General features: G+C 43.4%; 4 protein-coding genes across 8 annotated transcripts; 2 read left to right on the top strand and 2 right to left on the bottom strand.

Moving 5' to 3' along the window:
* Nucleotides 1-8934: 8934 nt before the first annotated feature.
* LOC146064405 (retinoic acid receptor responder protein 1-like) lies at nucleotides 8935-33805 on the top strand. The gene is made up of 6 exons (XM_083177861.1): nucleotides 8935-9215; nucleotides 25770-25832; nucleotides 25953-26127; nucleotides 28939-29075; nucleotides 30621-30683; nucleotides 31031-33805. The coding sequence occupies exons 1-6, from the start codon at nucleotides 8997-8999 to the stop codon at nucleotides 31169-31171; spliced, it is 798 nt and encodes a 265-aa protein (XP_083033987.1). The 5' UTR covers nucleotides 8935-8996; the 3' UTR covers nucleotides 31172-33805.
* An 8903-nt stretch (nucleotides 33806-42708) lies between these two features.
* GFM1 (G elongation factor mitochondrial 1) lies at nucleotides 42709-83445 on the bottom strand. 3 transcript variants are annotated; one of them, XM_083177864.1, is made up of 18 exons: nucleotides 83217-83440; nucleotides 80255-80407; nucleotides 78711-78843; nucleotides 74187-74391; nucleotides 73971-74087; nucleotides 73736-73886; nucleotides 73494-73648; nucleotides 69597-69681; nucleotides 66833-66970; nucleotides 65739-65840; nucleotides 64429-64485; nucleotides 61901-62038; nucleotides 59915-59997; nucleotides 48711-48873; nucleotides 46709-46853; nucleotides 46224-46384; nucleotides 45273-45326; nucleotides 42709-43275 (listed from the first exon to the last, which is right to left on the bottom strand). In XM_083177864.1, the coding sequence occupies exons 1-18, from the start codon at nucleotides 83292-83294 to the stop codon at nucleotides 43144-43146; spliced, it is 2250 nt and encodes a 749-aa protein (XP_083033990.1). In that variant the 5' UTR covers nucleotides 83295-83440; the 3' UTR covers nucleotides 42709-43143. The 3 variants fall into 3 exon arrangements, with proteins under 3 accessions (XP_083033990.1, XP_083033989.1, XP_083033991.1); XM_083177863.1 differs by having other exon boundaries at nucleotides 73736-74087; nucleotides 83217-83444; XM_083177865.1 differs by lacking the exon at nucleotides 65739-65840 and having other exon boundaries at nucleotides 73736-74087; nucleotides 83217-83445.
* Nucleotides 51112-60962, top strand: LOC146064407 (latexin-like). The gene is made up of 6 exons (XM_083177866.1): nucleotides 51112-51370; nucleotides 53320-53382; nucleotides 55113-55290; nucleotides 55750-55886; nucleotides 59058-59120; nucleotides 59753-60962. Exons 1-6 carry the CDS (start codon nucleotides 51239-51241, stop codon nucleotides 59855-59857), a joined length of 678 nt encoding a protein of 225 aa, XP_083033992.1. The 5' UTR covers nucleotides 51112-51238; the 3' UTR covers nucleotides 59858-60962.
* Nucleotides 83446-91944: 8499 nt separating the features above from the next.
* MLF1 (myeloid leukemia factor 1) lies at nucleotides 91945-135088 on the bottom strand. 3 transcript variants are annotated; one of them, XM_083177867.1, is made up of 8 exons: nucleotides 134930-135088; nucleotides 119035-119191; nucleotides 117001-117045; nucleotides 107272-107358; nucleotides 99809-99937; nucleotides 96955-97114; nucleotides 95914-96055; nucleotides 91945-92103 (listed from the first exon to the last, which is right to left on the bottom strand). In XM_083177867.1, exons 1-8 carry the CDS (start codon nucleotides 134974-134976, stop codon nucleotides 92073-92075), a joined length of 798 nt encoding a protein of 265 aa, XP_083033993.1. In that variant the 5' UTR covers nucleotides 134977-135088; the 3' UTR covers nucleotides 91945-92072. The 3 variants fall into 3 exon arrangements, with proteins under 3 accessions (XP_083033993.1, XP_083033994.1, XP_083033995.1); XM_083177868.1 differs by lacking the exon at nucleotides 117001-117045; XM_083177869.1 differs by lacking the exons at nucleotides 107272-107358; nucleotides 117001-117045.
* Nucleotides 135089-144179: the final 9091 nt, after the last annotated feature.

Raw genomic sequence — 144179 nt, forward strand, 5'->3', positions numbered from 1 at the left:
CTTATTACACAGACTAAGCAGACACCCACCTTCTTTGCTGGCTATTTAATACACAACAGCAAACAGTTTCCCTCAGCACCACCTTCAGGGACTCAGCAATGTCGGGGAGCGTTTATTAAAGCTCGAATTTTTGTTGCTGGGTCTCCATTGCCGACAATGGGGTCTATATCACAATTCCCATTTATAGCTGGAGTAAGTGATACAGCAACAGTGGTTAAAACTGCTTTGGGCAAGGTGTGGGTATTTAATGGGTTAATATCTGCCAGAGCTAGAGAACTATTAAGACGTTACAGTCTGTAGCATAAAGCCCTTGACCATGTCATTAAGCTGCAGAATTGATTGCTGTTATTATTCCTGTTTAACTGTGTGTTGCAATAAATTAATTACTTACGGTTTCATCATTATTACAACAATGACTGTTTAAAAAGGCCAAATGCCCAGTTAATGTCTTTGAAAACTAATGAGCCAAAGTCTGGGGAGAAAGATGATACCCCTTTATGCATTGCTGGCCAATGTCCATGGTTACAAAAACACACAATTCCACGCTCAGTGCAGATAAATGTACGTTTATCATGCAGTTTATCATGTCTCCTCCCCACTGTTTATCTGTTGAGTGATTTATGCAAATAGTTATTCAGCAAGTATCCCAAAAATAGGTTGTTTCCTTCTTCTTTGAGTTTTATCTTGCCAGAAAAGCAGGATGATTATGAAAATGAGTGCATGTACGGTAAGTGGATATGTGTTAACACAAGTTGGCACATGCATTATAATATCAAATATTTGGTAATACTGAAAAAATTCTAAACAAATTAAAAAGCAAAAGAACATTTGCCAAAAGACTAATGCAAAAGAAAGCAATTTAACACCCATTGATCCACAAAAATCTCCCTAAACATTTTGGATACACATTTATTCGGGATGCGGTCATTTGGTCTACTGCATTATGGTAGAAAGTCATTAGGTCGAATCCATTAGGTCGACATGCTAAAAGGTCGACATGACTCTAGGTCGACATGGGAAAAGGTCGACATGATTCTAGTTCGAACGGTCATTAGTTCGACAGGTCATTAGTTCGACAAGCTCATTAGTTCGACATTGTCTATGTCGACTTTCACAAGGTCGACATGGAGTTTTTCACTGTTTTTTGAGCCAACATGTGCCGACAGGCGGTATTTCATGCCCTACCATCCACTAGGGCGTGGTGGGAGAATAAAATAGTGTGCCGAGCGTAGCGAGGCACCGTGCCCGACGCATTGCGAGCGCAGCGAGCGATGCGAGGGGATGCAGTGCACTTTAAACTGTGTCCATGTCGACTGTGTTGACATTCAGGTAAAAAAACAGTGAAAAACCCCATGTCGACCTTGTGAATGTCGACATAGACAATGTCGAACTAATGACCTTGTCGAACTAATGACCTGTCGAACTAATGACCTTTCGACCTAGAATCATGTCGACCTTTTCCCATGTCGACCTAGAATCATGTCGACCTTTTAGCATGTCGACCTAATGGATTCGACCTAATGACTTTCTACCATAATGCAATAGACCAAATGATCCCAACCCACGACTGCTTTGTAACCCTCCGATGTCGTATTAATTCGTATTAGCTGGCCGTATAAACGGCCGCTAATACGAATTAGTGTAGGCAGTCTGCATGGATCAGTCAGATCCGTGCAGGCTGCAAGGTGTAAAAAAAAATTGAAAAACCGGCGTGGGGTCCCCCACACAGCCGTAACAAGCACCAGGCTGAAAGAGCCGGGGCCAATAATAAAAAATCAGGAAACCCGGCAAATAGGGGTTCCCCGATATTTTACAACCAGCTCCAGGTCCGGGGCTGGTTCCCAAAATACGGGGGACAAATTGACTAGGGGTCCCCCGTATTTTAAGAACCAGCCCCAGGCCAAACCAGCCAGCAGGGTAATGCCACAGCCAGGAGAGACTTTTTATACAAGTCCCCCCGGCCAAAGCATTAACCCCCTGACCGGTCAGCATGGCCAGGGGCCCTAGGGGAGTGGGGACCCCCCCAAATAAAGGGGTCCCCCCCTCCAGGACTTACCTGACCAGGCTGAAGCCTGGTGCTTTCCCCGGTGGCCCTGGAGCGGTGGCCACCGGGCTGATTGAGTGTAAAAAATAGAATAAAAAACTATTGTTTTTTACTGTGAAACTATGAGTCCTAGCAAGTCTCCCCCGCAAGCTGGGACTTGGAGAACCACAAGTCCCAGCCTGCGGGGCATTAAAGGGCCCACTGGCACTTGTAGTTCTACAGTAAAATAAATAGTTAAATAAACACACACTGACAACACAGAAAAATAAAACTTTTATACATACATTACACACACATACTGATACTTACCTATCTTGAGCCCGTAGGTAGGTCCCGGGGTCCGGGGCTCCAGAGCTTCAGAGTCCGGGGCTCCAGGGCTTCAGGATCCGATGAAATCCATATGGGGAACTTGTGGAAGGAAATCCTACTCACCAGGTCCTGTGGCGAAGATCCCGTCGTCTTCTCTGTCTCCGCCGTAGTCCACCGCATCAGCTGCCGGTACCCCGCTCATGGACTGAGAGGCGCAGAGATCTTCCGTGCCTCTCCTCTGAATGATTCTATTGGCCACCTAGACTCATTTCCAGTTCGGGCCCCCTTGACCTCACTTGACTTACTGTAACCCGGCTCCTGCTCCCCCATCTCCTCTTCCACTGAGCTGCAGCCCAGAGGTCCCAAAGTGCAGGCTTCTTCAACTCAGGATGTCGGTGGCCAATTAAAATGCAGCACCGGCTGGTGAGCCAATCAGAACTATCACACTGGCAGCCACTCTGATTGGCTCAAAAGTCGGTGCAGAATTTTAATTGGCCCTGATTTGTTCAGCACAGTGGAGGCAGTCAGGGGGGTTGAGGTTGGCAAAATGAGCTGCCTGGGCCCTTCCAGAGGCCGAGGCCCGGGACAGCTGTACCCACAGTGTGGCGAGCGCAGCGAACCACCGAGCCCGAAGCGTGGCGAGGGGACGCGTATACCTGTGAAGTTATACGTGTTCGCTCGCCACGCTTCGGGCTTGGTGGCTCGCTGCGCTTGCCACACTTTTTATTCTCAACTCCACTCCAACGTGGATAGTAGGGGTATGAAAAGGTCGGAGGACGCGTACCGCCGCCCCTCGCGGGCTCGCTGCGCTCACCACGCTTCGGGTTGGCGTCAATCGTGGAGTGCCGTTGAGGGGGTAAAATTGGGGGTCTGGGGACTACTTTACATTGAATCCAATGTAAAATAGGGTCCCAGAGGCCCTATTCACATTTGATTCAATGTAAAAATCGGTTCGATTGCGTCGGTCGCATCGCATGCGATTTGGTCGCATGCGATGCGACCGACGCGATTTTTCCGAAACGATCACCCCGATACAAATCGGTGTGGCCGTGCTAGGAAACAAGTACCATTTCTTTTACTGTAGAACTACAAGTGCCAGCGGGCCCTTTAATGTCCCGCAGGCTGTTTTTATTTATTTATTTCTCTATTTTTTAACACTGAAGCCTGCACGGATCTGACTGATCCGTGCAGGCTAAAGCCAAATACGACAGGAAAATAAAGTGTATTTTCCTGACGTATATTCGTGGCAGTTTCACACCAATTAGCGGCCGTATTATCAATACGGCCACTTAGTAAATCAGGAACCACCATTCTTTTGAATGGTGATTCCTGTCGTATACTATCGATGGTGTAGACATTCGTATTTGTAAATACAAATACGAATATCCCATCCATAGGTGTACAGATTGCCGTATTTTCGGGATAGTAAATCCCGAAAATACGAATGTGTAAAAAATAGGTGTATTTCTGCATACGAATACACCTATTTTTTACGAATTCATCTTAGTAAATTTCCCCCACTGTGTGACTATGGGACTAATTCAGTACACAGCACAGATGAGTGAAAAGTTTCAAATTGTGCGTTTGCGCAGCAGCCACAGTGTGCATGCGCAAAAAGTGTTAAAGTGCGAGTGCATCCCAGAAGGATGTGATCGCAGTTTGATTGACAGCAGCGGCCGAAACAAAAAAAAAGGCAGCAGTACACCTGCCTTCACAGCCAGGTTGCGAAGACAGGTGTTGACCCTAATCTCTGTTTCTGCCATTCAATTGCAATTGTATTGCTGCCCGCAGCATGTGACAGTAGTGTCTTCCACTATGGCCACTTATGCTGTTGGTATGGTTTATCTGCTTCACTCTATCACAGATCACCCAGCATCTACAGTTTATAACAGTGGTTCTCAAACTCGGTCCTCAGGACCCGACACAGTTCATGTTTTCCAGGTCACCCGGCAGGTGCACAAGTGCATTAATTACTTACTGACACATTTTAAAAGATCCACAGGATTAACTGGATTCTGTGAGGAGACCTGCAAAACATGCACTGTGTGAGGTCCTGAGGACCGACTATGAGAACCTGCGGTTTATAGGGTCTATGTACTAAGCCCTGAAGAGAGATAAAGTGGATGAAGATAAAGTACCAACCCCTAACTGCCATGTTAAAGGCTGTGTTTGAAAAATGACATTTAAGTGCTGGTTGATTTTGACTTTATCTGTCTCTTAAGGGGCATACATACAGAGCGATTTTGTGCAATTTTCTAAGCAATCTGACTAGATTGCTTAGAAAGTAATCACAGATCTCTCCATGCATATGCCCTGAGAGATTAATTATCTCCTGCCAACTAAAGGGGCATACACACGTAGAGATCTGTGCTAAGCAATTTTTCTAAGCAATTTTTCTAAGCAATTTTGCTGGTGTCAAGATCTCCCATGGAGAGCACATACACACGCAGAGATTTGTGCTAAGCAATTTTGCTTAAGCAAAAAAAGGCCGGGTAGTGCTTCAGAATGAGCGATTGAGATCAGTATCTCTCATTCTGTACACACAAGGAGATTTGAAGTCATTTGCTAAGCAATTTGACCAGATTTTGACTGCATGCACTGACTTAGTTAGCAAGAGATATTTAATCTCTCGAAGCATACACACGGAGAGATCTGTGCTTACTTTCTAAGCAATCTAGTCCTGCACGCTCCTGTCACTTCTGCTGAAATGCTGCACCACCAACTTTATTCTGTGGGCAAAACATGGCATATGCTGGAAATTGCCCATGTGTAATGCCCGCACAATGTTACTGGCGTTGTCTGACACCACAAATCCCCAGGAGAGTCTAAGGGGGGTAAGCCACTGGGAGATGATTTCCCTCAGTTTCTCTAAGAGGTTGTCAGCGTTGTGCCTCTTCCTGAAACCGGTGATACGCAGTGTAGCCTGCCTTGGAAGGAGCTGGCATGCAGGAGATGCTGCTGCTGCGTAAGGGGATGCATCTACCCAGTGGGCTGCCACAGTCATACAGTCCTTAGTTTGCCCTGATCCACTTGTCCACATGTCCGTAGTTAAGTGGACAGTGGGTACAGATGCATTTTTCAGGGCACTGAGGACACTTTTTCTGACGTCCCTGTACATCCCAGGTATCGCCTGCCTAGTGAAGTGAAATCTAAATGGGATTTGGTACCGGGGACACAATACCTCCATCAACCGTCTAAATCCCACTCCACTGATGGTGAACACCGGACGCATGTCTAACACCAACATAGCTGTCAAGTCCACAGTTATCCACTTTGCCATAGGATGACTGCTGTCGTATTTCGTCCTCATGGCAAACAACTTCTACTCTGGGATGATGACGACTCCCAGCAGCAGCAGCGGAAGTAGTAGGCGTAGCGCTGCAGGATCCTCCGGAGGAATCTCGGATAGAAGAGTAGTCTGTCATGCTGGTGACATGGCCTACAGGACTCCCCCCGATCCAGATCAAGGAGGAAATTGATGAGGAGGGAGTTGGTGGTGTGCTTTTCAGGCGCTTGGCTCAAATAGGAGGGCCAAGGTATTTAGGTGTCCCTGGACTGCTAGCCACAGTTCCTGAACTAAACAGTGATTTATGAAGGGTCAGCAATACATTTGTTGTCTGGATTCAGATAAAAAAAAATTCCAGACCGTAGAGATGGATTTATTGGTCCTCTGCCCAGGCATGACGATGGGTTTTTTCATTCCATGGACAACAACTGTATCCCCCCCTGGTGCCTCATTTAAGCAAACCACTTCAGCATCCTCCTCATCAGCATCCTCCTCATCAGCATCCTCCTCAGCGGTCTACAACATTGACAACTTCATTATCTTAATCAGGAACTACACTGTGGGTGATCCTTCCAGCATATGCAGAGGGAGTGCTGAAAATGGTGGAAGGAGCCACCTCTTCCCGTACAGTGATGGGAACGTCAGGCATCGCAACCACCAACACCCTTGGACTCTCCTTGGGGGATTGTGATAACATGTCTTCTTTAGTAGGTAGAGATGTTTGCTGTGTTTTAGATGACAGCTGAAATCTCTTAAAATTTCTAAAGGGGGGATTAGGAGGGCTTGCATGGTCATGTGTAGTTGAACCTCCAGTCATGAATACAGGCCAGGGCCTTAACCGTTCCTTGACACTCCGTGTCGTAAATGGCACATTGTCAATTTTACGTTTCTCCTCCAATGATTTGAATTTATTTTTTTTGGTCCTCCTTTTACTCAACTTTGGCTTTTTGGATTTTACATTCCCCATACTTTGACACTGGACATCGGCTTTGGCAGACAAAGTTGATGGCATATCATCGTCTATGTCATCATTACTACTTGCATTTGCAGCAGATTCAAAAGTAAGAGGAAGTGGTCCTTTATCTTTCCCTAATTGATTCTCCATATTTTGGATCTCCATTATTTTTGTGGAGTTATGCAATATATAACATCACAGGATAGCACCACTGGAGTGCAAGTGTATACGGCAGTAGATGCACCAATAGAGAGGTATTATATATACAGCAGTAAATTAATTATGCACCACCAGAAAGATATTATATATACGGTAGTAAATTAATTAGGCACCATAAGAAAGATATTATATATACGGTAGTAAATTAATTAAAATCCTGATTTTCTAATGATGACTGTTTTCAGGCATTTTAACATGTTTCATTTCTCTAATTCCAAGACAGATCGGTGATAATCGCTGGCTGCTGATCGGCAGATCCATTCAGCAGATCGGTGGTGTCGGCGGGTCCTGAAATCTGGGACTCACGGTGGCTAATGGATGGAGGCCCTAATACATACTTGCTTACCTGACCCTCTCCATGCGGGAGAAAACGCTCTGCTCCTGGACTTCCCTGGTAATGTATGATTGCCATCACCTGTGGTGAGACACCTTTACCTAGCTCCCCACAGGTGATGGCAATCCTACATTACCAGGGAAGTCCAGGAACAGAGCATTTTCTCCCGCAGGGAGGGAGTCAGGTAGACAAGTATGCCCTAAGATGCTTTTTAAAGAAAATGACACAGTTTCAGCTCAGTTAGAATGGTCGGCTCCTTTTTGAGTTTCTATATAATTTAAATATCCAGCCTACTTTTAAAGAAATGCATGATATCTCCTGACAGACTGTGTTAGATTGGTAACAGTTGAAAACAATCTGTATTGCTGGTTAAACTAAAAAGGTCAGTCATAAATTATTTCTGTGTCCTGGGGACCCCTGTGTGGCTGCTCTTTTATTTCTCAGCTAGAGGGTAACATAAATGCTATCTGATTGACTTGTATCTTATGCTCACAAAGAAGAGTAGAAATATGACTACTGACTCCTTACCGGATTGTTAAAGTAATTTAGGGTCTAATGCAGAAGGCTCCTTATGTTCAATGCGATATGTTGCTAACTGTTTCAGAAGTGTTTGAGTAGCATACTGGTATCTAAATCATACAGTACTTGCCTACTTTTGAAAACTAGTTTCAGGGAGATTATAGTTGGTAGGAGAATATTGCACTGCGACCCATTGAGGGGGCATCATGTCATGCTCCACCCAAAGGGCGTGTCTAGTTCCATATATGGAGAGATTGTGAAAAGAGATTGTGAATGTGGCAGTTAGAAGCGTGGGTGTGTACTGCTACATCTGAGGGGAATCTTTGAAAATGACTTATATCCAAATGTAGATGACCCCAAAGCAGTTAGTAAGAGCTACTATACTTGGTAAAGAAAATTCACTGATACTGTACGTGTCAGGGATTGTGCATCTATTGTGTCTTACACGTGGTTCCATATAGAGTAAATGGCCATAAGACATGCATGTAGCCATAGGGATCATTGTGTTTTATCACCAATGCTGGGAAATGGTGCTGATAATTCAATGTAAATGTATCTATCTCTTATTCCAATTTTTCCCAAAAATATAATGGCTACATAATGTGGGCTAGGTAAAACGAGGGTGATTGCTATATTAATCAGGGAGAGAGGGAGATGCTGCTATTTCAGGGAGTCTCCTGCAGAATGCAGGAGGGTAGGTAACTATGGTATAAGCTGAGAGAATGCCATTTAATGAGCTAAGTAATTACATTATTTACCAGCAGTATTTTATGACGACAAATAGCTGGGATATTATTATGATCTAATCTTACAACATATCATGTGCTGACCACAATGTATACAGTGACCTAAACCCAATAATCGTGGTGATTACAGGGATAGTTACACAATACTTACTGTATGTAATGCATAGTCACAGGGACCATCCTGTAGTCACTCTCACCTGTCCTGTAGCTGGATCTCAGGTTTGCATTCTAGTGTACCTGTGACAAAGCCACATTGTTTGGGGGCTATATCAGTATGTCTTTTATCAATAGAATGCACACTAATAATTATAAAAGAGAAATCGAGCCGTGTGGGGTGCCAGGAAGATGTGACTCGTGCTGGGAGGCAGAGAGCAGCCAAGCATCATCTTACTTATGGGAAAAGACGTACAGGGGCTGGGAGATGGCACGTCAGAGCCCTGGCACAGCTCACAGAGATAAGGGAGCAGGAGGAGGGTATCTTTCTTCTCCCCTGTGCAGTGACAGTGAGCTGTGGGAGGAGCTGCCCTCGGCACAGGCTATTAGTAGCAGCAGCCAGGCACAGGGAGGGAGACATCAGCACCACTATGCAGGGCTCTCTGTGTCTGCTGCTGGCACTGATGCCTTTTGCCATACCTGCGCTGCCCTTTGTCGTGTCTCCAGGCTCCTGGTCCTCCCGGGAGATACCAAGCAACAACAGAGATGCCAGGCTAGCTTCCCGTCTGGCGCTCACCTACTTCAACTACCTCTCCGGCTCTCCCCATCAGCTGCTAGAAGTGGTTGATGTTAAGAAAGCAGTGCTGAAGGTAAGTGGCCACTAGATCTATAGGGGGTTGCCGGCAGTGTATGCATGTCATCATGATGCTACCTACTGTAGTGGGCAGTGTGCGTGCCAAGCAGCAGCAGGGCAGTGCTGGGGAATACAGGAGTGTTGAACAGGCTTACTCTCATGTTTTACTTCTCACGTGCCCCTGCCTTTCATAGGAAACAGTTACCCTATTAGCATAAGCTGGGAATTCATGAAACACCAGCTGGTTGCTATAGTATTAATTGCATTAGTTGAATGGTTGCCATAACAAGCTGTCATGGTTATATGATGGGTGCACTGGCATTGCTGGGCAGGCTGTAGGTTGGCTTGTTTTCAGCTAGTATCGCTGAAAACAAGTCACCGTCACCATTTAACATGCCCTATTCTATGTTCCGGGGGAATCGAGAATTCCCCTGAACGGTGAGGTTCGCGGCTATATGCTATGTGCCTCGCCGTTTTGACGGTGGCACACGCTGTTTCCACCTCACTTTTTAGAAAAAGCAAGGTGGAAATGGCGAGTGCAGGGGTTCATTTGAATACTGATGGCGGGCTATGGCGGCGAGCAATAGGCACTGCTTTCCTGATCGGCATTGAATATACCCCATTGGGTGATTGTTCAGTCTGTAGGGTGGGGACACAAATTGAAAGCAAAGGACAATTGCTCCCAAGTGCTGGAAAGAATGAAGACCATAGTGATTGATTTAACAATTTTATCCAAACAATCATTTTTATCAGTTGTCCAGCATTTGGGAGCCAATGGTTGACTGTCATTTACTCTCATACATGACCAGGTTTTTGTACATATCTGTACCAGACAGATTGGACAAACACATCTTTAGGTATGTACCCAGCTTTAAGGTGCATACAACGTGTGACTTTGGCCCCCCAGCTGTTGTTAAACTATGCATCCCAGCATGCCCTGCAACAGTTTTAGCATGGCCAAATAGCAAAACAGTAGCAGGGCATGCTGGGATGTGTCTGTAATTAATATTGCACCATGTGTATGCCCAATTAGTCTGAGAACTACAATGGCAATAATGGAGATAGAGCAGCAATGGGCAACATGCAGCTCTCCAAACCCTGATTTGCACACCCCCCCCAGCTCCTTATTTCTATGTTATATAGTACCTCGTACAGAAACTCCTTTCTAAAATTTCATTAATCAAACATATTCAGTTAAATTACAGTTGAGACTGAGGGGGTTATTCTGTTTGGTATGGTGGGACCGTATACGGTCGGATCGGGCTTTTTTTTCATCTACGTATTTTTCACAATGCGCATGTGCGGCGACCTCACACCGCTCACGGACGGGTCTCTCCGTGCGAAAAAACCTGTCTGCAAGAGCACGGTCATTGTGGGCGGCATGTGGACGTTTTTATGGAATAATGAGGAAAACTGGGCGCAAACATGGGCGTACACGGGGGTGTGCGCACAAAATGCACAGTGCCACAACCGCCTCGATCGGCGTACGCACCGTTCATTTTGGCCCAAAAACAGGTGGACGCCAAAGATAGCTCCAGACCACCCCTAGAGATACCATATGAGAGCAGACGCCTGGGTCTGCTAATTAACGCTGATTACTAGTCAAACACATACACCTGAATGTAATAAGCAATGCAGCAGCCTATTAAGTGTAAACCATTATTTCACTACCTGCAAGCCACACACAGCCCTCAAACACATTGGAAGCATATCTTTCTACACTTCTCTACATGTAAAGGTTGGTTTCATTTTAGGTAACATTCATTCTAATACCTGGTTATATATGTCCAGGTAGTTATTTTATAACCATCTACACCCATTCAGAAAGTGTTTTTTTATACTTTAAAAAGCAGGACACTCAATTCACAGGAGTCGACATGTGTCAACTTTTTCACTGAAACACAAACATACCAGTTTTTTATTATGAAAAAGACACATAAACCACGTCTAAGAGCAACAATCATGTTTTTGGACTCAATTTCTACTTGCAATGGTGGAGCAATGTCCTAAGGCCATGGCCACTATTTTGCACACAATCTGTATATTTTTCCCAGGAACATACATTATGCACTTTCATATCTGCTATGAACTTCTGTCCGTGCACTGTGGCGTACGCTCAGATATACGGTGTCGGTGGGAAAACGGACGAGATCCGTCTGTGCACTGTGGTATACGCTCTGATGTACGCCAGGTATCGGTGGCTAAGAGGGAGATCTGTCCATGCACGGTGGCGTACGCTCAAGTGAACGCCACTCCCCATTGTCGGTGTCTGTGACCGTCCGTGTGCGGCTGTTCTGTGGGTGGACTTACGCTCACCGTGAGCGTACAGAAAACGCACGGTGTGATGGACCGTACGCACGTTTCACCGTACCAAACAGAATAACCCCCTGAGAGTAATGCGTGTCCACCCATTGCAGCCCTTGAAATGAATTGCGTTGCCTATCACTGGGTTAAAAGATGGAATCATTAGGGGATCTTCTAATATATTCTACAGAGTATATGGCTCCATCTCCAGGAAAGGAGAAGAGCTTTGCAGGAGTTGGCAGTACAACAATAAATCCTGCTCAGCACTATGCCAGCCATTACATATCATTCCACCATCCTTTTGAAATATCTGACCCAATTCAACAATGTTGCTACCATTACCCTTGCCTTGCCTTCAAATCTGCAGTTATTCTTGAACTTAAAGTGGCCATACACAGGTCTGACTTGTCCAAAGGAAAAGTCAGACCCAATTTCCTTTGAAGCAAACTGGCAGCTCCCGGGAGGGCTTTATATAATATTTGGCACTTGATGTGTCATATTTTACATACAATTTATCTTATGCAATAAATCCTATGTAAAAGGCTGCCAGCAAGTTTGGGTAGCAGTAGGCGTACAGGAGATTTGGGCACTCCCATGCAAAGGAAGGGGCAGCTGCTGATTAGCGGAGGTCCATTCGTTTGTATCGGAGTGTTTAAATCTCCTAAATCTCCGCCCCTCCTGCCACTACCACAGCAGAATATGCCTCTATTGCTGGGCGCTTCCACCCTCTGCAGGCAATAGGTGTGTGCAGAGAGAGTTAGATTTGGGTGGGGTGTGTTAAGAAAAAAATCTAAATTTCCGTGTAAAAATAAAGCAGTCAGTATGTAAACCTGCACAGAATAGATATAACCCAGCCAAATCTAACTCTCTCTGCACATGTTACATCAGCCCCGCCTGTAGTGCACATGGATTTGCCTAGTTGTGTGCTTTTTTTCTTTGCTAACAAAGCTGAGTCAGACCTTGTATAGTCAGAAGGTCTTAATATTTTGAAAACTATTATATTGTATCAGATGTTGTTGTTACCATAAATCACCCATGCCTGAAGACCCACAGTGCATGGTCTGTTTAATTGATGGATTTTGCATCTTTATAACTAACGGGTACTGAACACATAACAAGTAACATATTCAGTTCTGGAATGAAGAATCCTTGTGTTAGTTATTAAACCGACTCTTGGATCCCATGACGCAGAACTTTTGAATAAAGGACAAGGCTGTTGTTTGGCCACAGTGTGAGAGGTGAGCTGTTATCACAAGTGATAATAAGGATACTGTACATGAGCTGCTGCTTAGTTCTGACATGAAGGTCAATGTGCCAATGATTTTACTGTTCCTTAACTATAGGGAAAAGAGCAGGGGTAGCTAAACCCAGTCCTGGAGTGCTACCAACAGTTCACATTTTCCAGACAACCTAGCTGCTGCACAGGTGCACTCATTACTCACTGATACATTTTAAAACATCAATTATTTCACTTATGATTCCTTGAGGAAAATGTTAATTGTAGGTAGCTCTCGAAGGCTTGAACTGGCTACCGCTGTTCTAGTGTGTGTGTATATAGGAATTGTTAGTCCACATAATACATTGTTTCCCAAGTTCCCATCTCTCTCCTATGCAAGGCAGATGCCATCCATTACAAATGAGGACATGGCCAGAGCTAAGGAACACAAGAACACAACATTTATTACTGTGTAAACCATACCTCCCCCAACATGACCCATTCCAGGAGGGACACGATGCTCTGTTCTTGGACTTCCCTCTCAATGTGCAGATGCTGACAGTGGAAGGTGTTTGATGCAGGCGATTGTTCAGTATGGAATCCCATACAATGCATGTGGTATGCTTTCATACTTGTTACTGTGGGAAAAGCATCAAGCTTAGCAATGGTGGGAGTGACTATCTGCCAAGTGTCAGGGTCCTTGGGTTGATCTGCTAATTATAGGAAAAGCAGTATTGGGTTAAAACAAAAATCAAAGCAGCGTTTTCCTTTAATGAGTACTAAAATGCATCAATGAATTATTAAACACAACAACATGGGTAAATTTAGCCTCTCGGTACTCTTAGTGCTTAGATTGTGCTTCTGCATTTTGGAGATTATTCTGGTTGCCACGCAGTGCTGCATAGTTCACAGCGCTGTGTGTCATTTTAAGCACGCCGCTGCTTGCACATGTTACCACCCCCCCCCCCCCCACGGCTGCGAATGGATGTTTTGCATAATCACCGACCATCGAATGACCTGGAAGGTACACGCAAAACTAAGACACTCTCAGCGTGTGTCCTGGAGGGAAACATGGCGGGCAGCTGACATCCGGTGATATCAGATGCCCGCCCCCGGCACGTGAGTCACTGGGTCATTACCATTCCCATGGGCGACACTACCCACCGCCTCATACCCCCACTGTCCGCATTGGTGGGTGCCCGGCTCGCACCTGGCCCATGCGCATTAAGGAAACATCGCTCACGCTCGCGCATGGACCAGAATAAGGACCATAATTGCATTCACCACAACAGAACAGGTATTTATTGTTTATTTCAATATTCAATTTTGGGGGGGGGAATACTCATTTAACTTGCAGAAATAGACCTAAACAATGCCAGCGCTGTGCCACACACAATATGACACACATCATAATATCATACATAAAAGCTAATATTTAAATGTAATTGTGACAGCGCTGTGCCCTTTAGAAGTGTAATTGCAAGTATAAGATATTTTCCTGTTAGTAAGTTTTGAATGATTTGTGGTAGTGGCGTATAAAGGACCCGCGCTGGGTGTAAGTCTGAGAGCACTGCATCAGTTCATCTCCCAGGCTAGTTATTGCTTGTATACCATACAAGCTGCTGTGGAGTAACATGGAGACAAGTGGATATATCCTCAGAGGTAAGTTTACTAAGTTGTAGTAGAGATGGAATACTGACCATAGCAACCAATCCAATTATTATTCTGATTTATTTAGCACCATCTAGGTCGGAGATCATAGATCAAATCTTATTGGTTGCTATGGGCAACATCGCATCTTTAATAGAACTCCCATCTTAATAAATGTACCCCTTATTTTCTGTTTTCAGATTTGCAAATGTAAAATGGGGTGATCCATTGCAATGAATGACACCTGTCATTGCTCATAATATATCATGCAGGCATGTCCAAACTGTGGCACTTCAGCTGTTGTGAAACTACACATCCCAGCATGCCTTGCCATAATTTTAACATTCCCAAATAGAAAAACTGTGTCAAAGCATGATGGGACTTGTAGTTTCACAACAGCTGGAGGGCCATAGTTTGGACATGCTTGTCATAGGGTCTCCTTGTAACTTGTACTCAGTGCACCAGTAACCTCTTATACAAACACAATAGCCTTTCAATAAACTCACTTGGCCCCAGGCAGGGCTGGCTGGCCATCACTATGCTGGGTGGTAATAAATCTAAAACCAGCCTGTACTAAGCTGTTCCTATATGAGTACAGTTACTATGGGATTGGGTCTCCTGAGCTCTCAGCATCACTCAGCTGGAAGTAGGTTAGGGACTTGTCTATTCCTTAGCAGATCAGTTGTCATGGCAGAAAATGCTCTCTGCAGTTTACAGTCGTTTGCATTATGGAATGACATAATATTGAGTTGATATTTTATTTTACAGCAGATTTGAAGGCTATAAGGTGCCCATACACGTTGAGATATGGGGCTGTACTTTTCGTGCTTTAAAATGTGCCATGCGATTCTAGCACTTGTAGGGGGATGCATGCGATGCGATCCCCCTACATGTGCGGGTGCGATGCAATGCGATCCCCCTACATGTGCGGGTGCGATGCAATGTGATCCGATTTTTTTTTTTTTTTTAAATTGATAGTTACTGATGGACATCGCATCACATCGCATGTACTCCTGTACTGATGCGATGTGATGCAATGAAGCACAAAAAGTACTGCACACAGATACTTTTTGTGCTTTACAATATTGTACCTGCGGGGACACACATCACATCGCATCGCATCCCCGCAGGTACACAGCGCGATTATCGCACATGAGATGCGTTTTGTACTTTAAAAGTACAAAACGGATGCGATAATCGCAACGTGTATGGGCACCTTAAGTCCAATTATATACATAAAGTAATGTATGTAGATCTATTGTAAAGCGCAACGGAATCTGCTGCGCTATATAAGAAACTGTAAATAAATAATAAATCTGCCATCATTAACACTGGAGTCCCTTACAGACAAGATTTAGGGGTACTTTGCAGCTGCATATACATGTTGGCACTGATGCAAGTTATTGATGGGTCTACTTAGGCTTATAGGCAAAAGAGTCGTTGAATAATAATCCTGGTCAAGTGAACCAGGAATTCGACATGCGTAGCTTGCAGTGTAAACGGCATGACCTGGGTCATCCGATCCGGGTAATTCTATATGTATAGAGAGAGAGAGACGGATCACCGGCACTTGGAGATTATGTAATTTCCAAGCGTCAGCAGGGGTGCCGGACGGGGTCCCGACAGTTGGGATCCCAACAGTCATTAACCCGATGTCGGTATCCCGGCTGTTAAAACACTGATGGCCGGGTTCCCGTAGAGGGAGAATAGAATAGGTGGCGAGCATAGCTCGCCACCGCGCCTGCAGCGTGGCGATCGCAGCGAGCCCGCAAGGGGCTTTGTTGCACTGGCCATGCTGTCTGACACCGGCCAGTCGGTCGACGACCATTGAATGATGAGGTGAGTGCACGTATATCTAAAGTGACTCTCAAGTCACTTAGATATGTGTGCACACTCGAGAGGAACGGGACGGGCAGCTGACATTCAGTGATGTCAGCTGCCCACCCCCGACACCCACGTCACGGGCCGATTACCATGGCAATGCCAAGCGTTTTCATGGGAATACCCATGAAACACTGGGTGTTCCCATGGACATAACTATCCACTGCCGCTAGGGATGCCAATCCCGGGATCGGGATCGGCGGGATCCCGGGATTTAGGGCATATTTGGCCGGGATTTGAATCCCGGGATTGGCTGCTCCAATCCCGGTATTGCGGGATCCAAATGCGCATTCGCATTTGATCCCCTTCTTATGCGTACCGCTGAGCGGGGCGGGAGGAGGCTGTTAACTTGAACTCCGGGCAGACGCGGCGGTGTCTGAACACTAAGGTTGCGCAGCGTGACCTCTAACATCACGCTGCGCTGCCACACACTGATTCACAAGCCACCGCATTCGCCCGGACACCAAGTTACCCGCCTCCTCCCCGGCTCGCCAGTCACCTCGCCTCCTCCACCGCGTCTGCATGGAGACATTTGTCACCCGCCTCCTCCCCGGCCCGCCTCAAATGCCGCATGCCGCCGGCCCGCCGCGCATCTCCTCTATGCTTAGAGGTAATTTATCAACTATTGGGCATATCATGAGGCCAATCCCGGGAAACCCGGGATTGACAGTTTTTCAATCCCGAATCCCGGGATTGAAAAAATGGCCCGGGATTGGCCTCCCTAACTGCCGCCCTGTCCCTAGTCTTGGGTTCATGTGTCCGGCGAACAGTTTTTGCCAAGGCCGCACGCACCGGACATATGCACATGCACAAAAATGCGCATATGCACAAGATCAGTGCAAACAAATTAGAATAACATATATTCCAGAGCACTTCTAAGGCCTTGCTGCTGAGAATAATATGTAATGCTATTACAGTCTTTCAATGGCCCTTAGAAAACAGAATGCATTCACTTTTTGTGAGCCTGTAAAATGCTACTTTTCCCCCACACAGCTATAAATGCCTACAGTACAGTACTTACAATTCTATGCAGCCCTTCGTTTACAAATCACATGCGCATTCCATATTTTACATAACTGCTAACCTGCTACAATTAGATCTGCATCATACAAACACAGATTGTAACCCCATACTGTAGGGATAATATTCTGCAGCTCACAACTACTGTATGAGAGGGAGTCAGGTCATTATGATGAATATAAATGTGTGCGTGGCAATTTGCACACCTATTTTGACAAACTCCCTTGGCACTCAAAGGGTTAAACTGTTATTTTAGATATACCTCTGTCTTGCAAGAAGGACAAGGTAAATATTGGGTCAGCCAATGAAGGTTCTAGGCCTGTCACTGAGTAACCGAAACACACAGTACCAGATTTTCAGTCCAATAAATTAAATCCTGGTGAGATCCGTCCAGCAAAAATAATTCTGTGTTGACATCCGGATGTGTCCGTCTCTACATTATCCCTTGACCTCTTATTTTCCTCCTACATCTCTCTAATTGCTCCTTACATGCAGAAATGCAGTGTCCCCTCTCCTGAATGGGTAATAAGCATAGGAAAGGCTTGCAGTGTATTACATAACCTAGCCGGCACCAAATTGGTATGCTGCTGCCTGACGCTGCTTACTGGCTGAGCACCGGAGACGAGACAGCCACAGCGCGGGTGTGACCAGGACATAGACGACAACTGATTCAATTGACTGTACACAGAGCCGGCTATTGGCTACTGTGTACAGGATGGCTGGGCGGATGGGCGTGCTGGTGCGGCCTGGGATGCGTTGGAGCCAGCGGAAGCAGCAGTGTCTGCTGGTCTCTCTTCCACTCTCCTGCTTCAGCTTCTCCGTTATGCGTGTGACGTCATCACGTCACACACTGGTGAACCATGCAGGAGAGGAGCCCGGGGGGGCACAAATTTTTTGGCAGGGGGGAGCTAAATTTATAGTTACGCCACTGACCGAACAGGTTTTCCAATGTCATCCTCTAGAGCAGTGATGTTCAACCTTTTTACCTTGAAGCACACTAAACATTTAAAAATTGCCAAGGCACACCATGAGATCCCCACAGGCAAAACACATTGACCCCCACTGGAAAAAAACCTAAACCTATTGGCCCCCATATAAAAAAACAATCACACTGGTCCGTACAGGTAACAAAAATAAAATACATTGGCCCTTTACATGAAAAGAAGAGACCAGTAAATAACAGTTGAACTGGTGGTGGCATCTCTTGATCTGGAGGCACACTTGAGAACAACTCAAGGCACACTAGTGTGCCACGGCACGGTGGTTGAAAAACACTGACCTAGAGAGAAACTATTTACAAATATTTTACCTGAAACCTTTCTTGTGTTATTTAAGGAGTATTAGGCAATTACTCATTATTACATTTATAGAACAGCATGTATGTAATATGAAAACATATGCATTTGGCTCCCATAGGTGTGCGCACATTGAGCGAGATTCACCAAACTGAAAATGCCGTAAAAAACACGGTTTTCGGGTTTTTTACCGCATTTTCATATGCAGCAAAGCCACACCGCCGGGGCTTCACTGCGGGGGGTTACGCCAGTCCTAGATGGCGTAACCCCATGGAAGTCTATGGGCTTCCCTTCGCGTCCCCCGCCACCCCACGCCGATCTGCGACGCACCCCCCTTACCTGTGTCCGGGCAGCCTCCTGCTTTGCTGCCCGGACCAGTGACCTCCTCCTCCCTGCACCTCTTCCAAGTGCAGGGAGAAGGAAACGGAGCCCTTACAGCCATGTAAGGGTGCAGGCAGGGAGGGGGGACCCGCAGCACATCGCCGGCCATCGCATTTGAGTTAATAATCACATATGTTAGTGCATATGCAATTATTAACATTGCGCGTGCCAGCGATGTGCTGCGGGGGTTATTAGTGAATCCCGCCCACTGAGTGTTAGGGGTGCACAGACACCCCCCTAATGTTGTGCCCACTCAACCTTATGAAGACCTCCCTGCCGCTAGCAATACCTTTTACCAAAGACTTTTGCTTTTTAGAACAGTATTCCATTAAAACAAACGCCCATCAATTAATTATGTGTGTTTTGCATTGTTAACCAGTGGTAGCCAACCCTAGCCCTCGAGAGCTACCAACAGTGCACATTTTCCAGACAACCTAGCTGCTGCACAGCTGCACTCATTAATCACTGACACATTTTAAAAGATCCACAGATGGAGCTAATTAGCTCACTTGTGATTCTGTGAGGAGACCTGCAAAACATGCACTGTTGGTAGCTCTCGAGGACTAGGGTTGGCTACCCCAGTACTAGACCATTGTCATATCACTACATACCTGCGTCCTCCATATACGTCTTTGACTTTATTTGCATGTACTGTTACACTGAGTAATTAGAAACTGAAAGAGGCAGGATATCATGTTGTGGCTGAGAGACGTTTTATATTGTAGCGAGTGTCAATAGATGATGGTAGACACGCCTGATTGGGGGTGTTAGACATGCCCAATATGTGGTGCTAGGCACACCCCTTTGAGGGTGCACTCCCCTAATAAAATGTGCTGCGCACACCTATGCCTGTAATGTTTACCTTATCTTTTTTACACACCATTTTTTATTTGAATTGATATAACAAATGCATTTTTAATGGATATATTACGCATCATTCACAGAGATGTTGGCACTCAAAGGGTGAAGGAAAACTTGTTTTCAACCCTGTAACTGTACAAAAGGTAGATTCCATGTGCTAATGTTAGTAGCAATGCAGAACATTTACCGGTGTCCTTTCCTGACCATAGACTATTGGACACGTCCTGAGAAGTGATCAGCTTATATTAAAGGATAAAATTCTGTGTATATAAAATATCCAGCTCCCTGATATATAGCACAGAATAGGCTTAGATCGTGCAGGGAAATCTTGTAACTGTTACTGGAGCTGGACAATAGAACACTGAAGGTCTAGAACACGGGCAATCTATCTTATACTCCAATGGGAAGATAGAGTACGGTTCTTGTTGGAACTAAAGTTCACAGCTATTAATATCTACAGCAGATTGAAAGCATCAGGGATTAGACAAACACGGACACACATTATGTAATAGGCGCCCCAGAGCTGCATGTTAATTTGCCTGATGTGTTTGACTAAGGTTTAATGAGTGAGCAATCACTTTCCTAACTGTATAAATAAAATGTGAAAGTGATCTTGCAAGGTTAAGCAATATTATGCAATTGTTCTAACATTAGAACATTCTGTTTTCTTTTTACAAGGATTATTGTTTTCCTTGTCAGTTTCTGCAAACCATGTTTCCTCCAGAGACTAAGAACTTCAAATCGACATAAAAACAAGCCCTTAGCATTTGTCACAGCATCATAACATCTCTTTCCTTCATTTTCCATCATCTGTGTTAATGATGCTACATCCCCGGCAGCCTTGTGTCCCTGGTGTCTTGCTGTTTCTGTAACCTACCTGTATCCTGGGCAGATTTGCAGTGGGAAAAGCTCCACTGCAGTGCAGTGTGCCTAAAACAATGCATAGAATATATCACATTTCTTCACTTGGAAGTATGATTTTCAAGACTACAGATTCCATATTCCATAAAGCAATAAAAGCCAAAGGATTTGTATCTTATAACTTTATTGCCACATTTGGTATAACAAATAAAACGTGCATGGCTGTTCGGGAATGAGGGTATCCTCATTTTAAGAACCACTGTTCAGAACAGGTGCTTAATTATACGTACAGTGTACACCACTGATTACAGTTTGCATAACGGTTATAAGCTGTTTCATTTAGTTAATAGGATAAATTCACCCAAAACAATGCAGCCCATATTAATCCATGTGCTAAGCATATTAGATCAAAGCTATTTCCTTCTGAGGGAATGGTTCCGGGTGATAGGTCCACTGTGCCTAGATCGGCAGTCCATAGGGCGATCACTATTGGTCGACAGGCAATATGGTTAATAGGTCAACATGACTTTGAAAAATGATCGACACAAGCAATAAGCAATGACTTGTTCATACTTTACGGTCCACGTGGACTACGATTGGGAATGGTAAAGTTCCACCATGCCCGCAGCAAGCCATACGAGGGTACGTGTTACTTATTGGGGATCCATGTTGACAGATCGACATAGACTCAACAACCGTGAAAAGTCATGTCAACCTTTTCCTGTGTCAACCATTTGCATGTCAACCTTTTGCTTGTGTTGACATTTTGACAAGGATCGAAGCAGGCCAGCGGCGGGGATGGGGAACGCCCAGCGTTTTATGGGTGTTCCCATGAAAATGCTGGGCATTCCCATGGGTATGCAGTGGGCCGATGCCTGCCAGGGGCAGGGCCGCCAAGAGAAATCCAATGCGATCCATGATAAATGGGCCCCTAGATGTTGTACCTAAATGCAGTGTATGTGTATTGTGCAGTGTGTCAGCGTAAACAGGGAGACAGTATGTGACTTTTTTCCCATGTGGAGTGGTTGTTGGTGGAGTGACATCATCGGACATCACCCCATGTAATTATTATTCATGTCTTGTGTTGGGGATAAGCGGATGGAACACGCTGCTGCGGAAACAAAGCTTATTACATTCCTCACTTCTGCCAGATTCTCGTCTCAGTTACAGATTGAGAAGAAACAGTTCTTTAAAGAAAAATGAAACTTGAGTTGAATTCTGGTAAACAGATACACTTGTTACAGTTGCAGTATGGGATGCAACCTACAGTACAGTTCATTTTCACATTTTGTTTTCTTACAACATGGAATTTTCTTGATTAACTAGACATAAAAACAGACAATAATTACATAAGCATACCAGGATGACCCTCTCCAGGAGGGACACAATGCTCTGTTTCTGGACATCCTTCTTAATGTATGATTGCCATCACCTGTGCTGAACAGGTTACTTGGTAAGAAAGGTGTTTCACCACAGGCGATGGTCATCAGAAATTAAGAAGGAAGTCCATAAATAGAGCATTCTGTCCCTCCTGGAGTGGGTCATGTTGGGTATTCATTGCCCTAGGTCAGGCGTGACCAAACTGTGTCTCTCAAACTACACATCCCAGCATGTCTTGCTGCAGTTTTATCACCCACTTATAGTAAAACTGTGTCAGGGCATGCTGGGACCGGCAGTTTCACAAGAGCTGGAGAGCCACAGGTTGACCAGGCCTGCCCTAGTTCTAAGACTTGGAATACATTTATGGTTTGTCCATTGTCCTGGTGAAATATATTAGGCATGTGCACCAGCCATTTTTAATGTTTCGTGAAATGTGTTTTGGAGCTGTATATCCGGCAGTGTTTTGGATCTGGATCTGTTCAAAAACACCGCCCTTCCTGCCAGAAAAATCGCAGAATTTGGATTTGTTTTTTTTTTGCTCCTACGCTATTATTAATTTCAATAACATTAATTTCCAGTCTATCCTGAACACCTCACAATGTTGTTTTTAGGCCAAAGGTTGCACCGAGGTAGCTGGATAACTATGCTAAGCGACACAAGTGGTCGGCACAAACACGTGGCCCATCTAAGAGTGGCACTGCTGCGGTAGACAGGATGGCAGTTTCAAAAGTTAGGCCCCAGAAAGCAGCACATAATACCAAAAAAAAAGAGATGCAAATGGTATTGTCTGCCACCCACCCACCATTATGTTGCGTAAAGAGGACATGCATAAGCCAATCATTTCAGTGACAGGGTCTGCCACATGACTGGCTGAAATTATTGGTTTGTTTGGTCGCCCACAAAAAAAAGCAAATTATCTCTCCCTGTACAAACCAGTTCTACAGGAAAGATGTCATCCTCACCATCCGATTCCTCAGTGCCTTCAGTACCTACATCATCCTCACAGATTATCAATTTGTCACCGCTGGAATCCACCATTACAGGTCCCTCTTTAGTCTCTGGAGCAAATTGCTGGTCTTCGTGGAAGAATTGATCATTCATTTTGGTGAACATCATCTTCTCCACATTTTGTGGAAACAACCTCCTACGCCGATCGCTCACTAAAAAATCTTTAGGAGTACACTGAGGGAGGGAGGACAAGTCAGGTAAAATAGAGCCAGTTTGTACAGGGGCCTCCAAACTGCCTTTTTTTCCTGCCAGTACAGGAATGGACTGTCTGACATGTCTACTTGGATGCTGTCACCAAAGTAAACCTCCACCATTTTTTATATGGTGACCGTATCGTATGCAGTGTCAGCAATTGTTGGCAGGTCCTTCAGTCTGGACCATGTTACATAAGCTACATATGGTGAGACAATTGTTCGGATCTGGATAAAAATAATTCCAGACCAAAGAGGTGTATTTTTTGGTCTTCTGCCCAGGCATGGCGACGGTCTTTTGCATCCCACGGACAACAACTGTCTCGCCCGGTGCCTCATTTAAGCAAACCACATCACCATCAGCAGAATCCTCCTCGTCAACTTCCTCCTCAACACCATCTACATCAATATCCTCCTCCTGGTGTACAATATTGACACCTTTAATCTTAAATCAGGAACTGGACTGTAGTTTATCCTTCCAGCATATGCAGAGGGTGTGCAAATGGTGGAAATGGCCACCTATTCCCGTACAATGATGGGAAGGTCAGGCATCACAAACCACCAACACCCTTGGACTCTCCTTGGGGATTTGCGATACCATGTCTTTAGAAGGAACAGTTGTTTGCTTTGTTTTTGATGCCAGCTTAGTGCTCTTAAATTTTCTAGCGGCGGGAGAAGGGCTTAGATCGTGTGAAGCTAAACCACTACTCATGAACATGTCTTAAACTAGGAGGAAATTATTCTTGTTCTTTCACTATTTTACCCTCCAAATTTTTGGTCTCCATTATCTTTCTGGAGTTATAATAATATGCAGCACAGGAGAGTATTTCCCTAAACCACATGCACATGGCAAAGCCTGAAAAAATTATACGGATTAAAATAACCCTTTTATTTTGGGGTTATTTATTATATGCGGCACAGGCGTGTACCACACACACACACACACACACACACACACACAAGGCAAAGCCTGAAAAATTAAAAGGCTTAAAATAAACCTTTTATTATTTTAGAGTTTACACTGGACTGTCACTGGACTTATATGGCTGTCATCTGTATCACTGGACTTAGCAGCAGTACCACTGGACAGCACAGCACCACTGCCTGGACTTATACAGCAGCATAGGACAACAGCACTGGCAGCAGGCAGCACAGTACCAGAGGACTGGACTGCACAGGACACCACTGCTGCGACCATGTCACCACCCCAAGCCAGCTGCCCAGAGAGACACAACCTCCCTCAAACCTCTCCAATGCCGGAGTGAAGATGGCGTCGGGTAGCGGGGGAGTTATATCGAGTTCAGATCTCTCAAGAATCCGACGCTGGGATGATGATGTTTTGCGTTGTTCTGGGATCCGAGCTTGACGAGAAATTCCAAGCAGCGCTCAGATCGCAGTTCTCATCCCAACCGTTGCCTGAGGTGGTCCTATAAAACCTTTTGCTATGCATTTTACCCCCTGAACATTTTCCCAACACATAAGAATCCTGTCAGGGTTATACCTCCTCCCCATGCTTCATTCTAGTGATATATTTAATGGGACATTTCCCAGCTTTTGGCTTGCGCCAAACATTGCTTTTATAAGTCACAGGTGCTTCCTCTGTTTGGTTTATGGCCCATATTCTGGTTAACTCCCAAAGGCAAATTCCTTCTCAAATGGACAAAACAATGTGCACTGCAGGTGGGGTAGATGTAACGTGCAGAGAGATTTAGATTTGTGTGAGTGATTTTGTTTCTGTGCAGGGAAAATACTGGCTGCTTTATTTTTACACTGCAATATAGATCTCACTTTGAAGTAAAACCCCACCCAAATCTTGCGGATAAGTTCTGGACAAATTTACACGTGTTCAATATTCTCTAGATTTTTTTTTTATCGTCTTGGGGACAAATTTAAAAAAGTCTTTAGATTTAGTTCCAGTATTGTGTTTCTGAGGTAAATTTATTTCTGGGAAGCACCACACAGAAATATTAGATGCATACAAAACAATCTGTACAATGGTTAGGGATGACCCCCTCATACCCATAAACAATAAATCATGACTCCAATCCCAGCATATTCAATGTTGCGGTGAATGGTCACACTCAGTCACTGTTGTTTAAAAACCTGATCATCCTCCAGATTCCAGTGGTTACGGCTTTGTGGTTTCATATCTCATACACTGACCCCCTGTTATGTGACAGAACAGGTTCATGCTCACACCATATTTTCAATAATCCTCATTTCTCTACCATCAACTATTTACAGTCCGGTGTGTCAATTGTAAGGATAGCTATGCATTGATAATATAAAGAGAGAGTGTGTGCGGGTGTGCGTTTGTGTGTGTAAAAAATGGATGTTTTTATGTTAGTGAATAGTCATTTTTATTTAGAAGTATTTATTTACAGAACAGAATTATGCATAGGTGCGGTAGTAGTTCCCTTTTGAGTTTATAATGAACAAAAGCATTAATGATGGCAAAATAACAGACACATTTTGTGAATACACAGTTTGTATATTAATGGCATACCTCATTTTCCTTGCAGTCCATTCCAGAAATTGGGAATAAATATTATGTGGAATTTACAGCCAGAGTCTCCCAAACTATGGTAAGTCTGTAACTGTGAATAGAGTGTGCATGCCAGGCCATGACTGACAGCTGCATCAAAGACAGGGCAGTGCCCCGTACACTACATGGTCTAATGACTGAGAACTCTCTGGTTTTGTAGGAAAATATTGGCCTATGCACAGCAACAGTTTTCTTCCAACATGACAAACCGCGACCTGCCATAAATGTCAACTGTTCTAGCAACAAAATCCAGAAGCAAGCCCGTAACGATGACTACAATTTCTACAAGCTGATGAAGGAACAAACTGTACCTATTACTGGAGGACACATACCTGGTGAGATGTTTGCTTGTACAGTGTAACATAAGAGCTAGGAGCTCGCTATAACCACTAAAACAGATAAGACAGTGTGTAAGACGGGCTATGGGTAAAAACCGGACCCACGACAATACTCCAGACCGCCGGACCAGACATCAAAAGTTGCAGTCCGGAGCTTGTAGTGTCCGGTCCGAGGGGTGCCCCGTCCTAAGGATGTCCTGTGCGGGGGAGCTTCATGTCAGCTGTCACCAGGGAGAGGAGGACGGGGAGGTTAAAACCTCCCTGTATGCAGGGCTGTTTCAAGACAATTTAGCTCCCAGGGCAAAGAAGTAAAAATGCGCCCCCCCCCCCCTCCCAAATACATAACATGGCATCGAAGAAATCGCGTGCTGAAATAGGGTGTGTGGTTTAATTTAAAAGGGTTGTGGTTTAATATAAGGGCGTGGTCTAGCAGGAAAACAATTACCTTACATCACACTTTTGCAACCTGTATGACCAGACATTGGTTACCGCAGGAATTGTCATTGTCCTCCTGCACTTAAGTTGGCAGGCTGAAGGCCACACAATGACATAAAAAATATAAAGGCCCACACAGTGACCTAGTACGCCTCACAGATCAAGGCCAAACAATGACAGGCTACTTATATCATTATATACTATTTATCCGTGATGACAATTACACATTATGCTGCACACTGTGATGAGAATTACACATTATGCCGCACACTGTGATGGCAATTACATATTACACCGCACACTGTGATGACAATTACACATTATGTCGCACACCGTGATGACAATTACACATTATGTCACACACAATGATGCACATTAGACCCCACACTGTGATGGCAATTACACAATATTCCCCACACCGTAATGGCCATTACACATTATGCCCCACGCGCCGCTGCCGCACAACTGATGCCGTTTACTAATATGCCCCCACAGTGCCAGTGCCACACATATATGCCCCCACAGTGACAGCTATGCCCCCACAGTTCCACACATATGCCCCCACAGTGACAGCTATGCCTTCAGTGCCACACATATATGCCCCCACAGTGCCACACATATATGCCCCCACAGTGACAGCTATGCCTCCACAGTGCAACACATATGCCTCCACAGTGCCAAATATGCTCCACCGTGCCAGATATGCCCCCACAGTGACAGCTATGCCCCCACAGTGCCACACATATATACGCCCACAGTGACAGCTATGCCCCCACAGTGCCAAATATAACCCCACAGCTCCACACATATGCCCCCACTGTGCCAAATATGCCCCACAGTGCCAGAAGCAGCACAACTCACTGTCTCACTCTCTGGGTCTCCCCCCGCTGCCATCGCCTCTGCTGATGCTGCTGGTTCTTCTTCTTCCTTGGGGAGGGGAGCGCATTGCTCGTCTCTCCTTCCCCTTCACTGTGTACCTGAGCCGTCGGCCATTCATACCTCGCTGGCTGGCTCCTGATTGGCTGCCGGCCCGAGAGCTCTGATTGGCTGACAGCCCAGTGACACAGTGAGCGAGGGAAAGTAGAGACGCGCGATGCGCTCCCCTCCCCATGGAAATTAATCAGCTGTGCCTGTGGCGGCGCGGACGGGGAGAGCAGAGAGGGGGAGGAAGGGAGGCGGCGCTGTGGGGAGCTGCCGGGCGGACAAGCCGTGCGGCACCCCGGGCTGCTGCACGGCTTGTCCGCCACTAGAAACGGCCCTGCCTGTATGGTCCGAGCATGTAGAAAGAGCCTGGAATGGTCTGAACCACACGGGGAGGCTGTAATCTCCCCTTCCCCATGTCCCTGGTGAAAGCTGTCCCTGGTGAAAGCTATCACAGGCATCCCCCTGGATAGGACACCCCCGGGACCGGACACTACAAGCTCCAGACTGCAGATTTTGATCTACGGTCCGGCGGTCTGAGGACTTGTCCTGGTGTAGTTTTTTACATAGTCGTACATCTCAGGCATTTACAATTGGCCGCGTAAATGCTACCAAACATTCCAGCTGAGGCTGCACCCAATTATCATTATTATGGGTAACCGTAATAATGAGTATTATAGTGTCAGAAAAATATTTTTATATTTAAAACTGTTACAAATGGCTGATTTTTGTAAAAAAAAATGTAAATCGGAAACTAATTTTGTGTAATTACAAGCAAATTAAATGTGAAAAAAAAATATAAAGAAAACTAATTTTAGTGTAATATTTGGCATTTTGTTAAATTTTTATTTGTTTAAATACATACTTTAATCCTATTTGGGGAGGTGGGGGGCATAAAAAAATTAATAATATTACTTTGGGGTAATTTAAGCCGATTTTTCTTCACTCCAGCAATGACATGTAATTATTGTACCAGTTTGGCTAACTGAACCTTCCATTTGCTTAATTGTTCATTAGGATGGGTGTCCAAGGGGTCCCTGACATTTTTACTTTATATACTGTACCCATATTTAAATATGCCTGTATATTGTTACATTTGGCATCAGCTCAGCACATTGAGGTCATTGGGTACTTGGTCATTAAATAATAAATTCTGCAGTTATATCATCAGTAAGTGTTCCTGTTACTTAATACATTTGTGGCTAGATGTGCTGCTGTATTGCTACAGTAATGAGTTAATATATTTGTATCTACCAGCAATATTAAAACTTATTCTCAGTGACCTACAGTCAAGGAAGTGATGAGACAACAAAGAGTCCAGTACATATTTTCACAATGGGCTAACCCTAACCCTCCCCCCTTTTACTATGTATATAAAGTGCAGGTAGTCTTGCCTGGTCCTGTCTGAAATCATGGCATAGATAGCTTACCAGGCCTCGTCTGCTTTCTCAGACAGTTTTGGCTATATTAACCCACAACTTGAACCTGTGTGGAACCTAGCTATTTTGGGAAGTAGCTACCTTATATGGGAAAAGACCACAGAGAATCGGGAATACAGCATGGCACAAATCAGAAGTGTAAAGCAATTGGTAAGTATGTATAATCTTCATGATATTATGGTTTTATTTTATCATTGTACTTTCATACTATGAGGCAATTCTCGAAACACAAATCATGCTTGGTTGTAGATTTTGTTCAGAAAGTTCCCTTATAAGATCCCATTCAGTTTCTTGGTTGACTGTCAGAAAGAGGCCAGAGACGAGTAGATAAAACAGTGACAAGACTGGAGAAGTATACCATTGGAGAAGTGTTCCATGGCAATAAATCAGCTTGGAGTAACATTTATCAAGTGCATTCTATAAAATTATAATAGCAGCTGATTGTTCTCCACTTTTATCACTGCTTCATACATCTTCCGCTTTGTACATGGAAGTCAGGTTTCAGTTTAAATGCAAGTTCATCTACAGACACAATGTACCAGGGTGGTAGTCCTCTCCTTTCCCTTTTCAGCTTTTACCTTGCAGTTATGCTCAATTAGGTCATGGAGTGGACAGGACAGGATATTACCAGATAGTGGTTTTATACTGATGGGTGGATTCCAGTCTCTTATTTGGGCTCCTCCAAAATGTCCCATTTATCTCAGATGACTATTGACTACTGTGCAAGGTTGTCATTAACCAATGGAATCCAAAGATATCACCCATAACTCCCTTCACTTACAGCAATACTTCCTACTAGGACCTCATTCAACCTCTGTTGCAGGTTGGACTGATTTGCACAAGATGTTTGGTAACTTGGTTTGACAAGGTTCAACTAGCGCCTTTTCCTGACTTTGTGAATAGACTTCTTCCCCTCTGGAGACACCAATAATGGGGTTTTCTCCTTACAACAGCAAACAAACCATTGTTCCCATTAGAAACTATGGTGTATATGTACTAAGACTTGAAGAGAAATAAAGTGCATGGAGATGAGTCCTCTCTTCCACAGTATAAAATGGGATAAGATGTACCAAGTGACCCGTGCCTTGTCCTATAATGCTGTGGGAGATGAAACCAAATCCAAAATTCTAAATTGGTGATAGAAAAGGCATGAGTCCTGGAGTTGTAGTGGCAATAGGCAGTAGGATCCATCCTACATTTATAATGGATGCTCTAAGATTATATATTACTGCATTATTAAACTGTCCTGGGTAATACCGGTAGGGTAGGTGCTGGCTGGACATGTGCTCTGGCTTCTGGTTTTTTTGAGACACTGCACTTGGAAAATGCACGCCCATACCTGATATTACAATGTCAGCAACAGATCCAATTCACCAGTTCACCTCCACCTGGCTTTTTTGGCTTGAATTTAAGAATCTTCCTGTATGCCTCAGTAGTCTTCTCCAAGGTTTATCTCTTGCGCCCATGTTTTCTGTGTGACAGTAACACATCCTTGGCACCCCATTCCATCTGTAGGATTCACCTTTCTCTGCTGCCTTTCCCCATCCATGCTTGTTTGCCATCTTCTCCCTTTTGGTATCTGTGAAAGTTCTATTCTGTAATCCTTTACTATTACTACTGTGCCTACCAAGGGTACATATGTTTTTTTTTCAGTGGTTTACAAGAAATTCAAAAATGTTTTTTCTTTTATTTAAGATTCGAAAGGATGATTTAATTGCTTTTGATTATGATATTGATCTTTATGAAAGACCATCAGAGGTAAGTAACCATGTAGAGCTTGGATGTATTTTGGAAAATAATGCTTAAATGTAAACACTGTTATTTGACACACCAATAGTCCCTGTCATTCCCGTAGTACAGTACTATCCATGTCAGGAAATCCAATACATCGATACGGGATCACTGAGTACATAATTAATTCTTCTACTTACCCAGCCTTCTACTACCTACCCAGCCTGTGGCGTTATAGTAATGTTTGGTACTTATGTTATGGTTTGCTGCCATGTATTAAATGTATGATTTGTACATATTATTTACAAATGTGTTTATGTACACTTTGTGGTGCCTTAGAAGTAAAGATAATAAATAAGAATTCTTTATTTCAGGAAATGGTGCCCTGTAGTCTGCACGTTGTCTGGATGCCGGGAAAGTCACCCAAAGTGGACTATACCTGTGCAGAGGATTCAGAGAATGGATCTGGCAACAAACCAGAGGAAGGATCAGCTTTCCTAGGGAATTTTAAATAAATATAGAATATCCTATGAACTATAACATTAGGAGTCATTTATGAATATTCATGGTCTCAACAGTAAAGTTTCCACTGTAAGTGAACACCACACATATCACAACAGGCACGTTGCAATTTCTATTATTTGACAAGCCCAGAATTAGGTTTAGATTTATTCTAGTCATCTTTCAAATGTTACTATTGCCATGGTAGTATTTGCATCTGTCTCTGATCTGGAACAAAAGGGCAAGATCAGCGGAGAACATGATTTCCTGGCCACCTAATATACCTTGGTTCCTTTCCACATTCCCTAAAACCACATTCTAGTGTCCAATACATTTAGGGATAGTTACTATAGCTGCTACTTGGGCCATGGCACACTGATAAGCTGTGGGCAGAGTTCATAGACTATTATATATAAGACCAAGAACTACCCTTACTATTCAGCGCTTCTTTAAATAGTCAGTAGATTTGACTAAAGACTTTAAAAGGCCAATTGTATTTTAGACGAAACGTACCTGTTTTTTTTTTTTATTGAATAGATCTGCCACTGTAAACTTAGTAAATGTAACCACAAGATCTCATACACATGGAAGGTAGGTAATATAATACTCGTACAGTACAAGAGGCCTTCTCAAAGTCTAGTAAGCGTGTTGTGGCGAGGATAGCTCATTTTCTTTTTATAGACCAGCACACAGACTTTCTACATTGCCAGCAGCGATCAGAAGTGCCAACACTCAGTGACTTACAATGGTGTTGTAGGGGAGCGCTCGGTAGTACACCATTCTCAAAATCTCTTCCTGGAGAATATGCTTTCAAAGTGTAAGGTTTTGTCAACATTTTTATATGTATGACCCTAAACACCATACTGATTTAACGTTAAGCACTGGTGATGCAGTTACTCATACAGTATGTAGGCTATGCTGTACTACACACAATAACTGACAAACATCATAGGTGTATATATATATTGGATACATGTATATATACATAATATGTAAGCAATTTAAACAAAACAATTAAAGCAACATTTTAATTACATGAAAATGATTTTGAGAAGCACAATTACTTAAGTAATGCAGTCGCTTGTGCCATCAGTGAGTCTGTAGGAAGACATCGTGACGGCTTACCTCTGTACCTCCTTCTGCTCTGTGTGCTTCCAAGTGTACATACATATATGTGTACACATTCTGGTTTTTCCTTTGAGCGCAATAGTAGAGTGTGCAGATAATAGCACTGTATGATAAACTTCAGGTACATCTGTATTGCCACAGGGCTAACGAAAAGTACTACAGTAATAGTTTGTACTCACATGTGTGCACGATATAACAATGATATTAGGCGTGTTTCTTGGACCTTTGTAAGTAATGACATCAAAGAATAAAGGCCACAGTGGTGCACATTCTCATTGCACACAAGCACAAAGAAACATGTATATATACCTGCACAAAAAGCTCTTTAATTGAATGGCACCTGTAACTATCAACATAGCCACCTTCTCTGAGGCTGCCACATTGTGTTATCAATCGCCGGCCAGTCTTCTAAGCAGCTTATTGAGCAACGTTTAGTCTTCACTTTGAAGCTGCTTATACACAGTTACACACAGTTCAGCTGGGCTAGTACAATTAATTGATCTACGTAAGGTGTCCTATTGAATGTGATCAAGTATAAACTCCTATTGCCTGAAAATAAATAGTTTAACTGGAAAATGCATATGGCCTTCAAAGTACTGTTTAAGCAATCGGCTATATCATTGGGCCAGTACAGCTCAGCATCATCCAGAAACGGCAAACATGCTCACATACAATGTTGTTCAGCACTGCGCCACTAAATGCATAGACACCTAGGGTGAAATGTAATAGGGAGTCAGAGATTTTGTAAAGGTTGTCCATTTTGTTAAAGCGGCAATCAATTACATGGCAAAATCAACCTGGATTTTCCGTGTAATTGATTGGCACTTTAAAAAATGGGAAAATCTCCAAAAATCTCTCACTTTGCGATTCTCACTCCCTATTACACTCCGCACCAAGTGGTACATTTACTTAAGCTCCTAAAAATTAACAGTTGATGCTGCCCATAACAACGGATTCTGTGTATAATTGCTCAATTGCATCCTAGAAAATGATTGACAGAATCTGATTGGTTGCTATGGGAACATCACCTCTTTTCATTTTTAAAAGCTTCAGTAAATTTACCCCCAACTGCCCGGCACTGCTGGCAGCGTTGAAGAGACGCTGACCATGCCCCCAGAGAGGCAAAAATGTTGGTAGACCACTGCTCCAAATTTCACGCAATGTCCTGATTCCTATTCTTCATAAATTGTGAGGTATGTATACATGCTTGCATGGACTGAATAGGATTCACATCCCAACTGACCCTTTTGTATTCAGTTTTGTTCAGCATTTCTAATAAGCTAGTTTTTAGTTTGCACATAAGAATGGCTAATAAGGAATGTAAGCAGGTTTTATGAGATCAACACTCTTGTGTTTAGATAACCAGCTGTAGTTTGCACTTTATGTAACCATTCATCACCTGTTTATTGAAATGTTCCATTCATTTTTATCCAGAAACCACTCTTCATGTAAACCGCCAAATAGAAATATATGGAATAAAGGGTCTACTATTTTAATTAAAAAGTATTGTACTTTTACAACTTGTGTGTACAGTTTTAATACTCCATAATCCTACACAACACTGCCTTTCACAGGCTTACAGGACGTCCCTGAAATGATGTTATATTGTTGGGAAGTAGAATATGGTAATGACCTTGCAAGAGCAGCAACTTTGAATAACATTTTGTCTGTCAGTGGGGCAAAGCTCACGATACATATTAATGTAAGATTAAGGGTGAAGAAAAGGATTTTTAATGCAAGAGCCCGTCGCCAACAGAAACAAAAACTAAGAGCATTTCAAGCTATGCACCCACTTTATCCATTACGTCAGGCTTATAAGCAGAAGTGCAAACAATAAATATTTTCCCAACTATGTACAACAAAAAGTACTGCCTTGCCCCCGGAGATGAATATAATAATAAAAAAAAAACATTAAATAGCAGTGGTGAAAAATGTCTGGTTAATGTGAGAGATCAGAGAACGGCCATACTGGTAAAAGTGGCAAATGAATGTGGCACAGTGACTCAAAACACTGAGGGCCCATTTATCAAGGATCGCATTTACAATGCAATCCTAACGGCAGGATATATCATCCCTGACGCGCAGGGACAGGGCTCCGAAAGGAGCCAATCCCTGAGATATGCTGAGCATGCGCAGTTAGCGCTGACCCCCCACTGACCACACTGCCCCGATGGCTGTGCGATCCTAGCCTACAATGTGCTACTTCCATCTCAGAATGGCTCTCATGTAGCCCATAGGTTACAATGGGCTACCGCCATATCTAAATTGGAAATGTTTAACGCATACTTTATACACATAGCAAAGGCGTCGCTCTCAGTCACTCATAAAATTTGGTATATATATATATATATATATATATATATATATAATGTAGGTTACTAGATTTTCATATACTGTAGACTCAACCTGTATCACCAAGTTCAATGTGACAGTTATGGAGGAGTTAGGGCTATTTCACACTCTCCGGCTCCTGTCGGGCGGCGAAACCCCGCACGGCCAGGAAGCTGTGCAGCACACAGCAGTTTACAATGGTAGGGATGGCCACAGCCCAGCAGCCGTCCCTTCCAGTGGTGGGATCCGGCTGCAACCGGGCGGCCAGGCTGTGGCCGTCCTGTGTGAATGGACACAATCGTGTCCATTAACAACTACTATGTGCGGCACGGCATTTGGCCGTGCAGGGTTTCGCCGCCCGGCAGGAGCCGGAGCGTGTGAAATAGCCCATACAGTGAATTTGCATACATATTAATTTTAAATAAAAAACAAGTTCGGAACCCTTCTGATTTTGCTTAGCTCATTTGCTTAGCTATCCCCCTAAAAACCATGATCTCACATTTAAAGCTATTTGGAGGGAAAACAAGTATGGCTGCTAGACACAACCACAAGCTCACAAACAGCATGGTCATGTGACAGCATTTGGGAAAGGCATAGTGATAACAGGGCTCACACTGGCATTTAAAAGCCTCGGACATCATGTGCCATGTGACTGATTGCCATGATAATCACATAACACCGGACAAACTCTGCAGAAAACCATGAATCATTAATAGCAGTCTGTTCTGTTGCATCAAACCCAAGGATACAAAGAAGTTACAAAGCTGCTTTTTATAGCCTGGCCTGCCACAGTAACTTAATTAAAAGTATGTCAAGCTATTGCGCTTATCTTTATGGGGTTCATTGTGATTTTGTTTTCAGGGTACTGTTATATATTAAGATCCATGACATAAAATCAGGAGCAAGGGGGCTCACACTTGTATGGAACCCCACAGTAGATCCTCCCCTCCTCTAGTTCCTCCCAGCTGGTAATCTCCTCTATGTGCACTGTGACTGTGGGTGAGGGCGGCCACTACCAGGAATGTGGGAAAGGGGGAACGTCGCCCTGCAGGTGTTGTCAGATGTTACATCTTATATCACATGCAAGCATCCCCTCCCCTCCCACCAGCACAAGCCTGCTGCTTGCCTCTCAAGTCTTCATCTTCTGCAACTCCCTCTGCAATACCAGTACTCCACAATGCCATTTTAGATGGGAATTGAGTTGGCAAGCACATGGTTGACACCCAGGGCCAGATGTACTAAGCTTGAAAAGTGATAAAATGGATAAAATTCACATTATGCCACACAGATTGTGGCAAAATTCAGGGACAGTGAGAGGAATGTTGGGGATGCAGGGAGAGAGATGGCGGAGACAAAGGTGCATAGAGCGGGATGGCGGGATGCAGGGACAGAGACGGTGGTGACGAAGGGCCAGAGGGTGGGGACAGAGATGGTGGGGACGCAGGGACAGAGACAAATTAGGTCTAGAAGGTCATTTCTATGTAAGGGATGGCAACAGAAATCTTGGGGCCGGTACACCAATATCACTGGGATTGAAAAATGCTCAATCCCGGGATTGGCATCCCTAAAAGAAAATTGCTCCCTGTGCCCCCACACTGACTTACTTTTTCTGAGCTGCGGAGGGGGGCAGGTGGCCGCAGTGCAGAGGCAGGCGTCGGGTAGACATGTGCGACGTGGGAGGCCCGGCGGCGAGCAGGTTCCGGCGTAGGGTATGATGTGGGAGGCCCGGCGGCGAGCAGGTTCCGGCGTCGGGTATGATGTGGGAGAACTAGCGGCAAGCAGGTTCCGGCGCTGGTGGTAAGCGCTGCGACCTGCGCAGCGTGACCTATGATCGAGACACGCACGCTGGGTCGGGAACAGCCGGGCAGTGTCTGAGCGAGCGATACATTATGCCACATACCGCCATTTCTCTGAAACATGATGCAGCTCACCACAATGCCTATGATACTATGCTGCACACTGTAATGCCCCTGACACATTATGCCACACATTGCAATGCCCCTCGCACCTAATGCATACCTCCCAACTTTGGCAGTGGAAAAAGGAATATATTTGCGTGCCAGAGGCAAAATTTTTGGGCGCCGTTTTGTCACTGTGAGGGCATGGCCAGTGCTGTGTGAACTGCTGGCCATGCCCTCAGCCTCCCTGCCTGCCTGATTAGATGCATGCAGTGTCTAATTCCCGCTGGACCGTCCCAAAAAAATGGGATGTCACACAAAAGTCGATACACACTGACTATGCCACACCACATTGCCCCCCACAGTAAGGCTTCTAATAAATTATAAATTACCTGCTTGTTGCCAAGGGGGTTAATGTCCGTTGCAAAGGTGGTTAATGTCCGTTGCCAAGGGGGGTTAATGTCCGTTGCCAGGGGTTCTTGCTCGTTGCCAAGGAGGGGTTAATGTGCGTTGCCAGGGGTTCTTGCTCGTTGCTAAGGGATTAATATGCATTGCCAGGGGTTATTGCTTGTTGCCAACGGGTTTATATTTGTTCCCAGGGGTAAATGCTCGTTGCCAAGGGGGGTTTATTGTCCATTGCCAGGGGGTTAATATGCGTTGCCAGGGGTTATTGGATGTTGCCAAGGGGTTAATATTTTTTACCAGGAGTTAATGCTCGTTGCCAGGGGTTCTAGCTCGTTGCCAAGAGGTTAATATGTGCCCATGTGTCCGGCCACCCGCCCATCAGCTGCAGCTGCCCCTGCCTTCCCCTGCGCACAGAGAGACAGACGCTAGAAGTAATTTTTCACTTCCAGCGTCTCTGACAGGGAGCACAGCTCTGCAGCGTTACCAGGAAGTGCAGAGCTCGAGCTGTGCTTCCTGTCAGACGCTAGAGGTGAACTATGACTTCTAGCATCTGTCTCTCTGTCTCTGTGTGCAGAGGAAGGACAGACATGGGAAGGTAGGGGCAGCCGCAGCTGGCAGGCGGGTGGCCGGACATATGAGCGTGCGGGTCCTTGTCATCCCGGCGCACCCGCAGCCCAATAAATATTTTTTTTAAAGTGTGTGTCCGCCGGACCCGGGCCCCCCTGGCCCAGGTAAAATGTACCCGCCCCCCCTGCCTCTCGGGGGCCCTGCCCGCCGCTATACCTTACATAGCACATAGAATAAAGCTGCACAGAGGGAAGCCGTGTATGGCGGAAGTGACGCGTTTAAGAGAGCGGTGACCGACCAACCGCCCAGCGAAAAAGAACCGGTTCTTTTGGGTGACTCGCTAACTCACTTTGAAGAAAAACATCCCATTTGAAATACAACTTTCACCTTAGTAAATTTCCCCCAATATGTTAATTTGGTAAGCTGAATCTCTCAATTCAGCTAGTAACCCACAGCCAGCAGAACAGCGATAAGATCCCATATGCCGCCACCCGGAACCACTTGTCCGATAAAGCCCACTAAAATGATTATCCCCACAGCAACAATCCTCAATATGTTCAACACCACACACACACAAGTGTGCAAATTCAGCCAGACAGGGGGGACCGTTTGATACCAGACAATGATGTAGCACACGGCTGTTAGTGGTCCACTGGTGTAATAGAGGTGGGATACACCAGGACGTAAAGCAAGTGGGAGACCCAGACAGATGGAGCCCAGCTCACTGGATCTCTACTTCATGAATCTGGTGCTGTAAAATGAAAATTAAAAAGTACTACACAGCCCAGCAAACACAGATCTAATAAATAAATAAAAAACATGTGCACTGCCTAGCCAAAGTCTGTGTGTCTGTGAGTGAGAATGTGTGGTCATGCTACTCACCTTTCTGTGATATTATGCTGCTTCTGATACTGGGTACACTCCTGTGAGCAGCATACAGCTGTACCAAATCCTCTGCTGGAACCTGTGGTGCTTCAAGTTCTGCAGCAGCCCTGTTATTCAGCACTCAGCAGCTCCAATGCAATACTCTCCGAAGTAATACACCTCAGCTGCCACAGGTGGCAGTGCTGAGCTCAGACAGGGTGTGGATTGGACTCTGCGGAGCTGGATGAATGACAGCCCTAAGGAGTCAGTCAGTACAGTTCCTGTAAGCTACCATGTGTGGCACTGCTTTGCTCAGGCAAATGCATTGTATGAAAATTAAACTGAACTGAAGAATGACCATTCACCTTTTAGTGAGCAACAGCTCAATGTCTCTTTTAAAAGAACCATTCAAAAGATCAGTTTCCATCAAGACCGACCCATCTCTAACAGGGAATGAATATGGAAGACATTGCGCCACTGTACAGGTTTAGTCATAACATAGGCTACTGTAGGGGGATTTCAGGATTCCAAATGATAACTATATGCTGGACTCACAGATGCATTGATGACTATTGCCTATGCAGCGGCCCGAATCTGTGTTCCAAATGGCTAATTTCTGTCACCAGTCTGAAAATAGCACACTAACATGTAGCTGATGGATGAACTTTAAACAGTATTGTGTAGAGGGTGTATTATTTTAAGAAGAGGAAAACCAGGGAAAAATGACAAACACCCATCTTATGACATTATTGGCTGAACTTGTGCTTATAAACCAGAAAAACACACTTTGCAGAGACATATTTCTTGGGTTATGTCACAGGCAATCAATCTGTATTCCAAGCATCCTCACACCACAAGCCCGCCCGTATGAAATACACGAAAGGACAGTTCCTTAAAAAGTCTGTAAGATATTACTATCCTTTCTCTAGAAAATGTAAAACCTACCATCATATCGCTAAATACACAAGCACATTTTTTTCTATTTTGGTACTTAAGTCTGCACCAAGAAACTTGTTTGGGGGGAAAACCGATGCCTAGCATACTGCATAATGAGCTGTATTCTATTACAGGCAGACGGAGACATAATACATACATTAGTGGATATAAAGTACATTTCAGTAAAGGCTCATCTGTGCACATAATTGTCATATAATGTAACTGCAACATTGCTAGTTTGCCTTAACACCACTATGGAGGGTGAGGAAAATGTGGAACGGTGCAATGAATGTAATTGAATCGTCCCATAAGCAGGATTACCTCTTCTTATATGGTCAGAGGTGCAACATTTTGGTTCATGACAAAGACGGATTGTGTAACCTGCGCTCCTGAAGTGTACCAGTATGGTGAATGTGTTTGTGTCACATAGGAAACTGGTGATGTTAACACAGATGAATGTTGCCCCACAGTATATGTTAATAATTGTGCTGAGAGTGCTGCTTGCATAAAAAGGCTTTTATTAATCAAAAATATCCCAAAGGATTGGGGTGGGGGCTAATAAAAAAAATAACGATGGTCGGGGTAGGGGATCAGACTTAAACCTCAGCCTGTGTCCTTTCTTGAGTGTCAGGGTGATTGAGGCAATGGATGGGGATGTGGCAGGTGGAACAAAGAGTCACAGTCTCAGTTGGATGAATCAGGTAGGTGTTGCGGGAGGCTGGCGTTCCGTCCAACCCACGGTGCACTCTTACCTGTCTTCCTGGTCCCTCGCAGGCCTCTTTGCGGCAGGGGTGTGTAGAAGCACTGTCCTGCTTCCAGGTCCTCCACAGCGCCTCTGGGCTTTGGTGTGGCCGTAAAGTGAGTGGTATCACGAGATCCCACACACCCGTGGCCACAAACCTCCGCCGGCCACCGTGTGCTCGACTCCCTGGTGCAGGGCGGAGACTGGATGAATGGGTCAGTGGTGTATCTCCAACGCGTGTTGGCTCCTTAGCCTTCTTCCTTCCATTTTAGGTTATACCTGATACATTTATTTCATGGAGGACACTGGAGAAATACACTGGGGTATAGCAAGTGCTGGAAGAGATTGGACAATAAATCAATTACATTTTCAGGGCAGCCCAAGGTTCTCAGCCCCTATGCCTAAGAGGAAGAAAAAACAATAACAAATACAAGGTACACAATCCCACAATAGGTAGAAGAACCCCCAGGCATTATGTAAGCCCAAACACAGTCTACAATAACCAAGAGCAAATTGCTGGGTATCCTGCGTACCTTATGGCATTTGAGAAACAAATTTATTTGGTATGAACCAAAATCTTGATTTCCTCCTACAGACATGGGGTCCACTGGAGGAATACACTGATGTCTACTAAGAAATAAATTCTCCTGGGCTACACTAAGAACTTTTGCCCAAAACTAGCATCCCAAAAGTGAAGGAGTCAAAACGGTTAAAGTATATTAAAGTGTGCTCCAAGGACCGAGTGTCAGTCCGGCAAATCTGCATTGCTGAGCCACCAAGGAGGACCAGACTAACTTAGAGTGGACGGCAATTTATTTATTTAATTCTGACTTTTGATATACTGTATCACTACCGATGACATGTCCTGTTATTTGTGCTACTGTATTTATACTTTATTTAGACTTTGTAACTTTATATTAGGTATTTGAAAGTATTAGGTTAACCAACCTTTTTTGTCCAGTACATTTCATTGTATGTCTACCTTGTGTTAATGGCATATGACAAACAAAACTTGAACTTGATAAACAAAGCATCTACAATTGAACAAAAGTCAGTCTATATTCAGGAAACCGCAAACATTCTTACTTATTAAACACACAACTTATGCACAGGTAATAAAATGTAAAAAAAAGATTGATGCCTTAAACCTGGGGTAGCCAACCCTAGTCCTCGAGAGCTACCAACAGTGCATGTTTTGCAGGTCTCCTCACAGAATCACAAAGCTAATTTGATCCACCTGTGGATCATTTAAAATGTGTCAGTGATTGAGTGCAGCAGCTAGGTTGTCTGGAAAATGTGAACTGTTGGTAGCTCTCGAGGGCTAGGGTTGGCTACCACTGCCTTAAACCAATGCTATAGTTCTTTATCACCACGGCTGCCTTCCCTTTTAGGGCAGTATTCAATGAGGATAATTCGCCCTGTTTCACCGCGAATTTGTGCTATTTTCGCGCTGGAAGGTGATTTTTTGGGTCAGAAAGTGAATCACCCTATTCAACGTGCACTTCTTGCCGTCTTTCTAAGTGATTTTCGCCGTGTGTCGCCGTGTAGCAAATCGCCATCTTTTCATGGTGAAGTGGAAAGTGAACTTTTAAAATCAAGTTGTTTTTTTTACATTTGGTGTAAAAAAATCAGGAATTTTATTCTGTGAAGGGGCATGCTATTTTTATAGCACATGAATATATATTTAATTTAAAAAAAAAATGTTTTTTTTGTTTTTTTACACATAGCAGCCAGCAGGGGGCCGGGAGCAGAGAGCCGCTCATTACATATTCATATATTCACTGCTCCCGATCATTACATATGCACGATCGGGAGCAGTGCATATTTGGTCCCCTGCTGGCTCTCCCGGGGGGTAGCTTGTGATGACTGGCTCCTGGGGAGCCAGCCTCCCCCGCACATACGTTCTGGGGCAGGCAGGGAGACTTCCATCTCCCTGCCTGCCATCGTCCACCGACTCCCTGCGGTGGTTCAAATTCGCCGTCAGGGGCAGCGAGCCCCTGCGGCATTGAATACTGTGTCAGCGAGGGCTGGCAGCAAGGGCTCCAGCCCTCCGGAACACGGCGAATGTGCAGCGAATCCTAAACAGGATTCGCTGCACATCGCGATTAGGTTCATTGAATACTGCCCTTAGTCCTCAGGCTCCTCCAGCACCCCATGACTACTGGTGCCCATACACTTATGCGATTGGATGTGATTGCGATGTCCCATGGCATCTTGTAGTGCCCAGTGTGTTTTTTTCCAGCACCCAATGACGCATGCCATCTGTGTTGCCACATCGGGTGCTGGAAGAGGGGTGAAATCGAAGGATTGTATGTAGTGCATGGGCTACATAAGAGAAAATGTTTAGTCCCCTTAAACAAGGATGAGCTGCTGTTTTGTGTTTTATATGTTACAGTTTGGAACGCTCCAAAGCCTGGACCGCTAGGGTTCCTTGAGGGCTGTGTTTGGAAACCTCTGGGCTAACCTATTGACATCCGTTAATCAATATAGAAATATTTATTTACCCAATGCAGGGATTTTACTTAATTCAGAAAAACGAAGGCTGCAATTTGTATAAAAAGAATAAACCAACACATAACAGACCAGACCTTAGCATGATTCCTGACAAATAAATAATAATTAGACGCTGTTGGAAAATATGTACCAGTTAGTAAACTCACAGCAATTAAAACACACCAAATTGTATATTAATGGTCTTTATTCCATGGTTGGATATGGAGCTGGGCTGTTTTCTTACAGGTGTGTAGCTTCTGTCCTGCAGCAAGGCCAGTTCGATGTAACTCCTGGTTCTCCGAGAACACTCTATATACTGTAACAGTCCAGACGGGGCAAGGACCACTGCACCTAGTGGACTGCCATAGAGTACGGCTGGAATTCACAACTCAGTATTTGACAATATCCTGTATGCAGCAGATTCTTCCTTAACCAAATCCACACAGGAATTTTATTACATGTTCAAGGGGTTTCACAAAAACCAACAATGAACCGTTAATATTTGCTGCATCCACACTACAGAAAGTTCTGAAATGTAATTCTAATACAGGGGGAAATTATCTGTCAGATAAAAACAGAGATAGACTCAGATCCCTATGAGGGTGAATCACAATAGCCCAGGTCAGTTCTTGTATTTTCCTTTCTTCACTGGAAGTTGCCCAGTGGCTTCCAGATATTTGTTGACCAGTTCTTCCTGGGTATTGGGTAGGCAAGGTTGGTATTTGCTGTACTCCATTGTGTATTCACCCTTCCCCTAAACAAATACAAGAAAATAATTTATGAAAGATACATTGGGTTTATTTTCTGCAGATAGAAAACCCTGTTAATGTAAAATATTATGAAGGGGAAAGTCCGATAACAGATACAATTCTCCACACACACTCAGGGGGTTTTTCCGGTTGATTCGGAAGGCTGTGAATTCGCAGCCTAGCGAGTCCACCAAAACCCGCCTTGCGAATGGCGGCTGTCCGCCACCCATTCACAGAGCAAATTTGTACACAGGGCATGCGGATGGATGTTACACAGTCACATCCATTCACAGCCTGCTGGGATCCACCCCCATAATTCGATGGTGACCAACCATTGAATGATGGCGAAGGCTCACGCATATGTTAGGTTGCCTCAGAGCAACCTTACAGATGTGTCTGCTCGGGGGGATGTAGGCGGCCAGCTGACATCCGGCTGCCCACAACCCCCCCCCCCCCACTCCTGTCCATCATGCCTCGTTACCATGAGAATGCCCATGAAACGCTGGGCGTTCCAATATGGTAATGGGGCAGCCACCCACCGCAAGGTTGCTTGCGTGTGCCCGGTGGACAATCTGTCCGCTGTGGCCGCACACAACAAGCACATGCGCAGAAATGCGCATACACAATAACAAACAATCGGTCCCTGTGCAAACAAGGGGACTTTGCGGATGGACCTGAATAAGGTTTCTCAGTGCTACGTTATGCATGGGTCTTCAACCTGTGGCCCTCCAGATGTTGTGAAACTACATGTTCCAAAATGCATTGCCACTTTTTCCTATAAGAGCATGCCAAAACTGTCAGGGCATGCTGGGACATGTAGTTCCACAACATCTGGAGGGCCACAGGTTGAAGACCTGTGGTTATAAAGGAATACATACACTTCCTCAGTGTGTCGCAAACAGAGGAATGGCAGCAAAGTACTGGCAAAGATATAATGCAGCTTAAGTCATAGTAACAGGCCCATCGGTACAACTAAAAAACGTGTTTGCTGCTAAACTTTTGAAAAGCAGATGAAAGCTTTCTAATTGTCGGTATATCCACGGACAACATTCTCCTGCAAGTCAACATAATGATTGTAACTTACAGTAGTCATGGCCACCAGGGAAAAGGGGGTTAAGGTTGTACACCTTGGAAGACAACGTGCTGGGGCTAAGCTAAGGAGTAGGCGCTATCCCTGCACAGTACCTACATCATGGAATGCTCCCCGGTGTGCAAAGTCTAAACCAATCCCACAGACACTTAACAGTCATCTTAGCGAGACAGTGGGGGGCAGCCAAGTGCTTGACAGAGTGGCCAAGAAGCCTGGACAAACGGGTGCCGGACGGGTTCCCGACAGTCGGGATCCCGACAATCATTTACCCGACGTCGGGATCCCGACTGTCAAAATGCCGACAGCCGGGTGCCCGACGGCCACCCGCTATTTTCCCTTGTGGGGGTCCACGACCCCCATAGAGGGAGAATAGAATAGGTGGCTCGCGTGCCCGCAGCGTGGCGAGCGCAGCGAGCCCGCAAGGGGCTTTTTTGCACTCGCCATGCTGTCTGACTCTGGCCAGTCGGGATCCCGACGTCGGGATAATGACTGTCGGGATCCCGACTGTCGGAGTCCCATACCACACCCGGACAAACACTCTATCAGCTTCAGGGAAGTTCCAGAAAATAACCTATATGCCCCTTCTCCTCAGCAGGATGATCCCTGGGCAAGACGTGAGCTTGCTGTGATTCTTTGGATTTGTATCCACTCACCAAGGCTGATCAGGTAAATACTACAAATACATGTCTAGAAAACCAACAACATCTCCACCCCCAACACAACGGTCCTTAGGAATAAGCATTATGCTAGACCAATGGTCGGCAAAGCACTGACTTGTTCCCTAAAAAAAAAACTGCACAGTTTCAATATCATTAAAGACCATAAATATCACAGAAGTGCAAAACAGTAAAAGTAATTCTGCAATCCAGACCTGCTCTTGATACAAGTCAATATCGCACACAAAATACAAACCTCTGTACAAGATCGCAGTTCACTTGCATAGCCAAACATATCATTCAGTGGAACCTGCAAAATAAGAGAAGATATCACAATACTGCCGTCCACAGTTACTGTAGTGCACCAGGGACAGAATAGGATAAAGCGTTTAATAACCACACTATTATCGTTTATTTACATGGTGCCACAAAGGTTCTGCAGCACCTGACAATACATAGATGAGCAAACTAACAAAACAAGAAAATAGTGATTTACAGTACAAATGCAAATTAGGACAAGTACATGGTAAATAAAAGACAGCTGCAGCAGCGGACACTGAGACAATTATAACAGTGGCAGGGATATATTCGGAGAAAAGCATATGAGGAGAGAGGGCCCCGCTCGTTAGAGCTTACATTCTAAAGCTACGGGGCAGACAACATGGGATAACACAGCAGGGTTAAACAGAGGGTTAGGATGAAAAATTATTAGAGTTAATGAAGAAGTGGGTCTTGGAGCCCATTTACAGTTTTGTAGGGAGTTAGCAATTCTGATAGGGAGGGGTAGAGAATTCCCGAGATACAGAGAACAACGGCCAAAATCCTGGAGGCGGGAATGGGAGGAAGTGACCAGTTTGCAGGAGAGGCGACATGCATTTGTGGAGCAGAGAGGGCGGGTGGGAGTGTAGAGAGACAAGGTCAGATATGTAGGTGGGAGAGGAATGGGTGATGGCTTTGTGAGTGTGAGGAGCTTAAATTGTATTCTGAAGGGAAAGGGGGAGTTGACAATAGCAAAGATGCACCAGGGGTTTTTAGACTGGGAGGAGATGAGGTTCTTGAAGTATGACTGTTTAGCAAGGGAAATGGCAGCACTGAAGATGGAGGAAGACTGTCTTGGAACGTGATTTCCTCCAATGTCGTTCAGCGCTACAGCTAAACGACAATCAAAAGTACTTCAATGAGGTATTTTAAACACATATACACTTACATTAGCATAGAGTGTAAAATAGTCCTCTGCTCCATCTTGACCGACAATTACTCCATGCCTGCGGTTAATGCCAGCAATCACAGACCCTTGGAATTCATTTGGTGCATTGACTTCTACAGACATTATTGGTTCCAGGATGGATACTGTTGCTTGATCCAAAGCTGATTAAGTAAAAACAAAATGCAGAATACTTGTAACAATACTAAAACCTTGATGTAATTGCAGAATTCTAAGAAATATATTCAGAATGACGAACATGTCAGGCCACTGCAGAGAACAGATTTTCTCCTTCTGTTTGAGTGTCTTTAATAGGTTACGCTGCTGTATTCACATACAGAGTACAGATCGCTAGATGCTGATCAGACCCATCAGAAACAAGAAGACCGGGAAATGCTAGCGCACAGGCTATATACAGGAGTGTTACACAGGATTATATGCAGAACCTTTATTTGCTTAATAACACACATGCAGTAAGGTCTTGGTACCTTGTTTTAAGGCTCCCTCGCCAGCTCTGATGAAGGAGATTTCATTGGAATCCACAAGGTGATTAGCACCATCTTCCAGGACAAAGCGTATGCCGGAGACTTTGTGCCCAGTAAGAAACCCTTTCTCACAGGCATCACGGAAACCCTGCAATACACAGATCATGCAGCTAATAGACAGCACTTGCTAATAAGCCGCTCAAGTGGCATATTTGCCTGGAGTTACATGATAAATTAAGGATTACAAGTGCAAATGTTTCCAGAAAACCAAGAACTCCACCCAGACAACAAACAAACCGAAAACCCCTTGGCTCCCACATTATGTGCTGCTGTTTCCATTGTACTCAACCTAGTCAGGCAGAGCTCTGGAAACACTTGTAATAACTACATTCAGATCCTAAAGGTGAAGACTGTAGAGCATGATGGGAAACTACAGAGGGTCCCAGACATGGAGATGCAGTTGTATAATGCTACACGGATGGATGGGTTTATTGTGAGGTATATATTTTTATGGTTTCTCATTTATTTTTAGTAACAAACTTATTTAGGTGGAGTTTTTGTTTTATTTTTTACAGAAACCTTTACTTTTAGATGTAAATGTTGTACTAGTAGTAAATAAAAGGAACTGGCATCTACCAGGTCACCTCAGCCACCGTCCCAGCGGCAACCACTGCCCCAGACTCCACCTCTCTTACCACCCCCTTCCTGGTCCTCTTCTCTCTAGTCAGTGTGGTGTGTGCGCGCACACAGGGGGACTTGGGCGTGCACAAACCAAGTTAGAGATGACATGCACTCATCAGCCGCAATTAAGTCATCACGTGTGCGCGCGCGCACACACACACACACACACACACACACACACACACACACCTACATGGGGACCAGATCTAGATCAAGGAACGATTCTATAAAAATAGATTAAGGTGCTCCATTTGATTTCTAGACCTTAATTGACATCTTAAAATCTTTTCCAGCAGTGTCGCGATTGGGAGATATCAATAAAATGTAATGGGTCCAGAACAGACATTTACACTAGTATTCCATGCTGTATGATGTGCAACAGCTATCACACATGGGGGGTTATTCTAGTTCATTCTTTCTGACAAAATCCTTCTCAGATGGACAAAACCATGTGCAGTGCGGGTGGGGCAGATGTAACTTGTGCAGAGAGAATTAGATTTGGGTGAGGTTTTTCTTCAAAGTGAGATCTATATTGCAGTGTAAAAATAAAGCAGTCAGTATTTTCCCTGCACAGAAACAAAATAACTCACCCAAATCTAATTCTATCTGCACATGTTACATCTGCCCCCCTGCAGTGCACATGGTTTTGTCCATCTAAGAAGGATTTTGTCAGAAAGAATGAACTAGAATAAACCCCATGGTATCATTGTTCCACGGAGAGTGTGAAACAACTTTTCCCCCCCAAGCTTACACTGTATATGACAGCTTCCATGTGCGCCGTTTACATGTAAAGCACCAGAGAGCAGAGCGACCACTGCACACAGCAAGAAAACACACAAATCTCTCATGTACTACCCGATATCTGGAAACGTTAATGAAGACGCTTGTGTTCTGCTTTGGCAACGCAAATACAGTAAAAGCAAAAACATAAGCTTACAGTATGCCAACTATTTCTGCTGCATTTGTGTAATCTAGCCAGCATTAAAGGATTAACAGTCATATTTTGGGCTTCCTTAGACTATTATCTAAATACATTCAATGACAAAACTTTGGAGAACGATTAAGCATTGCTCCTGCTTATAGAATCTATGATCAATAGAGCACTAAGGCAGGATTGTAGTATGTAAGGATTGGAGCATCAGCTCCCCCTAGTGACAATACTCAGTATTATACTCATTATTCAAAAGGTGATTAAAATAAGTTACACAATATAGAGAATATACTGTTGTACTGACTGGCAACAACTTAAAGTGAATCTAATGAACACATTACTCCGATATGCATGTTGATATTTATAATAAAATTACATTGGTCACTGGCTTACTTTCTCCACAGCAGGGATATACTGTTTGGGGACATTAGTTCCTACAGTCCGGTCTTCAAATTCCAACTTTGTGTAGTTTTCAGCCTCAAGCGGCTCAATAAACCCGGTCACCCTCCCGTACTGGCCTGATCCCCCAGATTGCTTCTTGTGGGTGAAATCAAACCTGCGAGAGAACAGCCATCCATTACCATGTTGCACTACAGTACAATATACAGAAAGGCTCAGGGGGTATTCGATTAGCTGCTGTCATTTACAGTGTCATTTTCAGCGGAATAAGAAGATACATATTACTATTATTCTTATTTGCTATATCCAAAAGTAAAACTATATATACTTATTATATATGTATTACAGTAGGCGCCTATGGCAGGAGAATAGAGCGGCAACAAGAAAACATCCTCCGATTGGTCATGTTTGAAAGGATTAATAAATACATTTGACTGCACTACTTATCACTCATGTACATTGTATTCTGTTTTATCATTTATTTCTTCATTAAATCTATTTAAAACAGCAATCAGTAGGTTATAAATAGCGAGTTTATAAAGAGAACAGACATTTTAAAAAGATACCTCCTCCCTGACCTACAGTACGATGTTTGATACAGCTGGGTACACACTACACAGATATATTGTCCGTGCTAGCAATAAGCGATGTATCTGCAGCTCCTCTGTGGATATGTACACCGGATATTCCTCTGAAGGACATTATTTACGGACACATCAGGTTGGTGCTTCAGCACAGCCAATGCATATCCATCGAAAAGATTTACATGGGCATGTCCGGCTGTGTGTACGGGTATCCGCCTAATTCCCATACACTTGCTACAGGGACTGGTATAACAGTGGGTTGTCAGCACCTACATACCGAGCAGCCAATCGGTAAGTGCATATAAAACTTACCTAAATCATCTGCTCTATCTGCGTGACGTGAGGAAGGAAAGCTAGTATGTCACCAGCCCAAGTGTACCCAGCACAACACCCCAGTCCCTAATGAGATAGATAGATCTATAGATAGAGAGATAGAGATATCTATATATCTATATCTATATATCTATATATATATATATCTATATATATATATAGATATATACAGTGGTCGAAGTGGAAATTTTGAAGTGGGGGTATGGAAATTTTGAAGTGGGGGTATGGAAAAGTAAAGAGTGAATATAGTGTGCACCTTCGGACACCCCCCTGTCCATCAACGTCCCCTGCCAGACTGCCCCGTTGTACAGGGGTATTACAAAAGCACAATATGTGCTGCTGAGTGATCAGAGAGCATCCTGAGGGGGAAAAAAACTTTTTTTTTTTATCTTCAGATTAAAGTGGGGGTATGCCATACCCCCGTATACCGCCCCACTTCGACCACTGGATATATATAGATATATATATCTCTATATATATCTATATATCTCTATATCTCTATATCTCTATATCGAGAGAGAGAGAGAGAGAGAGAGAGAGAGAGAGAGAGAGAGAGAGAGAGAGAGAGAGAGAGAGAGAGAGAGAGAGAGAGAGAGAGAGAGAGAGAGAGAGATATATATATATATATATATATATATATATATATTCTCCTGTGAAATCATCCCCGATTAGTTTAGTGATTTGTTCTTGTACTTTCAGGCTTCCCACTGGTTATCCCAAACTTGCATTGCACCATCTGAACCATCGCCCCAAGCACCCTTCCCTCCCTGATGTGTCATAAATACATTTTAGATTTTCATACATTAAAAAATCCACCCTTAGTTCATGCAGTAATAATTGTATGATTGAATTGCAAGTTGTATAATAACGAGGTTACGTAACATTTTCTTCATGGAGTCACAATTTGTAGAATTGTAAATATGAGATGTAAAATTGCAATTTATACAATAAAAATATTTCTTACATACAATCAATTGTTAGTATTGTGCATTCAATTCTCAATAAAACATAATGCACAAGTCTATAATATGTAGATTTACTTTGGCAAATGAAAGGTTTCATAAGAACTTCTTATAACGTTTACACTTCACACCTATTTTGACAACTTCACTTGCAATGCAAAGGATTAAAGATCCATTTTAATGAACTTACTACGTAATAATCGTTATGTAAAAACACCTAAAATATTTACACATATATTTGCATGCAATTAGCTTCCTTCTTGCAGAACACGCATTTTGGCTTTTATAACCGGATTATAGCCATTCACAAAGGGTATATATTTATAGATGACAAACTCCGTCACGTCCACTGAGATTAGAGAACATCTAAAACTCCACAACAATAAAAGGTTTCTTTCCCTGCAATGTCGGTGTCTCTCAGTCAACAAGACTCACAGTAACCTTGGAATTCAGTGTGGAAGACAGCAATCCAAAGTCTCGTTTAGCCAAGAGCTCCTCCCCGCTCCTCCCTTCCTGTGATGTCAGCAGTGTGAAGCTTCCTGACTCCAGCTAGTGTAATGATATAGGACTCCTGTATTGCAGACCACGCTGCAGTCACATCACTGCACATTCACTGTGTTCTCCCATCGCCTATTTCAATATCATGGAATCTATAAACCCCTCACATTACCCAGCATCCAGAGCAGCAGGGGTGGCTGTGAACAACATCAACTACAAACTGGGGGGCCCAAACAGACTCTTTGAACAGCAGCCAGTGACCAGCGCCAGCAAGGAGGTGAGCGTAATAAAAATGGGTCTGATGCCAAGACACACAACACACAAACTTCAGACATACACATGCATAAAACGCCTCTCTTCCATAAGCTCTGTAGTGTGTAACATCTAACACACCTTCCTATCGCCATAGGTTTATATAGCATGGACTACGGTATTATGCCGCAGAGAACTTTTAGAGCATTATGGGACAGATGTACTGCACTATCTAAAGTGGACGGAAAAAAAGTACCAATCAGCTCTCAACAATTGTTTTTCAAACACAGCCAGTAACATGGCAGTTAGGAGCTGATTGGCGGGCGCTTTATTTCTTCACTTTATCAAGGGCTTACTACATAAACCTCTATGATACAGATCACATCCACTGACAGGAAACACGGTACGCATGCGCTCACACATAGATGCGTGGGGGAACACTTGATACATAAAGATAGTGGAATAATAATTGTAGCTGGTTACAGTATATAAGTACAATGGCTATTGTAAAGCAGAAGCATGATCAGGCACTAATATTAAAGCAGTCACTGGCATCTAGCATTTTGTTCAGTAACCCATGTTATGGTATCAGAACATTATAAGCCAAGACAGTGGTTTCCAAGCTTTTAAAAGTCATGGCACCCTAGCGTATCAGTTCTTTACGGCACTCAAAGGCCAAAAGTTTCTCATAAAGACATTCAGAAAGAAAATATATCAAATGCATGAAACTGTTTTTATAGGTCATACTGGGCTCAGTTACTCAGGATTCAGTTCGGGTTTGTTCACATTTACTGATTGGAAGCTAAAAGGGTACTTGTTTCCTAGAACGGCCACAACGATTTAGATCGTTGTGGTCGTAAGATAAAAAATCGGATCGATCGCATCGCATGCGATTTGGTCGCATACGATGCGACCGATCCGATCGACCGATTTTTCACCCGATTTTTTTTTTTTTTCACCTCATTAATTTCAATTGCCCCCACAAATGTTACTAAGTGGGCTAGACCCCACGATAGACGTCAACCCGAAGCGTGGCGAGCGCAGCGAGCCCGCGAGGGGCGGCGGTGCGCGTCCTCCGACCTTTTCATTCCCCTACTATCCACTAGGGCGTGGAGTGAGAATAGAATAGTGTGGCGAGCGCAGCGAGCCACCGAGCCCGAAGCGTGGCGAGCGCAGCGAGCCCCGCGAGGGGACGCGTCTAACTTCACAGGTATACGCGTCCCCTCGCGGGGCTCGCTGCGCTCGCCGCGCTCGCCACACTATTCTATTCTCACTCCACGCCCTAGTGGATAGTAGGGGAATGAAAAGGTCGGAGGACGCGCACCGCCGCCCCTCGCGGGCTCGCTGCGCTCGCCACGCTTCGGGTTGACGTCTATCGTGGGGTCATGGCGGGCACATAAAAAATGTGAAATGGGTCATATTGGCCCATTTCACCTTTTTTAACATTTTTCCCTATGTGAGATGGACTTAATCAAGTCCATCTCATCTTGTGCCATTATAATGGCACAAGACCGACAAGATCCTCCCGATTTCAATGTTAAAAGATTTTTTAACATTGAAGTCTATGGAAAAATCGGGTCAATCGGTCGGTCGCATCGCGGCCGATTTTAATTGGTCGCGACCGACCGATTGACCCGATTTCTGTCAATCAAAGTGAAAAAAGTGTCAAAAATCGGCCAGATCGTGAGGATCGTGTCCCTTAATTTAGAGCCACGATCACTCACGATTGTGGCCGTTCTAGGAAACAAGTACCGCTAAAAGCACTGGTTTTGCCAATTACATTGACCATAAATAATTTAACTTGGTCTCTGATCACCAAACCAGGGCACCCCTTCCATTTCCCCAGATGCCCCCCCAAGGTACCACGGCACACAATTTGGGAACCACTGCGCTAAGCTATATAACTCAAGAAACAGAAGTTTTATAAATTGCAGAAAGCAATGGATAAAATAGATTTATTCCATTCTTTTACAGAGCATTGCAGGAGTGGGGAATAAATACCAGCTCACATTTGTTATAAAAGATAGTCTGAATGAGGTAAGTGAAAGTATGAATGGTCCTGCTGTGGCGATGCACCACTTTGTATGTATTCACACTGTGGGTGATTCAGGTTGGTTTGCAAAAGCAAACTCCTTTAATGGACAAAACCATGTGCACTGCAGGTGGGGAAGATGTAACATGTGCAGAGTGAGTTACATTTGGGTGTTTTTGTTTCTGTGCAGGGTAAATACTGGCTGCTTTATATTTACACTGCAATTTAGATTTCAGTTTGAACACACCCCACCCAAATGTAACTCTCTGCCCCACCTGCAGTGCACATAGCTTTGCCCATTAAAGAGAGAGAGAGATTTTGCGAGCCTACCTGAATTAGGCCCTGTATTCACACTGCCCTCCCTACACCCAACTGCCAAAATTGCTGGCTGGATCGCTAATACGCCAGCTCTTCTAATGCTAGGGATGTTCTAACACTACAGCCAGTAATGTTAAGGCCCCCATACAATTTATCGGATGTACAGTGCCCAGATTACATGTACGTGACAAGAGGTGCGATGCAATGCCTACTAAGTTGCCCCTGCCGCCGGAGAAATCAGTCGCCAGGAGGCCGGCAGACATAGAGAAGATCCTCATGAGGCTTATTACAATGACATCAGCCCGCCATCTAAAGCCCAGGGGTGACGGGGTTAACCCCAGACTTTATTCTCTCAGCCTATCAGCGGCCGGCCAGTTTTTTTAAAGTATTTTTTAAAAAATTTTTTATTCTTCCTACTTCCTGCCCGGCACCTGCCGCTGCCAGCTGCTGCCCAGCTCTCCTGCCCGCATGTAAAAATGGCACATCAAGTGCCAAATCGTGAGTGAGCCTCCCCGTGAGCTGCCAGGGGGAGCTCAAGGGGAATTTGGTCCGACTTGTATTTAGGACAAGTCAGACTAGTGTGTGGGCCTTAACATTAACAGGCCCTAGCAGCCTGTTCTAGAGACACTTCTCTGCAGCAAGTGCTAACTTCAATAGAGCCTTAGTTCATTTTATGAACCATAGTAGTGTCTTGTTCACAGTATGTCACATTGTAGGGCTGACCCGTCTGCTCCACGGGAGGTTTCTGTCCTCCCTGAGCTCGCCTTAGGACATCTGCGTTACGGTTTGACAGGTGTATCGCCCCAGTCAAATTCCCCAACTGCCACTGTACCCACTTTATATTATACCCCACTATAGCGCCACCCCTTCATATTGCACCACATTACAGTGCCCCGGGATATTTTGTAACATTATAATGCTCTCTAGTTCATTTTATACCACATTATAATACCCTCTCAGTTCTGGGCCCCACAACAGCTGCATTCCCAGCACCTTAAAAGACAACCAGAATACAAGGAAGATTTACTAAGCTTTGAATATTGATAAAGTGTAGAGAGATAAAATATAGCAGTCAACCAGCTCCTAGCAGCCATGTTTTGAAAAAGGACAGTTACGAGCTGAATGGTTGGTAGTTTATATCTCTCCAAGGCTCAGTGCAACTGTCAATACATGACTAGAACAAGACGTGGAGTGCAAGTTATGTGGGAAAGGTAATTTTCTTTATTTATTTTTTTATTTTTTTGAGGCTTCTGGGCCTCCTCAAAGTGAATGATGAGTGGGACTCACAATGTGCACTTTAGGTGTATAAGCAGATGATGAGTCCCACTTGTCATTCACAATGAAGGGGTTAGAGACACAGAGTGGGGAACTGAGGAAAATGATATGTAGCTTTAAGAAATTGTTCTCTCTTCCTCAGCAACCTTCTATAACCTGCAATGCAGAGGTTTTATACTACACAAGTGACCAGCACAAACCACCTAAAGTTACATTCACACTACAGACTACGCCGCAAAACTACACAGCAGTAAAAGACCAAGAATTTTACAATAGAATGAAGAATCTTTCAAAGCCACTTGTCGCTGATAATATCCCAGGTAATATAATGCTGCCCATACAATAAAGTGATATTGCATACAATCCTTAGATGTCGACAGCATCTGTGCAATAAATCGGGTCCCCTGTTGTGATGTGGTATGTGCTGCACATAAATTGATTGGCGCGCTCTCAGCCAATAAGCAGCTGCCTGAATGTGACACCTCTGATTGGCTGAGAGCTCTCTCAGCCAATCAGAGGGCTGCCTATTGTTTTGAAAAATATTTTTTTCACAGCGCTCTGTTCCACCAGACGCCTTCCAGCACCCAATGTGGCATTGCAGATAGCATGCAACATCAGGTGCTGGAAAAACCACACTGGGCACCATAAGAGGTGATCGGATGCGATGGGACATCGCATTGTGATGTTGCATCGCATCTGATCGCATATGTGTATGTGCGCCATAAAATTTGTACCTTGAAAATAATACAGGAAACTTATATTTCTATTCAATATAACAGATAAGTTTGGCAACGTAACACCAGATTTGGAGCCTGTACTGCACATGGCGCTGGCTGCTGCAGGTTACGTCAAGTGGCAAAATTCCACAGAAGGAACATTCTATAGAATGGCAGTTATTGAACAGGTCAAGCAGCTGGTGAGTCCTGAAACCTCTTTATACACATCTAAGCCGTTATGTACTACTGGGAGAGGGCTGACAGGAAGACGTAACTGTTACATATGTTGTAAGACATTTCAGTGAAAACTTCCATATTGCAGAAGCTCTGCTAGGGGAGACGTTTTTACTTAATAAGATGTCCACGTTTCACAAATATATTGGCAAATATTTAACTAGAGATATCACTGCTCATTAGTCTAAATGTAACTAGACTGAGCGCAGTATTTGGTTGCTATGAGTTACAGGACATAAATGTAATTTACATTACAGTGCTACATAATATATTCAGCTATAATGGATAACAATATTAATGATATTCATAACAGTATAAGTTATGTAACATTCCACCAAAAAAATCTGGAAAAAGAAAGGACAAAAAAAAAAAAAGTTGTGAGATGATAGTATTGTACGGTTATTTCCAGAACTGGGAACACAGCCACTGCCACAATTTGGTGGTAAAATACATAAGGATGAGATCTAGGGCGAAATGTAATAGGGTGTGATTTTTGGACATGTGCGATTTTGGGTCAAAAACGGCCGAAATCGCACATTTTCCGAAAATCGCACATTTAATAGGTTGAAAATCGCGGTAAAAAAATCGCACTTTTTACCGCGAAATCGCACTTTTAGAAGTGCGATTTTTAGTCACATTTCAATTCGCATCCAGATGTTTTCCCATTATAAAGTATACAACTCGCAAATGTAATAGGGTGTGATTTTTGGTAAATGTTACCAAAAATCACAAAAAAAAATAGACCAGGTTCTGACAGGCAAATTTGACAGAACCATGCACAGATCATTGAGATCTGTGCATGGTCCTGTTAATAAAAATGTGTAAAAGTGTTTTTATTAAAAAAAAACGGCGTAGGGTCCCCCCTCCTAAGCATAACCAGCCCCGGGCTCATTGAGCCTGACCTGGTTCCAAAAATACGGGGGGACAAAAAGCATAGGGGTCCCCCATATTTCTGAAACCAGCCCCGGACTCTTGGACCGGTCCTGGTTCCAAAAATACGGGGGACAAAAAATCTGGGGGTCCCCCGTATTTTGAAACCAGCACCGGGCTCCAACAGCCCGCGGTGTCATGCCACAGCTGGGGGACACTTTTTATACAAGGTCCCCCGGCCAAAACATGAGCACCGTGGCTGGTCAGCCTTGGACGGGGTACCTGGAGGAGTGGGGACCACCCCCAATAAAGGGGTCCCCCCCAGGCTTCACCCGTCCAGGGCTGAAGCCCGGGGCTGTCACCGGCGTCCGTGGCCAGTGGACGCCGGCCTGATAGGGTTAAATCCATCATACGTTACATTGCTTTATACCGGAGAACTACAAGTGCCAGCAGACCTCCCCCGCATGCTGGGACTTGGAGAACCACAAGTCCCAGCATGCGGGGCATTAATGGGCCCGCTGGGACTTGTAGTCCACCTGTAAAAAGAATGTTTATAAAAAACACACACACAGAGAAGTAAAAGTTTATTACACACACACACACCTCACTTTTACACCAGCGTTACTTACCATTCCTGGATCCAGCGCTGGTCTGGCTGCTTTACAGCCGGCTACCCCCGCACTGACAGGCAGCGGGGAGAACCGGCTTTCTCCGTTGCCTCTAACAGCTTCTGTAGCGCTGTCCGAGTGCTACAGAGGCTGAGAGCGCGATTGGCCGATACGTCTCCATGGAGAAGCATAGCTCAGTCCTGATTGGCTGAGCTATGCGTCTCCATGGAGACGCATAGCTCAGCCAATCGCGCTCTCAGCCTCTGTAGCACTCGGACAGCGCTACAGAAGCTGTTAGAGGCAACGGAGAAAGCCGGTTCTCCCCGCTGCCTGTCAGTGCGGGGGGAGCCGGCTGTGAAGCAGCCAGACCAGCGCTGGATCCAGGAATGGTAAGTAACGCTGGTGTAAAAGTGAGGTGTGTGTAATAAACTTTTACTTCTCTGTGTGTGTATTTTTTATAAACATTCTTTTTACAGGTGGACTACAAGTCCCAGCGGGCCCATTAATGCCCCGCATGCTGGGACTTGTGGTTCTCCAAGTCCCAGCATGCGGGGGAGGTCTGCTGGCACTTGTAGTTCTCCGGTATAAAGCAATGTAACGTATGATGGATTTAACCCTATCAGGCCGGCGTCCACTGGCCACGGACGCCGGTGACAGCCCCGGGCTTCAGCCCTGGACGGGTGAAGCCTGGGGGGGGGACCCCTTTATTGGGGGGGTCCCCACTCCTCCAGGTACCCCGTCCAAGGCTGACCAGCCACGGTGCTCATGTTTTGGCCGGGGGACCTTGTATAAAAAGTGTCCCCCAGCTGTGGCATGACACCGCGGGCTGTTGGAGCCCGGTGCTGGTTTCAAAATACGGGGGACCCCCAGATTTTTTGTCCCCCGTATTTTTGGAACCAGGACCGGTCCAAGAGTCCGGGGCTGGTTTCAGAAATACGGGGGACCCCTATGCTTTTTGTCCCCCCGTATTTTTGGAACCAGGTCCGGCTCAATGAGCCCGGGGCTGGTTATGCTTAGGAGGGGGGACCCTACGCTGTTTTTTTTTTAAACTTTTTTTTTTTTGCACAAAATCGCATTTATGAAAATGCGCACATTTTCATGACTGAAAATGCGCACATTTTCATGACTAAAAATCGCGGCAAATCGCATTTTTTGCCGCTAATTCGCATCTCATTACATATGCGAATTCGCGGCAAAAAACACGATTTTTAAAGGTGCGATTTCTGGCGAGTTTGGAACTCGTCCAAAAATCACACCCTATTACATTTCGCCCCTAGTATTTCATTTAGGATTTGGCCTGGCTAAAAAAGAGTGTGAGAAGGGCCATAGAATTGGATCACCTATATGTAACCTGTGGAATGTATTACCCAAAATTAAGGCACCGACACTGCCTTATGCCTACGTTCTAGTTTTTTTTTTAGGTTGTGTCATTTTTTTGTATCAAATTTTTTTTTATAATTTTGGAGAAAAAAATGCTATAAAATTGTTGTATTTGTGGAGAGAAATCAGTATTGAACTGTCATATCTGGCATGAGCCTCTGACATGTTGGGTACATGCTTCCAGGTCAGATAAATGTGATTATTGGATCATTTTTACAGGGAGTACGCTGCTTTTTTTTAGAACAGAACCCCCCCTAACACAATGTTTGGTTTCTGCAGGAAAGGCAAGACCATGCCCTTGAATTCCATTTCAATATGCTGATCCATGAGATGGTCTCACAGGTATGTAGTAAGCAAGTAGGACACAGAAAGAAATAATATAGGCACGGGATCGATAAAATATCCAAACTTCCCAAACTTCTTTGAATCACAGGCTCTAAAGCATCAACATTTTTCCAAAGCATCCCTAGGCCAAATGCTTCTTATTGAGAAATTCAGAAACAAAAAGTAAAATGTGTTTATATGTCATCCTTAGGGTCACACATATACACATACACATATATTATTATGATTGTCAGCTACCGACATTGGTTTTACTTGTTATATTGACCATAAATCATTTTAATTGGTCCGGGACCACCTACCCAAGCACCCCTGCACGTGTTCTGAGGCATTCCAGGTTGCCTAGGCTCTCAGTTTGGGAACCACTGCAATATGCCCAGAATAAGAAACCCCACTCACACATTTTGTGAAGATGACTGCAGGTGGTCTGCATCACACTAAATACCCCATAAGTCCAACAGATTTATTTATTTGGTTACTTTGGCCAGAGGGACAGGACAGCTGGAACTCCTACAATTGCTCCGGCCACCCACTACATTTACATCTTTGAACTTTTCTAGCGATGACTGATAAATACACGGTAAAAGTGTGATCAGTAGATCTTCATGTACTCACAAAACTTTCAATTGCAGGAAATGGTTCCATGGCGAATAGAAACTGTATGGGACCCAGCAGAAGGATTACACATAAAACATGAACAACGGCTGCCGAAATGCAATCCGGACGGGGTCTACTGAGAATAACTATCCTCATCCAGCAGCAAAGTAAAAGAAAAGATTCCATATACTACTTACGTCACAGAGTTTTGAACAGTCTCCCTGAAAGCCACTTTAGGTTTTCCCAAGGTGCATGGGCAGTCGTACTCTCTCTCCATCCGCTGCGGGAAGGGGAGATGGAAAAATAAATAAAAAATTAATTGTACAATAAAAGTTTACAAATAATTAAATATTGCTAATTACTTACATCAAAATAGATTCTTGAAACTGTATGCGGTAGACTTAGGTAAGAGTTATTTTTCTTTACATTTTGACCACAAAAGTTAAAGCAATGCAGCACCAGAAGACATTATTTATTAAGGGTCGGTACAAATTACCCAACTTGTAGAAAATTCGGTTTTTGTGTATTATCACGGCGCCCACTAAGCAATTTGCTTAGTGGGCTATTCTGCGTAGGAAAATCGCATCTCATCTCATGTGCCATTGTAAGTGCCGATGCGATTTTCCTATGCAATTTATTCAGTGCTCTTTTATTTATATTGTATAGGGTGTACAATGCCATTAGGTATACAATAATGATATAAAATTAGGTTTTAGGCACCCCCCCACTATCCACGCCACCCCGAAGTGTGGCGAACCGTGTCCTCCGACCTTTTCATACCCCTATTATCCACGTCGTGTAGTAGTGTGGTGAGAGCAGCGAGCCACCGAGCCCGAAGCGTGGCACGCGCAGTGAGCCCCACGAGGGGACGCGGAATACATGTAAAGTATCCACGTCCGCTCGCCACACTTCGGGCTCGGTGGCTCGCCACACTGTATAAAATCAACTCCACGCCGACGTGGATAGTAGGGGTATGAAAAGGTCAGAGGACGAGATGCACCAAGCTTCGAAAATTGTTAAAAGGGGAGAGTGATAAACGATCAGCCAATCAGCTCCTTAATGCCATGCTACAGGCTAGGTTTAAAAAATTGCAGTTAAAAGTGGATTGGCTGGGTGTTTATCACTCTCCACTTTTTTGAAGCTTAGTGCAATCTGGTCCAAGGCATTTTCACTGACCAGATAGGACTTGTTAGTTGACAAACGGATGCCATAATAAGCTTGTGTATTAAAACCTTATTATATCTCCCTAAATGTGTTATTCATTAATTATATACTCTCCAAAAATGTTTAGCACGATTTACAGATGTAGCCCCTGCCATCCTTGGCCGGGGCTCACCAGACCCTCCCTGCTGGCGAGTGCCGGCGGACAGGGGCTACACTGAACTTGGACACTCGTGCGTCTCACACTCACGCGCGTCCCAGTCTCTCGGCGGGGACGCTGAGCAGATACGGGCAGGGTTAGGGGGGACGCTCAGGGCGGCGAGGGGTACCTGCAGCGATGGCGGGGACCGGAGGCAGGTTCCGTTGCCAGTCTCGTGCGCACGCGCCCCCCTGGCGGGAATGGCGTTAGAAACGCCAGCCCTGCAAAGATGGGCCAAGCTCCATCTGTAGGCAGTGTCTACACATTTTGACAGGACACAGTTTAACAGGATTCTGTTTACAGGGATGAAGCTTCTTGTGTCTTCAGACATCCTGTTTAGCAGGATGCCGTTTTTGGCAGGAATAAATGAGTAGGTTTCTCCATATTTTCAGAACCAGCACCAGGCTTTTGGAGCTGGCCCTGGTCCCAAAATATGGGGGACAAAATGAGTAATTGCCCGATAGTTGTGACCTGGGATAGAATAACACTCCTGGCTGCATCGCCCGGTGCTAGCAGAGACTCATGGGACCTGTTTGGCATGAGTGCAGCAATGATGGGAGGAGAACACAACTTTAAGCCAGGATCAAAAATAACTTTTACACATTATACCGATTGTTTAATTAATTTCAATGGAGTTTCCAGCAAGTGCACTGCATGAAAAGCCCCACTGAAATGAACGGGAAACGCTCAACTGAATGAACTTGCAGCAAAGTACTCAAACATATTTATACTCATTCAGTAAATTATACAGGTGGCCACATTTTTAAAGGCACCTGTGTAAGCTATACATATTCCACTGCAAATACATGTTTCATCCAGTCACCTGAGCATAAATCTCCAAGTGTAGCTCTCCCATGCCAGACACAATGGTCTCCTTACTCTCTGTATCAAAGAACACTCTGAATGTAGGGTCTTCTCGAGTAAACCGATTGATTCCTTTAGAAAACTTGTCAAGATCAACCTAGTAGTAAATAAAAAATAAATAAAAACTAAGTAAAGCATGTAACTCAATACCCCGTGTTAAACATGATATCTTATATCGCCGTAAACACCAGGACGGTGTACAGCTTCCTCATATCACCAGTTATTATGACGCAATAATGTCTTTGCACAACATAGAATGGGAGTGCTGTATTATTGCATAATTACAGCATAACAGTGCTGGCTACAGTATATTCCTAAATGTGTGCTGGAAGAAGAAAGTGCTCCCTAATCCCAGGGATACAAAAAAATGCGGCAGGATTTGCTTCCCTCCCAATGCACGAGGGGGAAAGACTGAACAGGGAAGAAGAAGACTGATTATAGTAATTAATTACAGGGTTGGGTGTCTGTGTTCAGAAATAATTTAACAGGAGGGAAGCTGGGTGTATCATATTTAATCACATCTTTCTACATCAGCTACATTACTTTTGTGAACACATTTTTTTCTAGTAGTGGAAACTTTTTCACACATTGAAAATAAAAGTAACTCATTGTACGTGCTCCTAATAACCCCACCACCATAATTTACTGAACAACTCAGATTTATATGAAGAGATGGACACTAACAAAAAGTAAAGACATTGATGCAAAAAAAGAAACAAACACACACTTTCAGATAGTGCATACACACTGAACAATATCGGTTACCGATAACATTCAGTGATGTCACCTGGTCCCCTCCGTGCATGTAGTCGCTGATGATATACAGATGTAGCCACACTCATCTACCCTGTTGGCCCGCCATCCTGGCTTCCTTGTCCCACCATGAGAAATGTCCACACTAAGGCGTACTATGGTAAGAACATGCGATTGCTCCACTAAAGAAAACTACAATACAGTGCCACCGATGTATATGTGAAGCACCATCGCAATTTACTGGCCGCCTTTGCTTTCACTTTACTTGTAAATGACACTCCTCCTGTAGCTTCAAAAGGGTGGTGGCGGGCCAAGACTTCTAGACTTACAGCATTTACATTAGTTTTTTGAATAAAATAATTTTGGTTATTCTGGTTCTTTCGGTCCTCCACGAGCACAAACGGAACAACGTTTTGGTTGTGCGCATGTGCCGGGTGCGTGCGGCCAAGGCAAACAGAGTGTTAGCCGGGCTCATGCACCCAAGACTGTGGGCAGGGGGGGGCCCATGGGAATGCCCAGCGTTTCATGGCCGGTACCATGAAAACGCTGGTCATTCCCATGCAAATGGGCCGGTTACTCAGGTGCGCGGTGGGGGCGGGGGAGGCAACTGACATCACTGGATATCTGTCAAGTGTACGCGCATATCTAAGTGACCTGAAAGTCATTTTGATATGTGTGCACCTTCCACATGATTTGATGGCCGTCGACTAACGAATGATGTGGGTGTTTCCCCATGGGCTGCGAAAGGATGTTTATGCTAAACATCCATTTGCAGCCGTGCGGGGGAATTTGCACTGCGAATGGGGGGCGGAGGCATATAAGAACAGCTGGGCGAAACATGACACGCAGAGCTGCGTGTCAACCAGAATAACCCCCATTGTGACAAATCCTTAGCGTACCCCTGAGCGCTATCAGTTTTTACCGGCCATCTAATTACAAAAGACTCCTGGGTTCCTGAATTCACATTGCTCCTGAGTGGGATTCGAACCCTAGGCACAGGCCTTAACCGCTAGGCCACAATGAATTGTGTACTATAGGCATGTTGGCTCATTCACACCTGATGCTGCGGAGCTGTGTGAATGGCTGTACCGGGGAAAAAATGTTTACCACTTTCCGTCCAGGCATTTTAATGCAGCTGCTCCAATGCAGCTTGGTGACATACTGTACCATACAGTAGCATATAGTAACAGCAGAAATAAAAGCATGAGTGATATGATCCTAAGGAATTGAAACCAACCTCCATGTGGAAGGCAGACGGTACTGTACTGTATGTTTACACTTCTAGTTACAGTGCGTGATCAGTATTCAGCGATCCTGTAGCCCAGGGCTCATCTGTAAAGCTTACTGCATTTGCATTTAATGTACAGTAAAGTAGTGCTTGGACTATATTACTGGTCTGTATGTCATTGGAGACCTCACACATGCGCAATGGTGATTTTTAAAAGCGACATTTGGAGCATAAACATAACGCAGTGCACCTCAATTGGTGATCCAACCGCCATAGGTAGGACAGATTAATGTGGCTAGATCTGTAGTCAATTAAGCTGCATGTACAGACGGCTGGGGCGTCATTAGCGATGCACAGGAGCGCGCATCATTAACGATACTGAGTATACACACTAAACGTTTTTTAAGCGATATCGCTCAGAAGAGCCCTTCCGAGCAATAACTTGTATAATTGTGTAGTGTGTATGGGGCTTAAGACAAACTGACCAAGATAGTATATTATCTTACCTTATTCACTGGCTTTATTGCTACAGAGATCACTGGATCTGGCACATGGATGGATTCCTGTGATCAGAAACAGAATACAGACGCATGAACTGTAATAAACCAGATAAATGTATGCAAGCCAAAAACACCACATTGGCCATGTAGACCCTTCCACTGATAATCCTATACATATATAATAAAAGGCTAGCGCTGCTCCTCACCTCTATGGGGAGAATTCAAGTGTTGTGTGCAACAGTGGCTACTATAAATGAGTCACTACATTCAGCCGTTCACAGCCGCCGGTGCTGCTATTACTGTTATGTTGGAAACTAATGTAGCATAGAATAGATGTACCCATTTTCTGTGGAAACTATACAGGAGATAAGCAACAGAGGCTTTATATCAGAGAACACAGCAGATTCCTACTTGTTACACTTATCTGAGAAAGCATACAGTATACTGAAGTTCTGGTTCTGGTAGACATAGGAAGATGGAATCAGATTGCTAAGTGATCTAAGGGCCTTGTGGTCACAAGATGTTTGGAAAAAGTATAATCACAACAGCAAATATAGGCAGTTATGGTCAATAGCACTGGGAGGAGGGAAATGTGGATGTCTGAGCTGTCTGTGTGGATGGTAACGCACTGCAGCAGCTGCTGTGAGACGTAAGGAGTGAGGAGCTAGCGAGAGCAGGTCAACTGATGTAACTTTTGCAGAGAGAATTAGATTTGGGTGAGTTATTTTGTTTCTGTGCAGGGAAAATACTCACTGCTTTATTTTTATATTGCAATATAGATCTAACTTTGACGGAAAACCCCACCCAAATCTAATTCTCTCTGCACAAGTTACATCTGCCCCACCTGCAGTGCATATGGTTTTGTCCATTTGAGAAGGAATTTGCCTTGGAGAGTGAACCAGAACAGGCCATGTTGTGTGCTGCTCTGTGCTTAGTGCTATATAGTGTGCATTAGCATTATTCTTTCTTTGTGTGGAACTGCAAGAGTCAGCATGATAGAACTTCTCAATGGGCCAAATGCACCAAGCTTCAAAAAGTGATAGAGTAGAGAGTAATAAACTACCAGCCAACCAGCTCCTAACCTTCATTTTTCAAACCCAGTCTGTAATATCAGAGTTGGGAGCTGTTTAACTCTCCAATTTATCACTTTTTAAAGCATCTGGCTGATTAAGTTTGTAAATAGGGTACGCAGTCCAAGGTCCTCCTCACCCATATATAATATGTATACAAAGCGTCCATCTACAAAGTAAAAATTGTTTTAGTGTGTCACTTCTTGGCCACAATGTTACTCTCCATGGTAGGAGAACATAACTCACCATAGAGATATTGTCATTGGATTTGCTGGCAAAGGTGTCACCACTTGCACAATCAATCCCAAACAAGGCACAGATATCTCCTGCATAGGCCTCATCCACATCCTTTGTAAAGAGTAGAACACAAAAACATAGTTACACTGTACGGTTTGGGTGACAATAGAATAAATAACAATAGAATAAATAACAATAGAATAAATAACTATCTGCTAACATGCACAGGAGACTGGGTCTATAAACCATGCACAAATTTATAGCAGAGATCTGTGGAGAAGTCCTTCCAAGGTTATACATTTCCTATACCGAGGGCTAGCATTCTAGCAAAGTTAGCATTAAATGCAATACAGCTGATGCTAGATGAACAGAGGCGTAACTACTTTTTTTGCGCCCCCCCCCACCGGACATTTCGGGCGCCCCCCCCCCCCGAAATATTAACCCCCTCCTTACCCTTTCCCTATTGCCTCCGGCGCTTCTGCCTCTAACCCGACACGCAGATCTGTGTCGGGTGACGGACGGTCCCTGGCTCCGGCTGCAGTGCTAATATAATAACAGACACTCGGAAAATGGCTGCCCCCATACAGCATTATGGGGGCAGCCATTTTCCGAGTGTCTCTTATTATATTAGCACTGCAGCCGGAGCCGGGGACCGCCCGTCACCCGACACAGATCTGCGTGTCGGGTTAGAGGCAGCGGCGCCGGCGGCAATGGGGTAAGGAGGGGAAGGGCAGGAGTCGGGAGCCGGGACCAGGTGGTAACTATAGTCCCGCAGACCCCCCAGGCGCCCACACCTGCCTAGCGCCTCCCCGCCACCGCGGGGTCTGCGGGACTATAGTTACGCCACTGTAGATGAGATACCCATTACATAATTCGGTTATTATCATCATATACATAAAGGGATCCAATAGTACCGAACAAGGGGAATATAACAAAGGGGAGGGGCACTGCTTTCATGAGATAACAATGGATTGAACATCAATCCCTACTGATTTCATAGCCAAAGTTAAACTACTTGAAATACGCAATCATAACTATTTTGTTATAATTATTATTATTAACTAGCTTTACTCTACAATAAATGTTACAGGAGAACACTTTACCTCCATTACATCAGCATGGAGACGAACCAGTCTTTGTACTCGCACTTTCTTGCCAGTCCTTGTATTGTAAACGTAGTCACTTTTCTTGAGCATTCCCTGGTACACTCTAATATATGTTAGTTGACCAAAGCGACCAGCCTAGAACAGACAACGCGGTGAGAGCTGTTTAGTGGTTTAGGGGAACAGAGCTAGTTTTGTGACTGGGAACAATGATAGAATTAATCATCACAAGCCCTGACCTCATACTAAATAAAGTTGAATGCAACGCACAGAATCTATGCACCAATACAATAAGGAGATAGGTATATAGCACTCCCAAGTTTGTTACTCAACACAACTATTTCTGAAAGCACAAATGAATTGCTGAAAAAAAAAGCTTTAAGGAAGAATTCTTCTGGGACAATCTAACCGAGGTGGCCCTTTCAGACCACACCTCGGCTCGTGTTGGGGCTGCAAGGACACGGCACTAACCTGGGTCTAGAGTGCGGTCTGAAAGAGGTATAGGTACTTGTGTATTATCATGGCGCCCACGAAATCGGCCGAAAATCGGGCGGAAATCGCATGAAAAAATCGGATGCGATTTTGCGGCCGATTTTTCACTTTTTCCGGACGATTTGCATTCTGTTCCATCATTGCACACCCCCGATTTCTATCGTAGTGCATCGCATGCAATATAGTGGCATATGATGCATGCCATGCGATGCATGTGAAGCGATTCGATTTGTAATTGTACAATCACCCTGATGGGTGCTTACAATGTTAAATGCACCCCCATTGTCAACACCACCCCCACTATTAATGCCAACCCGAAGCGTGGCGAGCCTGCAAGGGGCGGCGGTACGCGTCCTTTTGACTTTTTCATACCCCCACTATCCACGTCGGCGTGGAGTTGATTTTAGATAGTGTGGCAGGCGCAGCGAGCCCCGCGGAATACATGTAAAGTAATCCACGTGCGCTCGCCATGCTTCGGGCTCGGTGGCTCGCCACACTATCTAAAATCAACTCCACGCCGATGTGGATAGTGGGGGTATGAAAAGGTCGGAGGACGCGTACCGCCGCCCCTCGCCACGCTTCGGGTTGGTGTTGATAGTTAACAATGGGGGTGCATTTAACATTGCGAATCACATCGCATCGCATGCCACTTGCTGGCATGCGTTGCTATGCGATATTTAATTGTACAATCAGAGGCATTTTCCCGAAATGCCCGAAAATCTGCAAAAAATAGGCCGAAAATCGGACGCAAATCAAATCGGCCGAAATATCGGCCGCAAATCGGCCGATATATCGGATGCGATTTAGATGAAATCGGGCGCCGTTATAATACACAAGAACCGAGGTATAAAATATCTATCTCCCCTACATATGATTTTGCCTAGATGCACAACTGCGGCACCTAGGAGGACCTACTGTGAACTCAAATCTTATCAGGGCTAGGAGATTCAGGGGAGAAGTTTTGCTGCAGCCATGCCACAGCCTAATGATTTGTAAATGGATTTCAAGGTTTGAAATACATCAGATTGTAATTATGTTAAATATCACACAAACATACACTACTACTCCCTATAGCCAACCTGTGGCTCTACAGATGCTGTGAAACTACTCAACCAATCATGCGCTATCACAATATTGCTATTAAAGAAGGTGTATTTTCACAACAGCTGGAGAGCCACAGGTTGGCCAGACATTCCCTACAGTGAACGTCCTTACAAATTGAATATACTAGAATGTCAAAATTTGATTTTTTATTTTAAGGATGACAAACAAAAGTCCAGATGCCAAAAGTGATAAAATGGAGATTGATAAACAGCCAGCCAATCAGCTCCTACCTGCCATGTCACAGATTGTGTTTGAAAAATGACAGGCAAGAGCTGATTGGTTGGTTGTTCATTTTATCAATACAGGTCGAGTATCCCGCATCCGAATATCCGTTATCCGAATTATTCCGAAAACCATACATTCCAGAAAGTGAAAAAAATATATATTTTTTCTAAAAACTCACTGAGGACATGATATGTAACAGCAGAACAGAGGACATGATATGTAACTGGCACTATATATGTACAAGAAAATGATTGCTTGGCATTCAAATTCAGTATCTGAGATAGTACACACATTTAGTTTCATGTTTTGAAACCTTGTTTTTTGAACAAATAACATATATTTGTGTGTATTTTATGTGTTTATACAGCATAAATGCAAGATACATTAAAATACATCATTGAAATATTAAAATATTCCGAAATACGGAATAATCCGTTATCCAAAATTCTCCTGGTCCCGCGCATTTTGGATACAGGATACTCAACCTGTATCACTTTTGAAGCTTAGTGCACCTAGCTTGAGATCTTACAAATAAGATCTTAAATATTTTACACATATTTTAAATGATCTTCTATCACAGTTCAATGAATCTTTTTGGTACTTATGTATTATCTGGGCTCCCATGTTAAATGCACCCCATTTTTTCATACCCCTACTATCCAACTACGCATGAAGTTGATTTTATATAGTGTGGCGAGCGCAGCGAGCCCCGCGGTCTCATAAGAAAAATGGGAGCCCATATATTACATAAGAACCGCCTTAATTAATTTAATTTAATTAGTAACATTTTAATGAAACTCAAGAATATTTAGATCCATATTATTTCATTAAATTAAATTCATTCCGATGTGATAATATTTTGCAGTACAGTAACGCTAAGCTCTCCCCATAGCAACAGGCTGAGGAACAAGTAATGAAGCATACCTGACATTTATATACTTACTTCCAATTTGAACGCCAGTCCAACAAATGGTTGTGAGCCATCTCTGGCAGAGCTCATTAAAAACTTTGTAGATTCTTCTGAACTTCTGAAAAGTGAGACAAGTCTCATTACTGGTGTCTATGTGTAGTCATTGAGGAAAGAGAAAGACATTTTCAATTTAAAAAAAGGCCATGTTATTAAAGTATCAACTTCTACAACGAAGAAATAAGTATTTCACAACAAGCAAGGGGTTATGAACAAGGTGTGATGAAAGGAAGTGCTGCTGGAATTGTACAGTATTTTTCAGACATACACCAAAACCAGAATATACACTCTAGACAGGTAATAGGGAACAGGGAAGAGGTCAGCAGCTTGGTGACGCTGCAGCAGGGGCTATCAGCTCTATGCTCCTGAAAGGTATTATTCGGTTTAACAATGAATACAACTAAATGTTAGTGGTTATTAGATTAGTACTGGGGTGGTCACTGGTTTCCCCAGTGATTGGAGCGTGAGGGGGTTATGTGATGGTTTGAAAACGTGTAGGGCAGGGGTGTCAAACTCAAATTCATCGGGGGCTGCATCAGCAGTTTGGTCACCCTCAAAGGGCCGGTTGTATCTGTAGGACTATGTGTCCACTCTTTATTATCATAAATTATTGTCACTGCATTCAATTATTACTGTTTTTTGTAATAATGTAAGTAATAACTAGCAGGGAGATTGGCTGGGGGCCTGGGACAGGGCACAGTGACGTGACGTCAGATCGCCCAGCAGGTGACCTGGGCCTCTGGGTTCGCAGGACTCTCGCTAGAGTTCGGGACTGGTGGTGACAGTGGGACAGATAATGATAATAACCCTGGACACAGGCAGCCGCACTGCAGATTTGTGGGCTCAGGCTGCGGCTGTGTGCTGCTGGCCTGGCTCTCTGCCTGCCCGGCCACGGACTCTGGACTGGACAGACTGGTCTGGACAACAAGAGACAACACAACTGTGCCTACCCCACTGCCGAACTTACAGTAAATATACTGAACCAACTGATGCCACTGCTGCGCAGTGCGGCACCACAGGCAGGAGGCAGCTCACCGCCGGGCCGGTGTCCAAGTCCGACAGGCAGCCGCAGCAGCATGCGCGCCACGGTGTCACTGGCACTGCTGTCAGGCGGGCGTGTGTCACACATAGCAGCGCCGTAGCCGCTGCCCGCAGGAGGAGCCGGGGAGGAGTCAGGCATGTCACACAGTGACACTAACAAGTCTGTGTCCACTGTCCTGCCTCCCTCCTCCTCCCAGCGAGCGCTGCGGCGGAGTGACTGTGTCACCCGGCTTCCTCACGTTGTTAGGTATGTCTCTCAGTCTCGAGTCGTCATGTGAGCGTCACTGAATGTGATGTGACACTCACACTGTGATGGCTTCCCGCAGTAATGTAATCGGCGCCAGGCGGGGGTGGGTGGCGGCGGCTGCGCGGGCCACATGACGAGGTCTGGCGGGCCGGATTTGGCCCACTGGCCTTGTGTTTGACACCCGTGGTGTAGGGGAATGCATGAAGGGGGACAGAATATCTTCTGGCTAGTGATCACATGAAGTAAAAACTTTCCTGTATATAACTTAGAATCCTAAAAAGATATTTTAGGTAAATAACAAACACTTACAGAAAAAAGTAGAAAACGTATTTTCTACCTTTTAAAACAAAACTATCGCACTTCCACTTAACTTCCCATATTACTCCCAAATGCAGCCAAAAATTAATTATTATGCATTACTTTCACACGTCACAAAACTTTGTAACACGTTCTATGAGGAAACAGAACATGAGACAGCAACTGAGCTATGTAGTGGGCATTCAGAAACAGCTGTTCTGTAATAAGCAATGTATATAACAAGCATAAAGAACATGCAGGAGACAACCTAGAAGGTGGAGTACACATGAATAAGTTAGCATATATTGTATTCAAGGACTGGTATAAAAGAAGTATATATATACAGGAGACCCCGGGATTCTTGGTTCAGGTTACATTAAGAGGCTGTATAAATCTGCTATTGTGGACAGAGGAATACCATATTGAAACACTGCTACTTTACTTGTGAATTTGTCTACTATTATCTGGTTTTAGAGACCACTTTCACCCTATTGAGGCTGTATAAATTTACAACTGGGAACAGAGGAATACCATATTGAATTCTGCAATTACGTGTATGAATTGGTCTGCTATTATCTGGTCTGGGAGATCACTCTCACCTAAATTGATGCTGTATAAATCTGCCACTGTGGACAGAAGAACACCATATTGAATACTGCCACTTTATGTTTGAACATATCTGCCACTATCTGTGAACTTATCTGCCACTATCTGTGAACTTATCTGCCACTATCTGTGAACTTATCTGCCACTATCTGTGAACTTATCTGCCACTATCTGTGAACTTATCTGCCACTATCTGTGAACTTATCTGCCACTATCTGTGAACTTATCTGCCACTATCTGGTTTGAGAGACCACTTTCACCTAATCGGTAGCCCCAAAATTTTTGTATAGACCACTATCTTACGGTTAGAGGATATACCTCCATTCATAAATTGTGTAGGAGACACCTACTTATCGGATCGATTCATGCCCCTGATGAAGTCCTAAGGGACGAAACGCGTTGGGCCGCGGATCTGTACTGTATTTGGCACTTTTTGGAAAATCCGAAACTGTGAAATGAAACCTTATTGCTGGATGAACCATGGCCAATAAATATATACTTGTTTTTACAAATTTTCATTGATTTATTGTATGTACAGCCACTAAGTGGTATTTTTAGTATAACGCACCCCTATTCTCTCTTTCTATCTCTCTCCCACCTGTACATTTACTAACAGCGAGGTACTATAGAGGTGCTGCTCTTTTAAGCGCATTATTGGGGGCAATATTCTTTCTCTACGTATATAGTATAGTTCACATATTGTTAATCATTTAAATACTGCATTTCAGAGTAAAGGCATCCAGAGGTGGATTTTCCACAGGGCAACCTAAGTGTCTGCCTAGGGCCCAAGGGACCGTTATTAAGATATCTGGGTCACCCAAAACATTCCCAGAGGAGCACTGCACGACTACCGTGTGATGTTTTGACATCGTGTGGACCTGCCAATACTCGGAAAGTCCCTTTAATGTTCTTTGATATAAAAATCTTTGGATCACAAAATGGTTTCTTCCAATTTATGTAGACATCAGTTGTTTGTTTTTTAATAAATCAGGTGTATTTTTATTGTCTTTTTATAAAAAAACAAAAAAAAAACCTAACAACCTATAGAATACAGTATACAATGTGGGCAATCCGTTTACTTTAAATGTGATGCAGGTATTAAGTCTACATCCAAAAGACCTACAGCCTGATTCATAGTTTACATAGTAGTTTAGGTTGAACGAAGACTTATGTCCATCAAGTTCAACCTTTGATTACCAGTTATATTATCCGATGATTTTATCCAATAAATGATTGCCTAACCTTCATTTAAATGTATGTATGGTTCAGATTAGTACGCAATGCCAATGTTCATGCAGCTGAGCATTTATCGTAGAAGGTGCACGCGCCAATGTACTCTATCGATGCTGACTGCAATCAGCAGCTAAAATATTTTGCTATGGATTGTTGGAGGGAGGAGGGCCCCAAATCAGTATCTTGCCAAGGGCCCCATGAGGTCTAAATCCGCCTCTGAAGGCATTCCAATAGGGCCAACATGTGGCGTTCCCTCTGCAAACTGTAGGCACAGATGACATGAAGTCTTTGCCTGCTATTTCATGATATATGAATAATGAAACTCTCGGTACAGACTGTAGTGTCTCCCCGCAATACATGTTCAGGGAGCAGGTGAGGTTTTGTTACAGATCGTTGATGTACATAACAGGAAAACATTAAAATACAGTTTGTTTGCTCTGAAGACTTACTCATTATTGAGAATAGCATAATTTGATACTTCCGATGGGTTTGGAAGATACTCTAACACAGCATTTAAGAGAAGCTGGATACCCTTATTCTTAAGTGCACTCCCAACTAGAACAGGTGTAAACATCCTCTTCAGAGTGGCTCTTCGGATGGCTTGCTGAAGAACAAAATATTAGTCAGATCACAGACACTACATATAATGTTAAGAAATCCAGATTTGGGACTATTTGTCTATGCAGCTCACCTTTAATTCAGTAGTTGTAGGAGTCCTTTCCTCCAGGAACATCTCCCCTAGAATTTCATCAGAATTCGCCACACTTTCTATCAGTTCCTGCCGCCTCTCTGCTACCTCAGCTCTGAACTCCACGGGAATGTCTTCATAACGCATATTTTGCCTTAAAATAAAATGAAGGTACTTTGTGTCAAAATACTGTAATAATAAGAACAGTAATACACAGAAACCATGAAATACACCATACCCAAACTCTCCATCGAAATACACAGCGCGTTCCTCCACAAGGTCCAGAATTCCTTTAAAGTTACTCTCAAGTCCAATTGGAATCTGGACAAATGCTGCATTATGGTTTAATTTAGCCCTGATATAAAGGAAAACACAAATGGTTGACTCATGCACTGTAAAATGCTATATATTTTACTTTGTATCTTTGTAAACTGCATGTGGAGCGCTCACTCACCTCAGCTGCTGCACTGCCCTGGTAGGATTGGAACCCTGTCTGTCCAGTTTGTTGATGAATGTTAGGAAGGGCACATTGTATCGTTTCATTTGTCTGTTCACAGTCATGGTCTGGCACTGGACCGCTCCAACAGCACACAACACAAGTACTGCCCCATCCAATACTCTCAGGGCTCTTTCCACTTCAATTGTGAAATCCACATGGCCTGGTAGATTAGAGGACACAATATTCAATACACCTATGTGCGCCATACTAGTCATTTAGTACAATACACTAAATCCACAGTGATGGAGATACTGATTGAATTGATACCTGAAAAACGTGCCATGGTGATGGAGCAGGCTCCAGGCTCTCCTTCTATGCCTCCTGTTCCCCTTAGAAACAGACTGCTATTGATGACCACCTATGCAGTCTGTTTGGGAGGCTTTCAACACTTGGTGACAACGCATGCTGTGCTATTACAGAAGCCAGAGCAGTATTTCTGGGAATACATATGGATGGCTAGGAGATGGGATGCCAATAGTCAGAATACAGATGCCAGCAGGGGTCCGTTACATATGGGTATGATTCCATACCATGCAAGTCTCACCATATTACAAGACAGTCCTGATGGGTTGCAATTAGACATGAATGCTACTGTTGGTTGTGTGGGGGTCCTGAATATGATAAGCTGCCTGAAGAGGTGAGTTTTCAGGGAACGCTTGAAAGTTTGGAGGCTAGAGGAGAGTCTTATGGGCCCTACATACGCAGAGATGTGTGCCAGAGATACATAACGGGAGATTCAGCACAAGAGATTTCACTGTTGTGACTCATTTCAGACAATGAGCCACATACAGAGAGATTTGTGTCAGAGATTCAAATTGGGAGATTCAGCACGGGAGATCTCAAATCTGTCACTACTGTCACATGCCATCAAACTGCACTGTGTATGTATATATATATATATATATATATATATATATATATATATATATATATATATATATATATATATATATATATATATATATAATGTGGTATAGGGGTCCCCATCCCCATTCCTAAACATAGGCGTCTTGCTGGTTGGAAAGAATAGGCAGTTTCTTCTGCTCTGCACCGCACAATTTACATATACATATATGCTTGACACACTTAACACTCAAAGGCATCAGGGGGGGGGCACAAGAGCAGGCACCAGGACCATAATAAGAGTCCCAGGAGCCTGTGCCCACCACAGACATTCTCATTGGATCTATTACGAGCTGATCTGCGCTGCTGCGCTCCCTACTAGTCCCTACTGACAGCACTCTGTCTGCACATACAGTGCACTGACAGCGTGTAAAAGCGCTAGCCGGGACAGCTGAGTGACGGCTCAGCTGTCCAATGATACACAGCCTGCGGCACCCTGATTGTTGAGCCTGCGGCACCCTGATTGTTGAGCCTGCGGCACCCTGATTGGTTGGTGCAGGCTGGAGAAAGGAGGCAGGATGCCGCGGTGAAGGATACGACAGGAGTTTCCTCAGCTGAGCTCTGCAGCAACGGCAGCTGTCTATTAATGCCTGCGCTGCGAACCACAGCCGCTTCAGACCCACTCCAACAGCCAGCCGGCATTTCAAATACTGGATGTGCCCTTTCAGGGCTCAGTGCCCCGGCGTTGTGCAGGAATGCTTCCGGGCGGCAGCGGCTTCAGTGGGGCGGTGAGTGACAGCGGGGCTTCTTGGCGGCGTCTTCAGTGACGGTCGCTCAGATGGCCCTGCTCATCCCCGCGCCACACATGTGGGAGATGAGCAGGAGCATCTCAGCGACTGCTCTGAATTGACAGACAGGTCCGTTCTGAATCTTGTGCAGATTCAGAACGGCGGGGGCGCGCATGTAAATCGCTGTGTGGGCTATATACACAGCGATTTACATGCATTTTCAGGCATTTTCTGAGCGATTTAGTAAAATCGCTCAGAAAATGCCTGAAAATTGTGCTGTGTGTGGGGGCCTTTAGTGTGTGTGGAAGGGCATTCCATAGGGTGGGTGCTGCCCGACACAAATCCTGCAAGTGTAAGTGGGAGCAAGTAATGAGTGTGAGTGAGAGACGCAGATCTTGTGCAGAGCGGAGAGGTTGGGTGGGGATATATTTTGAGATAAGGGAAGAGATTTAAGGCAGTGTAGTCAGAGTGATGGCTTTGCATGTAAGTAGAAGTATTTCATATTGAATATGGTAAATACAGGCAACCAATGGAAGGACTGACAGAGTGGATCAGCAGACGATGAATGTCTAGCCAGGAATAACAGCCTCGCAGCTGCATTCAAAATGGATTGTAGTGGTGAGAGTCTTTTCTTAGGAAGACCGGTAAGGAGGCCATTGTAATAATCAATACGTGATATAATAAGTGCATGGATTAGAGTTTTTGCAGTGTCTTGTGTAAGGTACAGACGAATTTTGGATATGTTTTTTAGATGCACGTAACATGATTTAGAGGGAGATTGAATAAGAGGACAGTTCAGAGTCGATGATGACCCCTAAGCAGTGAGCTTGTGGAGTAGGATTAATTGTTGTGTTCTCAACAGTGATAGAGATATCAGGTAACTACTCTTGGTTGGTGGGAATATAATTAATTCTGTTTTGGAAATGTTGAGTTTGTGGTGGCGAGATGACATCCAAGATGAAATGGCAGAAAGACATTCAGAGACACGGAGCAATACTGATGTGACAATTCAGGGGAGGATAGATAGATTGGAGTATCATCAGCGTACAAATGCCCAAACAAGTGATAAGTACTAAGCATAACGGCTACTGTAAGCAGCAAATAAATATTGCTCATCTTAGTGCAGTATTCAATTCTGGTTTTCGAAATGTGCAGCGAATCCTGTTAAGGATTAGCTGCACATTCGCAGGGTTCCGGAGGGCTGGAGCATTCGCTGCCAGCCCTCCGTGTCACCCTATTCACCGCGTCAGGCCCCCTGCTGGTGAAAGTGTAAAAAAAATTAAAATAAATCACCTCTAGACCTTCACATTCTCACTGCCGCTTCTTTCATCATTGGCTGTATCCATAGATACACGATCTGCACACTTGGTTCTCCCTCTTTCTGCACTCTCACTTCTACCCATCCAGCTCTTTCTTAAGCCCGCTTAGTCCGTCCTCACCCTCCTCCACACAGTCACACTTAGTACACTTTCACACCACATCGCCCAGTTTCCATCACATAGTTGCCCTCCCAACCTTGCCATATTACATGACAAGGCTGGCACACACTGGACGGCTTTACTCCGTTCAGCACCTAGGTTACACGCACTGCGTGTTCCCATTCATACACCCTGTTCAGCACCATGGCTACACTCTCTGCGTGCTCCCAACCAGGCACCCTGGATCTAGCGATCTGATAGCATTGATTCATCCCTTACATGGCAGTCTGCAGCCGCACATCCAGCCGCGGGACCGACACCGTTCCCGCAAGGCACACATTACACAGCGTCCAGTGTTCGCCTGTGGGACAGCACATAGGTTACACTATATAGCGATCTTGCGCTCCTGCCTGATCACGGACACGGCTGACAGCAGCCGCTCATTCAGCCCAGTTGTATACACGGTCCGGATACGGTGACCAGCCCGTAGCATACACACACACTACAGCTCCCCGCTCATTGCCGCCCTGTGGTCTCCCTTGATTTTTAACCTTCCTCACTTGAGGTGTACACGTTATGGTGGTTTATAGTTTTCATGCATTTATTTACATTGTCACCATGGTTACTAGGTACACGGTGATGGACACACGCCCCCGGTGAGTCAGAACCTGTCGGTGCAGCAGCGCCGATGATGTCATCAGTTCCCCGCCGGGGGCCAGCACGGTGGTGGTGTGCATAGAGTGATTTGACAGTTTTTCTACTATAAATGTGAGTAATGTTTGTACACTTGTTATGTCTTGATAAAGGGCTACCCGCCCGAAACGTTGGCTTTGCACTATACCAGTGTCTTCCCGTTTTTTACATTGACTGCCGCTGTGCAGTTCTGAACTAATTCTTAGAGTGACTTCTGCTTGTTTTATATATATATATATATATATATATATATATATATATATATATATAAATAAATATAAAAATGTGCTTCAAGCACATGAATAGAAATAGCATGTCCCTTCACATGAAAAAAAAAAAAAATCTGATTTTTTGATACCAAAAAAAAAACACCTTTATTTTAAAAGATCACTTTCCAGTTCACCTTAAAAAAGATGTTGAATGTAAAATGGAGAATCATGGCAAAAATCAGGGAGAAAGCATCCTAGCATTGAATACACTCTCAGTGAATCCCAGTGAAAACCCCATTGAAATACACCAGCGAATTGCAGCGATTATGAAACTGAGAACTGGCCGGCATTCACTGTTCACTCCTTCAATGCAAGGAGTGAAAACAGCCCGATTCGCCGGAAAAAAAACCGGTGAATCGGGAGCATTGAATACTGGCCTTAGACTGCACTGGATTCTAGACATTTTATATCTGTACAGTATTTGACCATGTAACAAACTGTTGTCTTCACTGAGCTATGGCACTGTACCTGGTGTGTCAATTATGTTGATGTTTGTATTTTTCCACATGGTGAAGGTGGCAGCAGACTGAATGGTGATACCTCTCTGGCGTTCCAATTCCATAGAATCCATAACAGCCCCAACACCATCCTTACCTTTCACCTGAAATGAAAAGCCATTATTATGTATGTTAAATAATACATTGCTCCCTTTTGGAAGCTTGGTAACATTGGACAAGCAACACGGCTAATGTTTGGAAACACACTTAAGCTGGGTATACCCCTACACATTTATCTGTCCAATTTGTCTGGTGTGAGCAAAAATCTGGTAATGAATGAAAGCATATGATAAACAGTCATTAGCTCCCAAATGGCCAAATGTTATGTTTTCATTTACACCAGGCATGGCCAAACTATAGCCGTCCAGCTGTTGTGAAACTACAAGCCCCATCATGCTTTGCCACAGTTTTGCTATTAGGGAATGCTAAAACTATGTCAAGGCATGCTGGGACGTGTAGTTTCACAACAGCTGGTGGGCCACAGCTTGGCTATGCCTGATTTAGACAAATCTGTTAAGGCCCATACACACTGAATAATTCGGAGCTGAAAGCAGCCCTGTTTTGCCATTTGAGCTGCTTTGGTATTACCAGCAGATGAGTGATGAAGTCATCCACCCCCAGGAAAATCACTCAGAAGGGCGAAAATTGCTCAGTGTGTATGCGCTGTGTGTGAGCGATTTTCAGCCTATCATCATTGTCCAAACACACTGGGCAAAGTCGCCCAGTGTGTATGGACCTTTAGATTAAATGAATTTAACCAATTTGACCAAAGATCATTGTCTGTTTTCCAGAGTTTGGGAACAAATGTTCGATTGTCATAGGATCCAATACATTACCAGACTTTTGCTCCCACCAGATGGATTGGACAGATAAATCTTCAGGTGTGTGCTCAAGTACCCAGCCCCAAACCACTGCAGATAGCATCCAGCATGCTGGGTTCAACAGTGGAAAATGTTGCATGTAGATATACTCTATGTCAGGGGTGGCCAACCCGGTCCTCAAGAGCTACCAACAGTTCATGTATGTCAGGCAACCTGTGGATCTATAGTAGGAATGAATGCAACATGTTTGAAAATGTGACAGTTAGTAATGACTACAGCTGTGCACCAGCTAGGTGATTTGGAAAACGTGGACTGTTGGTAGATCTCGAGGACCGGTTTGGCCACCCCTGCTGTATGTGGTCTCTTTTTAGTACATGACTGATAAAGTTTGCTCAATTCATAACATCGAAATACCTATTAAACTAATTAAAATGAAATAAAATTTTAAAAAAAGTCATAAAAATGAAATTAGTGTTCAGTCCCTATTACTAGATCATGATCAAAAAGTCTCAAATTCTAAATTAGTCTATCTATGCGGACAGAAAAATAACGAATATCCTTGTTAATGCTTGGTTGCCATCAGCAACGCTATTCTTTCTAGAGTTACCAGAAGAATGGTTTTCAGAAAATATCTGATGTACACCTTTCAGGAGGCCCTGAACTGTGGAGATACTTATATTATGGTATAACGCACCTCATGCATCTGTGCTATGCGTCCAGTGTAATACAGAATACGCTCGGTCACGGTTGTTTTTCCAGAATCAATGTGGGCTGAAATTCCTATGTTGCGAATCCTTTCATTGGGAATTATTCCAGAGGAGCAATGCCGGCAGATGTTCAGGTGCAGCTGCAACAGATAAATGCATTGTGTTACCAAATTGAAGACCATGGGTTTTAGTGAAACATACATGAGGAAAATCAAGCATAAGGAAAGTAAAGGTACATACACACTGGTTGATTTTGCCCAGCGTGTCTGCTGACCGTTCAATGGGGAAAATCGCTAGAATGACAAACGCTTAGTGCATACACACTGAGAGGTTTTTGCCCATTTTAGCGATTTTCCCGGGGGTGGACGCAATGGATGAGCAGCAGGCCAGCGATGATGCAGGAGTGCACATAAGCACTCACCACTCATCGCTGCCCCGTCTTTAGAAAACAGCTCAAAAGACCAAACTGAGCCGCTTTCAGCTGAATGCCGCACAGAGTGTATGGGCCTTTAGGTCTGGGGCAAAGGTGTTGGTCATGCACAGTGGAGGGAGATGTAGATAAACCCAAAATGGCCACGTTAGGTAAGCACATACACTTACTAATTGGCTACTGGATATCTCAATCCCGACATCCAGCTAGATGGGCATTTGAATTTGCCCACCCAGCTGTGATGCCAGTCCCTGCAACAAGTGTGCTGTTCACACAAATATATTGCCCACTGGTTGTGCTGCACTCTCTATATGCGATTACATATTTATTAATTAGATTTTTCCATGCATCTAACTTAACAAATCTGCTTTATAATATTATCTGGCTGAATATTAAATATACACATGCGCAGCAATCGTAGACTATCCTTTACAAGGAACAACTCAGTGAGAGTTTGTTTTTAAAGAACATGGTATTTTTCCTTTGCACAAATGGAATCCAGTTACGGCTTTTATAATTTACTGTCAATTATCACTTCTATGCCAGGTGGCAGGAGAAAGATCAGCTCTCTCCCAGGACAGAACATGGGTCATTGCCCTATAGTTTGAGAAGTACTAATATGTCCGAATAAGTCACAGCCTTCTGACTCGCCAGGTCTGAACTCCAAGCTTTTATTGGACATTTTGGGACATCACCTGAGACATCATTTTGCACCACTTGAGTTCAGGGTAGGGATGTCCAATCATTGACACAAGATTGGCATCTCTGTATGTAATACAGAGAATAATCATAAAATAATATCAATTTCTAGAGAAAGGTTGCGAATACACACTTTAAAAAAGGTTCAAACACACATAGTGGAGGAAGAACAATGGGGAACAAATTTACAGGTTTCCACACACATCATGATGTTTAGATAACTTCTAATAATTCTGCCTGCAGGCCAACCACCAAAAATAACATAACAGAGCTGCGCACGGGACCGCGTATCAGATCGGAATCGTAAGTAAAAGACATAATATTTGACACTTTTCACTCGATTTATCAGCCTGATGTTTTGAAATCGAGTGAAAAAGGCCCAAATTGCACTATTGTATGGTGGCTTTAAGGGCATGTACAGTGAAGTGTCAATCTTCACTGGACCACATCACAAAACCTAGGGGGAGATAACTGGCTCTGAAGGGGAAGGCGACAGATAAACTATCCTCAGCAGGATAATTTGGACACTGAAGATTCTGAGGCACATGACGCAAAGTAATAACGTTTGTACTTTATTCTTGCACCAGACACATACTGTGCTTGTGCAGTGAGGACGGAAACTTGAGCAGATTGACAGTTTACAGCCGCTTGGCAGCACTTTCCTCAAAACCATTCTAGGGGAGGGCTGAGGCTGGAATATATATGTCATAAGATAGATGTCCTGGACTCTTGGTCACAGCTGCAGCCCAATGGTGTTATAGGTGACCCCATGGTAGTTGCTAAATTATAGTGTACTACTGGACCTTTCACACCCAAGACGAGGAACAAAGCCAGGGGGGCTTGCTCCTTCACAATCCACGCCACCACTGGTTGCCGTTAGTAACCATGTGGCAAGCGAGCCACTGTCCCCAAGGTTTGGCAAGCCCGCGAGGGTCCATTTGGGTCCCTTGCTCCTCCTTCGCCCCCTCTCCTCCCCTGTCATGTGACAAGGTCCCTTAGCCCACTTGAATTTAGACCTAACCGTGACCCCATGCTGCTTCCTCCGTTGCCGCACTGGATCACAAATGCATGCAGGTGCATTACCAAATGCAGCTCCTCCTTCCAAGTAAGTAGGGTTGATGCGCCCTCCATTAGGCATGGCCATCACAATTCTTAACCATCGATGATTTTGCTTTAATGGTAGTACTTTTACCATACGATGACGGCATTCTGATGTTCGCTACCATTGAATGGTAAACATTTGATGGTGATTCGATGGTCCCACCCCTCGGGGCATTTTCTTTTGCACACGCACAAATCATATTAATTATATTTTCTGTCAAATTTATTTTGATGTGATGGTCAGTTACCAACACATGGAAAGATTCGATGCCAGAATCCTAGCCATCATTCCTACCCTCTATGCACATGAGAATTAGGTAAAGCATGCACAGGGGCTCCATTTGGGCATTTAGTTCTGTAGCAGATAGAGCAGACTCTCTGGGCTCTCCCTCATAACATTAGCTATTAGCTACACCACTGTTGGATTGCTGCAGCCACCTGCACACATGGCACCATATACTGGGTGCATGATGTGGGAGCCCAGAGTCCCTTACCCTAACTGCATATTGGCACTGTCACTGTTCTGCCCCTACCTATTTGCATACTATTGTAGCGTTTCTTATGTAGGGATGCTCTGTACACCGCCACAGGGGAGCGCAGCCTGCTAATAGCTATATCTCACAGCAAGTGACAGGGCTATCAGGGCATGCCGGCACTTAGTTTCATAACAGCACACTGACACAGGACACACACGTGATGTATATGAGAGCTCCTCCCACCTGATGCTGGACAGTCACCCGGCTGTGACCGGAGAGCCGGCGGCCCACCACCGGGGCAGCACGGAGGATACGCAGCATGGTCGCCCTGCTCCTGAATGTCACGCTGATCTCTAGACAGGGAACAGGAAGCTCTTCCGGGAGGCAGGGAAGCCGGCATGGGTCACACCTATCACTTCCGGAAACTGGAACGCACAGTGAATTACCCCGGATGTACTGCTGTGCGGATAGTAACACATTACGACTACCGTCCTCTGTTGGTGCTCACATCGTGTAGCCGGGCGCCATCTAGCGAGCTTGATGTGTTTGACAGCCGAGTAGAACTTAAAGACTGACGGTTACCATGCATGCAGCATGGATGCTATGGGCATACCTCCCGAGTCCCAACATGACCCTTTCCAGGAGGGAGACAATGCTCTGTTCCTGGACTTCCCTCTTAATATATGATTTCCATCACTTGTTTTAAACAGGTTAATGAATAAGAAAAGCGCTTCAACACAGGTGATATTAATCAAAAAAATGAAGGGGAAGTCCAGGAATAGAGCATTCTGTCCCTCCTGGAGAGGGTAATGTTGGGAGGTATGCACACCCACATACCATTGCGCCATGCAAACATCACCCAAAAAAAGTGTTTACTTTGATTTAATATATTAGATTAAAATGTGATTAATCTAAGCCCATAAGAGTATACTAAATACTTACTATGCTCCAATTTGTATTTATATAGTTATCTTTTTGGTATTATATTTATTAATGCGCCTTGAGTGCTGTTGGAGAAAGTGCTCTATATAAAAACTTAATATAACTAAATCCCTGTTTTTACGAGCTTTATGACACAGAATTTATGTAGCCCATACACTTATGAGATATGTTATACAATCATTCAATTACTACCACATGTTTGAGAAATCGAATGATTGTATGCACATTTTATGTACCATGCGACGCTATGTACTGAACGTCCTGTGTTTTGAAATGTTTTTTTCAAATTCTCCCACCCGCAGCTGACTACCGCCGCACACCAGCCCGCTGCGCTACACTAACGCCTGCCCTCTTCTAGCACGCAATGTGGCATGCGACATCAGGTGCTGGAAAAAAAGCACTTGTCCACCATAAGATGCATTCGGATGCGATGGGACATTGCATTGCGATGTTGCATCACATCCGATATTTACAAGTGTATGGGCATTAAACTAAACTCAGCTTCTTGTTGAAAATACAAGTATATAAGTCTTTCAAGATGTACACAAATCCAACCATTTTATCTTATGAAGAAGCTTACCTATAACCTGAAAGCGAAGGGGATGCATCTAATGCCCCTTTCAGACCGCACTTAAAAACTGGTATTTTGCAGATTTTTAACAGTTTTAAAACGGTAATCTGTGCGGTCTGAAAGGTGCAGAACCACTTTACCGTTTTAAAAAAGCAGCTTTTTTAAAAACGGTTAAAATGGAGGGTCCTACCAGTTTCAGACCCGTTATTTTGGCATCAAAATCGGGTCTGAAGCGGTATTTAGGATCCAGCCAATGAGCGGACCCAGCGCAGTGAATATTTAATGAGCGCTCATTAAATATTCATATGCACTGGGGCCCGCCCCCCCGCGCGGGTTAATACACACACCCCCCCTTAGGGCTAACAAACCCCCCCAATGTGTTTAAGAACCCCCCCCCGTGCAGCGCTGCAGATCCCGGCAGTACTATGGATGGATGCGCTTATAAAAAAAGTGACTTTCGGAAAAAGGCTGCCCCATAGGAAAACCTGTTTAAAAAAACTGTCTATCGTATGGGGGCAGCCATTTTCCGAAAGTCACTTTTCTTATAAGAAAGTTTCCAAAAACAGGTCTTCCAGTGTCAAAAAATTGGCACTTAAACGGTAATATACCATTTAAGAGATGCGGTGTGAAAGGGGCTATTTATGAAACTACAAGTTCCATCATGCCTTGCCACAGTTTTCCTATTAAGGTATGCTAAAACTATGGCAAAGCATGCTGGGATGCTTAGTTTCACAACAGCTGGAGGACCACAGTTTGTACATGCCTGGCTTAGTCACTTGCTGGAATGTAACCAGTGTTAACAGAACCGGCAACCTCTGAGGAACCTGACATTACCTCAGGTATTTAATCTTCTGTTAACCTATAACTAATGTACACCCAATCAAAATGAAATGGTAATTTTGGTTTAAAACAAACTGGGTATATAATACCTTTAACATTAGTTTAAGAAAAGTTTATAAACAAAACAATCTTTGTCAAATTAAAAATTGTGGAATAACAAAGACAACGAATTGACAAAAGTGCACCATGAAGTTTATTCTGCATTTATGTGGTTTTAAAGCCTGGTTACAAAAAAAAAAATCTAATTTATATATTGTTGGTAAAAATGTTATCAAACTTTGAATGTATTACATACACCCTTAGCAGTTAATATGATTGTTTCTGTTTATTTGTAAATTATAATACAACATAGGAAGAATAAATCCATAAAAAAAGTTAATTATAACAACCAAGCAAAATAATTACACATTTCAAAATAATTTCAGTGGAAGAACAAGCCGATTTTCACATTCAAATGATCAACATTTGTTTACTTAAAATAATGTCTTTGCTTGTGAACAAGTGATTCCACTATTTGCTTCATTTCTGAGTGGACATGCAGGGACACCTCGCCAGATTGTAGCATTGAGTCTCTAAACAGTGATAAAAAACCCCATCTTTTTATTAATGTTTTGTTAAGGCCCCAATCCCCCAACGCCAGTGTCTGGGAAATTGTATATTTCCCTAATTTGCCAATACCAACCAAAAATTACCGAGATAGGCAAATCTGCAGTATTTCCAGGATGGCCACCATTCAGTGTTACTGATCAGTAGATTGGTAAAGGGGAATCAGGGAAATGCAGTGAAGATATATATATTCCGCACACGTATTCAACAGTAGATGGTCTCCTGCCTAAAGATGAATCAATATTACATGTTTTATATAGAAATATGCGTAGGTATAGCATTAATGCTGCCACTAATCCTATGAAATAACAGTATGGGCTAGATGCACTAAGCTTCAAAAGTGAAAAAGTGGAGAGTGATAAACAAGCAGCCAATCAGCTCATGTGATTTTTCAAACCCAGCCTGTAACAGCCTAGACCAGGCATGTCAAAACTATTGCGAAACTACACATTCCAGCATGCCGGACAATCGTTTTAGTATTCCCGAATAGCAAAATTGTGGCAAGGCATGATGGGACTTGTAGTTTCACAACAGCTGGTGGACATTCCTGGCCTACACAGTTAGGCGATGGTTGTTTATCAAGCTCCACTTTATCACTTTTTGACGCTTTGTGCTTCTGGCCCTATACTGTATATCTACCAAATACAATACCAAACATATATATATGCAGCAAGAAAAAAAATGACAGCAGTTCTTAAAGTGGTTGTCCAACTATAGAAGATGTCACTCTATTGGCTCGTATGTACACACCTACAATTTTAAATAGAACTTTGGGCCTTATTTTGGTTCATTCTTTCTGACAAAATCCTTCTTAGATGGACAAAACCATGTGCACTGCAGGTGGGGCAGATGTTACTTGTGCAGAGAGAATTAGATTTGGGTGGGGTTTTACTTCAAAGTGAGATCTATATTGCAGTGTAAAAATAAAGCAGTCAGTATTTTCCCTGCACAGAAACAAAATTACTCACCCAAATCTAATTCTCTCTGCACATGTTACATCTGCCCCCCCCCCCCCCTGCAGTGCACATGGTTTTGTCCATCTAAGAAGGATTTTGTCAGAAAGAATGAACCAAAATAAGGCCCTTAATCTTTCATTCTACAATTCTACAGCTGGATACACACTATCACATTATCTGAACAAATTTTCTGGTTGGAATGAAAATTTCAACCCTTTAGAATGTAAGCTCTCATGAGCAGGGCCCTCTTTCCTCATGTGCTTTTCTTAGAGAATATATATCTCTGCCTCCCAAAAAAATGCTTCAGTGCCCTGTCCCCTGATGCCACTTTATTTACTTACCATGTAGTTGTCCTAAATTGTCTTGTAATGTAATTCGTTATTTTTTTTTTTTTTTACATTTTATGTATTTTTAGGGGCTGTCGAACCCTTGTGGTGCCAAGGGTGACCATTACCTCCCAAAACTGTAAAACAGACAAAAATGGGTGGACAGACAAGTTGGGAAAATCCATTTGATGTAATCAGTTGACGATCTTTGCACATTTTCCAGCTAGTTGATTCTCTGTGATTTGCTCCATTATATTACTAGATTTTCGCTCTAACCAGAAAGATTGGACAATCTTATAGAGTGCATCAAGCATACAAGCTTTGAAAATGTTTTGCGACAATTTTACAATCCGCGAAATCCCTTCTAATAGGTATAGACAAAAAAAAAAAAAACATAATCCAGGATGGTATATAATGTATTGTTTCATGGGACACCACCCGTCTGTGCACTGCCGCTCTCTGTGCTGGCAGACGGGATGGGGAAGGCAGCACCCAGAGGAGTCTGACAGGTGGCCGGAGGAGGCTTGTTTGGCTGGTGCCGCCACCTTGGTAGTGAGCAGTACTGTGATTGCCTCCTTCTTGGTGACAGACAATGGTAGACATCCTCTAGGTATTTAGAAGGGCTACCTAGGCTATTTGGCTGTCGGTGCAAAAATATTTGGTGCGGCATGGTTCCGAGTCTCCAGTATCCTCGGTCTTACTGCTTAGCATCTGCTCAGCCAGCCTTAAGCCCAGTCATCCATAGGATTTCTGCCCTTACTCTATTCCGGATCTCCGACCACCTATTTACAATCATCCTAGCTTATCCTCCCTACTGTTGTCTCTGTGCAACCCTCCCGAGAGAGTTCCGGATCCAGCTTATCCTCCCTGCTGTTGTCTCTGTGCAACCCTCCCGGAAGAGTTCCGGATCCACCTCTCTTATTGGTCTCAGTCACCCAGCATCATCTCAGCATTTAGCCTCTTCCATTTATTCACCATTTCCAAAGTCTTCCAGTTATTCGCCACCGGATTATCCTAGCTATTCTCCAAAGTCTTCCAGTTCTTCTCCACTGGATTGTCTTCGCTATTCTCCAAATTCCTCCAATATCTTCATATTTAGTCTTTAAAATCTTTGTCTTTTTCTTTTCCTCGGATTGTCTTCTTCAAGACACTTCAGAGAAGGGACTTCTCTCAAAAACATTAATTTGCGATTTCCCATGAACACGTTACTTGGGAAATTATATTTCTGTTTACTATTTTGTTGTAAATTATGCAAAAAATATAATTAAACCAGCCTGGTTTAACCCCACTCTGGATCAGCGGTGGTTTCTGCAACAATCCATCAAATCCTCCAATTTTGACATACTGTATTGTATTGGCAATTACAGTATGTCCCAAAACTCCTACAATCAGAATATCATGGCCATATGTTGACCCCCTATGTCCTTAACTCCACCACTAAGGTCTCTTAAAGAGGTTGCTAGGTCTCATGGCAAACAGGCGAATTGGACATTCTGTCCCAAGATCCAGAAGCTGAGGATCTTACTGTATTGAAATGCCAATAGGACATGACATTACAATAGGTGGATGTGATGGTTGAGAGTATATAATCACGGATTCCATATTCACATTGCCCAGAAATCACACATTTCTTGAGTCTGTCAGTTTTAAAATAGTGTCAAAAGCTTCTCAGGTTTTCTTGGCAAGTAATACTCTGGGAAAAGTGACTGATTCAGAGTGGATTGCAAAAGCAAAATCGTTCTCAAATTAACAAACTATCTGAACAGGGGCTGGGATCATTTGGTCTACAGCATGATGGTCGACAGTCATTAGATCGACATGGGAAAAGGTTGACATGGGAAAAATTCGAAAGGTCATTAGTTCGACAATCAAAAGGTCATCATGGGGTTTATCGCAGTTTTTTTACCTGAATGTCAACACAGTTGGCATGGAGACAGTTTAAAGTGTACCGCATCCCCTCGCATCACTCGCCATGCTTAAGGCACGGTGCCTGGCTACGCTTGGCACACTATTTTATTCTCCCACCACGCCCTAGTGAATGGTAGGGCATGAAATACCGCCTGTAGGCACATGTCGGCTCAAAAAAACAGTGAAAAACTCCATGTTGAGCTTTTGACTGTCGACCTAGACACTGTCAAACTAACGACCTGTTGAACTAATGACCTTTCGACCTAGATCCATGCCGGTCTTTTCCCATGTCGACCATCATGCTGTAGACCAAATGACCGCAACCCTGTGAACAGCAGGTGGGGAAAAAGAAATATGTGCAGACAGAATTAGATTTGTCTGAGGCGCATTTAAACTGAAATCTAAATTGCAGTGTAAAATAAGTCAGCCAGTATTTACCCGGCACAGAAACATAATAGCTCTCTCTGCATATGTTACATGCACATGGATATGCCCACATGAGAAAGATGCTGCATTTGCAAACAACTCTGAATCAAGCCGAAACGCTTTACCCCTAAAATCCAAAGGAACCATGTTAAAGCTGTAAGCTGCTCTGCTGGTGTTCTAGTTCTCCTAAGCCTGGATGTGTTCTGGATGGTACGCTGATGGAATACTAGCTGTCATCTGAATTTTGTGATGTCTAAAACCCAACACTAGGATTTTGTCCTTAAGTGTACATAGTGAGCAATCTGTCCCATGCTGGGATTATGGAAAGTGATCTGGACAATTTAGTCTTGCTTTTTATCCTGTAGGCTTGGAAATACTGCCTATTGTATTGCATTCCAGGTTTACTGGGCCAAGCTGTTTCCTTTCCTCTTTCCTAAGGTTTTAATTATCATTGAATACAATATTTCTAGAAATAAGAGTTTTCCTACAAAAGGGAGCTTATTGTTATTTGGTTGTGCATGAGCTGCCCAAGGGTATAACCAGTAGGCTATTCGGGCACTACAGTTGATGCACAAGAACTTGCATTAATGTTTAAAATGGAAGCTTCACGTAGATATTGAAGGGTAGATTTATTAAGCTCTGGTTTTTATCACTGGCCAATCAGCTCCTACCTGTCATAGGAGCGGATTGGCCGGTTATAAAAACCAGACAGTTTATCACTTCACTGAGCTTAATAAATCTGCCCCTCAGTTCCTTTTGGTAGAATTCCAACACACCTTACCAATAATCCTCTATTCATCCTCAATACGCGCATGTAATGTATCTCTCCACAGCCTTGGAGCCCTAGTTGAGGCTAAGACAATGCTGTGTTTTATAGTGGTACTTGAGGGAGTTTTTTTAAAGCACTTTCCATCCTTCCTATACATGGGGTCTCTATGCGTACCGCCTTCTTATAGGAGAACTGTAGTCCTGGCAGACATGCTAGCTATAGCTGGGTCTACTTTAGGAACAATACGCCACTTGAGTATATCTCCATCACCAATTGCATACATGCATTCTGATCAGTTAATATTAGACTGGTGTCTTTATACTTGATCTCATTGCCATCACCAGATTAAACACCAGAGGAATCTTGTACTATCCCTGTGGAATTCCTTTCCATTTCGCATATAGATCCCCTATAGCGACAATAGCTTCTATCATCAATGCAGTTAATCCTTATTCTGGATTTAGCAAATGTTCGAGATGGCTCCATTTGCTGCAGAAAAACTTTCTTCACAGACTGCACAGTGCATTACTGACTTTTAGCCCGCAAGTACAGAAAAAAACATTGTCACAGGCCATTCTTTCTGATGGGCAGATATTTGGGACAAGGCTCATCCTACTTTCAGAAGGGTTTTGTTTCATGTTTGAAGCCAAATTGAAGTACTGTGTGGTTAATGCTCCGAGCTTCTCAAAACCTGACCCATGGCTTCATAGCTCTTGGCTTGCAGCATCAGAAAGGTGTATCACTTGGATAGATTAAAGAGGCGAGCCACTGCTAAAGGAAAAATCTAACTGGAAGACAAAACACACAGAAAAAAAAAAAAAAGAGAGGATACCATCCAGGGGAGGGGAGGGTATATAGCTTTCTCTACCTGCCAAAGAAAGGAATTAGCCCCTTATAAAGGCTACCATGGAATACTGAAGGAGAAAAAAAAGCTTTTTGAAAAGCACACACTCATGTTTGTAAGTAAATCAGAAAAGCAAGCAACTGGGCAAAACCATGTTACACTGCAGGTAGGTCAGATGTAATGCAGAAAGTTAGATTTGGGTGGGGTTGTGTTCAAACTAAAATCTAAATTGCAGTTTAGAAATAGAGTGGACTAACATCTGTGGGCTGCATACAAAAGGCAGTATTTACCTTGCACAGAAGTAATATAAATGTATGTGCACCTCTTACATGTTTTATTTTTTTTCGTAATATTCATAAGCAAATGAAATAGTAATCTAAAAAGGCGGAAACCCTTCTTATATGCCTTAAATCATTTAGCTATATATATATTATAAATCACATAAAAAATTTATTAGATCCATAAATAAGAGCTGACTGCTGTACACTTCAAAACAAATATTCCGATATTGGTACATCATAGTGCTACAGTCTTAAACGATTAATAAAATTATAATAAATGGTATATATATATATATATATATATATATATATATATATATATATATATATATATATATATATTTTAACAAAACTTCATAGGCCATCAGATGGCCTGTACCTTAGAAGAGAATATTCGTAATTGGTGATACATTATTTGATCAGCAAGTTCACTAAGCTAGCAATAATCAGCAAGTTCACTAAGCTAGCAGACACACCTTATTAAATAAAATGCAGAACCAAATCAAATGCGCACATCTTATTTATTTTCAAAAGCCCTGTTACAAAGTATGAGCTCAGGTCTCCCCTATGCTACCAAATGTTCAGTTGGTTACTTATGAAGAGTTGTTGTCACGTGCTGTGATGGATCTTCTAGATGACCATTTTGGATATGTTTCGCTCCCTAAAATAAAAAAATAAGATGCATCATTTGTAATAGAAGGTACCAGTCAACTAACAAAACATGAATACATAAAGTATATACAGTGACATCAGTGAAGCGCACAGTCGTATACTGTACTGTATATGCTGAATGCCATAGGCCACACGCAGCTGGCAAGCCCACTTTAACTTAATGATTTCATAAATGTCATCATCTTTTTCTAAATACAGAAGGCAGTCTTATCTTTCAGGCTCCATTCTGTATTTTTACCAAACCTTTCTATAATTTAGGTAAACACAGTTTTCAGGTTCATGGTCTTTGGCAAAGTATGGTCCTGTAGAAGTAAAGTTGGTGTTGTTGTAGTGGGTGAGTATTTGGAAATGAGGCATGCCGGAAACATGTCGTTTTTGCTTCCAGTAGTATGGGAGAGAGTTTGTGTGTGTATGTGGTGGGGATAAAGCAGTGGCGGCTCTTACCTCTGCGAAGGAAAGGAGCTGTCCTAATGACGCCCCCCCCCGCAGTAGCTTCTTCGGTACTGCGCATGCACTGGCCCCCAGCCTCTATGGGCTACCTCGGGAGCAGTCCGTAGAAGCATACTGATGGTGCCGGGTTCGGCGCATGCACATTATCTTCCTCGGTACTGTGCATGCGCAGAATCCATTTTTATGGGCAGCCCATAAAGAGGCATCTTGGAGGGAGGGAACACCTCCCAATGGGACTGCCTTGGGTGACTGGCAGGTTAGACTTCCAATAGGAAGTCGCTGTCAGTCACAGTGAAACCAATGCAGTCTCACAGACTGCACCTGGCTTCACAGTGGTAGATTTTACCTGGGGGCTGCAACCCATAGGTAAAAACCGCCACTGGGATAAGGCCTTGAAGGATGTGCATGTGTTTCATGTGGTGGAGATAATCTTGTGTTGACCTTCTTCCCTGTATCTTTATCAGTAGCAGGCTTTGGGATGACTGCCACTCTAACTCATGTCTACAGTTGGGGTGGGAACATAAGCATAACCCATTACATTGAAATACCTTCACATATGCTTAGTATGTGACTGCCATAAATGCCTTTTTAAACCATTTCAGAATTTATTTTAGGCTTCTTGAAACTCCTTAAAATTACATGTAATATAAACCTGACTGCTGTTCAAAAACGGGTCTGCTTTCGGGGATTTCGTTTTGCCTGCCAGAGGAAGGTGAAACAAATATCTGATAGGCCAACGTGAGCACTGGCTTAAAATGGCTAACTGGATACCCCCTGCGATGCAATTACCCGCCATCAATGATCATGTATAATTGGAAATCCCCCTGGTGAGCTGCTCAGCATTGTGTGGTTGTGGTACAAACATGCACAACATTTTCTCCTGCTATAGACACTACCCCAACCGTAACTCTAATATCAACATTCAAAGGGCAGTATTCAATGACAATAATCGCATTGTGCAGCGAATCCTGTTTAGGGTTCGCTGCACATTCGCCACGTTCCGGAGGGCTGGAGCATTCGCTGGAGCCCTCTCTGTCGCCCTACTCAACGCCGCCGGGGTTCACTGCCCCTGACGGCAAATTTTAATCCCTGCGGCGATCGTTGCGGGGAGCCGGTGGCAGGCAGAGAGATGGAAGTCTCACTGCCTGCACCAGAATGTGTGGGGGCGAGGAGGGCTCCCGGGGACACAGGCAGCAGAAGCTGCCCCCCCAGAGAGCTGCTGGGTTATGTGTAAAAAAAAAAATATTAAAAATGAAATATATATTCCTTTGCTGTAAGCACGTGTTTAAAAATATCATACCCCTTCATATAATAAAATTCCTGATTTTTTTTTACACCAAAAAAAAAAAAAAAAAAACAATATTTTAAAAGTTCACATTCCAGTTCACCATAAAAAGATGGCGATTGCTGTATGGTGAAGCACGGCAAACATAACCTTGAAATTAATTCGCCATCTGATCATTGAATACACTCACAGCGAATGACAGTCAAAAACCCATTGAAAAACCACAGCGAATTGCAGCGACTATCAGACGGCGAATTATCCGTCATTCACTGTTCACCGTCGGTGAATAGTGCACGTTGAATAGGGTGTATCACTTTCAGTAAGAAGATTCGCCTTACAGCACGAAAATAGCACACATTTGCTGTAGAACATGGCGAATCAGCGTCATTGATTACTGCCCTAAACGTGCCTTGAAAAAGCTGTTTGCGAAGCATGCGCCGGCTAGCGGTGTCGCTCTCTGACCTATACTTTGACTAGGATGTATTTTGATTTATGTACCTTCTAATACAGAAATCCCTACTAGAGGTGCACAGGCAGATAGTGTGAGGACAGCCTCACGTCTGTCACTGTGCAGCGGCAGTGAATCCCTCGAGTCACTAGACAGCAGCTCACGCTGGGGGTATCACAGTAAAAGTATCTCACCCCTCTGACATCTATCATTGGTGTGCGGGGCATTATACCATCGATACTCCAATTGCTAACACGAGAGCATTTGAAATACCCCCCCTTGCATAGCATTGGAGATATGTTTATTTATATGTGAGCCAGCCCGGACAGAGACCTTGCCAATCACGGCACATCACATTTCCTTCCGCTGGAGCTCAATATATGGTGTATATATTATTTGTCTTGATGCCAATAAAATCAACTGTGTATAATTCACATTACTCTAACGGGGCTCAGGATAAAAAAATGCCATAATTATATGTCTGCCTGTCAACTACTGCTGACACATAGTGTCGATATCACACATACTGTATCCACCAACAGCTGACCTCCAGATTTAACCATACTTCGCAGGGATGCAATTCGGTTCATTCCCATGAGTGGTCACTACACCACTATATTACTTATCTCCACAGTATTCCCGTTTCCTTGGGTAATTGAGAGATTGAGCAAGAACCGTTAGGCTGTTGGAAATTATCAGTTATTTCTTAAGGTGTTCCGAGCAAACTGCAAATTAGTATTGACAGTCCACACCTTGGTTTGTCATCCCAAACAAGGCTTATTGGTGACAGGCACATATTTATTTAGCACACTGTTACAATCACCAGCCTCTACATATTCGTTTGAGAGTCGACATTCCTAAAGTGACGACTTCATTGTCGACACTTGTTAGGATTACAGTTTGTGATACACAGCAGTCCAGGCAGACTTCATTCATTTTCTATTGAGACTTCCAGTACTATCTGTCAATCAACATATTCCATTTGATTGAGGATAACTATACAGTACGCCTCCATATAGGGAACGTGGCCAAACATACAGTGACATTACACTGATACATTTTACTACATTGTAAAGATATTGCGGCCCCTTATTTCTGTATTTGTATTCATTATTAGTACCGTTTATAGGATCAGAGAGCCACCGTTTTTTAACACAGTGTGTATTTGTTGTATGTGTGTTTTTATATTTCGCTTTCTTAAATAAATCAGTAATAAAAGTTACATTTTATTCGTGTAAGTTCAAACAGGTGCATCACACACGGACATACTTTCTCTTTACTGTATATGCTCTAATCCCTATGTCCAGTGGTAGCACACCCCCGACAATATATTGATATTCCATTAGTCATTGTACTAATTGGGGGTCCACCCTTTCTCCTCCTATAGATGAGGATCCTGTGCGAATAGCTAATCTTTGTGTGCCCTAAATGTTGACATACTAACTACAGAACACATTGTAGATTTTGCATTCAAGATAGTCCCTCTTTACTGCCAGATATTTCTTCCAACTCTGTTACAAAACAAATTTCTTATTTTTGTCTACAAGAAAAACCTTACAGTGAAACAGGGCATACACAATTTCTGCCATTTCCCCATATCATAATATAAGACTCACCTCCGTGACACATCAGGGGGTCCTATTTTTGTGGAATAGTGAGTACTTTCACGCTTAGGAGCTTCTAAGGGGAAATTCTTTTCAAAGGAGTGGAAGTTTGAGATCTTCTGGTCCCATTCATTGTTAAAGAACGGTGCCTCAGCTGAAATTCAAGAAAACACATAACGAATTAAGCCAATTACCACATGAAAGCATTTATAGAATTGTTGTACATAGCAATATTATGCTTGGGGTTGTTTTTATAATGAAGTATTGTGTACACTAATGCACTTATGAAGGGAGGAAGTGTACACTGATGCGCTTATGAAGGGAGGAGGTGTACACGGATGTGCTTATGAAGAGGGGAGGTGTACACGGATGCACTTCTGCAGGGAGTGGGTGTACACTGATGCAGGGAGGAGGTGTACACTGATGCACTTTTGAAGGGAGGAGGTGTACACTGATGTGCTTATGCAGGGAGGTGTACACTGATGCACTTATGCAGGGAGGAGGTGTACACTGATGCACTTATGCAGGGAGGAGGTGTACACTGATGCACTTATGCAGGGAGGAGGTGTACACTGATGCAATTATGCAGGGAGGAGGTGTACACTGATGCACTTATGCAGGGAGGAGGTGTACACTGATGCACTTATGCAGGGAGGAGGTGTACACTGATGCACTTATGCAGGGAGCAGGTGTACACTGATGCACCTTTGCAGGGAGCAGGTGTACACTGATGCACTTATGCAGGGAGGAGGTGTACACTGATGCACTTATGCAGGGAGGAGGTGTACACTGATGCACTTATGCAGGGAGGAGGTGTACACTGATGCACTTATGCAGGGAGGAGGTGTACACTGATGCACTTATGCAGGGAGGAGGTGTACACTGATGCACTTATGCAGGGAGGAGGTGTACACTGATGCACTTATGCAGGGAGGAGGTGTACACTGATGCACTTATGCAGGGAGGAGGTGTACACTTACGAAGTGCACAATATTTGAATCATAGATCACCAATATACTTGCAATAGAGAAGCCACAACGTATCAGCACTCACATTCATCGAGATTAATAAATTCCTGGTTGACTTCATGGTTCCCTGTCTTGTTGTTTTTCAATTTCTTGACAATATGGGCACGCTCTTTAATGTGATGTCCAACTGCTATTTTTTCCACTCCACTTTCAGAATCACGGACTGCTTTCTTAGTTTCTTTGATCTGTGCAAAATGTCATCTGTTGTAAATAGTGTGGTGATCCCAATATGCAGATATATAAAATGTATATTCAAATTTAAAGAAGTAAAGACAATAATATGTATCAATGTAGGGGCAGGATTTCTAGATAGGGATGGCCATCGACCATGAATGATGTTAAATCATCAATGGTTTATGGCCAATGTTGAATACTTTTGCCATCAATGTGGGAGAACCAGATGGTTTCCCTACATCAATGGCAAAATATAACCAATGTTTCTTTTTTTTTTTTCTTTTTTTTCAAGGTGAGGGGACGCCGAGTATAGCTCCACCCCCCAACACTCAGAAGCCATGCACCCACGTTCTGATTGGCTCATGGGCCATTCAGTCAAAGATAATGGATAACCATCGATAGCTAAAACTATGCAACTGCACCGATGGCCATCCCTATTTCTAGAGGGAGGTTTGTCTTGCCTGGTGTGCTAATGGAGTGCTCAGTTCCACACAGTGCTTTATAGTGTATGTTGTGGCAGCAGCAGTATTAAAATCATATTACACAATATAGCTATTGTGGTCATTATTTGAGCTATAGTGAGGTTTTTGGGCAACTCCCCCCTCCCCCTACATGTGCTTATACAAATAATGTGCATTGTAGACAACTGACAACTGAAGGAATGTCAGCCATTTGTTCCCAACTCCAACTCATGCAGGCTAATAGCGCTACCTCCCTCTGGGTAAACCTTTAGTGAGTAGTCCCTTGCCCATTTGTCCCAACCATAAGGCACCAACAGCTTTGACAGGGTGAAAATCATCATAAGCAATTCCCTCATTGCTGTATTCAGAGCAGAGCAGGTGACCTGTGGGCCCCTAGATAAGTTGACTTACAGTATAAAAGGTCATGATGTATTTTTCTCTTTTCGGGGTAGTGAGGCTTTGTGGCTGTTATTTTGTCTATATTATATTTAGCCAGTGATGATCCTTATCTAAATATAAACTGCACACACTTCAGCACTCTCCTTGACATACTAACCAATAATCATACCTTAATATTTTCTACACAAAACAACAAACCATTAATGCATTGTGTTGCCAATGGCTGGAAATTCTTTGGTCATGGATAGAACCAAACATATCAGAGACTTCTGCTAGGCAAATGCTTCACTGACAGCTTGCTATGTATTCTCTGCTTCCAATTACATCACACATAGAAGTGACCTGAGTTCAGCTTCAGGGTTTAAATTCAGATTTGTTAATGGTATAAGAACAACAGCTGTACATAAGCCAGTGACGGGCCAGCTTTCATTCAGGCTGTGCAGGAGCTGCATAAGATTACCTGCAGCTACTACCTGGAAGGGACAACTCCGATTTTATACCCTGATAATGCTACAATTTCATATAGTAAGAGCCCTGTGTCATTTATTTCTGACTTATTTACAGTACTTCTTGAATATATCACAGTAGTTTATAGTTTCTCGGGCACCAACTGCAAATTAAACGATAAAGACGTAGAGCTGTATTTACTATCAGATTCCGACTGTTGGAACGTCCCGATTGAATTGAATATGTGTCAAAGTAATTAGATGAAGGACAATGTTTTCTTGTTAAGAGAATGAACATAAAGAGATGTTGTGATAGGGGCGATACATGGAAATAAACACAATCGCTACTAGTAGAGTAGTAGCATAACTGTACACAGGGCCTGTGTAAGGCTTCTCGGCACCTTAGGCAACACTTCAACCTACTGCTCTCCGCCTCATCCCTACACTGCCACCAATACCCACTTTCCAGCCCCTCAGGTGATAGTGTTAAATTGGAGTTCAACAGCCAACACCTGTATTATGTTCAAGGATGTCTTCCTTATGGGTGTGGATCATAAGGTCACCAGCATGTTGGTCAACACCATTAGGTCAAAATGCATTGGGTTAGGTCGGCAGTTAAAAGGTCGACATGGAGTTAAAAAAATTGACCCGAATGTCGACACAGTCGACATGGGCATTGGAATGTTGCACCGCGTCCCCTCACATGGCTTGCTGCGCTCACCATGCTTTGGGCACGGTGCTTTGCTAGGCTCGGCACACTATTTTATTCTCCCACCAGGCCCTAGTGGATGGTAGGGCATGAAATACCGCCTGTCGGCACATGTCGGCTCAAATTTTTTGAAAAACCCCATGTCGACTTAGACTCATGTCGACCTAATGACTGTCCTCCAACATGCTGGTGACCCAATGACCATATCCCCTTCCTTAATTTTGTTATACGCAGACTTCTTGGTGTAAGCCCCCCGACCCTCCTCCCCTCCCCACCAGCGCCCTAGGCAGCTGCCTGATAGTAGAGCCAGACCTGCCTGTACATCATAGTAGCATCTTATGGTTACATTTAACAGCCTGATTCAGGTTGGTTTGCTAAAGCGAACTCTTTCTTTTACGGACAAAACCATGCTGCACTGCAGGTGGGGCTGATGTAACATGTGCAGAGAGTTATATTTCGGTGAGTTATATTGTTTCTGTGCAGGGTAAATACTGGCTGCATTATTTTAATACTGCAAATTAGATTTCAGTTTGAACACACTCCACCCAAATGTAACTCTCTCTATACATGTTACATCTGCCCCACCTGCCGTGCACATGGTTTTGTCCATTAAAGAAGGAGTTGGCTTTTGCAAACCAACCTGATTCATCCCCTTAGGACAGATTTTAGCACAACAGTAAAGATGCTCACACCGCCAGGAGCTTTGCGGGTTTGACTTGACGCTTGGAAAATCTTAGCGGGCTCATCTCCAGTTTTGGAGTATGTCATTACTGTAGAGGACTGAAACGAGTGAGTGTCAGGCCGGTCTGCCAATCCTTCCTGGAAAAAGAAGAATAAAACCTTGTCATACATGAGACAAATGGAAGCCCGGAATGATTTTCAATGACTTATTTTATGATAAAACAGTGATGTTCGTATTCATCTTGTCCCAACATCTGTCCTCTGCTCTGAGCTCCTACCCCATCACCTCCTCCTACTCTGTATATCACAAACAAGGAAAGAAAGTATAATGTAGGTGCACTGAAAGTCCTTTAATGTTATATAAAATTTAACTTTTAATAATTTTGCAGTAAAATTCGGTGAAATATTAAAAATTAGAAAGAAATAAAGAGCAGAAATAAGATTAAAATAATATGGCCACTGCTCAACTCCGTTCTATATTCTCAGGGTTTGAAATCTCCCTGTATGTTCCTTTTTTATCCTGTCAGGATACTAAGTCTCAGATTATTTTTCTGAGATATGTGTTATTTTGTAGTGTATTGTTGCAAAAAACTGGTAACAGTATTTATAGTTTCTGGCCGCTGTCAATATTTGCGGTAGACAGGTGATAATGCCAATAATTTCCAATAACTGTTACTTTCAGAAGTGTTATCACTTTTATTATATAATCGTGATATTTCACTAGTGTTGTATAGATATATGCAGATATGGTTTGGCAGAGCGGTTCAGCAAGAAGACATCCGTCAATATCTGTACATTTCGTACTATCTGATGATTGGACAGTGTGTACTGGTATCATCAAACTTCCAATTGCTGATTTCAATAAGGCATATGAATATATATGTACACACCCCCCTATGTTTTAGATTATACGAGGACAGGGTATTCGGTCTTATACCAAAGAGAGAGCTGTTTTAAGTAAGGGAGTTTAGGTTTATCAGCTGCTTAGTACTTTTCAGCAAATACCCCACTTCAAACAGTGTTCTCATATGTATCTGTCACTGATTATAGGACAGTGCTTTTTTTGTCCTCTGTTATAAGGAGCTATTCAGTTCCACGTTAAATGACTCCTACTGAATTAGGGGATATCAATTTATCAGCCTATAAATCTTAATTAGCTGTTACCCCATTCAAACAGTATTAGAGTGTGTAAAAACTGTTATATAGCCTAGTTATTCAATGCTGTTGAGCTAAGGGACATATACTGTAGCGCTTTATGTTTATCAGCCATTACCCCACTCAAAACAGCATGTTTATGTGCTTGTCACTCCTTAGTTGGACAGTGTGTATGGAAACCACCAATCCTCCAATCTTTATTTTTGTCAGAATTTCTACATACAAAATAAAGATGTTTTAATATCTTAGATTGCACCTCAGTGTACCGCTATCAGGATTTGAACAGTTTATAGCCTCTTCACTTGTGCTGGGCTACTGTTCCATATATAACAATATCACTTTGTGCGTTCATCATGATTAATTGGATAGTGTGTACATACTCGATTTGCCCATCAATATTTTCTTTGCTGAACAAATGTTATAATCAACCTGTTATAAATGCGGGTTTTTATCTGAAATGCCGGCTTTCACCCCTGCTAGTTAAAAGGCTTTTGAATCACTGCCGTTAGAATATAATGAGGTTATTGTCCGTTAATACGGACTTGCAGCGGTTCTTATTGTCCGCACTATGGAGGCTGAGTGGCGGCTGTATGATATGCCGTTCACTCGCTCCAGGGATGCAGCGTGCTAGTCTTAGTAGCGTCAGCCGGCTGTCAGATAGTTTAGTACGGGCAGCCGTCCTCCCGTACTATGCCTCCAGTCTCTGCCTGCCTATATGACACTGTCTATATCTCTCCTCCTACTCTGACCTAAATTCATTGAATATATAAAGGCGGATTGAATACTGGAATAAATAAAAGTACATAAGTGAGTGAGGTATATGTTGTGGTATGCTTTGGTAACAAAGGGTGTTGCTCCAACATGCAGATTTCTAATACCATAAAGCTGATGACACTTCAGTTTTTGAAGCCGCATTTTCTAGGTCAGCATAAGTAGAACATCTCTTCTATTTATTCTTATTACTAAAGCTGCCAGCAAATAGCAGATCACATACACTTGTACATTGTTTCAAACGCCACCTTTACAGTCCAGTCAATTTGAATTAAATTATCTGAACTCAAGCATGGAGATCCTGAAAACCTGGACTGTACTGGCAGATTTTGAGGAAACTCACACTTTGTGCATGTGATCTGCTATTTGCTGGCACACTAGCATTACCAAAAGCTTTGAGCAAATTCAGCTCCATTGAAATAAATATAAAACACAGTCACTCAGTGTGATAAGGAGAGATAAATGTCCAGCCAATCACCTGCTAACTGTCATGTTACAGGCTGTGTTTGAAAAAAGTCAGTAAGGAGCTGATTGGCTGGACGTTTATCTCTCCTGATCACCCTTGCATTTATCTCTTGTTAAGGCTTAATACATCTGCCCCATTAGCTGGTCAGACACAAGCTATGAAAAGCTAGTGAAGAATAAAAGCTGCACTTTCCAACAACAGTCTAGAAAAGGGGTGCTGGATGACGGAGCGACAGCCTGAATTCCGATGGTCAGTACATAAACATCGGAACCCCGACTGTAATATGCCCAACAGTCGGTATCCTGACTGACAGGGGCTATTCTCCCTCGCGGATTCCGATGTCGGTATATTGACCATCGGAATCCCAACTGTCGGCACAGCATACCACACCCATAAAAAAACAAAATTGGAGCAACCAGAAATAGACCAACAGTCAACAGATCGATTCCATACGTCAACATGCAGTATATCGACAGGTAGAAGAGAGTCCACAAGTTATGTCATTTTATAAACTGAACCACACGAAAGCCAAATTAGTGTCTCATGTCTCCTCCCAAGCCTCGCTTCTATCACCACGCTTCGGGCAATGTGCCTTGCCCTGGTAGCAATGTGCTTGGTACAGGTTACTCTTCCTATTACCATTGTAAATGATGAAAAAAGATGAGAAACTAAAATAACTTGTCAGCCATGTTTGTCTATCATTTGACCCTGTGGATCTTATAGATCAGGGGTAGCCAACTCCAGCCCTCAAGCACTACCAACAGTTCACATTTTCCAGAGCACCTAGCTTGTGCATACTCATTACTCAATGACACATTGTAAAAGATCCACAGGTGGAGCTAATTACTTCACTTGTGATTCTATGAGGAAACCTTGAAAACGTTAACTGTTGGTAGCTCTCGAGGACTGAAGTTGGCTACCCCTGTTATACAGATGGAGCCGGGCTAAACTTTGAAGGGGCTGGTGATACTTTCGCCATCCCCACCAGCAGTCGGCTCCCGCCACAGGGGCGCGTGCGCACAAGACACTCGCACACCCCATGGCAACGGAGCTTCACTTGGGTCCCCGCCAGTCCCCCTCGCCGCCCGACCCCCCCCCCCTAAAAGCGGAGACGGGCAGGATGCCGCTGCCCCGCCAACGGAGGATTGGGACGCACGCGCGTCCCAGTTCAGTGTAGCCCCTGTCTGCCGGTGCTCGCCAGAGGGGAAGCTCTGGTGAGTCCCGGGCAAAAATGACAGGGGCTACATCTGTAGATGTAAACCTAATGCATGTCGACCTATCATCCAGAGCACTTAAGAACCTCAGCCACCATTTCTCAGAGTATTTGCTAGCAACACGCTAATAAAACCCAGGGTTGACACCTGCCTATCTGTTGCTATTATGGGTCTCAGTAAAGCTTAATATACACAAACTCTGCTGTTACTGGTGTGCTATGTCTCTGGAAGAGCAAGTGAGAGCTTACGAGCCGATAGCACGATTATAGCACTATGATCCCAGGGCTAGAGTGTCTCACATGCAAGTGAAGATTAGATTTTATTTTTTTTAACCCAGGAGCTGCAGCATTAGGGAGGAGATAATATTACTACATGAAAGTATGAATAACTCATATACAGACTTGGCTGATACACTGTACACATAAGCAAGTCTGTCCAGCCTTGCACCGTGACCAAACAAGGCATAGGGCTACAATTGAGTGAATGTGAAGGGTTATTTATAGCAATTAATATTAAAGTATAAACATGATGCATTAAATCAAGTATTGGTATAGACAAGGCATATTCTTGGAAAGACTAAACATATCTTTGTTTGGCATATGAAGTGTTGAAAAGCTTTTATTAATTGCCAGGAGGAACAGTGAATGGAGTTTCTGTCATGGCCCAGGGAATATTTTGGCAGCAAGTGAAGAGGGGGTGAAAAGTGTAACATGACAGGATCACATATACACATCTATGTGACTAGGACTAGCATCATTCTGAAATATAAACAGGACACACAAGTTGTTCCTCATGCTTTATTTTTAGTTTCACCCAGTGGTTCCCCAATGTAGTCCTCAAGTCACCCCAACAGTCCCGGTTTTTAGGATATTCATGCTTAAGCCCAGGTGACTTAATTAGTTCCTCAGGGGTTGATGTATGAAGCAGTAATAAAGTGCCTGGTTCTTAATCAATGGCCAATCAGCTCCTGACTGCTAAGTTATAGGCTGGGTTTAAAAGGGAGCTGATTGGCCGGTGCTAAAGTACCAGGCACTTTATCACTTCTCCTCCCTTATCACGGCTTTATTCATCTACCCCTTAGTTTGATTATATATTTGTGTACAAGCATGGATATATTTAAAAGCTGGACTGTTAGGGCTTTATGTACTAAGATGGGAATGGGATAGGATGTTGCTATTGGCAACCAATCAGAATCTACTTATTTATTTAGCACCTTCTAGAAGGTAATAGATAGAATCTGATTGGCAACATCCCATCTGAAATAGAACTCTCATCTTAGTAAATTTCCCCCTACGTATCATCTTCTAGATGGTGCTAAATAAAAAAGAAGTAGATTCTGATTGGTTGCTATGGGCAACATCCAATCTTTAATAGAACCCCTTCTTAATAAATTTTCCCCTTAGTGTACCTTGAGAACATTAGGGAAGATATAACACGGAGCACAAAAGATGAGGCAGCCCTTAACTGCCATTTTTCAAACATGTGACAGAAACGGATTGTTAAATCTTCACCATTTTTAGAAACTCTGGTTTAGCGAACAAGTTTAATGCAAAATAAGTTTAATAAAACCCACACACTTTGCAGAATTACAGTTTTACAGCAAGCCCATACATCAGCGGTGGGGAACCTCCAGCCCGCGGGCCGTATACAGCCCCCGCAGGTGGTCTGTCCGCCCGGCGGCTGCGGAGGTAGTCAAGTACAGGGGAAATCTCGCGAGAACTACGACCTCTCTTGAGATTTCCCCTATACTTGACTCCCTGCACAGCCGTTGGACCACACAGACCGGCAATTATTAAAATGCGGCAGCCGCCGGAGCGTGGGACGGCTGCCGCAGGTGAACTTGTAAGTGTTTTTTTTTTTTTTTTTTCAATTTATGGCCCGCGAGGCATTTTTCCCCTATACAAACGGACCTTGTCCCCAAAAAGGTTCCCCACCCCTGCCATACATAAACAATATCCATTGTTTGTTTAGTTTCCTTGAATCCATCTATGGTAGCCTTAATATTGTGTTAACAAATGGAAAAAGAACACCCGCTGGAAGGGCAATAGTTTGGTTGTTCCTCCCCCTGGCGCCTCTGAAGAATTTCACAAGCAGCCACTGGAAAATAGAAACAGACAGCACGGGTGGGAATATTGGGGCTGCCATGGAGTCTTTCAAGAAAACAAAATTATCAGTAAATATACTTCTTCTACCCTTAGACTCCAGCAGACTTATTAGGATATACATAAGTTATACAAAGATAAGTGGGCTCATGACATCTACCAACAAAGATCTGTTATGCAAAGAACATTTTTATCGATCCAATTTCTGAAGGATCTTTTCTTACAACCTCATCATCAACAGATGGTATTACATTTGGAAGATGTTTGGTCTTTTACAGAGATCGATAGTTGGGGCACCGCCAGGAGGTCACCACCACCTTTGAAAATTCAATATTAAGATTTTGGACACAACAGATCTATTCACCTTATAAGCTTGAGCACCAACTTCTCCTTATGACATTTGAGGGTAAAAAAAAAAAGAGCTGGATCTCATACTCATGTTCAAGATAATTGCTTACTTTAACTCTACAGAGAATTATTACAAAACAGGTTTTGTTTAGATGAGAGCCCCAATCGCTTGTGCTGGCATCTGTTAACAAATCCCATTCTATTTGGAGGACACTTTCAGATCCTTCAATGATGGTGACTTCAATGTTTAATATTCTCTATTCCCTGACTTGGCTGCTGTGGGGTTTGGAAATTGCGGTAATACCTAGTGTGTGACATAACCAGGAAAAAAAAAAAATATATATAGCTCATTTCCCTTGAAGAAGGTGCGCAAGGCACCGAAACGGTCCATCGGCTTGGAGTTTCTCCCACAGTAATGTATATGTGTATGCCTGAGGGTGAGGACGATTGATGTCCTATACAAATGACTGTAATATGCTGTGATATGCCGGATTGATGTCATTGGAGCATTTCCCTGAGTTGGATATAAAAATTTTCTTGCAAAGTATTGATTGGTCTAGTGCTGAATCTTCCCAATAGAAGTTTCCATATGGATGGCAAGTGTATATACAGTATATATATATATATAATATATATATTATATATTTTTTTTATTTTTTTTTGTTAGGTGAGGGTAGTTCAGAAGGGCATGTAGACTACTTCTTCATATAAAGGCCATCACACTGTCCCAACATCAGTTTTAAGATGGTGAGGCTGGTGGAAATATGGTCAAACATTGAGGTGCGTATTGTGATCAACTTCTCCATCTAAAAGGACCAATCAACAGTTGAAATTCGATGTCAACTTATCAAGGTGTACAGTGATAACATCAGGTCACGGAAACTAGTTTGGGTTTGGTGCAATGCCCTTGATAATTGCAGTACAGACTTCAAGATGAGCTGCGTTCTGGCTGGCCAAACACGTCCAGCACAGAAGACAATCACCCAAACCTGGTTCCGTGACATGATATTATCATTGTATTCCTCGACACGTTGGCAAAGAATTTATGCCTTACAGATGCAGAAATCTGATGACAGTACGCGCCTCAATGTTTGTGCCATCACCACAGTCTAACAACTGATGTTGGGACAGTATGACTGCTACGAGGTGCAAACTAATGGCCGTGAGGGGAAGCAGTGATCTACCTGCTCTTGTCTATCTGAAAATTAGAATGAAATGGAGAACATTACATACATGAGAGGTCTTGTAATCTTACTTATTGATCCACCCTTATATTATTTATTACCAGTTTATACAGTTCATACACACGAACCATATTGCAAAGTAAATTATCATTCTTTACTTAACACACCTTACTGATTAAATAATCAGATATAATTAAAGTAATAAAAAACAAAATCAATTAAATACACTTACAATTTGTTTGTGCATGTCTATCATTCTGTTCCTCATGTTTGCCATCACATTGTCAAAGGAGTGGAAAGTATCTTTGAAATCAGTGGTCTGAAATGTCAAATAAGAAAAAGCATATTTGAAGGAAAAAAGTTGTATGCTTACAGAAGACATACAACTCAGACCAATGTGAGCTTGCAACAATATTATTCCTAGTTTTCTAGAAAATGCATAAATGATTTTTCGAAAGACCCTGATACTGCAAGTATATGTATAACTACAAATCTATATAATATTTGTCTTGGGGGACAAAAACTATGTCACCCATTAGTGCACGTTCGACGCCAAGAGTATCATCTGATGCAACGGAAAAACAAATATTAGAAAAGCCCATTCTGACTGCTTGTAAAGTTGCAAAGAGAGGAGCGAAGGCGTTCGGAATGATGCATTGTCTGGAAAGCAGCTTTGATTGTAGGCAGTGGTAAGGGTATACCATAGGTTCAACTGCTGTAAGGCCACAAACTGAGAAGGCCCCACCTTCCCTGTCAGTAACATGTGCTATATACATTTTTTAACATATGCTACAAACTTGTGCCTTGGAATCTATATTATACCTAGCTATGGCTCTGGACCTGCTGTAATGTGGCATAAGAAAAACACTTCCATAACATGAATTGGGGATACTGTGTGCTTAATGACAGCCCTACAATGTGACCTAATGTGAACGAGGGCATTACTATGGTTCATGAAATAAACTAGCCCAGCAATATCTAAGGCACTACTATAGTTAAGAAGAATTAGGCGGGGATGCCCGATATTAGCAGAGCTGCAAGTAACCTGGATGCTCCAAATGCCAAGCATCTCATGCTGTGTCTTGTATTGAGGCTAGATGTATGCAAAGTTGGGCAGCTTTTGTTCCCATTACAAGTATAACTTAAATGCATAAAGAGAGATAAACATCCAGCCAATCACCTCCTAACTGACACAGGATACAACATGGCAGTCGGGAGGTGATTGGCTGGACGTGTATCTCTCTTTATCACCCTTGCATTTATCTCTTGTTAAGGCTTAATACTGTACATCTGCCCCACTGTGTGATAAATTAGAGGACATCTTGTATTGAGCATATGAAGAGACTGCAGATATGACAAATATAAATAAAGCATCGTTGGGAGTACTGGAGGGACACCCGACACCAATAAATAGGTTGTGAGAATTTTCTTTAATTAACATAGTTCCTGAGACTTCTCGTGTTGCATTCCCGATTTCTGCGTTTGGAAATAACCAATTAGCGTTCCGCTACACATGCATGGGGGAAACTTTGTGACCTCCTATATTTCACATCCGTTTGCCACCTAGTGCATGGGACTGCAGTCAGCACCAGGCTGACACAGAATCTCTGCCAGCCTGCTGATCACCAGGGCTAGGCATACAGTCTCCTGCTTTGTATCTGTGGCATTTTAACAGAAAGATCTTTGGTCACAAAGCTTTGAGATGAACCAAAAACTATTTAACCCCTTCATGACAGAGCCAGTTTGTGCCTTCATGACAGAGCCCTTTTTTTCAAATCTGACATGTCTCACTTAAGTGGGGATAACTTTTTTTTGCTTTTACTTATCCCAGTGATTTTGAGATTGTTTTCTCGTGACACATTGTACTTCAAGTTAGTGGTAAATTTTCGTCGATACAGTCTGTGTTTTTTTGTGAAAAATACCAAAATATCGTGAAAAAATGGAAAATTTTGCAATTTGCAAAATGTTAAATTTTCTGCTTGTGAGACAAATAATCATACCACTCAAAATAGTTAATAACTAACATAGACCATATGTCTACTTTATGTTTCCATCATTATTTCAACTTCCTTTTAATTTTTTTGGACACTAGGAGGCTTACAATATGAATAGCAAATTCTCAAATTTTCATGAAAATTTCAAACACTGATTTTTTTAGGGACCAGTTCAGTTCTGATGTGACTTTGAGGGACTTGTATGTGAGACACCCCCATAAATGATGCCATTTCAAAAACTGCACCCCTCACAGTATTCAAAACAGCATTTTGGAAGTTTGTTAACCCTTTAGGTGTTTCACAGGAATTAAAACAAAGTGTAGGTGAAATTTCAAAATTTCTTTTTTTTTGCAGAGTTTCAATTTTAATACATTTTTCTAACGAATACAGTAGATTTTACTAGAGAAATGTGACTAAAAATTGATTCCCCCAATTCTTTTGTTTTCAAAAATATCCTATATGTGGCCCTAGTGTGCACGTTGACCAAACCACAGGCTTCATAATAGAAGGAGCACCTACTTGATTTTGGAGCCTCCTTTTTATGAGATTTTTTTTTAGGCACCATGTAGGTTTCTAGGCACCATAAGTGCTAAAAGTTAGGAACCTCCCCCACAAGTCACCCCATTTTGCAATCTACACCCCTCAGGGAATTCATCTAGGGGTATAGTGTACATTTCAAACCCCCAGGGGTTTCACCAATTTTGGTACAACTGGGATGTGAAAATGAAAAATTACATTTTTTTACACAAACATGCAGTTCTGGCTCAAAATTTTTCATTTTCACAAGGAATGAAGGAGACAAAGCACCCCAAAATCTGTGCCCCAATTTCTCCCGAGTACGGCAATGCCTCACATGTGACCAAAAAATACCAGTTGGGTGCATGGCAGGACTCAGAAGGGAAGGAGTGATTTTTGGATTTTGCAGCACAGATTTTGGTGGAATGAATGGTGGGTGCTATGTTGCACCAATACAGTGGAACCCCCCCACAAGTCACCCCATTTTGCAAAGTACACCCCTCAGGGAATTCATCTAGGGGTATAGTGTACATTTCAAACCCCCAGGGGTTTCACCAATTTTGGTACAACTGGGATGTGAAAATGGAAAATTACATTTTTTTACACAAACATGCAGTTCTGGCTCAAAATTTTTCATTTTCACAAGGAATGAAGGAGACAAAGCACCCCAAAATCTGTGCCCCAATTTCTCCCGAGTACGGCAATGCCTCACATGTGACCAAAAAATACCAGTTGGGTGCATGGCAGGACTCAGAAGGGAAGGAGTGATTTTTGGATTTTGCAGCAAAGATTTCGGTGGAATGAATGGTGGGTGCTATGTTGCATTAGCAAGACTCCCAAAGCACCAATACAGTGGAACCCCCCCACAAGTCACCCCATTTTGCAAAGTACACCCCTCAGGGAATTCATCTAGGGGTATAGTGTACATTTCAAACCCCCAGGGGTTTCACCAATTTTGGTACAACTGGGATGTGAAAATGGAAAATTACATTTTTTTACACAAACATGCAGTTCTGGCTCAAAATTTTTCATTTTCACAAGGAATGAAGGAGACAATGCACCCCAAAATCTGTGCCCCAATTTCTCCAGAGTACGGCAATGCCTCACATGTGACCAAAAAATACCAGTTGGGTGCATGGCAGGACTTAGAAGGGAAGGAGTGATTTTTAGATTTTGCAGCTCAGATTCTGGTGGTTTTTTGGTGGGTGCTATGTCGCATTAGCAAGACCCCCCAAGCACCAATACAGTGGAACCCCCCCACAAGTCACCCCATTTTGCAAAGTACACCCCTCAGGGAATTCATCTAGGGGTATAGTGTACATTTCAAACCCCCAGGGGTTTCACCAATTTTGGTACAACTGGGATGTGAAAATGGAAAATTACATTTTTTTACACAAACATGCAGTTCTGGCTCAAAATTTTTCATTTTCACAAGGAATGAAGGAGACAATGCACCCCAAAATCTGTGCCCCAATTTCTCCCGAGTACGGCAATGCCTCACATGTGACCAAAAAATACCAGTTGGGTGCATGGCAGGACTCAGAAGGGAAGGAGTGATTTTTGGATTTTGCAGCAAAGATTTTGGTGGAATGAATGGTGGGTGCTATGTTGCATTAGCAAGACTCCCAAAGCACCAATACAGTGGAACCCCCCCACAAGTCACCCCATTTTGCAAAGTACACCCCTCAGGGAATTCATCTAGGGGTATAGTGTACATTTCAAACCCCCAGGGGTTTCACCAATTTTGGTACAACTGGGATGTGAAAATGGAAAATTACATTTTTTTACACAAACATGCAGTTCTGGCTCAAAATTTTTCATTTTCACAAGGAATGAAGGAGACAATGCACCCCAAAATCTGTGCCCCAATTTCTCCAGAGTACGGCAATGCCTCACATGTGACCAAAAAATACCAGTTGGGTGCATGGCAGGACTTAGAAGGGAAGGAGTGATTTTTAGATTTTGCAGCTCAGATTCTGGTGGTTTTTTGGTGGGTGCTATGTCGCATTAGCAAGACCCCCCAAGCACCAATACAGTGGAACCCCCCCACAAGTCACCCCATTTTGCAAAGTACACCCCTCAGGGAATTCATCTAGGGGTATAGTGTACATTTCAAACCCCCAGGGGTTTCACCAATTTTGGTACAACTGGGATGTGAAAATGGAAAATTACATTTTTTTACACAAACATGCAGTTCTGGCTCAAAATTTTTCATTTTCACAAGGAATGAAGGAGACAAAGCACCCCAAAATCTGTGCCCCAATTTCTCCCGAGTACGGCAATGCCTCACATGTGACCAAAAAATACCAGTTGGGTGCATGGCAGGACTTAGAAGGGAAGGAGTGATTTTTGGATTTTGCAGCTCAGATTCTGGTGGAATTTTGGTGGGTGCTATGTCGCATTAGCAAGACCCCCCAAGCACCAATACAGTGGAACCCCCCCACAAGTGACCCCATTTTGCAAACTACACCCCTCAGGGAATTCATCTAGGGGTATAGTGTACATTTCAAACCCCCAGGGGTTTCACCAATTTTGGTATAACTGGGATGTGAAAATGGAAAATTACATTTTTTTACACAAACATGCAGTTCTGGCTCAAAATTTATCATTTTCACAAGGAATGAAGGAGACAAAGCACCCCAAAATCTGTGCCCCAATTTCTCCCGAGTACGGCAATGCCTCACATGTGACCAAAAAATACCAGTTGGGTGCATGGCAGGACTCAGAAGGGAAGGAGTGATTTTTGGATTTTGGAGCACAGATTTTGGTGGAATGAATGGTGGGTGCTATGTTGCATTACCAATACAGTGGAACCCCCCCACAAGTCACCCCATTTTGCAAAGTACACCCCTCAGGGAATTCATCTAGGGGTATAGTGTACATTTCAAACCCCCAGGGGTTTCATCAATTTTGGTACAACTGGGCAGTGAAAATGAAAAAAATACATTTTTTTACACAAAAATGTACTTCTGGCTCAAAATTTTTCATTTTCACAAGGAATGAAGGAGACAAAGCACCCCAAAATCTGTGCCCCCATTTCTCCAGAGTACGGCAATGCCTCACATGTGACCAAAAAATACCAGTTGGGTGCATGGCAGGACTCAGAAGGGAAGGAGTGATTTTTGGATTTTGCAGCAAAGATTTTGGTGGAATGAATGGTGGGTGCTATGTTGCATTACCAATACAGTGGAACCCCCCCACAAGTCACCCCATTTTGCAAACTACACCCCTCAGGGAATTCATCTAGGGGTATAGTGTACATTTCAAACCCCCAGGGGTTTCATCAATTTTGGTACAACTGGGCAGTGAAAATGAAAAAAATACATTTTTTTACACAAAAATGTACTTCTGGCTCAAAATTTTTCATTTTCACAAGGAATGAAGGAGACAAAGCACCCCAAAATCTGTGCCCCCATTTCTCCAGAGTACGGCAATGCCTCACATGTGACCAAAAAATACCAGTTGGGTGCATGGCAGGACTCAGAAGGGAAGGAGTGATTTTTGGATTTTGCAGCTCAGATTCTGGTGGAATGAATGGTGGGTGCTATGTGGCATTAGCAAGACCCCCGAAGCACGGTGAAATGATGAACCTAATAATCCATAGATGTGTGGTATATTTTAAAGCACTCCTTTATACATAGGCCGGGTTTGTCGGGGCAAGTTTCACAGTGGAAAATAGTTTCCTTTCTTATTCCCTTTTTATAACAAACTTTGCACCTTTTTTGTGTCCTGCCCTTTCTTGCAGTGGAGGGGATTTCGTTGGGAAAATGCTGCCCTGGTACAATACGGGGGCCAGTACTAGAAGTACTGGGGCCCTCTGCCTGCTGATTCCCAAATGTTAGGCTCTTTATGACTTCCTCTTGAAAGTGCATAAATGTCCCCCTCTGGCCGGTAGAACGGAATAGCACGTAAGCGTTATACAGTGCCATCTGGATGATATACACGGCCAGCTTCTTGTACCAGATATTTGTTTTCCGCAGGGCACTGTACGGCTTTAGTACCTGATCTGAAAGATCCACTCCGCCCATGTACTTATTGTAATCTAGGATACAATTTGGTTTGGAGGTGTGGGTACTGGTACCTCGTACAGGGATGGAGGTGGTACTGTCTCCATGAATTGTTGTCAGTATAAGGACATCCCTCTTGTCCTTATATTTGACCAACAACATATTTTCGGTGCATATTCCCCTGCTTTCACCCCTTCTCATTACTTGGGCAATGTGCGTTTTGGGGAGGCCTCTTTGGTTCTTGCGCACAGTACCGCAAGCTGCTGTACCTCTTGAACCAAGGGCCTTAAACAGGGGGATGCTGGTGTAAAAGTTATCCACATAGAGGTGATAACCCTTATCCAGGAAGGGGTGCATTAAATCCCAGACAATTTTTCCACTAACACCTACGAGGGAGGGGGGGCATTCTGGTGGTTCAATTCTTGAATCCTTCCCTTCATATACCCTAAACTTGTGGGTGTACCCTGTGGTGCTTTCACACAGCTTATACATTTTTATGCCATACCTTGCCCTCTTACTGGGAAGGTACTGGCGGAATTTAACCCTTCCTTTAAAATGTATAAGGGACTCGTCGATACTAATACATTTATCAGGGATGTATAGCTCTGCAAATTTGGCACTGAAATGATCAATGACCGGCCTGACTTTGAATAGCCTGTCAAAGGTGGGATCATCTCTGGGTGGGCACTGTGCATTATCGGTGTAATGTATAAATTTATGGATTGCCTCAAAACGAGCCCGGGGCATGGCCATACGGTGAAATGGGGTGCTGTACAGAACATCTGTACTCCAATATTGCCTAATTTGTGGCTTTTTTACTATGCCCATATGTAACACCAGACCCCAAAACGTCATCATCTCTACTGCATCTACAGGGGTCCACCTAGCAAATGATGACGTGGGGTTTTGAGCAATAAACTGCTGGGCATATAAATTAGTTTGGTCCACCATTAAATTTATAAAATCATCAGAGAAAAATAATTTGAAAAAGTCAATTTCTCTGAGACCTGTTGAATCAAATTGGATTCCTGGGATGGCCAAAAACTCAGGAACCTGGGGCTCAAAATTGTCTGGTGGTGGGGTCCATACGAGATCAATTATTGGGGGGGGGGTCTCAGCTGCTCTACGGGGGCGTCTTTGAGGGGGTCCCTCATCATCAGAGGAGGAAGAGGAGCTTAAGACAAATCCTTCAAATTCCCCGCTTGCCTCACTGGCTGTGTCAGAGTCAGATGCAAGCATGGCATATGCCTCCTCCACCGAATACATTCTCCTGGATGACTGGGACGACATTTGGGATGACATTTGGGATGCCATTTATATTTTTGTGTTACTGGTAGTGAAATGTTTCAACACGTGTATAGTGTAGGGGGGGGTACAAACTTTATTTCAACCCAGGGGGTATGTAGTGTGTATTGTGTATGTAGTGCAGAAAAAAAAAATACAAAAAAAAAAAAATTGAAGGGTTCAAAAAAAAAAAAATGGAAGGGGTTAAAAAAAAAAAAAATGGAAGGGGTTAAAAAAAAAAAAAATGGAAGGGGTTAAAAAAAAAAAAAAAGGTCCTGCGCCAAAAATTGAGCACAGATGTTGGTCAGTAACGTCCGTCACTGAACAGCGCTCAAAGGCAACAGGAATTTGATCAAAAAAAAAAAAAAATAGATCAACCCTATGCCGAAAAAGCTGATCAGTGATGTACGTCACTGATCAGTGCACAGTGGCCACAGGACACACACAAAATCACAGTGTGTGTAAAAAAAAAATGTAAAAAAGACCCCACAGCACTCACAAAAAATAAAAAAAGGTGATCAGTGATGCGACACTGATTACCAGTGAGGGGCAGCAGGTGCACAACCTTTGGTGGTACTGACAGGTATATATAAAAAAAAAAAACCTCTGTACCCCCAAAAAGTTGCTGATCACCTCAGATATAGTGATCAGCACAAAAAGGCGGGGGCAGCCGACACAAAATTTAGCACTCTATCACTATCTCTCTCTATCTCTCACTATCTATCACTCTATGACACTGCAGCAGTTATATAAAAAATATATAGCACAATCTGTCACTATCTCTCTATCTCTCTCTCTCTATCTCTCTCTATCTATCTATAGCTCTATCACACTGCAGCAGCACAAAATATAGCACTAGGCCTCTCTATCTCTCTCTATCTCTCTCTATCTCTTTCAGTTATATAAAAAATATATAGCACAATCTGTCACTATCTCTCTCTCTATCTCTCTCTCTCTATCTCTCTCTATCACACTGCAGCAGCACAAAATATAGCACTAGGCCTCTCTATCTCTCTCTATCTCTCTCTATCTCTTTCAGTTATATAAAAAATATATAGCACAATCTGTCACTATCTCTCTCTCTATCTCTCTCTCTCTATCTCTCTCTATCTCTCTATCTATAGCTCTATCACACTGCAGCAGCACAAAATATAGCACTAGGCCTCTCTATCTCTCTCTATCTCTCTCTATCTCTCTCTCTCTAACTCTCTCTAACTATCTATCTAATAAATCGCAGCAGCACAAGATGCAGCACAAGATGCAGCACAGGATGTCACAAAATCAATGATCAATGATCAGGTAAGGGTTCTGGTCAGTATAGGCGGCAGGTGGGGCACGGTGACCGCACTGCACGCTTTTCCAGACCGGAATGGCGTCTGCAGTGCAGTCACCGTTAGTTTAAACCCCCCTCCACGGCTGTGATTGGTCCGTCGGTCCGACGGACCAATCACGGCCTTTGGGGGCGGGCGGGGTGAGGTGGGGTGACACCAGTGTCACCCTTACACCCCGCGGTGATTGGTGCTGTACTTTACAGCACCAATCACCTCCGATCCCGTGTCACCGGCGAACGTTATTCGCCGGTGACACAGGAAAACGCTGTGAATGGCTGTTCACACTGAACAGCCAATCACAGCGATCGGCGACGGGGGGGCGGCATCGCAGCCCCCCCTGGGCATGCAGGGACATGTCTGCTGTCAGGGACAGCAGACATCGTCCCTCTGTCACTGCGTCTCTAGACGCAGTGACAGTTTTAAGCCATGACGTATATATACGTCAACGGTCGGGAAGTACTTCCCGGCCATGACGTATATATACGTCAATTGTCGTGAAGGGGTTAAAAAGAATGAAAAAAGGTTATCTACATAGAAAGGCCAGACGAGTGTTAGCTGTTTTGCACGCTGTTAGTGAACTTCCCACATAAAGAAAAACCAAGATGAAGCAGCCACAAACACACTCACATAACTCTAACGTATTTGAGTGCACATGCATACAGTGATATTTGTGCTTATACATACAGCAGCCCTGGGGAACAGTGTATTACAGGTGACTAACCCCCCACATGTATTCATATTGCAAAGTCCAGACAGGCATGCTACAAAGCTCAGAGAAAAGACCATGCCACCAGCAAAGCCATCACTGAACAAGTCACATGGTACTGACCAAGCTAGAAAAGGGAGCAGTAGGCATATCAGACAAACTTGAAGCCTGCAAGAAAAGAATCAGTTGGAATCATTATACTGTAGGAACACTTTTAGGACACTCCTATTGCATTGTTACATTGGAGAGCATTTCCCTGGTGCTCAGCACGTTACTGCTCCTGTGGTAATACAAATAAATAGACTAGAAAGACACGTTTGCCTCAGAGGGTTCCTAAGCACTGGGCTCGTGGTGGGCTGATGAATTCATACGCAGGATCAATGGTTTTATCACAAGTTCAGTCTGCTGTTCAGCAGGTTACAGTATTCTCACAGCACATTTACAGAATGTATAATCCCCTCATGTGAGCAAGTCTTTACACTTTAATAACGTGCAGCTCGCATTTACCAAGGTCATAAGATTACATACACAGAATCAAGCTAATGGGCATTTTTACAGCAAAAGTTTCATCATAAACTACAAGCAGTCATCTAGCTATGGGGGTAAATTACACCTCATGGTAAGAAATCTCCAGGTTTTTTAAAGCGGCAATCATTTACACTGCAAAACCAGTTTGATTGTGAAGTGTCAATGATTGCTGCTTTAAAAAACCCTGGAGATTTCTCACCAAATCTCTCACTTTCTGAATCTCTCATCCTATTAAATTTTACCCCATGTGCTCAAGTAGTGTTCATTCTAGCACCCACCATCTTTGAAAACCCATGCAGTTCCTATTCCCTGCCTGGAGTGTCGCTGTCTGCTGTGGTGTTTCTAGCACAGGTCTGGTTTGCATATCAGTGTTGGTTTACAGACCACACTGTGCTAGAAGCACTACAGCAGACAGTGACACCCCAGGCAGGGAAGAGGATTTGCATGGGTTTTCAAAGATGATGAGTGCTAGAATGAACACTATCAAGTGTGCAAAATTAAAATAAACTGAGGCGTCTTGGAGCATTATCCATTATCGATGTTCTAATAAATGATTAAAAAAAACATAGTAACTGGAAAAGCAATCTTTAAGTTATTTTTTTTTTACTAAATTATTATCAATTACAACCACAAATAACACTTAGCATGCTAGCTGATAATGTATTTTACATATTGTGGTTTCCCATTCACAATCAATATTTGCAATAATAATATTATCATCATCATCAACTAGTTACCAGCCAGTCAAAACGATGGAACAACAGAACAGTAATATGCCTGCACCGTAACCGAACAAAGCAACAATTGACTTCTCCCCACAGAAGTAAGGAGCAGGGTTAGCCCTTTATTATATATAATAATAATACCATACTCGCTCAGTTTCCCAATAACAGTGTGCTTTGTGTATATGTTCTCAGCTTTAGGCTGCCAGAAGGCGGAATATATTTGGCAGCTATTCCTTCTGACCTGCAGATGACTGCTTTCTCTAAAGCCCCTTTAGTGGGCTGCTGATATTCAAGTTCAGGTTACAATGTCTGGGCCTGGCAGAGCTCCAGCGGCCTAGCGGTGCTTTGGTGCTTGGTTTATATACTGTATCCATTGGGTCCATAAAATACTGCCTGTAATGACCCTGTTCAGTGCTACGGCTTCCTACGCTACCTGCATTGTATACCTAACTTTTTAATGACCAAAATCCATGAAACTGGACCAGAGTGCTTCTTTTAGAGACGGGAATTGGCCTGCTATATATAGCAGATGGAAGAATGCCAAGCTTGCTTTTATCAGTTACACAGTGAGAAGTATAGGAACTGACATCTGTTGTAGGGACTCAACGGTGCTAAACTTGTACATCAGTGTCTGTAACGGCAATTATGTGCCGAGCTAGGTAGCTAAAACAGTTAATAGTAAAATTAACAAGTGCTAAACTATTATAGGAATAGTACTGGATGAGAACAGCTGTGGAATATATCATAGGCATAGAGGAGAGCAAATCAGGGCAGTTAAAGGTTGGCATTACAGTGCCCGCAGACTGGACCTAAGCTAACAATCAGTTCTTTGAAATGAATCCGACTATAAAATCTCAGTTGATGACAGCAGTGTGAACTCAGGAACTACTTGGAAAGTGCTTACTCTGTGATCTTCCCTCAGAGCCACCTGGGAACCATGCTGCCCTCTGCGGCCATGAGATCTGCCATCTGTGATACTGAAGAAGGGATCCCGGCCAAAAGGTTCAGAGAAACTTCTCATCATCTGTCTGACATGTTCTTGGTGTGCAGTGAATGGATCTCTGCAATAGAAGCAGAAGGCATTATGCATGATCTAAAATGAGCCATTAAGTTTAATTTTTCTAATAAGTAATATTTTCTACCCATTGCTATATGTATACACAATACAGGACTGTGGCATAAATTGGTTTTAACTGTGCAGAAAACTAAATGAACTAACAAAAAAACAAAAAAAGAGAGAACAATCTTTTCACCTAAACAGATTAATAGTTCTAATACAGAGCCAAAACACCACACAGCACTAACTGACTCCTGACTTATTGGTGTAATCAAATCTTTGGGTCCAGTCACTAAAAGACCAGACGTGTAAGCAATTTGGCAACAGGGGCCAGGTTCACTGCCACATAAGATGTTTACATCACACATGGTCTGATGCAGGTGATCTGATGGTAGGATTACCAACAGGTGTCCCTTCTACAGAACCTACAATAGTTTCAGCTCCTTCTGCCACTCGCCTTAATAGCACTTAATCACTTCTTCCCCTCATACATCTCCAACCTCATCCCAGTAGTCCACACTCCCTCTCATACTCTGTTCTTCCTCAGATTATTGCATGGTCTCCTCCTGATTATTCTCTCCCATTCCCACATCCAAAGTCTACTCCTCACTTCCACATCACATTTTCTATCGGGCTGCAGGAATTCAAACATACCCTGAAAACACACCTTCTATTAAATCTTACTAGCTTTATTCACTATTAATACTCTGCCAGTCTTTCCTGATCATCTTTCCTAGTTTGCCTTCAAGTTAATTCAAACTCATGAGACCAGTGGTTCTCAAGCTCGCTCGGTCCTCTGGACCGCACACAGGTCACCCGGCAGGCATTATCACCTTCCATTTTAATCACTTCACCAGGTTTAATACATCTGCTCCTGAGTTTGAGAAACTGTGCTTAACTATCCCCATGAACTATCCCCTCTTACCTCATATTTTCCCAATCTTCTGTAGGACACCACTTTAACATAAAGTGACTGACTGATATCACCTGTTTGTACACTCACCCAGGATCACAGAATTTCTCCCCTACTGTATCTCATTTTATTGTACATTGTAGCGATCTGGTTGTTATGTCTGTTTTACCACATATGCTGCTTTCATATTGCCTAAAAGTTTGAGACCCGGTATTTTGAAACGGTATATTACCGTTTTAAACCCCATTCACGCTGCACATAAATACTGGGTCTCAAGGAGGTTTGCAGTGTGAAAGCAGGACAGACAGTAGCTATAAGACAGCGCAGTGCATATGTAATGAGCCACTAATTACATATGCGCATATGTAATGAGGTGCTCATTACATATGCACATATGTAATGAGTGGCTCATTACATATACACTGCTCTCCCATAGCTACTGCCCGAGTCCTATATACCGGTTCAGAGCCGTTCACACTGCATAAAAAAACGGCTCTGAACCATGTAGGACTCTGCTTTTTACCCGTTTTCAAATACTGGTTATTTGTAACGGTAAATGCAGACTGGAGCTTTCACACTGCAGCTCTAACCGGTTTAAAAAGGCAAAAAAAAATCCACAATATACCGGTTAAGAGCTGCAGTATGAAAGGGGTATTATATACATTTTGCATTATTATTTATTGTTTATCAGTATGGTGCTACATATGCTAAATGATGATAATAACAACAACATTAATAATGGTCCGTACAAGTTGGAGCAGTTTATGGATCACGAGAAGATTCTGGAGTGATATCATGTAGCATTTAGCAGTCTGTAAGCACCACGTGAACAAATATATCTACATAGCCAGCAGCTAAGTCAACACTACAGTTTACACATTATTATCTTACAATACGCTTCCTCTAACTGACTAAAGGAATAAAACATATGCAAAAAAAGGCTATAAAATGTCATGTTTTGCTGCTTTGTGTAACTGAGCTCCCAGAGTGCAGATCATGGATACACAGGCTGCATATATCATTATCTAAGTGTGTTTGGCTTTCAGTGACAGTTATGTGTGTCATCAGAAAGAATTATCACACACCGGTTAGCAGAGCTAGATCTTATGTACAGACACATAAAATCATAAAGGTGCTTATTGGAACAAGCAAAACCAGAAGATAAAATGACTCACCCATGTGCGGCTACAAATTAGATTACCGTGTTGCTTTTCTCAGACATGTGATAATTAAAGAATTCTGACAAATATATTTTTAGTACATGCAGACTCAGAGTTCCAAGAACCAGAGACAACCGTGTCCAGACATGAAACCTGCTTTTATTTTAAGGTAACTACTTTTAATTTCCAAAATAGATACTGTATAAATCTTGGCTCCTGAAACAGTTTTCCCAAATGGAAAAAAGGTTCCTTTTGTTTAAAAAAAAAATTTTTTTAAATAAAAAAAAACCTTGAGCAGTTTCCCAGCTACACAGTGGAAAGATGACACAAAACAAATAACCTATAACTGGGTTTGTGGAGATGCATTCATAGGGGTTTATTTATACCCCTTTCACACCGCCGTAAAAACCCAGGTTTTTCCCTTGTTCATCCGGGTCAATGGCGGTGTAAAAGGTGTTAACCCATGTCCTGACCAGGGTAGAACACGGACAGGACCTAGTTTGAGGGCAGTGTAAACGGGTACGCTGGGTCATCCAATCCGTCTCCCATTTACATCAATGGGGGAAGCCCAACCTCCGAACCGCAGCTTGGATGGGGGGAGCACACACAGCTTCTGCTGTCTGCTGGAGGCAGGGAGGAGATGAATGGATGCCTGTGTGCGGCACCCATTCACCTCACGGACAGGGCCTGGGGGGGTGCACAGTGGCTGGGGGAAGCCCAGCAGCTTATCTTGGTGCTGGGCTTGCCCCCCGTGCGGGGGTCTGCGGGGACTGGGGTGTCATCTCCAAGCGCCGGCTCAGGAACCGCCTCCACCGGGGATGCAGGTTAAATTTGCCGTGCCAGCCGCCGGTGTAAAAGTAACCACGCCAGGTCACACCGGGTTGAAGCTGGGACCTTGCATTTTGGTGTAAACGGAGGAGTATGACTAAGATGGGAGTTATATTGAATAAGGGATGTTGCAATAAGCAACCAAAAAGCATGAGAACTTCTAGAACAGTGGTAGTCAGCTGGCGGACCGGGGTCCATCTCTGGACCACAAAGGACAGAGATGCGGACCGCGTACACACTCCTGAAACTGCAGCGGTGCCAGGAATGCATTGCGGCGGGTGCGTGGGTGACATCCAATATTCGGACTCCGTTAAAAATTACTTGCCTACCCCTGTTCATGAAGGTGCTAAATAGATAAGTATATTCTGATTGGTCTTAGTAAATAAACACCATAATGTCGACAAGCAGTAGATCGGCAGCAGAATGTCGGAAACACAATGCAGACAAATTGTGACAAACTAAAATGCTGCTTTTATCACTTTTTCGGTGTCAGACCCTCAGCGGTATAAATATAAACATGTGGAAGCATTTTAACTTTGACTGCACTTTGCTCCAGCATAACTGCTGCTTGTCAGCATAATGAATGATGATGAACCACATGTATTCCGTGGGGACTGTGGCATTTGCAGAAGAGCAGAAGTGGCATCTAGTGAGGGAGTTCTTTGAAAAGTACAAAAAACAAAAATTAAATTTCGCAAATCTCTATTCACTTATCAGACCAACCCAGGTCACATTTTACAGTATCCATTGCTCACATGAACAGATAATTGCAATTCTAGAAGTGATTTGGCCAGTGCAACATAAAACCACAGCACCCCTTCAAATATACAGAAATGTCACATGTAATGAAGGCGGAACAAGGTCTCAATCTCATGACTAGAAATTAGGCGAAAACAGTCGTTTAGGAGAAAATGGAAACATTTTATGAAATGAATGTGGTAGGATGGTAAATAAATGTGAAATTCACACACCACAAACAAAACCAGTCTCAGGATTATAGGTGCCCATACACGGTCCGTTAAACGGATCCGTTTGGGTCTTAATTAGCATGCATCGTATCGGATCGCATGCCTAGTGCATGCAATGCGATCCGATACGATGTTTAGCTAGTACAAAAAGTATGTGCAGCACATACTTTTTGTACCGTACTATGTGATGCGCGGGAGCGCGCATCGCATAGTACAAAACGGACGGTCCGGGAACGGACCGTCTATGGGTACCTTATGAAGAGGACGTCTCAGGGCAAAGAATAGGCATGCAACCTTAAGTGTGCTGGATGCAACAACTAGGTGCATGGGTACACAAGAGCCATTTGTGGGCACACCAAACATAACTCAGCGAGGAGGCAATATAACATACACGGTTGACTTTTCTTTTTTTCCGTCAAAGTGTTACTCAGATTCCCTGTTGTGAAGATACAGCTGCGACATGCAGACACTGGAGCTTTCTAAATGGATTACGCTGGCTGTAGGATATGGAAATGCGCTGCCCAGATAAACTAGAAGGTTTCCCTAAGGAAGATTTAATCCATGGGAAACCAGCACATTCATACAACAGTTACAGGGGGCGCATGCTTTAGCACAGTGGTTTTAGCGTAACCACTTAGGGTTTTACAAATGTTTAGTCTTTGCCCAGTTGCAATGCAACAGGGTTATTTTCTAATATTTCCCTGAATCTGGTGGAATACTGTTATTTGTCAGATGCAGATATCCAGTCTGTGATATCCAGCTGCGGAATTCATATTATATTATTTACACCCGTCCATTCCAGTAGGATAGGAACAGTTGTCAGGCCAAGTCACCTGCATACATTTAGAGGCTCTTTCATTTACAAAGAAGTGTTTTTACATTACAGTCTTTTTACATTAGTCAAAAAAGCTGCACATTATTATTTTGTGTTCAGTCACATAAAAAGGGACAAGTTACTAGTTAGGAGTGCAACAGGTATTTCTCATTAAATACTCTTTGCTGTGGATCGGGTGGCCAATCCCGTGAATGGTCCTTAAAATTGCTGGGATTTGAATCCTAGGATTGTATCTTCCAATGGTGGGATTTCATTCCCATGATTAGAATGCCGGGTGGTGTCTGAGCACCTATCCAGCTGCTCCTACCTCTGGTTGTATGGCTCTGTGCAGAGGGGTCAGAGGTCACTCTGCACCCACCGCACCGATCGCCTCCTGCCTGCCGGGTTATGCTACTACCGGTAATCCCCATGTTAGTAACAATGCGGGGTGACTGGTTTGGGAAGGGGAGGGTGAATTTATTTAAGCTACTGCACAGATACTAGGGTGGTCAATCCTGGGAATCCCAAGACTGAGCATTTTTCAATCCTGAATCCCAGATTGAAAAAACAAAATGACCCGGGATAGGCCACCCTAGCTGTGGACATGAGGACTAGCAAATAAATGTGATCAGTCGTCTGATCAAATCTGGGGTAGCCAACTCCAGTCCTCGAGAGCTACCAACAGTTAATGTTTTCCAGATTTCCTCACAGAAATAATTAGTAATTAGCTCCACCTGTGGATCTTGTGACCTGTTGGTAGCTCTCGATTACTGGAGTTGGCTACCATGGGATAAAATCTTCAAAATACACAGTAGTGCACACGGGGGGGGGGGGGGGGGGATCCTGAGTACACAGATTTAGAGAGACAAAGACTCTTTGCTGGTTAAGCTGTCAACGTTTCCGCATCAGTTGCCTTTCATATACATACCACTTGACATGGAGCACTGACGGCTAAACTGCAGATAGAGAAGATATGCACCGCCCAGCAGGGTCACAGATGATAGAAGCCATGCGTGTATAATGTGTCTATTTATCATTGATCACATGTGTAATCTGGGGGTGCAGAGGCAAAACTCTGGGAGGCAATGGAGTCATCTGCCGCCGGGCTCCTGCTCTCAAGGGGGCACCTCTCCACCACTGCCAGTTTAAATCCATTAATTGAAAGCTATCAAAATTGCTTCTGTGGCTGAGTTCTGAAATATATATATATATATATATATATATATATATATATATGTTCTCCCTCTCTTTCTGTATATACATACAGTATATAATATATATTTCATAACAGACTATATATATTTTGAATAACAGTGTGTGTGTGTGTGTGTGTGTGTGTGTGTGTGTGTGTGTGTGTGTGTGTGTGTGTGGGGGGGGGCACCAATATTCATCTTGCCTCCGGGCATCTGGGACGAACTTACGCCACTGTGGGGGTGATATTAGAGCCCAGGATCGGTTTGCAATATATGATCATATCTGTTGCACGTATTAGTCAGCATCCGCAGGGACAGGGGCTCTGAAATAAGCCTGTCCCTGCAATGGGCTGGGAGGGTTGCTGGTGCATCTGCACATGTGCTGACTGCACAAGCACAGAGGGCACTTCCGGGGAAGGTTCCAGAGGCTTTTGTAGGATTATAGTCAGGTTTATGATTAACCAATCATATCAAACAGTTGATAGTGATTATCATTTTCATATGAGGGTCAAAACAGTCATTAACAGAAACAGATGTGCAGGTTGCTTAAAATTGGGTGAGCAACAACCAAACTCTACTACAAAGTTGAGGTTATAGAAGATATTTTCATGCACCATGACAAGACAGAGCACAACACCAAGACACAAGGTAGTTCTACTGCATCGACCAGGTCTCTCCCAAGCAAAGATTTCAAATCAGACTGAGGCTTAAAGATGTGCTGTTCACTATAGGTCGCTCATATTGTAATAAATACTTAGGGTTAGTATAGCACATTAAGGCCCTTATTCTGCTTGGTGCGGCCGGAGCCGCATGTGGCGGTCCGCATGAAAATGGCGGGGGATACGCCTCCACCATCTTGGAGCAGCCCCCTGCATTCGATGGTCGCCGACCATCGAAGGCAGGGCCGCACGCTCCACCAGCTCCCGCACCCATAGAGCTCACGGACACTTGTCCGTGTGAAAGCATGTATGGGGGCGGGCAACTGACATCCGGCGATGTCAGATGCCCGCCCCCAACACATGCGTCACAGCCTCATTACCATGCGTACGCCCCGCGTTTGCATGGGAACGCCCATGAAACGCGGGGCGTATGCATAGGGAAATGAGGCTAAGTAGCCCCTCACACCCCTATCCACCCCCTTTGCGGCGGTAAAAAAAAAATGTGCGGCGATTTCGCCTGCACATGCGCAGAGTGCCCTCTGCACATGCGCAGAGCGAAAACATCGGCGGAACGGCCGCAAGCGGCCGTTACCGCTTAGATCAGAATAAGGGCCTAAGAGTGGAGTTCAATTGTTTTGTGTGCAGCCTTCAATAATGGTCTTACATTGGATCATTTCAATTGTTTTGGTCATCCATTGTTGCACCCAAATATTTATTTTATTATTTATTAACAGTTTCTTATATAGCGCATACATATGCCGCAGCGCTTTACAGCGTATAGTTCAATATTCACATCAGTCCCTGCTCAAGTGGACCTTACAATCTATATTCCCTACCACATGTACACGCACACATTCTAGGGTTAATTTTGTTGGAAGCCAATTGACCTACCAGTATATTATTGGATGTGAGAGGAAACTGGAGTACCAGGAAGAAACCCACGCAAGTACGGCGGAGAATATACAAACTCTGATGTCCAAATAGACTGAGGTTAACCATAGCATCTAAGCTCTGGGTTAGAGCATTTAAACAATTAACTCGCCAATAAAATGTATATTTTATGAAACGCTCTGTGGTGCACTAACTGTGGCTATTTGGCAAGATTGTAGGATAGGTGTATTTCGGCACATCTGTAGCACAGGCAGCAATATCCCGAATTATGGGTGACAGAACAGAGAACTGTACGTTTAGAAAGAAAGAAAGAAACAAAAAGATAGTTTCAGCTAATGTTCTGCCAAACTTTGAAGCTATATAAATGTGCAACAAATTATATAAATTAAAAAATAGATATGTTACATAAGAGCTAAAATCATTTAAGTGAAATTAATAACCTCAAATACACTAAAAAGGATTTCATATGAACAGATACATACTATATTACTCTATCATGAAAAGATGTCTGGCAGAAGCTGCTGACAATTGTACATGAATTCTGTCCAAGAGATTTCACACAGCGCCGGCCAATTTTCCAACATACCACTGAAAGAATAATGAGATTCCAACTAGTACATGAAAGAAAATCAATTTTAAAGGGATGCCCATCCAGTGGATGCAGCCAGCAGTGCAGACTGACAAAGTGGTCAAACCGGTCCTTAAGGTCTCCATTATAGCACATGTAGGGAGCACTCCAGTGCAGGTCACCACAATTTCAGGCCTTAAGGAACAGTAATGCAGTTTCTGTTTTACACCTCAGCTAGAGCATCAAGACTATTCAGCTTGTTCAGTAGAGGATGAGGGGAGGGATGGATGGATGTCAAATGAAATTTGCTTGTGAGTTCTTCAGTCAAAATTTACAATTACAATTTAAAAATAAATTAACAAACTTTGGCCCGATCCAGGTTGGAACATCTGAGATGCCGCTTGGATGAACACATCCCCCCTCATATACCTCTGCTAGCAGAAGAAATCATTCAATGGTCGCCGATGGTCAACGACAAAGATGTGGTGGGCGGCTGAGGTCTTGTAACATCAGCTGCCCACCCCTGGCAGGCAATGGCCCGCCTGCATACTCATTGTCCAGCACCGTCACCACCGCTGGCCCACCCTCCCTGCAAAGAATCGGGCTGGCGAGTTTGTAACTCGCCGAGTATGTTCGTTAAAACCCCAAACATCGGAACGGCCCAAATTCGCCCTCTTTCGAGTCTTAATGAATCACCCCCTTTCCAGTTTTCCTAACCCAAATCACCATAGAATAATTTCTAAGGGGCAGACTCAACTGCTGATGGGAAATATAAAAAACCTGTGGTGCAGCAGTGTGGTTTTGGTATCCGTTTACAGGAGTGAAAATGGGGTGCATTGATTTTTGTTTCTTTTTCCAAGCATCTCCAGAATAAAATCAGTCATACATTTTGGGAGAAATCACTGGGACTTGCCCCGGAACTTCAGCCGCACCTCCCTCGAGGAATAATCAAGCAATTGGAAGGTAATTTAGTTTAAATAGTCTGTAATTAATTACTTTCCAAAGAGTGCGCGCGTGTATGAGTGTGTCCGTCTCGTGTAGTATATTCCTAGGCTACCATATTATCCCTTTAAACAGGAACACTCATAAATTACACAGGTTCTTTAGCAGGCCGACTTCAAGCCTGCATGTAACCTGGGGTTAATCAGCTAGAGAACCTGTGTAATTCCAGCAGCTGGGAGTAGTACTCATAGTGGGTTATCCTGGCTCACTCGTAAAGGCAAATTCAATCTCAGATGGACAAAACCATATGCACTGCAGGTGGGGTTGATGTAACATATCCAGAGAGTTACATTGGTGCGCTCCACATCAAAAGCCACCATAAGGGCTGTAAACTTATTGCTTCTGATTATATAAATATTTTAAATTGTATTATTTTAATTTAATATTTTTTTATTTTCTTATTTTTATTCTTGTTTTACCTTTGCTCAACTCTTATCTACACTTGTCCTATCCTTTTAATTCTTTACAGTTGTTCGTCCCCTACCACTGTGTTTATATATTTTGCTTTGCAAAATTATCTCTATCCGTACCCAAACAAAAAAACAGCAGCTGCCCAGCGCAATCTGTGTTTCACCTTTTTTTTAATTCTCCTGGTGGCTGCAGTAACATCTTCTGGATCCCAGCAGTCAAGTGGTCATCACTCCCAGGTAAGACCACCATTCTGGTATTCCACCGCTATCCCTAAAGCAGGGCTCTACAAACTCAGGGCCATGTTGAGCAAGATTTTAGTCTTGGCAATTAGGTTTTACAAGAGCTAGGGACTAATAAATGTAATTGCCCAAAGTAAATAAATGAATAAAATGCTGCACTTTTTCAGAGGTTACATCCTGGAGTAGGTTGGGAGTGTGTGGGTCTGCTGCCTCCTCCCTTCGGTATGTGAAAGATGCCACCAATGGATGACTCTCTGCAGTCTTATCCATCTACCTGTTGATACAGACAATGAAGGAGGAGTGTATTCCTGGGGGAGCTGGACACCAAAATAACAGAACATGATGCACGATAATGTTTGCCTCCTGAAACTAATTTTGCTTATTTCACACACAGTGCGGCTTGGATCCTCAACTGGGTCCTACTGTATAATGAGTCTGGCTACGTCCACTGTTTTGTTTACACCCGACTGCTTCATAATGTTTGGCAGCTTTGTTCAATATTCAAACTTAGTATATAATTCAACTAATAATAATAATTATTTAGTTACACTATGACAAATAAGGAATCATCTTTCCATGACTCTGTTTTGATAAAAGCATAATACCCATTGGCCAAAAAGCTTCAAAGCAGCTGGTAATGTTGTTATCAAAGTAACAGATGCAACATTTGGTCCCAACAAAAAAAAACTCAGAAAGAACTGGTTGGAACGCCATGCAAATAATAGGCATCAGTCAAGAAAACATTGGTCAAGTTCATGATGCCCACTTATAAGCTACACAAAAGTACTATATTGATTTTATCGGAAAAGTGATTAAATGGATATTCCAGATTTTATATAACATATAGGTAGATACTGAATTAAGATGAACATCTATCAGAAACATTACTAATGAAGTCACCCATTGAGATAGATACTGTATATATATTTTTTTCCCCAGGTATGAAATTGCAGGCTGCTGTATTTCTCCTAAACCCAGGTAGTTTTGGCCTGTGGAAACTGAAAAAGTGTGCCCTGTTCTGCAAACACCCGGGGTGGCATTTGGATTGGACTGCCACAAAATGATATATTATGTAGGGCGACTGCCCAATAATCTGGCACTCTGCCATTCAGCAGGAGTGGCAGATCATACATTGATAGATAGAGATATATATATATATATATATATATATATATATATATATATATATATATATATATATATATATATATATAGAGATAGAGATAGAGATAGAGATAGAGAGATATATATAGAAATCTCCACTATTTATTATCAGTTAATTTAGTGTGTGCAGAGCCCCTACAATGTCTGTTTAAACAATGTGGTCACAAGCCATAGGGCACCCCAAAACTAGGAAAGGTGAGTGCCGATGTTAAGTGAATATATTGTTTATTAGATTAATTTTTTAAATTAGTCTTATTGTGGTCACATTCTCTCATGCACCCTGCTTTAACTAAGATTCCATAGCTTATGTTAACCATTTCCCTAGATGATTAGTGACAGGTGTGTTGGTAGCTGCTCACCTATAAAAGCAAAGTGTGCTGTGAGCTTCAGACCAGATAGCATGCCTGGAATCAAACATTGATGTGATAGCTATGTGTATTGTAGCCATTTTCAGCGATAGTGTCAGGACCTGCAGAAAGGTGGGGTCCCGTGACGGGGGCTGCAGGCTTAAATGCATTGATCAATTCATGAACCAAATCTCCGCTATTTATTATCAGTTAATTTAGTGTGTGCAGAGCCCCTACAATGTAGAGGTGTTTTTTTCACAAGATAAAGAATGAAACCGACCCAACGCGTTTCGTCTCGGTATGAGACTTCATCAGGGGTATGCAAACTTTTTTTTAATACAAATCTTTAAAGGTTCTAACAAGGATTTCCTTTCTTGTATAAGATCAATTATACGGGCTGGCCTCTCAGTTTATTAGATGACCCTTCCTGGATTGGGTATGCTGCCTTTTATGGTGAAATCCTGTTGGTCAATATGGGAAAGAAAAGGACACAGGTTTTTTCCTTTTTCAAGTCCTTCACAATAAGGATTCTTAGTATGGAACCTTTTGAATAGGATTAAAATGCCCCCCTATTTAGCTAGTTATAGTCTAGTGTACAATGCAGTCCAACTGGGATCCAATGGCGTTTGGATATTACAGTGGCCTCTTTGGACCCTCAATTTTTCAATGAAGGATATATCCTCTAACAAATGTCTTTCAGGAAAGTTTTCTCAGTAAAATTATTTAGCTGCTCCTCAAGGTCCAGCCAACAAGTCCTTGTTGGCTGGACCTTGAGGAGCAGCTAAATAATTTAAATAAAACTGTTTTAATATCACTACTTTTTAATAAATGTTTCATGTGTAAAATCACTTTCTGTGTATGCAATATTATATAAGGAGAGACAGGAATTAGCACCTTATGTTATAGGGCGCCTGGTAACACTAGTGTGTGTGTATATATATATATATATATATATATATATATATATATATATATATATATATATACACACACACACACACACACACACACACACACACACACACACACACACACACACACACTATAAATAAATGCGAATGTGATTTTAAGATAACCAACTTTATAGGGCTGCAGTATATAACATGCATTAAGCAAAGAGCTTATTTAAATCTGTGTTAGTGAACAGGTTTTCTAGGTACAATGTTCTTCTTGCAAATGTTATCAGATTAGGAGAGGGCTTTGCATGGGGATTTATGTAACAGAGGCTCTTGCATGTGAATCCAAAAAGTATACAGTGCACTGTTTAAACTCTTCTATCAACACGTTCAATCCACTTTATACTTAGAACACATCTCCTTTCACTTACTTCTAAGGTTACTCTGAGGCCACAGTGACCTCTTGTCAGACTTACTGCTTTCTACACTACTGTCATCCTCCTCTGCAATTAATACAGTATGTGTTTACTTCAGCTTGTTGATGATAAAAAAATATATATATACTTGTTGGTTTTTACTCATACCTGGTCAAACAAAAATATGATAAATAAACTGGTAAAGGAGGATTTATTACGATTATACCTTCAAAGTACAGTAATCTGCAATGCATGCTGGTACTTTTTAAAAGATGATAATAGTAATAATTTCCTGGATTTGTTCTACCTGACCTCCCTCAATTGTGGCCCATACTACAATTTATTATATTTTTTTTATGCCTGAGTTTTTTTGATTTTATTATTTTTTAGTTGCTCACACTGGTCACTTAAGCCCCATACACACTAGATGAGATTTTGAGCTGAAATCCGCTCAAAACACAAAGTTTGAGCGGCTTTGAGCTCAAAGCCGCCCAGTGTGTATGGCCCGACGATGAGCGGTGATGTGCGTTCCCGCATCATTGCCAGGAAAGCCGCTCATCTGCTGGTATTACTAGAAAATGAGCGGCTTTGAGGACGGCTTTGCATAGCGCTGCGCTATGGAAGGCTGTCCGCCCCCCACTGACAGCGCTGGGCAGGGGGAAAGCCGCTCTGTGTGTATGCACGGAGCGGCTTTCCCCCAAGTGATGACAGCAGTCAACGTTGTCCATATACGCTGGGCAAAATCGCCCAGTGTGTATGGACCTTAACAGCGGAGGTTGAGTAACCTTTCACTAATGAAAGCCATTCGCTACACAACAAACATTTTTTAATGAAGTAATTTAAAAGGGCAACAGAAAACGTACAAAAGCCACTTACATTATATTCAGAAAAACTCCTTATATATGTAGACTACAGCTGAAGGTTGTGTTGGCTACCAGGAAATGGCACTGTACACACTTCAAATGTAAATAGCACAACAATCCACATTCATAACAAACCACACATTACTAACATTACAAAACATTGATGTGTGCACACTGACTTTGCAAAAATGTATTTATTTTTAAATTATTTACCAAGCTTATGAATAGAATCTCATAGGAGAGGTTAAACTAGTCCACCCCTTTAGAGAATTGGGCAGTGCTAGACTTGATGATACAGATGTTACACCCTCACAGCCATGAGCAGTGGTTACTTAGCAGCATCTTAATAAGTGACCGGATGACAGAGCAACAGTGTATTGGTTGACAGTAAATAGTTTGACACCATATGGTCAACATGCATTAAGGCCAACAGACGAAAGGTCAAAAAGGTTGGCTGACATATGGTTGACACCTTTTCTTTTTTTTCACATGTTCTACCAACAGTTGGTTAAGTTAGAAAGCGAGACACCTTGCCTAAAGTGTGGTGATTGAATAGAGCCCATGAGAGTCTGTGTTTCCACTGATCATAGTTACAGAATGAAATGTACAAGATTTGGCAAAAAAAACAAAACCACTATTTCCACCAGTTATGTCACCCTTTATACCTGTCTACCTACCTATTTAGGGTCGACCTACTGACTGCTTACTTAAGGCCCCCCAAACACTATGGGCGGTATTCAATGTGAATACCTGCGAGGTGCAGCGAATCCTTTTTTGGATTTGCTGCACATTCGCCACGTTCCGGAGCCGGCGGGCTCCGGTATTCAACGAGTCAGGGGCAGCGAGCCCCTGACTGGCGAATATGAGCTCCTGCGGCGATTGCCGCAGGGAGCCTGAGGACGGTGCCAGGCAGAGAGATGGTAGTCTCTCTGCCTAGCCCAGACCTTTGTGGGGGGGTTAGGTGGGCTCCCCGGGTGCCAGGCAGCACAGGCTGCCCCCCCGGGGGTGCCAGCAGGGGAGAGTATATTCACTACACACGATCGTAATGATCGTGCAGTGAATATATGAATATGTAATGAGCGGCTCGGCTCCGGCGCCCCCTGCTGGCTGCTGTGTAAAAAAAATAAAAATAAAAATATTTTTTAAAATTAAATATATATTCATGTGCTTACAGCACATGAATAAAAATAGCATGCCCCTCCTCAGAATAAAATTCCTGATTTTTTGACACCAAATGTAAAAAACAAAACACTTTATTTTCAAAGTTCACATTCCACTTCGCCATAAAAAGATAGCGATTGCTACTCGGTGAATCATGGCGAAAAAAAACTTCAAATGTATTCGCCATGTGGTCATTGAATAGGGTGATTCACCGTTTTTGTCAGAAATTCGCCAAACAGCACAAATTCGCCATAAAAACCTGGCGAACCAGCCTCATTGAATACCGCCCTATATGACGTCTCTGAGGGGAGAAGTCGCATACGATGATGCTCCGTGAGCCGTCCGAGACCTTTCTGGCAGCAGGATCGTATGCAATACATTGCATGCAGTCCTTCTGCATCTGACAGATCACATGTGATCCCTTTTCCTGCCACCAGGAGGGGGTCAGATTTGGAAGTCGGACATGCGGACCTCTGACTCTGATCCAATGATCACAGGGCGGCGCCTTGGATCGGATGTCATACACATGCAATTTGGGATGATTTCACCTGATTTCTAGGCCTGAGCTGCCGGAATCAGGTGAAATCGGACAAAAATCTCATAGTGTATGGGGGCCCCAAAGTACCAACCAACCAGCTCCTGACATTTTACAAGTAACTGCCAGTAACATGGCAGTTACAACCTGATCAACGGGTACTTTTTCTCTCTCTGAGGGTTGATATATCATCTCCCCATACTGTATTAAATAAACAGAAAACAATTTTACCCCCCCCCCCCCCCAAAAAAAAAGCACACACACAAACCTCCTGTTTAAATAACAGTGAGAGCCGCAGAACATTTGACATAATATATGTATAAGAATTTAATAAAGGTGTAAATGTATATTCCCAGAGGAGACTGGTCACTATTGTACCAGCCTAGTACCACAGCAAGGAACAGGGGAGCCGCTGCTAGACACAGAGGAAGGCAAGGCACAAGGTACCATATTAATGACACACATGTATGGGCACTGGCAGTCTCCAGAGGTTGTGCAACTAGAGGCAGCAGCACATCATGCTGGCACTTGTAGTTCCACAATAGGTACAAAGGCATGGGATGGTGACGAGGGACAACCGGCAATGCACCATCCAGGGTAAGGCTGTCTGTCCTCAGTCCATAGTATGTGGCTGTGCTACCTCATGCACTCCAAGCCCTGTTGGCAAAGGTGATTTGTGTATCTACAGCCTATGTGCTGCTCTGTGAAACTCACGAAAAAAATTGGTCTTCCTCGAAGTCCCTGAGCAGGCTCCCGAACATCTTCCCGCAGCAGCAGCGCCCCGCACCTACTAGCTCGGCTCAGCCGTTGTCCGATGGTGAGATGTACACGCTCTCGCCGGCGAGGACACGATATTATACAACTCAGCGTCACATGATCTACTTCCACGCCAGTGATTGGTTGCCCGCCTGCAGAAGTCTCTAGAGAAGGGACCCCCTCCTGTCTCCGTGACAACGGCTGTCAACAGTATGTCTGCCAAGAGCAGGGCTGGGATGGAAATAACTAGAATAAAGCGACACAAGTGTCCATTCAGTGTAATATTTTAGTTTACAATTCACATTATACTTCCTGCAAGTATTAGTCACTGAAAACCATAGTAATTCCTCAAACGCAATTAATAAAGCGTAGTAAGTTTTAAATATATACATGCCTACTTTTGAAAACTAGTTTCAGGGAGAATATAGTTGGTAGTAGAATTTTGTACAGCGCCCCATTGAGGGGGCGTGTCATGCTCCACCCAAAGGGCGTGTCTAGTTCCATATATGGAGAGATTGGGAAAAGAGATTGTGAACGTGGCACCTGGAAGCGTGGGTGTGCACTGCTACATCTGAGAGGAATCTTTTAAAATAATAATAATAATAATAATTTTATATAGCGCTTTTCTCAAAGAATTTAAAGTCTCTTAAAATACATCAAAAACATGGTACATTGAACAAAGGCCCATACACGCTGCTTTGTGGGCGTGCTGTACTAGCACGGATCGCATTGCATTGCATGTGCATCCGTTGTGCATGCAATGCGATGAAACCTAAGTACAAAAAGTATGTGCAAGCACATACTTTTTGTACTTAGGTTTCATCACATTGCATGCACAACGGATGCACATGCAATGCAATCCGTGCTAGTACAGCACGGAAAGCACGCCCACAAAGCAGCGTGTATGGGCTGCTTTAGAATTACATGAAGTTGGAATACAGAGAGAATTATAGCAGCGTGTATGGGCTGCTTTAGTCCTTAAGCAGCCCATACACGCTGCTTTGAGGGCGTGCTGTACTAGCACGGATCACATTGCATTGCATGTGCATCCGTTATGCATGCAATGCGATGCAATTTGATAAAACCTAAGTACAAAAAGTATGTGCTTGCACATACTTTTTGTACTTAGGTTTCATCACATTGCATTGCATGCACAACGGATGCACATGCAATGCAATGTGATCCATGCTAGTACAGCACGCCCACAGAGCAGCGTGTATGGGCTGCTAAAATAGAGAGCACATTAAGCATACTGCTGGGTTGGTGCAGACATTTTGGGTAATAACTTCTATGGGTTATATGTTCCAAACATAAAGGTACCAGGTGCGGCAGCCGTCTTGGGCGCACAATGTAGAAATTGGGAGAAATAGGTCACGCCCAGAAGAGATAAAACAAACTGGGTGGTTTCAGCATCCTAGTGTCCCACCATAACCATCGAGTCCATGTGTTTTTCATCAAATCTGCAAGCATACCAAATAAGACAGCCATTTTGGGTGCACCACGATGCTTATGCTATAGGACAGTGGTTCCCAACCTTTTTTGTCCCCCGTACCCCTTGATTAGGCTTTTCATTTATGAGTACCCCCTCGTGAAATTTTTAGGGGGCATGGCCTAAAAAGGGGTGTGGCTTAACAGGGGCAAGTCATACTGGCAATGACGAGAAAAAAAAAAAGTGCAACCACTTGACCACAATATAAGCTCAGCCCATTCTGCGGACAGCATATAAAATAACAGAACCTTGTCAAATCTCTATTACTGAAGCAACAGACATTCCAACGGATCATGTTGGCCTTCCAATAGTGCCAGATACACATATGCCCCCAAAAGTGCCAGATACACATTTGCTCCAATGGTGCCAGGTATGCCCGCACAGTACCAGAAACGGGAATGCCACCACGGTGCCAGGTATGACCCCATGGTACTGGGTATGTGCCCACAGTGCCAACAATGCCCCTACAGTGCCAGCAACAAGTATACCCCCATAGTGCCAGCAACAAGTATGCCCCACAGTGCCAGCAATGCCCCACAGTGCCAGCAATGCCCCACAGTGCCAACAACGCCCCACAGTGCCAGCAATGCCCCACAGTGCCAGCAACGCCCCACAGTGCCAGCAACAAGTATGCCCCACAGTGCCAGCAATGCCCCACAGTACCAGCAACAAGTATGCCCCACAGTGCCAACAATGCCCCACAGTGCCAGCAATGCCAGTAACAAGTATGCCCCACAGTGCCAACAATGCCCCACAGTGCCAGCAATGCCCCACAGTGCCAGCAACAAGTATGCCCCACAGTGCCAGCAATGCCCCCATAGTATTTCCCAGCAGCAGCACACTCACCATTGACGCTGCTGCTGGGGAGAGGACAGTCCAGTGTCCCCCTGCCATGTAGCTGCCGCGCTGCAGTGCTTCTCTCAGGGAAGGAGAGTACAGCACACTGCATATCTCTCCTTCCCTTCAGTGTGACTGGGCTGCCCGTCAATCAAAGTTCGCGGGCCGGCTCCTGATTGGCTGCCGGCCCGCAAGCTCCGATTGATTGGCGGACGGGCGGCCAGTCACAGGGAAGCACACTGAGGGCTAGGAGAGATGCGCAATGCACTCTCCTCCCCTCCAGCGACCTGACTGACTGCCGCGGCCGCCATTACAGGGCGGGCCGCGGCGTACCCCCCAGCGTGTGGACGCATACCCCCAGGGGTACGCGTACCACAGGTTGGGAACCGCTGCTATAGGAGATAAGCCACACATGGACGCAATGCACATATGGGAAAAATTACTTCTATCCAAATGTAGATGATCCCCAAAGCAGTTAGTAAGAGCTACTACACTTGGTAAAGTGCTGGGAAATGTTGCTGATGATTCAATGTAAATGTATCTCTCATACCTTTTTCCCCCAAAAAATGTAACAGTGTAATGTGGGCTAGGTGAAATGAGGGAGAGAGGGAGATTGCTGCTATGTCAGGGAGTCTCCTGTAGAATGCAGGAGGGGAGGTAACTATGATGTAACAGTGTAATGTGGGCTAGGTGACATGAGGAAGATTGCTAGACTAATGAGGGAGAAAGGGAGATTGCGGTTATGTCAGGGAATCTCCTGCAGAATGCAGGAGGGGAGGTAACTATAATGTAACAGTGTAATGTGGGCTAGATGACATGGGGGAGATTGCTAGACTAATGAGGGAGAGATGGAGATTGCTGTTATGTCAGGGAGTCTCCTGCGGAATGCAGGAGGGTAGGTAACTATGAATATATAGTTCCTGATAGTAAGTGGGTCCCCTTAATTTGTCCTCGCTTTCAGTAAAGTCCTGTAGTGCACAGCACTGGAAATGTCTCACATACTGCTGGAACTGCTTTAGCGTATATGGCTGTAACTGTGACTATGCTGATTTGATTAAAGTACTAACCAGTCAGCTTCTATTGTGTTACAGGCTGAAGGCAGATGAGAGCTCATTAGTAATACTGGCCACACACCAGAGACCAGACCAATACCACTTTTACATTGCAAACCTGGGTCCCGGGTCCGACCTGGGATTTTGAACCTGGGTCGCCCATTAAACATAGGGTGACCTGGGGGCGTGGCTTGGCCGAGTTAGGAGAAGGCAGCAGCTTCCCTGCGCTTCTGTCATTTATGCTGAATAAAATCCTGTTTGTCTCCTGTTGGTAGATTTCCTACCTGTGTTGACTGTGGGACATTGTACCCCATTGTTGAATGCCCCTGTCGGTGACACACGACAGCTTTTATCCTTCGCTTCGACGGGGACGGCAGCTGCGGCCTACTGATACTGCGGGACCCTGCTGTGTCGCCCTGCTCTTGGGTGACTGTTGAGCCGGGGTTGTGCACGCTTGTGACCCCTCCGGAGTGTGTAGCAGGGAGAGCGGGAAGCGCTCTCAGCTGAGACGCACTGCTGCAGCCTGCACGGAGGGAACTGGCACTGTCTTGCCCCGCTCACTTATTCACTGGACTGTGGCGTTCGTGGAGGGGCGCTTCACCCTGTCGATTCTGCAATAACTTCAGGTGAAGCTGCTTGGTGGCCCTGCGTAGTGAGTGGTGCCTGATACGGCGCACTTGGTGCGCTGGCGCCATTACTCCTGCTTGTATACTTGTCAAGACACTGCTGACAGTAATTTGCTTTTGGACTCCCTGGGCTAATTATATCCTGAAAGACATTATACTGACACTGTCCTTTAAGGCTAACAGTCTCCTGTATACCCGTGGTGGCGTGCTAGCCATCACCATTCTTCTCTTCTGACAATAGTGTACTGCTACCTGAGATCACACCTCTAGACCTTTTTCTGGGAGACATTTTCTGAGCCATTTATGTGCTTAGTCAAATATGGAATCCTCGTTAACACAAATTATACAAGAGATCTATGTCTCTTCTGATAGATGAGATACAGGGAGGTGCCTTATCCTCTCTATGTCCCCTTGAAGGTCAAGATATGGCTACTATGGGAGATATCTCCACGCCCACAGTCCCTCTGATCTCTCCTGCTCCAATCTCGAATAATGCGTTTCTTTGTGATGGCTGGAAAAGTGACCCATCCTCTCTATTTACCTTCAGAAGATGTGATATGGCAGATGTGAGAGATGACTACATGTCTACTGATCCTGTGGCTTATCCTGATCCGGCTTTGAGTACCACTTTGGATATATACCACTATGTAGACTTCTACAATCTTCTATCTGATTGGTATATTAACCCTGTACATATCAGTGTTAGCGTAGTTCACCTCCAGTCCTCTGTTATGTTATTGGAGATTACGTTCTTCTCCTGGACTTTGTGTCATACGTGCTTCAGATACTACTTCCGTTGTCAATACGTGACTAGACCTACTTATAGAAGCCTCATTTTGCTTCACAACAAGACTGAAAAGCGGCCAGATTAGTGATTTGTCTACACTCGGATGCTGTCTCTGCTTATACATACCTCACTAATGTTAATTCTTATTATGTGTGTTCATATTAATATTCTGTGCTAGAATGGACTTTTGTCTGGTATTCCAACATGTTGCATTACCCGTTTTTTCTTTATATCTCCTGTCATTTTTTGCTGTATGCTGAAAAGAACAGACCAATTTGCTTATATGTTTGATTGGGGAAGGTTGGTCATAACCTAACTTAAATATCCTGATACTTCTGCCCCAGCTAACTATTTGTTACATCTCCTTTATACAGCGGAGGGGGGAGCGATAGGATTAGATAGTTAATATAGTTAGTTGGGGGGGGGGGGGGGAAGGTTGATGGGATCCAGGTATACCTAGGTTGGGGTTAGGTCATACAGGGTGGGGGGTTACAGGGTGGTTTATTTGGGGCTTTTGGGGGGATTTTGCTTTGATAGTATAAAGGGGTTTAGCTCAATAAGGGTAATTTCTGTTGGTTTTTATTGGGGGGTTAGTAATGGGACTGACGGTATTTCCTTTCTTTGTCTATCTCCTGGAAATATTATGGCATATACTGTATTTGCCTAGCTCCGATTTAGTTAAATGCACTAGAAATGGTATTTCTGGATGTATCGCTGCACTCTATCACTTAGACTTATTTGCCCGAATGGCGCCTTCGGGCAATTGCTATAACTATATCCTTATTGTTCAGTGAGGTGAAATATTCCCAGTCCTGCCTGTTGTTCATCCAAACTATTCACCTGCAGAGGTATATTTTAATACCTAATGATTTTGTACCGATATCCTTGGTGTGCATGTTATTGTAATTGTCATGTCCCAACGCTACATGTTCATCTAAAAATCTTAATAAAAATAACTTAATTAAAAAATAAATAAAATAAAACATAGGGTGACCTAACTTTCGTCCACCTCTACAATTTTCTCAGGTCCACCAATCCGGCGTTGGGGACAATAGTACATGCCTCTCACATCAGGTTGTTGTACAATATGGCAGTTTTGTTGGTGATTTTGAGGTGGCGCTCACAAAACCTTACATTCGTCAACTCCTCAGCCCACAAAAAAATGAAGCACAAAAGGGTCAGAAGAGACGCTGACTACGCTATGATCAGCCGCTGGCTGCGGGAACACGACACTGATGCTGACAGCGCTGACACGACGCTGATGCTGACAGGGACACTACGCTGACTATGTAAGTGGAACCGTGAAAGTACACAAGTACCAAAATGCACCCACAGCCCCCCGCTATCTATTTTTATGCCCATATTTTTTTTATATTTAGAATGGAGTGGCTTGAAACTTCATTGCAAAAAAGAGTGTGTATGTTGGAGATTACTTATTTTTATTGTATGCAAATTGTAGAAATCCTACATCGTGTTATGTACAGAGAAATTATGTTATTATTGTATTTTCTATTCCCGCTTCAATAAAAAAAAGTTTATAAAAAAAATTGTTAAGCAATGCTGCTTAGTATAATTAAAATATAGTTAAAAGTAAAACAAATAATGTTTTGTATTGGATATTTGTACTAGAACACAAAATATCTGTTGGAACTTGCTTATTATTATTGTATGCAAATTGAAAAACCATATATTATGTTATATACAGAGAAATTACATTATTGAGTTTCCTGATTATGCTTCAATAAAAGAAAAATGTTTAAAAAATAAAAAAAGTAAAACAAAAATCACACTTATATCACCATAATAATAACTAAAGTAATATAAACAGAGTATTTTATAAAATGAAATAGCTCCTGTCTCCTTTGATAGATAGTTAGGGTTTAAATGGGTTAGATGCAGTCACTATAGTTCAATGTTTGAACCTTCAGGTATGATCCTTGATTAATGTCTGGACTGGATGACTCAATTCTTATTTTCAAGGCTCTGAAAGGTTATATTCCACCACTGATTCACAGTGATAGTCATGTTAGGTACCTTTACAACAAGAAGTATAAAGCTTATTTGATTGTTACTCTATGAATAAATGAAACACAAATTCCTGCATAATAATTTATTAAAAAGCAGAGTTGCCAATCAACCTGGGTTCTTGATACAAAGTCGTGTTACATTGTGCAACATTAATGAAGGTTTATCTAAATTAACACATGGACTTCCCAAGAGGTTCTGAAACAAGCTTACAATATCAAATTTCCATAATTAACAAAACCACATGTACTAACCTAATTTAGTCTATTTGTTCATTACTGACCTGTCGCCATGAATAATGATCAATAGCAAGATGCAAATCACTATATTTTTTCTTTAATTTCTTACTCTAACACGCTTATTATTATACCAACACTACAACTACTGCCATGTTTCCAGATAAAACGAATAGATAAAATGGTCTGCAGTAATATTGGGCTGCGTTAACCATGTAAACTGGGCAGTTTCTAGACAATTTGGCTCCCAGTTCGAACAGTTAAAAATGTGCCCTCTCCTCCCCCAATAATATATATAATATTAATTTGCGTGCACCTGGTGTAGTCTAGCAGGGAAAAAAGCATTGCCTAGCAATAAAAATATATTACCTCACACCCCACTTTTGCAAACTGCATGTCCAGACATTGGTTACCACAGAAATGGTTGCCGTCCTCCCACGCTTAAGTTGGCTGGCTTTAGGCCTCACAGTGACATATAAACATGAAGGCCCACACAGTGACCCAGTAGGCTTAAATCAATGTAGTGAAAGTTTGGGTTAAAACCAATCTACCGTGCGCTTATAAGCAGCTCTGGGTGCCGTACTGATTAAATGACGAACCACTTCAAGAACATACAATACCAAACACAAGAACAATCAGAATAGCTCCCTGGGCGCTGGATGTAAGTTCCTCTCTCCTTTTTCCCGTCTTTCACTTCCCGTCTTCTTTAAGTGGATCACTCAAAAAACCTATCCCCTTTTTTTGAGTGATCCACTTAAAGAAGACGGGAAGTGAAAGATCGTTTGGTGACGCACTAAGTCCCTCCGTTTGAGCTTACATGTCTGCTAATCTGAGTAGACATATTGGATTGGTACGAGGCACAAATTTTATTGAAAATAGAATTTGATGATTAAGTTACAATATCACACTATTGTGTTTTCTTCGTCTCTCTTTTTTTGGGTCCACATTCCCCTGGAAAAAGGAGAGAGGAACTTAAATCAATGTACACTGTTTAACCGTAATGCCCATTACACATTACAGCAAACGCCGTAATGCTCATTACACATTATATCACACGCCGTAATGCCCAATACACATAATACCACAAGCTCTAATACCAATTACATATTATGTCACGCACCGTAATACACATGACAGATAAGGCTCCACGTTGTAATGCCCATTACACATAAGGCCACACGCCATAATGCCCATTTCACATTGTGCCACACACCATGATGCACATGACACATTATGCACATTACACATGCCACACACAGTGATGCCCATTATATATTATACCACACTGTGATACCCATTACATATTATGCCACTTACCATGATCAATGACGGCAGTTACATGCTCGATGCCAAGCGAGAGATAATGCTCATTTCGAAGGAGAGTTGAAATGCTCATTGCCATGGGGGAAGTGAAATGCTGCTGCTCGCTGTAACGGGGACAGCCACTAGCCGGGCAGAATGCAAAGCAGTGACAGCCACGGCTGTATTTAGACTCAAAGCAGGTCCACAGCTATTTTGAAATCTGCTGCCTTATGAGTCAATTGGAGCTCGCGGTCCAACAACCAATCAGGCATGGCATTGCTGGCTCCTGATTAGCTGCCGAACCACAAGCTTCGATTGGCTTGCGAGCCAACGCAAGATTTCCGAATAGCCACGATCGAAAATATACTGGGTTTTATCAGTGCCAGATAAAGGTCTGTATGGACCTGGAGCTGAAATTTATGTTTATTTATGTTTATCGTGTGCCACCGCAGGTTGTGTGGCTAGGGATGTGGGAGGTGTGACCAGTGTTCTTGAGGTATGGCCTGCCAAAGGTGTGAATCCAAATTGTATTGTGAGACTGTATAAACAAAGGGAAAGAAGGGTAAGGCAGTTCCAGACTGGATAACACAGAAATGGGGACAGGATGAAAGCAGCCAATACAGGACGGAGCTGGGGGCCAACTGAGATGACCTGACATATGTGGACATAACTCATGTGTGTGAATCTATCTATCTATTTATCCATCTCTCTCTCTATATGTATATATATATATATATATATATATATGGGAACTTGGGGGATAGGCACTCATTACTTGTATCCACAAAGATGGGTGCAGGATCCTTTGGTTAGTAATATGAAAACTTCTTATCCAGAGGATAAGTGAGGCAGCA

The sequence above is a fragment of the Crinia signifera genome, chromosome 3 (assembly GCF_055691185.1).
Source record: "Crinia signifera chromosome 3, ASM5569118v1, whole genome shotgun sequence".
Classification (NCBI taxonomy): domain Eukaryota; kingdom Metazoa; phylum Chordata; class Amphibia; order Anura; family Myobatrachidae; genus Crinia; species Crinia signifera.

What these genes read in the sequence shown, in the direction of transcription:
- LOC146064407 (XM_083177866.1), top strand. Translation starts at nt 51,239, where the DNA reads ATGGAATCTATAAACCCCTCACATTACCCAGCATCCAGAGCAGCAGGG. An exon ending in TGACCAGCGCCAGCAAGGAG is followed by an intron (nt 51,371 to 53,319) that starts GTGAGCGTAATA and finishes ATTCTTTTACAG; the next exon opens with AGCATTGCAGGAGTGGGGAA. An exon ending in TCCATGAGATGGTCTCACAG is followed by an intron (nt 59,121 to 59,752) that starts GTATGTAGTAAG and finishes TTTCAATTGCAG; the next exon opens with GAAATGGTTCCATGGCGAAT.
- GFM1 (XM_083177863.1), bottom strand. Translation starts at nt 83,294, where the DNA reads ATGCTGCGTATCCTCCGTGCTGCCCCGGTGGTGGGCCGCCGGCTCTCC. An exon ending in GCATAGCACAGATGCATGAG is followed by an intron (nt 78,844 to 80,254) that starts GTGCGTTATACC and finishes TTTTCATTTCAG; the next exon opens with GTGAAAGGTAAGGATGGTGT. An exon ending in ATATCCCTGCTGTGGAGAAA is followed by an intron (nt 46,854 to 48,710) that starts GTAAGCCAGTGA and finishes TGTGTATTGCAG; the next exon opens with GGTTTCCGTGATGCCTGTGA.
- LOC146064405 (XM_083177861.1), top strand. Translation starts at nt 8,997, where the DNA reads ATGCAGGGCTCTCTGTGTCTGCTGCTGGCACTGATGCCTTTTGCCATA. An exon ending in CCAGAGTCTCCCAAACTATG is followed by an intron (nt 25,833 to 25,952) that starts GTAAGTCTGTAA and finishes CTGGTTTTGTAG; the next exon opens with GAAAATATTGGCCTATGCAC. An exon ending in TACTGGAGGACACATACCTG is followed by an intron (nt 26,128 to 28,938) that starts GTGAGATGTTTG and finishes CTGCTTTCTCAG; the next exon opens with ACAGTTTTGGCTATATTAAC.
- MLF1 (XM_083177867.1), bottom strand. Translation starts at nt 134,976, where the DNA reads ATGTTCGGGAGCCTGCTCAGGGACTTCGAGGAAGACCAATTTTTTTC. An exon ending in ATTTATTAATCTCGATGAAT is followed by an intron (nt 96,056 to 96,954) that starts GTGAGTGCTGAT and finishes CTTGAATTTCAG; the next exon opens with CTGAGGCACCGTTCTTTAAC. An exon ending in CCCCCTGATGTGTCACGGAG is followed by an intron (nt 92,104 to 95,913) that starts GTGAGTCTTATA and finishes TTTTTATTTTAG; the next exon opens with GGAGCGAAACATATCCAAAA.